The sequence below is a fragment of the Cavia porcellus genome, unplaced genomic scaffold, assembly GCF_034190915.1.
Source record: "Cavia porcellus strain 051 isolate PalLab524CR breed Dunkin Hartley unplaced genomic scaffold, mCavPor4.1 scaffold_6, whole genome shotgun sequence".
NCBI classification, from domain to species: domain Eukaryota; kingdom Metazoa; phylum Chordata; class Mammalia; order Rodentia; family Caviidae; genus Cavia; species Cavia porcellus.
The window spans coordinates 63,215,488-63,322,237 of NW_026947489.1; the positions used below are offsets into that span (position 1 = coordinate 63,215,488).

The 106,750-nt window shown below is 36.1% G+C and overlaps 1 protein-coding gene and 2 non-coding genes across 4 annotated transcripts; 2 read left to right on the top strand and 1 right to left on the bottom strand.

Annotated features, from left to right (window-relative positions):
* Positions 1-1,158: 1,158 nt before the first annotated feature.
* Trim37 (tripartite motif containing 37) lies at positions 1,159-105,872 on the bottom strand. 2 transcript variants are annotated; one of them, XM_063250865.1, is made up of 24 exons: positions 105,416-105,872; positions 103,174-103,275; positions 93,593-93,633; positions 91,720-91,836; positions 84,560-84,647; positions 80,456-80,578; positions 77,536-77,659; positions 74,178-74,245; positions 60,950-61,074; positions 56,288-56,338; positions 55,413-55,494; positions 52,685-52,761; positions 44,751-44,930; positions 41,492-41,606; positions 40,158-40,376; positions 39,017-39,153; positions 31,452-31,537; positions 25,182-25,376; positions 22,860-23,168; positions 15,761-15,889; positions 15,189-15,378; positions 12,662-12,780; positions 3,956-4,066; positions 1,159-2,375 (listed from the first exon to the last, which is right to left on the bottom strand). In XM_063250865.1, the coding sequence occupies exons 1-24, from the start codon at positions 105,434-105,436 to the stop codon at positions 2,293-2,295; spliced, it is 2,892 nt and encodes a 963-aa protein (XP_063106935.1). In that variant the 5' UTR covers positions 105,437-105,872; the 3' UTR covers positions 1,159-2,292. The 2 variants fall into 2 exon arrangements, with proteins under 2 accessions (XP_063106935.1, XP_063106936.1); XM_063250866.1 differs by lacking the exon at positions 93,593-93,633 and having other exon boundaries at positions 105,416-105,432.
* Positions 58,944-59,080, top strand: LOC111756782 (small nucleolar RNA SNORA2/SNORA34 family). The gene has a single exon (XR_002791200.1). It is a non-coding gene; the product is annotated as a small nucleolar RNA SNORA2/SNORA34 family (small nucleolar RNA).
* LOC111756771 (small nucleolar RNA SNORA25) lies at positions 80,123-80,251 on the top strand. The gene has a single exon (XR_002791190.1). It is a non-coding gene; the product is annotated as a small nucleolar RNA SNORA25 (small nucleolar RNA).
* Positions 105,873-106,750: the final 878 nt, after the last annotated feature.

Below are 106,750 nucleotides of genomic sequence, written 5' to 3' on the forward strand. Positions count from 1 at the left end.
CCATCCCCATTCTGAAACTTCAAAGAGAGGAGAGTCAGATGATTTCCCTAAAGCTCAGGTTCATCTGCCAAAGGATAAGGATACACAATTCATCCATCTAAAATGTTTCTGAAAGATTCAATGACTGAAGTGGTAAGTTGTCCACAGATTATATGTTTGTCCCCAACACAAATATTACCACTATGCTTTAGGCCTAAGAGAAACCAATTAAGGGCTGGCAGTGTAGTTCAATGGTAGAGCTTTTGCCTAGCACACTGGAAGCTCTGGGTTCAACTCCCATCATGGAAAACAACAATAAACTATAAAAAATAAATTTTGTAAGATTAAGATAAAAACATTTGAGAAGAAACTAGATATTTCAGCAGAAAAGGGGGTAAGGAGGAAACAGTGAATACTACTATTAGCGCACACAGGAGTGGCAAGCAAAGTAGAGCAAGGGATTCTTTCTCTTGCCTCTTTCTTCTCACTGTTACCTGAAATCTAGCATAGCCAAAGTAAGCATGCTGCCTCAAGCAAGACAGATAGCACCAGAGTATTTGCCCTCACTAAAGAAATGGGTACACTACCGGCAGCCTATCTACTCCAGAGACTGAGGCAGGAAGATCACTGGAATCCAGAAGTTTGAGGCCAACCTTAGCAATTTAGGACTGTTTTTAAAAGAACTGGGTACAGACTTCATATGTAGGTTGAGTAGAAGCCAGGGGAAGAATTGTATTTTCCAAAGACTCCACTACTAAAACTTAACAAGTATCCACTACGGTCAGGCATAGTGGCAGATGCCTGTAATCTCAGCATTTAGGAGGCCAAGACAGGAGGATCACTGTTAGTTTGAGGGCAATCTGGGCTACAAATTAAATCCAAGATTGCCTTCAACTGCACAGTGAAACCTTGTCTCAAAAACACAAAAGAAAAAAAAAAAAAGTTATCATCTATGTTTCTTCATAGATGATAACTTTTTTGGTCTTTGGAGTTTTGTTATGATCATACAATGACTAGGATAGAAGTTGCCCATTGCCCCTCTTTACAAAATGATCTTGTCCATAAAACTAAACAGGCACATGCAGTAGAACAGAAAAAAAGAAGTTTCTAGTCCGCATTTTTTTTTTATTTTGAAGAGAAACAAGGTACTCCCCATTTTTAATAAACTTCAGAGGCATATTTGCTCAAGTAACTTTTATTAACAAAAAAAGTGCAAACTATTTTGAAAATAAGTAGACTGCATCACAGCATTCAAGCAAGACATCAGATATGAAAAAAATGAACAATAGGAAGTAAAATATAAGCTGATGCAACATCTCTCACATGTACATACAGGTATTCATGCTTTTTCAAATAGTCTCTTGGTCAACTTTCAGTGTAATTTTCATAAATATATAGCAGCTCAATGGAGCACAATGGTGAAGTTTGGCAATTTAAGGGTAGGGATTATTTATGAGTATGAAAGAAAACCTTATATATCACAGTTTCATTCCAAAGTCACTCTGCAATATGAGTCTTTACTGACACTGACATCAATTTCCAACTAATGAAAATAAAGAAGACAATTTTAAATTATTTGTTGCACTATAGTTATACTTTAAAAGGTATTAAAAAACGAAAAATTTTAAAATAATCTTACATATAATCAGGAATATAACTAATCCACATTAACTTAATTCATTTTAAATTACATTTGCCAAAAGATGATGTGCTATTAAACAATGTGCCTGCACTTCAACAATACAGAAAAGGTAAATAAATAAATTTTAGGCTGTCAACGTGCTCCAGAAACAAGATTTAGTTTAGTGTTACTTTGGTTAGTCATGTAAAGTTTCTACATAACAGAATCAATAACTAGTTTTTTGGTTCACTAATCTATAGAACGTAGTGAAACTATAAACTGTGATTAAACCCCAAAATATTAAGGTAGTTATGTAAACAAAACTGAGTATCCAGCCAAAGACAGAAAAGTACCAGCAATGAACAATTTACTGCATGCCTCTCAATACACTTTCTGGCAGTGGGCTGGCCTTCTGTTTTGAATACAAACTGCCTTCTGTGAATGTATTAATTTGCTAAAATTAATGGAGGGCAACACTACTATTTTACTATATTAGAACTCTTCCCACACTGTTAATTTTTCCCTGTGTCTTTTAGTAGAATTGTGCTGCTTTGTAACAGTTCCTGAATTACTATCATAGGTATAGATGATGACAAAAAGCAACTAAATCTGATTATATGATTGATGACAAATTTGAGCACCAACTACAATAAATTTTCAGGGTCAAGGTAGCTTGTAAGTCCATCTGGCAATTACCTTCCACTGTTTTCGTCAGTACTGAAGTGGAGATTTTCAGGGTCTACTTGTTCAACATCAGGGAAACTGGGATGAGAATCTAAGAAAAGAATAAAAGATAAAAATTTTTAAAATCACAGGCAGACACCACAACAAGGTGTATTTTCTTTCTCAAGCCTTTATAAATGATCTTAAGAAATGTTATTGAAAGGGTAAAGTTGTGCAGGGTTATTATTTGAGTTATATGTAAGCAAATACAAAGGGAAAATGAAGGACAAAAACCAAAACATGTAACAGATACCGACAACAGAAGCTGAAAGGTACTGCCTCACATTCCTGAGCACACTTAGGGGCAGCTGAAGAAAGGAACAAGAAAGGATGATAAACACTCAAGACTCATACTGTGAACATACAATGTATTTTAAAGCCAATAAAAGTATACAAATTTGCAAATATGGCAAAACCCCATCATCACTTAAAATAACTTGCCCCAAATCTAGAGCAGAGGAAATTACTAAAAGTGCCTTAGTACTTACAAATCACCAAATGACTTGGTTCTGTATTGAAAAAGAAACTAGGGCATTAGTAAAATATGTAAAATAAAAGGTAACAATTGGTATAACCCTAAGGATGTTGTCATTTCAGGAAATTTTGCAAAGGAATGCTCAGGTGGCTATTTAGGCTCCTAAATAGCCTAATTAGTATTTCTCTCATTTCATATTATTTTATTGTTTAATCTGTATTTTAGAAAAGTGCTTCCCAGTGGAATGGTTATGGTATATCATTTGACAGACTACTAGGTTGCCATAAAAAATTTCAAATGAAAAAAATATTTAAGTGAAAAGTAAAGCATAATAAAAACCAAAAATACTACCTCATTTCAGTAAAAGGAATCTACATAAATACAGAACAAAATAAAAAACAAGATTCTGTTGGTGATACTATCCCTAAGAATTTTCTCGAGAGAAAAGAAACAAAAATTGATGGTTCCGGACTCAAGATGTAGATCAGTGGTAGAGTGCTTGCTTAGCACATGTAAATTCCTGAGTTCAAAACCCAGTAAAATAAGAAAAAACTGGTAATTCCATAATCTACATGCATTTCTAAGGAATCTAGGTTATTTTAAAATTATAGTAAGCTACAAAAAAAAATCTGAAAACAAGAAAGCAAATCAAACAGCTGAAGCGTTATTGGCAAACATTTTCTATAAAGGGGCAGAACATACATATTTAGCACAAAAGGCCACAAATTCTCTTTTAAAATTCTTTTGGTTTCCAGGGCTGGGAATTTAACTTAGCAGCACAAGTGCCTGCCTAGCAAGTGTGAGGTCATGATTTTGATCCCTGGCATCCTCCTCCTGTATTAACAAAATTCTTTGTTTCCTACAACTCTTTATAATTTAAAGCCATTCTCAGGTTACTGGCTGTATAAGAACAGGCATGAAGTGGCACTCACTAAGTGTCTAACCAAGTCAAATACTATCTATTAATTTTTTTTAGTACTCACCATATAGTTTATTAAAGAATCTTGTCTCACAAATGACAATAATTTTTAAAAAAAACAAGCAAAAGAAGCAAAAGTAGCAGAGCAGAATAAGTAGAAGCAGCAGCAGCACAAGAAGAAAAAGAGGCAGCAGGGATGATTTTGTTAATCTGTGTAAAATGACATCACATGTTGCACCTTCATCTGGGGGCTGCGTCATGAAAGAGTCATTAAATCCGCCCACAATGGTGTGCTCTTCCTGCTCTTCATTCTCAGTATCACATTCGATGTCACTGTCGCTACTCATTCCTGAAAGAAAATAACATGTTTCTGACAAGAAACCACTGTAAATGAAAAGCTTATGTATTAACCTGAAGCTTCTATACTGAACACTAACAACTCATTGAACCAAACAAAACAAAGAAATAAGCCACATAAATATTGTTTCTCTTTAGTTCACAGCAGTGGTTTTATTTTTGTTCTCAAAGTTTAAAACTGAGCAGCACAAATTTTTTTGTTTATTTCTTTTTGTTTTTTGAGACAGGGTTGCATTATGTATGTAGTTTGGGCTAATCCTGAACTCACTATGTAGGCAGGTTGGCCTCAAACTCTGCATTCTTCCTGCCTCTGCTCTCCTGAGTGTTGGAAATACAAGCATGTACCACCATATGCAGCTAAGCACCATAGTTTTTAAAGCTATAATGTGCAACTATTAGTATCATTGGAATGAGCCTATTTTTTCCAAGTCACTTTTCTCCTAGTCATCAGACAAAATGGGAGTTTTTCCAGATTCACTGTACACAGTCTCCAGCCTAAAACGTAAACACATTATACAAACATTTACATATATATATGTAAAATTCTACCTATATATTGATGTTAGTTCTTTTATCCTGTTTTGAGCCTGAAAGTTTTGTTTTTGTATGTCTATCAGTTGATTTTGTTTTTCTATAATGCATGTATTTTTAATTTTCTATAATACATTATTTTTAATGTAAATTTAATAAATGTGCATAGTTATTGTGCACATTTATAGGTACAGTATAATATTTTAATATATGTAAATAATGTGTAATGATCAGACAGGGATACTTGGCTTATCTATTACCTTAGACATATGTCTTTGTATTGAGAACATTCAAAATCTTCTCTACTAGTTATTTTGAGATATCCAATTAGTTTTTGCCAACCATGTTTATCCTAGTGTGCTAAAGAACCTAAGTCATTTCTCTTATCCAACACCCTGGGACCTATAACTATTTTCTTTCCATCCCTCCCTCTCCCCACATTCTTCCCAGATTTTAATAACCACATGGGGCATTTGTCTTTCAGTACTTATTTCCTTTAGTATAAAGCACCCAGTGCAAATGATACAATTTCACTCATTTTTATGGCTGAATAATATTCCACTGTGTATTATATGCCACTATTTCTTTATGTATTCACTAATGGACACATTACAGGCTGACTCTGTCACTTGGTTTTTGGACCTATTGGTTACAGTAAACATGTGAATGTAGAGATCTCCTTAATACACAGATTTCAATTCCTTTGGATAATGCTCAGTATCAGTTATTTCTGAATAGAAAAGTTCTACAGGGAGTATTTCTGTATTAACAAGACAGTGACTCAGAAAATCTAAAAATCCTTCTGCTACAATCCTTATAAATAGCTAGATAAAATATAGATGTAGAACATACTTTACCAGTCACAGTAGGGCCCAAGCATGGTAGCACATATCTGTAATCCCAATACTCTGGGAAGCTGAGGCAAGATGATCACTTGAGCCCATGATGAGCATTTTAATGACTTAGTAAGATACTGTCTCAAATTGGTGGGGTGGGGACTAGGGATACAGCTTGATGAAAAGGCCCTGGGTTCAGTCTCCAATACTTTATCTGTGGGAAAGGTATCACAAGTGTCAAACACCAGTGGATCAGAGGCTATAGCTGTCCTCTTGGAAAGTCTGACGTAAAGACTCTTAGCACCCCCTTTGAAGATGAGGATGGGAGAGGGTAAGCTCCGGACCTGCCATAGAAAGGGAGTTTAAAGTAGTGATAAAATTCTAGCACCTGCATAAAGCTAATTTTCTGGTTTTGAAAAGACAGCCACAATATGCTACTCCATGCCATCCCTCTTGCCTCAGATTCCAAAGTAGCTGGGACTATAAGCATTTGCCAGCAGTCCAGCAGTAAGAATAAACAACTGTCTCTAGGAATTGAAAAACACTGATGAAAGAGACAAATTCTTTGACAAACACACACTACTATCACTTCTTGGCCTTTTGGCTAAAATAAACTGTAGAACAACTTACTGAAGTTCATGTAGGAAAAAAACAGATTAAAGGGGGCTGGGGATTTAGCTCAGAGGCATAAGTGTCTGCCTTGCAAGCAGGCAGTCATGAGTTCAATCCCTGGTACCGATAAAAAGGAAAAAGACAAAAAAAAAAAAAAAAAAAACCAAAAAAACAGATTAAAGAAACAATTGTGATTAAACAAATAAAATTCTTGGGCTGGGGATTTAGCTCAGCAGCATAAGCACCTGCCTTGCAAGCAGGCGGTCGTGAATTCGATCCCCAGTACTGATTAAAAAATAAATAAATAAAAATAAAATTCTAACCAAGAAATCATTATAGCCTTACATGGCTTCACTGGTGAATTTAGACAGGAATTTCTATCATCTTCACCTTCAGTAAAGAAAACACCCTCACACAAGCCACAAAACTTTCCTGCTTGAAAGAGTAAAATTCATTTATGAAATTCAAAACCAGCTACTTTTGTGAAGCACCAACTCCACCATGTGACCTTTCATGGTACTGCTGCTGAGAGAAAACCAACCACATTGAATTTCTGAAACTCTAGATACCTATTTGACGTCTTAGAATTCATGTTTCTGAATTCCTAGAAGATATTAACTTTAGGATTCAAAAACAACAAACTGAAGTTCTCAAAATCTAAGTTATTCTTTATTAAATGTTAATCTACACTTTTATTATATGAAAAAATATTTAATATTTACATGAATAATAGCCTAAGGTAATTATTTCAAATGCTGAAAAACTTTTACAGGTATAAGTGGGTAGTTTATGACTAATGTAACATTTAGAACGCATAGCAAAGTTTACAGTACTGTACAGGCTCACATATCAAAAATGTCTTAGCTAAATCCCCAGCCCCTGGCTACATTATGTTTAAGACAAGGCTGAACCACATGGTAACAACCTGTCTCAAAAACAAACAAACAAACAATGTCACTAACTCATTTCCTGAAATACCATACAAAGGAGTATATTTACTTAGGAGGAGACAGGGTCTAGTATCTGTATTAACCACTAAAATTAATTCTAATAGAAAAATTTTTACTACTGGAAACATTTCTTGACACCTTTTCTCAGGATTCAGAAAAATACACATTCCTAAGAAATTCCACAATACGGGGGCTGGGGATTTAGCTCCGCGGCATAAGTGCCTGCCTTGCACACAGGCAGTCGTGAGTTCGATCCCTGGTACCAATTAAAAGGAAAAAGCCAAAAAAAAAAAAAAAAAAAGAAATTCCACAATGGAATTTGTATATGAAAACATCATTTGATATTTTATGAAGTACTAACATTTGAAAGTTTCCTGTGTGTATGTACTGAAAGAGACAAATTCCTAGATGTCACTGATGGTGACTATAAGACACTTGACTGCAACACACAATGCAATAGAAACCTGCAGTTCACAATAAAATCTGAAATAGGATATGCCTATATCAACTGCCCACCCTAGTTTTGGAGCATCCATTGTATGCTCAGGGAAACTGTCTGAGTTATAATTTCCTTACTCAGATTCACATACTTCGAAAAATATATTAATTATATAGGTAGCACACAATCTGTATTCTATCCCCTAATAATTTATCTGCCTTTTTCCTTTCTAAAAGAACCTATGTACTTGCTCAGGTACCTTCCTCCCCATGGTCAAATGAAATGCATTGGAGAAAGGGATCAGATGACTGCACTTTGCCACTTACCCTTGTAAGTGACTTAAGACATAGAAGAGGAAGTCAGAATGTTGTTGAGGCACCCCAAGAAATTTTCCTTGTTGATAGAGATACACAAAATGAAGCAATGGTTCCCCACTCCCAGGATGTTGTTCTGACTCTATACAAAATTTGCAGCTGCAGCGATCATCCTGCCACCTTGAAACCAAATCATCAAGAATGGCAAACCAAAAATGGGAAAAAAAAAACCAGAGTCCTGATGCCATTTAACAGCTAAGTTTTCCAACCCTGAAACTGCCCTACCACAGTCAGTGTAACTCCTTGTTACTAGAAAAGTTCTATTTCATTATTCAGTTGGTTGCTTGATTTTTGGGTAATTTCTGCTAGAAGTATCTTAACTGATCCAGGTGGGTAGTACATGCCTGTAGTTCCAGATACTTGGAAGGCTTAGGCAAGAATATCACAAATTCAAGGCCATCCTGGGTTAATTTAACAAGATCATGTCTCAAAATAAAAAGTAAACAAAAATGGTTGGGGATGCAGGGTAGGTTCAACCCCCAGTACTGGGGGGCAGGGAGAATAAATAAATGAATACATAAGCAAATAAATAGTAATTTAATTATTCTAAAAGTGACCAGCCATGGGAGGCTATTACATATTATGTGACTCATTCCTCAGTAAATGACCCCACCACCCCATCTGTCCATAGTACTGGCAATTAAAGCCAGGCAGCACTGATTTACATCCATTTTTTTTTAATTCTGAGACAGTGCCTGAGTTGCCTAGACTAAGTGTGATTCTCTTGCCTCAACTTTGGGAGTTGTTGCCTTACAGGGAGGAACCACCACAACCTGGCTGTCCTATTACTTTTAGCTACACTGCCAGCAAGGTATTTAATAGATGTGCCAATGGTAATTCTGAGTATCTCTGACTTAAATATAAGAAATTTCTGCTACATGAGCAGCAAACTACGAAAGCTACAGTTTCACACAAAACAAGAAACTGCTACTCAGACTTGGTGGCATACACCTGTCATCCCAGCACTCAGGGTGGTTGAGGCAGGAGGGCTTCAAATTCTAGCCTAATCTGGGCAACTCAGAGAGATCATGTCTCTCTCTCTACCCAAAAAAATGTATAGACACCTCAGGAAAAGAAAAACAGTATACTATTTTCTCAACAGATCTTACTCTCATATGGGAACCCTACAGGATGTTATGTATCACAGAAAACCAATATACTGCCAGCCCTTAGAGAAAAACTAAAAATGCATGTGCAGTAATCTCAATGACCAAGTTCACCATACTAAGAAATGTCTGGAAGCTGATGGTCACCACTTTGAGCACCTTTTATGATTGTACAGGCCAAAAGTAACTTGTGTTATTCTCATGATATCTCAATAAATTTAATATTTTAGTATTTATATGTTTTTCTTTCATATATAAATAAAACATGCTGGGGATATAGCTCAGCATGGAGGTCCTGGATTCAATCTTCAGTGCTACAAAAAGCCCACCTACAGATCTAGGGACTATTTGGGCTAGGATCAGATTTTCAGCATCAGACTAATAAATAGAAGACTAATACAAGGATGTCCTATATGATCCCAGGTTCAAAAGAAAAGACTTGTTTATGACTGTCATGCCTAAGAAAAAAGTTGCATTTTACTAATACTTAAGATCAGTTAAGAGATCACTTTACTAGTCCCAAATTCCCAACTGGTAACAAAACAAACACTTTCATTTTAGGTTTCTTCAGCCTTCTCTTCAAGAATGAGGAAAAACATACAGTGACCTGACACAGAACACTTTCTCCATGTGTTAGACACAAATAAAGAGTTGTGTTTTTTTCTAAACACAGATATAAGACAAACCCACTGAATTGTCTACCAAGGCTTCTAGGTGTAAAAAAATAAAGGTTTCCTGAGAATTGGCTCCCTCTGATAAAATAATTCCCACAGCACTGAGCTTTTGTCTTCTACAAACAAAACAGATTTCAAGAGACACACAGCTACTTTTGTCTTCTGCATTCCCTTGTTCCCAGCCTCATCAGTGATTTGCCATCTCACTGCCTATTCTGGGGCTCTAATGGTAAACAAGCTGTTTAAGTATCAACAAATTGCAAGGGTAGTCTTCTGTATAACAGTGGCTTTGCATGTGATAGCAATCTTTTTTTACTAAGATACTGGTATGCAATGTCACCACAACACTCCCTATACAAAGTTAAAATGTGTTACTGGGAACACTGGTCACTTAGCTCTGTATCCTACCCACAATAATAATATACTTTCAAAACTTGGAAAAGGCACTGCAGACATAAATGTAGCCAGGTGAATGACCTCTCTTGTTCTAAGATAAGGTACACTTTGCTTTAAATAAAAGTGATGTCAAGTACTTTCAGTGCTTTTTATGCTAACCAGCTACTTACATAGAAAAATTGCTAATAGGAATTTATGATTTGAAGGCTGAAATTAGGTTCAAAACATTTCTCACTTAAACATGCTGCTTCTTACCAGTCTTAACTGTCCTCTAGAGTTCCATATTCTATTCCTAGCTGCAAAATTTGTTTTTTACACTGCAGTCAGAGCAGAAACACAAAAACACAACTTTATTGTCACTTTTTGTTTAGATCCCATTCAAAGGACAAAGTTCAGATTCTAGCTAGGACATATAATACATCTCTTTTATTATCTGACCTCTACCTTCACTGTGATATCTTTTGCTAATCTTTACCTGGTTAACTTCTACTTATCCCTTTAGATGAGCTTTCCAAAGGTGGACTAGAGACTAGGTCAGTAGAAATAAAAATTAAGAGCACTAACTTCAGGTTTGAATTTTAGGCCCTCCATTGATTCTGTGACTTTGGTCAAGGTAGGCTACATCTCTGGTCTTCACAGGTAAAATCAAAGTATTACGGTATCATATACAGTTGTACTCAGAATGTAAAATAATAATACTAGTAAAGTCTTTTAGCTATAAATAAGACTAATAAAGTCTTTCACTATGAAGAACATAGTGAAAACTTAGTAAATATTTTCTATTATTATTATATACCTCATCTTGAGCTTCTCTAGACAACTTTGCATAGCAGTACACACTATTAGTGTATAATGAAATGCTATTAACTAGTCTAACACTTAACCAGTGGTTTTTAATTGTTCTTTCTTCTCCTCCTCCTACCACCATCCATACATCCAGCATACCTGAGAGGTAACAACTTGCTCTCACCAGTAACTGTGGCTCACTCTGGTAAGTGATTCAGTTTCACCAGTGGTGCTTCAGTGGAGATGATTTCTGAAGACATTCTGGTTAGCAGTACTTACCCCCAGTTACAGGAACCTAGTAGTTAAAACTCAGGCTGATAGGGCCAGGTATTTAGCTTAGTGGCACAAGCGCCTGACTGGCAAGTGCAAGGTCATGAATTTAATCCCTAGTACCAAAAAAAAAAGAACCCCAAAAACCCAAAAGCCAGAAACAAACAAACAAACAAACCAAAAAACACTAAGACTGATGCTAAGCATACAATGATGCAGAGGAATAGCCTCCTTGTGATAAATTAGGAGGTCCAAAATGGCAGTGGCACCAGAGAAACTCAGCAAGTTTGAGGTATAGAAATCACCAGCATCAAACATGTTATGAGGTAAATTAGAAGCATTTAATAAATAACGCATGAAAAAGATCAGCATTTAAGTCCAACACAAGCTATAAGAATTTATCCACTATAATTTACAATGGGTATGTATAAACACAAGGAAAGCAACCAATCCCCACAAGTACTTTCTATAATCAGTTATAACATTTTTTAATGTTTTAACAATCAACACATCATTTTAAAAATCTTTCCCATTTACTCTCTTCTTCTGAAATAATGTTATGCACTGCAGGAACACCTTTAGTGTTCTTTAATTGAAAGCCTGAAAACACCATCATTACCCACATACTCTTGCACAGGGCACCTGTACATAGTTACGCTTTGAGCTATAATTCATCAACTACTGAAATGCAATGAGTGCAGAGAAAGAAGATGGCAGAGTTTCACTGAGAATTGTAAAAACTTTCAGTATTAAATGTCAAAAACATTAATATTCCTTCCAGCTAGTATATAATGGACACAGCAGTCAACAGACCTAGTCTCATTTTAAACACCTTCTATTTCCCCAAAATAATACATGTCTTTTATGCTATTAAAGAATATTGAACCGGGGATTTAGCTCAGTGGCTTACATGCCTGCCTGGCAAGTGCGAGGTCTTGAGTTCGATTCCCAAGAAAGAAAAAAAAAGAATATTGAACCTGAAAAAATACGTGGAAGAAACAATAATTATAAAAGAAACAAGTAACTCAGAATAATTTGATACAGTTGAAGCTGGTCAGCAAAGGGAAATTTAAAATGGTTAAAACTTAAAATGCTTCTCTAAGAGAAAGAACACACTTTATAGAATTAATACTGAAGACTAAGTCATGGGAATTTAGCAACTCATCAAGACAAGGGCTAGGAATGTACTTAGTATCTTAGTAAAGACTCTGGAGGTTCAGGAATCCGAACCTGGTGCACATCTTCCTTATAAGACTGAACATATTTAAGTCATCTTGCATATCTAGTAAAAATAAAATGTCTACCATGTAGGTAACTAATTACATTTATCAACTAAGCAGACGAACAACATGGAGACTTTTCCCCTCATAAATGGCTCTTCTAGGCCACTGACATGTCCTTTTATGTCCATGCTGTCCATTTTGCCTTCCTCTGTGTTTGATGTCCTAATAAAATCAAAATCAATGGCACAACAAATGCTGTGTTCAGATCAGGCTGTGTCAAATAAGAGCTCAGTAAAATGTTTACTAAACCAATCACTTCCTACTGATACCCACCAGCAAAACAAGGGTAATATTCTTGACTTCAACTTAATATGATCTATCATTCCTCACCTTCCTCAGGGGCAGCCAAAGCTCCTTCAGGAAGTATAGCCTGTAACTCTCCAGGTTCAGAATTATTCTCCAAATCAGTTATTGGCATTCCTTCCAGATGATTTCCTTTAGCATTAGTCCTGAAATAGGAAGAAAATAACTCAGTGTTTTTATAACTACAAAGTGACACAATAATCTATGTTTTCTTGTCCTGACATTGAGCCCCAAGCCAACTTGAATACTAAACTTCAAATTTTATTTTCAAAATGTCACTAAAGATTCACAATGAAAGATTATGAGTTTGTAGACTGTATCAGTGTCAATTCCTACTTGTTATATTGTATATAACAATGATTTTGTTCAATTTTATCATTAGCAAAAACAGTATAAGACGTGAAGGATCTTATTATTTTTTATAATTGTGTAAAATCTATGATTATCAAAAACTTCAATTACAAAGTAAATAAGACTTCTCAATAGTATGTTCTCATTAATAGAAAAGAATTTAGAAATGCATTGAGTGGGAAAACAAGGCACTTTTGTGTTAAGTTAAACATCACAGGTGCTTAAATATAATAAAAGTGAGAAGATAACATACATTAAAAAATTAAGGACAGAAAGATAATTAAGAACAGCAGGAAATTGGAAAACAAGGCCTATTAAAGGATGGGGAAATTTACACTTAGTATTTTTTCCCTTTTCATTCTGAACCATTTAGTAAACTTTTCGCCTATACTATTTAAAATCAAGTAGAAAAAAAGACATGAGCAAGAAAGCAATCATATAAAACAGGCCACCAGATACTTTTAAATGCAAAATAATTACACAAAGGAACTGCAGATATTGAGATTTTATACTCTAAGGAAAAAAATACATTCATATACATTTAATATTTATGACTAAAGGCAGACAAAAATATTTCTATAACGAATAAAATATATTTAGAAATGGAAGGAAGAGAATAGGAGGGGACATAAGAATTAAGATGTTACAAGCATGCACCAATTCCCCCATGATGAATGTAATCATTATATACCACAAACATGCACTAATAAAATTTGAAATCATAGTAAAATAGTGATAAAATAGTATACAGTGGTAATCATAAAACAAAAAATAGAAATAAAAATTAAAAGCCACCAAATATAAAAGCTAATTGCAGCTTTAACATGAAAGGAACATGTACACTTATCAGGCTGGGTAATAGGAAAGACAAAATAATCCCCAGTGATTTTCACACCTTTCTACCAGTGAAAAATGAACTAAAACAAAAACTAAACTACCAGCTGACTGTTCAGATCTGGTAAACTACCAGCTGATTATTTAGATCTAGTAATCACAAGCCTTAAAACTATATGAAATTTGGTAGCAAATCCCTGAAAACCTAGCACTCTGAGAGGTAGAGGCAAGAGGATTCCAAGTTCGACACCAGGCTTGAAATTTAGTGACTGATTAAGACTGTGTCTGAAAATAAAAAATAAAAAAGGCCTGGGGCCACATAGCTCAGCATGAAGACCCTCAGGTTCAACCCCAGTACTAGAAACAAAGCCAAAAAAAGCTATATGAAATTAAGTAAACTTAAGGGATGTCAAGGTTTCTCTATTAATTCAAAGTTTTCAAAGTCTTCAATGTAGAACTATTCTACTATTTAAACATAGAAAGGCATTTAATATTCAGAAGCAAGATCAGCAGAAGGAAATTTATGGCTTATCTAGCATATCCAAAGACAATACATTCTGGGGGCTGGGGAGTTAGCTCAGAGGCATAAGCACCTGACTTGCAAGCAAGCAGTCGTGAGTTTGATCCCCGGTACCAATAAAAAGATTTAAAAAAATGTAAAAAAAAAAAAAGACAATACATTCTGCTATTACTCTCACTTTTGAAGTTTAATTGACATGGGTTACGTATCTGAATTTATGTTCCTAGGAGAGATATAAACGTGTCAACTAACATATATCCTTTGAGAAAGCCCAACTATGAATTTTGAGCATGCTTTCATAAGAGCAAAAGCAGAAAATCAGTGGTAAACTAATATTGTTAGAAGTACTTTGTTCCATATAAAATATATATGACACACTGTAACACAGCCCAGCACAAATGTCTTTGAAAGGTATAGGACAGATTAAAAACAAAAACACAAAGGGCTAGGGATTTAGCTCAGTTGCACAAGCGCCTGCTTGGCAAGCACAAGGTCCTAAGTTTGAATCCTAGTTCCAAATAAAATAAAAATAAAAACAAAAACACACACACAAAAAAACAAGAAATCTCACAAGGTAGAATATGCACAGGTTATATACATCATTGTTATCCTAATTTCTGAGAAAATGAACTTGAACACATTTAACCTCAATTTCTGGCACAATCTCATCCCAATTTAAAAAAAAAAAAAAGTGGAGTCTCCAATAGTTTAAAAATTTACATTTAAAAAAAATTTAATTTCAATACAATAAATAAATATTCCACCCTTGAAAACATTAACAAAGCAGAAAATCATTTGTTCATTATGATATAGATTTAATATTCCAAACAATAAAAGAATTTTATGTACCCCAAGGTTATCATTTTCCTTCTTTTTTCAACAGAAGGTAAACCATTGAAAACTGCCACCACAATTGCATCTGAGTCCAAAACTTTACACTGTCGGTCTTCAGTTTTGGGCAGGATATCGCTCACAATGCCATGTGTCAAGCCTCGGGGAGAACTGTGCCTACTTCCAGACTGAGAACTTCCTGGAGAGCCTTCAGAAAAGAAAGAAGAATATCCATAAAAGAAAATATGAAAGTTTTCTTTTGATGACATCAGAAATTCCTCAACATATATATTTGACATCTCAAATTCTCAATATATATATTTTTTAATATATGTATTTAAAAAAATATATATTTTTTAAACCAAATAAAAACTTAAAAATTTAAATATATTTTAAAATGTAAATACCAATCTTTTTTAAGCCAGGCATTTAAAACCGAAGGAATCCAGGGTCTGTTCCATTGGTGAAACTACAAGTAGAACTTTAGCATTTTCAGTGATTTTTTGCAGTCTTAAAAATATACTTCAATATCAATTTCCAATAACTGACATTTACTCACCAAAACTATATTCTGAATGCCTCAAATTTACCTTCAAACAATGTCTGACAGTCTCCTTTTGAACGATTATTTTCTCCAGAGTCCACTGCTCTTCGAAGTGATAGACTACCTGCTATACTGGACCAAGCTGGCTTGGGTGAATTACTCTTCTTATTTGTGGCTGCAAAGACATTTAGAAACATTATGGAATATAATCTAGTCACATAAAACTCACTACTTAAACAAAGGTTTATTCTTATCCTGCAAGAAACTGTTTTTATTTTTTATTTTGTTTTAAGGGAATAAAACCAAACCAAATAAAACAGAATAGAGTCAATCAAAACAAAACAATGAACATGGCACATGACTTTAAAACAAGATATAAGGGAATCAATAATGGCTACCATAATGCCTCTTGGTATCTTCAAGAGAATTGCCCATACCATCAGGCATAATAAAATCAAACAAAATAGTACAGAATAAAACCAACAAAAACAAAACAATGGAAACAGTACAGGACTTCAAAATAAGATAATAGTAAAACCACAATGGGTACCACAATGCATCTTGTTATCTTCAAAGTAGTTGTCTATACCATCAAGATACAATTAAACAAAACAGAACAAAATCAGTCACAAAACCATGAAAGCAATACAGGGGTTCAAAACAAGCTAATAGGGAATCAAAAATGGCTACCATAATATATTTTGTTATCTTTGAAATAGTTTTCCATGACATCACATATAACGAAATTAGACAAACTGAAACAGAATAAAACCAAACTAAACTGAACAATAAAAACAATACAGGTTTCAAATCTCGGTAACAGATTAACAATGGCCACTCCCTTCCCTTTTTAGACACTTCCTCCTCTTCCACTTTCACAAGATATATTGTTCATTTTGGATCCCACTAACTACTTTAGGTTTTATACTAGGGAGACAACACTATATTCACCCATGTAACTCTGAACCATTTCACCCATGAGCATGATCTCAGGTTGTACCCATTTACCTACAAAAGCCTCAAAGCTATCTTTCTTTTTAGCTGAGTAGCTTTCCATTGTATAAAATTGCCATGACTTTCTTAACCTGCAGCTTTCTTAAGTCTGCAGCTGATGGACAAACTATTCCCACTTCTTTCTGGTTCCTTGTCATATACAGCACTGTTTTCTCTCTTTTAACTTTCAGACTATGAACTTTCTTTTGGGTTAAATGTGTGTCTTTTATAAAGCATATTGATAGACCCTATCTCCTGATTCACTCTGTGTTTCTTTTTATTGGTGAATTGAGGCCATCTATATTAATCATTATGACCAACATGCACTGCCTCGTCTCTGTCATGCTATTTTTCTGCCATTGGTTGTCTACTTTTCCTCCATTTCCCTGTCTGCCCTGCTCAGTGAGGCCCCTCTGCTGCTGATCCCAGAACCATGGTCTATTTTTTATCTCTCTCTAGAACATCCTTCAGTATTTTTTGCAGGGCTGGTTTGGTCATCATGAATTTCTTCAGTCGTTCTTTGTCATGGAAATATCTTGTTTCTCCATTAGTTTTTTTTTTTTTTTAAATTGGTACCAGGGATTGAACTCACAATCATGCGCTTGCAAAGCAGGCGCTTATGCCACTGAGCTAAATAAATCCCCAGCCCCTCTCCATTAGTTTTGAAAGATAGTTTTGCAGGGTATATTAATCTGGGTTGGAAATTGTTCTCTTTCTGGACTTGAAATACTTCAAGCTCTTCTTGATTAAATGGTCTGTGTTGAGAAGTCTCTTATAATTCTGATGGGTTTTCCTTTAAGGTGATCTGTTTCTTTTCTCTAACAGGTTTTAATATTCTGTTCTTGTGTTGAATTTCTGGGATCTTGATTATTACATGTCTGGTGTAGATTTATTTTGGTTATGTCTAGCTGGAGTTCTATATGCTTCACTTATCTGTAAATCATTTCCTTTTCCTATGCTTGGGAAGTTTTCTGAATTATTTCTGTAAACAGACTTTTAATGTCATTTGTGTTGACCTCTGCTGTTTCACTCACATTTATTATTATTAAGTTATGTTTCTTTTGGTTGTCGTGCAGTCATTGAATTGTTACTTCCTGGTTCCTTGTTATTTTTAAGAGATCTTTCCTTTTGTGGTCACAAGCTGCAAACCTGTCTTCAAGGTTTGAAAGTCTATATTTAGTTTCTTTCAAGTAGTTTTGCCAGCCTTAAATGGAGTTTTTAATTTCCTGATAATCTCTTTGAATCTATTTCATATATTCTTTTTTATATTTTTTCAAGGTCTCCCTCATTTTCCTATACTCCTCTATTCTACCATCTATGTCATCTATAGAGGTGCTTAATAATCTTTTTTTAATGTTTTTTATTTCTTTTACCTGAGATAGTATTTCTGTTCTAATTTCTTTTATAGCCTCATGAATTTGTTTCTTTACTTTAGTTGCCATTACTTCAGAAATTGTGACTCCCAATGTCTTCTATGTTTACATCTCCTGGACTCGTTCTGCTAGGGTTGGAGGCCAGAGACTGCCTTTTGCTTCTTTGTCTTGACATATTCTTGGGTTCTTTCAGACAAGTGGGTAGTGGAGTCCCAGGTACTTCCTGTATCAGCTACAATTTCTCTAAAGTGAGAGTGGTTCTTCCAGCCAGTGCTGGCTGTGAATATCTGATGGTGATTATTGGGTGCGCTGGTGCAGGCTGTCTGCTTTTCCCAGCTTGCGTTGGCTGGTGGAATGCACACTGGGGTGGGGTTGGCTGCTGTCTCCTAGCTGGTTACCAGCAGGGATCTATGACGATGGTTGCCAGAGTGCAAGCAGCAGGGCAGGGCACCTCCCTAATGAGTTAGGTAACAGGTAGGAGCCCCTACCATGGCTATCAAGAGTATGCACCGCCTCCATGCCAGGCTGGTTAGGGTTAGGATAACATCAGGAGATGATTGTTGGAATGCACACAGGGACAGGGATCAGTCCAAGCAATTTCCACCTGTCTGCTCCTAGCTAGGAGCTGCTGCAGGGAGCTGGCTGTAGTTCTGGTTCCAGGCTTATCCTGCCTGACTCCAAAATGGCTCCTGGTCAATCGTTCTCTCCTATGGGAGGACTAAGCCCTCTTCACTCACTGCCAGCCAGTGTAGTCCTCTGCATCCACTCCTCCTTCCACTACCACATCTCTTTGCATAGACTTTCAGGCTTGCCAGCCACTACTGTCACTGTGACCATGTGTCCCCAGGTTCCATCAGCTCCTCTCACACAGTGGGTACAGCTCCAGGAGAAGGCACCACAAGCTACTGCCTTCTTCGTTTCAGTTTTTCTTTTTACTCTCTCCGTGGGCTTCAAGTTTCACTTTAGGTCCTTCCTGGGTCCAGGGGACCCCCTTCCTTCCTTCTTGTCTCCCCCACAATGCTATATTCTGACATCTGGATTATTTCTCTTAGAGAGACTATTTTCTCTGCTGCTTACAGTTCCACCATTTTCTCTGAAGTAGCATTTTTGTTTTCCCACTGCTCTCAGCCTCAGTCCCTATTCCTGATTCAGTAACAGGTTGGTTCTGAGGGACTAGTTCATATTCATGTTCTTTTTACCCCTTGCTGACCTATCTCAGAGTAGCCATAAATTAGGTTCCTATTCTGCTATTCTTGTTTCAGCATATCTCTATTAATCTATAAAAAGTTTCATACTAATTTATTATAGTTTTTAGTTTAGTCATAGCTATTTATTATAAAAAGGTTCATACTAGTCTTTATTATACTTCAAATTGAACAAATATATTTGATTGCACACTGATTTTATAAGATGTTTGTCAGTCTATAGATACATTGTCTGTTTGTCCAGTCTGTTTATACGGTACAGATCATCTACATTTGTCCATTTGTCTGCTCTGTAGACAGCTGCTCCTTTTTATTTGAGCTCAACAATCTTTCTTCTCTTCTTTTGCATTTTCAGATCATTTAATCAAGGTTTATTTGTGTTACAGATTTAAAAAGCATGCTTCCACCAGTTGGTCAAAATGATGCTAAAACTGGGTAAACAAAATCCCTTGAGGTGAGGAGAGAATGGATAAGACTTCAATTGATGAATATGAAACTGGCCACCTGATAACTTGACCAGCTCTTATTCATTAATCAGAGGCCCTAATAATTTCCATAGCTTTATGGGAGACACCCCAACTAAAGTTCATATGGCTAAGACAATTTATTGTTGCTGATCTTATGGTATATTCACACCTTCAAAAATTTATGTAATGTATATACTTAGAGATGCTTAAATATTGAACAGTCCAAACAATGTCACAAATTTCTTCAGTGCTCAAATGTTAAAACACTCATGGTTAATAGAAAATAGTAGTTTTGTTTTGTTTTTTGTCTTTTTCCTTTTTATCAATACCAGAGATCGAACTCACGACTGCCTGCTTGCAAGGCAGGCACTTACGCCGCTGAGCTAAATCCCCAGCCCCGAAAATAGTAGTTTTAATTTAATGTTCTTTGTTAAGCTTACTGCCTCTACTGCACTGTACTTCAATCTTCTAGATGTTCAATAACTTAAATTAAGAGATAATTATAAATTCCTTTTAGATTCCTTTTACTGAGATCTACCAGATCTTTTCCAAAAAAAGGTTATATGATGCATATTGAGGCCATAATTAACTATATTCAACTGGCCTTAAATGACACTGCAGCTAAGCTCTCTCCTAAATAAAAAAGGTAAATGAAATAGGCCATCCTCCAAAATCAAATGACATTAGACATTTTAACAGCACAAGAGATACTTATAAAATTATAAAACCTAAAAGTTTGTATGACAAATGAATGACATGCCAGTTTCTAAAATTCCCTGGACCTTATCCTTTTTCTCCTTATGGGAAGCCATTACTAAAATTACACTCATAAATATCCTATTGATTCTATTATTTGACTCCTGCATACTTACTTGATTCTTTGCCTTTGTCTCATCTAGACTTAAAGCTGTGCACCTACTCACGATGAAAATGCCTGCTATCTACTGAGGGCCACTAATTAAAAGCTCTGCAAAGTATCCCTAACTGCCATTCAACAACTTCAACCCCCTTCAGCCTAAATAAGCCAGATCGGTCATCACCCATTATCCCTCACGGCAGTTTGGGTTACTTCTTCAGAGGAAAAGTGCTACAGGCAACCAAGGCAGTTAAAAATATTACAGGCAGTCAGTCAGGGCTAGGGCTTCAAAGTAGCTAGCACAGAGGACCAGATATCTTGTGACCGTGGAGGAGACAGATACCTCCTGCTGTAAGCCAGATCACAAGATAAAAGGCTAAAGTTGGTCCTCAAACCCCTTATGGGAGACCTTATTAATATGGCTTTTTGTGTTTTCAACAACAGAGATAAAAATCAAAAAGGAAAAAATAACAATCTGATCTTTTAGCAGTGACACTTGGAGCTCTAAGACAGGTAAACCAAGACAAGGTGGAGTTGCCTAAGCCCCTCCCAGACCATGCTCCTAGACCATGCCCAAGATGCTGGGCAAGAGAATGCCCCTTCTGCAATCTCAAGGACCATCAGAAGAGTGACTGTCCTAGCCTCCAGACAGTGGGTAAGCCATCCTCTAAATCCTTGCCCTCACAGGAGATCTCATAAACACTGCATTCATTGCTGGCTGATCTACTTGGACTTGCTGCTGAAAACTGATGGGGGATGAGGCCCACAGCCCCCATTTAGGTATCCTTCTTAGAATCCCAAGGCTCACTGGACATATCAAATAAGACATTCTCTATATTTGTAGACACAGAGGCCACAGTGTTCTTCCTGTGTTTTCAGCCATTATATTAAATCCTCAGTCTCTGTAGTGAATGTTGACAGCCAACCTACAAAGCCTTTTCAAACAAGGCCTATTTCATGCAGATTCCAAACTCTCTTCTTCACCCATAGCTTTCTTCTAACATGTGTTTTTGTGTGTTGTGGTATATTCCCAGGCTGGTCTTGAATTCTTGGCTAAAGCAATTCTCCTGCTTCAGCCTCCTAAGTAACTGGGACTATAGCTATAAACCACTGTGCCCAGCTGAAAATTTTTTTAAAAAGCATAGAGCATGACCTTACCTTGATAAACTTAAAGCCCTGATAAAATGAACTAACTTTCTTGGAAAACCAGTTAAAAGAAACTAACTTAAAGTGAAACAAGAATATGAAAAGAGCTACCAGAGTTGGGTTTATAAATGAGTTTTACCAAACTAGAGGCTTGATAAATTTTAATAAAGTAAAAAGGCAATATGTTTTAAGTAATTTACAGCACAGAAAAGAACAAAAGCTTTTGATTTTCTGAAAAGGCATAGAATTGAAACTCAAATGAGTTAAGAATAATGTAAGACTCTTTACAGATTAAGAAAAAAAATCAATGAATTGGTTAACATAGGATAAACATTAAAAACCAGTACCTTTACTATATGCCAGTAACAAATAATCAGAAAATATTTGGGGGAAACGAAGATTCCAATCACACCAGCAACCTAGCCTTATAACATATCCAGTAACCCACTTCATCTTAACCAAAAATCCAAGAAGTGACATCCAGTAGTAAATTTAATAGAAAATACAGAGATCTATATGAATAAAACTGAAACTCTAAAGAAGTAAATGTATATTTAAACAGATTGGCTTGAATTAAGTACATTGCTACCCAGGAATACATGATACTGGATTTTGGCAGTGCTTTTCTGGATATGATACATAAGCACAAAGAACTTGATTGCAAGTATATTTTCCAAGGTGCAGATTGCCTTTTACTCCTTCGACAGTGTCATGTTATGTTAAAAGTTTAAATTCATTTTTGGTGGTACACACTTGCAATCCTAGTACTCGGGGATGCTGAGGCAGGAGGATCTGAAATTTGACATTAGCCTGAGCAACTAAAGTGAGGCCTGTCTCAAAATGAAAAATATTAAAAGGGCTAGTTCAGTACCAAGGCACTAGGTCACTAGGTTCAAGTCCCAATCACTGAAGTCACCAAAAAACATTGGCTCTATTATATAAAAGGAAGTACAAAGAATCAATTTCAGAGAAAAAAAGCTTGCATGTATCTGTTGTCTTATTTCATTGGAAGAGAGTCACTTAAACATTACCTTCAAAACAACCAATCTTTAGTTTTCCAAATAATATGTTAAAAAATAACAATAATAAGAACATTTTTACTTACAGTTTCTTATGTAACAGCTAGCAACTGATGACTTTGCCAGGAGCTCCATTTCCAAATCTTGTAATCTGCCAGAGTGTTCAGTCCCGCATGCAGCGAGAGCTGTCTGGTCAGCAGAAAAAAGGGTTGTCTGCATGTCTCCAGAAGCAGTGCTATTGCTTTTTATTTCTGAAAGGGTGTTCTTTACATCAGTTGTCATACATCGAACTTCAGCCATTTGAGTTTTGAGTCTTTTCAGCATCTTTAAATCAGAGGGCACTCGCCACATTGCCTGTTGCTTCCTTTGGTCTTTATCTTTTCGACAATATGATGCTGCAAAGAGAAGTAAGAAGTCATGTAAATATAAATTTCAACACTTAGGACATTATTTTGTATCATCAGTATATACAGATGTGTAAAACAAGCTAAGGTATTTTAGGTGGTATTTAAAAAAAAAAATTAAATTCCATTAATGAAAATCAAGTCAAACCCCAGTGTCCTAATTTTATTTGCACCTTCAAAGTTAGGAGTTTGAATCACAAGGAAATCATGCAACTCTAAATTACATACTTAATTTCAAAAGTTTAAAAGTTTGGCCTAATTGCTAATTTACAATAAAAGCATTGTTGCTAGGCTCAGAAGAGTAAGCTTGTGAAAGAACCATGCAGCATTTTTCCCATATGATCCACAGTCCACCAAGATGTCAGAGTGGGTATCTTTCTTTGTTTTCTCTTTTGTGCATGCTAGGCAAATGGTTTATCACTAAGCTACATTCCAAGCCATTTTTTAATTTTTATTTTGAGACAGGGTTTCACTAAGTTGCCCAGGTTGGCCTTGAACTTGCAACCCTGCTGCCTCAATCTCTGAGTAGCTTGAACTACAGGTATATATAGCAGCACCTGGCTGCTACCAGAGCAATTTTCCTAACCCAAACCAGACATTACTTTCTGTTTAGAATCATCATATAGAATTCTGCAGCATTTAAGAAGAACTGACATGGCACATAGCGCCCTACATTATCCAATTCTGCCTTATTGAAAAGGAGCTTTATCTTCCGCCTCCACTGCAAATGTACCCCAATCTTTTGGCATTATAAGGTGAGTATCTTTATCCAAAATGACCCAAATGATTAGGAACAAAAATGTCTCAGATTTTGGCCCATTTGTATAGACCTAATAGGTTGAGCATCCTTTCAAAAGATCCTGAAATACATTAAAATCCCAAAGAATTTAAACATCATGTCAATACTCAACAAGTTTTGGTGGGCCACACATAGTTGTATATGCATATAATTCCAGCAATCTAGAGGCTGAGGCAGGAAAACTCCCATGAGTGTGAGGCCATCTTGGACTACATAATGAGTTCAAGACCAGTCTGAAGTACACAGTAAGACCCTGTCTCAGAAAACAAGACAGACAGGCAGACACACACATTACTTTCATTCTGCAAGTATACAGTCCTTACTACAGCAACTCTATTTCTGTTTGCTACAGAGGGTCTACCTTAAAATTTTGTAGGTAAAAAGGAACAACAAAATTGTACATATATGTAAAGCAGTATATTTTGTTAATATACTGAATATATTTTAGAACACATCAATAAAGTTTTTAAAACGTAATGTAATATTAAGTTCTTAGGTATTCAAAATAACTATCTCTGAGGGTCTCAGAAAGTACAGATTAATATACAGCTTCACCTTGTTTTTATTTGTTTTATAAGATAAGGTTTGCTATGTAGTGTAAGCTGGACTTGAACTCACTGTTGGAGCGTAGGCTAGCCTCCAATTCGCAGCAATCTTTCTGCCTCAGCTTCCCCAAGTGCTAAGAGTTACAGACATGCACTACCACACCTAGCTATTTCCTTTTAACATGTACTTTTGCATATTAACCACCGCTGCTAACTGGCATGCATTTCTAACAAATACCAGTGCATGAGTAACTGATGTTTCTATATGTTTAATTTAGACACAGTTTCTCTGTTTGAAAAACTCTAAGCCTGTTCACAAAGAGGACAACTATAATTATACATGGATTAAACCAGTGATGGCAAGCCTTCTAGAGCTTTCAGTGATCCAAAGGGCTGGATGTGGCACACATGCCCTGGAGTTCACCACCACGGAATTAAACTATCAATTAGACAACATAAATGGTAACTCATTAAGAATCTCCTAAAAGGCATTGTTTATGCCTATAATACTTTTGGGCAATAGTATAAAAGTAATTCGGTTCTTATGTCATTCTTGTGGCACACAAAGAAAAAACTACTCACTAAAAAAACATAGTTTCTACTTAGATGAAAATTAAATGGTTCTTTTGCAGCACAAGAGAAAAGAAGAAATTATTTTACCTGTGGGCGGCAAAAATGAGGCAGGTGGGTGAGGCTGTAAGCCCCACAAATTATCCATATTGTTACTGTCCTTAAGGTCCAACAAATGTATTAAAATTAAAGGATCAATGTCTAATAAACTACTGGTAGCAGCAGAGCATAAATGTGCTCTTCTTGACAATCGGCTGCCGGCACCCACATACCCGTGGTTACTACCTGCAAAGAAAATAAGGCATAGAAAATGTATATTTGTCAAATTCAAGTATGCATAAAAGAACAAACATGGTTAATGTTGTCTGAACACTATCTATACATTTCTCTTAGAAATTCATACTCATGACGAGAAGCACAAAGACAAATACCACAGCATAGTGATTAAGCAGTGGTCTTATTAATACTCAGAATTTAAAAGCAATCATTAACCTCATTTGGAGCCCTAAAAATAAAAAGACAACAAATGTGTACAATGTACACAACTGAGTTTTAAATGAAAGAAGATAAATTCTCATGGTGTAACAGATTCCAAAGAACAAGACAGCAAAGTAAGAATTATCTCCAGGTCTCTGGATGGCAAAATGTTCAATGACAATTTAGTAGACTTTTTTTGGTTTAACATGAGAGTACAATTTGAAGTTATGTAACTAAATTTGTTGATGATCTATACATTACACATATTTGTATTTCTTGGTGCCTAACGTGAAGAAAAACATCTGACTTTTCTCTAGTGATTATTATAATGTCTGGCAATGAGGTATGAAAATGTTCCTTAAAACTAATCCTCAATAATGTGATTTAAATACATTCTAAAGAGACACATCTCTTTAAAAAATGCCACATACATCAGTGGTAGAGTGCTTGCTTGTCATGGATGGGGACGTGTTTAAGTTCTAGGAACACATACATACATATACAATACTACATATGCAAGAAAATCTGAAGCAAAAGTAGACAATAGAAAGATAATGCAATTAGGTCCAGTCAAGCATGGTGAAACACTCCTACAATCCTATCAGTCTAGAAACCTAAGACAGGAGGATTGCAAGTTTGACCCCAGCTAGTGCAACTCAGTGAGAACTTTTGTTAAAAAAGAAACGGGCAGGCCAAGCACGCACCTCCCCTCCCTGGTAAGCGGTGGCGGTGTAGCAGACTGCGGCCCTTCCAGGGGGAGAACCACCAGCAGCTCCTAAGATCCGCGCCATGTTGGAACTTAGGACGCTGTGAAACCAAACAACCAGCCTGCCTCCCTGCTAAGCAATAGTGAACCTACTGCTACATGGCCTAGAGTCAAATATCCCACTTCCTCTACCCCTCTTCTCCTGTGTTCCCACCCCACCCACCCACCCACTCCCCCACCCCCGTTAACAAATCGGAATCAGAAATCTGAGCGTCTCCTGTGAGGTTGACCATAGCAAATAAGGGGGACTTCCTTCTACCATCTCTTTGAAGGCAAATATTTTTATTACTGTTTTGCTCTATTCTAATTAATGGTACTGATCCTATTCAATATTATTTTTTGATAAGTTCTATAATGTTTTGTATTTCATCTCATTTTGATAGACATGATTGAAAGAACAACTATTATAAAGATAACGAAATATGGGGCTGGGGATTTAGCTCAGCGGCATAAGCGCCAGCCTTGCAAGCAGGCAGTCATGACTTCGATCCTGGTACCGATAAAAAGGAAAAAAGACAAAAAAAAAAAAAAAGATAACAAAATATACTGTGATACCTATTACTGTTATCCCGGTAATCTGCTGTGAAGTTCTGTACCAATTTCACTGTACGATCTTAGTTGGCTTTATTCTGCCTTGTTCTGTTGTAGTTTACCACTTTCAAAATAAAATTAAAAAAAAAAAAAAAGGAAGGGGCAGGGCGCCGGAGATAAATCAGCTCAGTGCAGAGACCACAGGTTAAACCCCTATTATCACCTAAGAACAAAACAAAACATAAAACCACACGTGTGTGTGTGTGTGTGTGTGTGTGTGTGTGTGTGTGTGTGTGTGTATGAGAGAAAGTTAAGTATTTATGAGAAGTTCAGCCCAAAATAATTTCAGGGAAAAGTTCTATTATTTAGAAGCTTTGGGTCAATTAGTAATTTGCATGTTTTTCACTTATTTTCAAATTCTTTTGTCCTCAACTGTCCTGTTCTTTTTTCTTAGGATAAGAAATGACATTCTAATGATGCTGCTGCCAATTTATGTCACTGCCAGTTTTTCTTCCCAGTCTCTGTGTCCACTAGCCCTCTCATTAAATTGCAGAAAACTATCCCCTTTTCACACTGAAATTATTACCTTTTCTTTTACTAGAAGTTCCCAAAGTAGACTATATATCAGTTAGCTGGAAAAGACTAAAATATTCCTGGATCTACTGCAGATGTGTTAAGAATACTGGTGTGGGATTGAGGATCTATTTCCAAAAAGCTACTCAGGTATTTACAATGTACAATAAACCACAGGTGGCTATAATGTATAGTAAACTTTGTATGCTGGGATATGGTATCTACTGCTGAATACCTAGTTCTCCTTTAAATATAGAAGTTGCTCAGTCTCCTGGTTAAACACACCTAAAGTCCAAAGAGCAGTTAGCAGTTTCCTGGTTCTCACTACTGTTCTAGGCCACCATTCTCACCATTCAACAAAAATTCCTTTCTTTGGGGTTGTACACTTTGGCTATTCCACCTACATGATCATTCTTCTTCTACTATCATTTTCCAGGATAAACACTAATGGCCTTAGCATCTATTTCAGTTTCTCTCTTAAGAGTTAATGTTGCCACCATTCTGTGCATATGTACCTGTATGTCTCATACATAAGTATACAGCCTAATCAGTATTTACAAACCAACCACAAGATGAAAAAACAGATTACTGGCATCCCAGAATCCCCACTATATTTCCTAAAATTGATCACTACTACTCCCTAATGGTAATCCTGGTCTTAACTTAAAACACCATAGTTTTGCCTTTTTTGAATTTATACAAATTTAATGAGATAGTACATGTTCTTATACCCTGCTTCTTATTCCACATTAGACTTATAACAGTGGCTTATTCATTTTCATCTCAGTATATGAATATATCCAACTTATTTCTCTATTCTATTGGGAAGAATGCGGGTTGCCTCTAGTTTTTGGCTATAAAGAATAAGGCCATTGGCTGATGTGGTAGTGTATACCAATATTCGTAGCACTCAAGAAGCAGAGAGGAGAGGATCACTTTGCATTTGAGGTCAGCCTGAGCTCCAAGGTGAGTTCAATGGCAAGCTAAACTACATAAAGAGACCCTATCTCAATTAACCAGTTAATTGCTCAATCAATCAATCAAGCTAGCCACTAAAAAATAAGCAAGTAACCATTCTTTAAGTGCATATGGAAAAATAAAACATCTCATAAAAAAGCAAATGGATCAGTGACAGGTTCCTTTCCTCTTGTGCCAACCCAGATGAATCTTGCTAAACTGACATCAATCAACTCAAGTTCATGTATTAGAACAAATCTCATAGCCTTACAGTCTAGTCTTACTTTCATATCCTACATATTCACACCCTTAAATTTGTTGTAAATTACCTTGTTTTCCTTAAAAATAAAAAAACTAAAAAAGAATGATGCTGCTCTAAATATTCCTGTAGAAATCTACTGGCAAACAATAGATCAACATTTCTACTAGAAATGATAGTCATAGACAGATATATTTCAATTTTGGTAAACACTGTGCAATGGTTTTTCAAAAGAGTAGTATCAATTTTCATTCCCACCAGCACAGTATAAGAGTTTCCATCTCTCCATATGCTTTCAACACTTAGTACTGCCCAGTTTGTACAATATTAATAATCATGGTTAGTATGCAGTGGGAGTTCATTATGACTTTAAGTTGGCATTTCTAAACCAAGAGTGAACAGAAACTCAGAAACCTTAGAGATAGTGGTTGGAGAGAAACCAGCACTTGAATACTAACAAAAATAAAGGTGTGGATGAAATCACTGGGCAATAAAGTAAGAAGCAGAAGAGGACACGGGCTTGGGACTAAAGTAAAAATGTTAAAGCAAGAGATTTTTAGTTATTTATTATTCAAATACGCAAAATAACAAGCCAGTGTTCACATTAAGTGCAAAAGGTAATGGGTTTGAAAGTCTCACCAAAACTTATCTTGAAATTTGATTCCAAACATAACTGCTAAAAAGTGTAAACAGGCCAGCGATATAGGTCAGTGGCACAGCACTTGCCTGGCAAGCAGAAGGTCCTGAGCTCAAGAAACAAAAAACAAACTGTAGGAATTTTAGATACAAAAAATAAAAAATGTAGGAATTTTAGAGATGATTAGATAACAGGGGTTCTACTTTCATGAATAAATTTATGTCTTTCTTGAGAAACTGGGTTAGGTCCCTCAAAATGGATTACTATGAGTTGTTCCATGCAAGTTATATCTGATGTTTTGGTCTCCTTCACATGTGCTCATTTTCTACTCTTGTACACACTCCTGCAATTTGCAATGAGGCACTTACCACAAGTAGAGATTATGGTAGCACCACATTTTTGGAACTTAGAAATGTGACCCTAATAATAAACCTCTTTTCTTTACAAACCACCCAGTCTCAATCAAGCATTTTGTTATGGCAACAAAAGATGGACTTAAAAAATTGAAACTGAGAATGGGTTTATTACTGGACCAATAACTTCAAACTAGGCAGTGGACAATGATTAGAAAAATTTGAAGAAGCAGATGGAAAATAATGTAAACAGCGCATTTCTTGTGATCTTTGTGAGGATTCAGAAGATAAGGACACAAAGGAAAGTTTGGAACCTCTTAGAGGCTGGACAAATGCTCATAATCAGAATTCTGATAGAAATGTGGACAGTAAACAGAAATGAGGAATGTCTTATTGGAAACTGTAGAAAAGACCATTCTTATTATGATGTAAAATTGTGTCCATATCCTAGTTTATGAAAGACAGAATGTGAGTGTGGTAAGTTAGGTTACCCAGAGAAAAAAATTTAATAACAATATGTAGAAGCCTTATGGGTACTTTTATCCATGAACATCAAGATTAAGGAGCATGACCTAAAGGCATGACCTAAAAACAGAATTTATAATAAAGATGGAAGCAAAATGTAAGGATTTGAAAATTTACAACCTGCCTATAAAAAGAGCTAAAACGGGTACTCAACAAAGAACACAGCTGTCACTTGCTGGAGAGATTATTTTAGATAAAAGGTAGCCAGGTGCTAATCATCAAGACAATGGGACCAAGGTCTCCTATCACATGTTCAAGGGCTTGCTGACCTGGGCCACTTATGATTCTACTCCCTGAGCCCTAGTGCCATGTTCAGCCATACTACCATGGACTCAAGTGTGATTCATGATATGCTTGAGAATCCAAATGGTATGCCTTAGTGGGCCCCACACACTACAGGTATTAAGTCTGAAGAGTGTCCAAATGTAAGAGCTATGGAGGGTGGTGGCTTCCGCTTAAATTTTCAGGATTCTGAATAGAAACTTGCTGAAGGGTGGAACTGCAACAGAAATTACTTGGTGCTATCAGAGGAGAACTGCTGCTCTTGAGATCCCAGAATGAGAGAGCTACACATATCCACATACAACCTGTGAGAATAATCCCTTGGACTTGGACCACCAAAGCCACAGAGCAGGGTTTCCCAAAGCCTTTCAGGCTGATCCCCTATCCCAGTATATAGAGGAAGTGCCACAGGAAAAAAGGATTGTAACCTGCAGGGCAACATGAAATGATAAAACTTACAATGTTTTCTTTAGACACAAATGGCTTTTTCAAACTTCCTTGGGCTCTAACCTTTCTCAAGCCTAGGGTATAGACTGCTACCTCTTCGTCTCCTTAGCCCAGAGGAATGTAAAGAATATACAGATTTTGGAACCAAGAATTAAAATTCCAATTCCCATTCCACAAGAAAAAAGGGGGCAGAAGATAGCTTCTGCTCTAGATATAGCAAGCCTGGCATGATGTACAGCCTTATTCCCATGCTCTTCTGTCTCTTACTATGAAGGTCCTTGGATACAGTGCAAAGGTGACCTACGGCAATGTAAGTCCCCTCCATCTCCTCAAAAGATGGCTTTAAATAAAACCATTTTTTTTTTCCTTTCACCAAAAATGTCTTCCTATGGTCTATTTGGAAGTGTATACATGCTTACTCTAAAAGCCATACTATAATAAATAGCACTTTTAATACAAACTACATAGAGCAGTGACTACCACCTACTAAAGTATGGTCCAAAAAAGAGCAAAGAGATAAGACAAATTGGCTTGCAGGTCTTGGCTGCTATACCTGGAGGTCCTGAAGCAGCTGCATCTTCCATGAGTTCTCCTTCTTCCAATTCCATGTTGTTATATTCTACATCATTTTCTCCAGACCTAAGGATAAAAAAATTCATTATCATTATGTTGTAATGTAATAATGTAATTAACATTTTTATTTGCCCCACTTAAGCAAATTTTGTAATAGTGCACAGATTTCTCCTGTGAAGACAGGATAATTGCAAGTAAAAACTTTTATCAATATTAAACATATAAGTACTTTATGTTTAAGCAACTTCTTAAAACATGAAGATATGTTAGCAACACCTTAAATCAGAAAATCTGAGAACCACAATAAGCAGAATTTTAAAGTGTCAATGACAGTAAAATTAAACTTAAATAATGAATTTTAATATTTAAGAAAAAAAACCACAAATTACTACATATGATTAAAATAACTTGAGAAAAAAACGTTGCTGCTTCCCATTAGGATTCACAAAGTGTCCTATATTAAAAACAAAAAAATATCACTCACTACTAATTAAGTGCTTTAAGAAGTAACACTCTGAAGAATACAAATCAATGCTAGTTTTATACATTTATAGAAATCTTAAGATCGCTTCCAGCTTGACAGTGTAAAGAAACCTGTAGAACTGTTCTCAAGTGAAACTGATGAAAAACATTTCTAAAAAAAACTTGCATAGGGAATGGGGATTTAGCTCAGCACCATAAGTGTCTGCCTGGCAAACACGAGGTTGTAAGTTCCATCCCCAGTACCAAAAACAACAACAACTAAACTATTTATAAGCTGGGTGCAATGGCATATGATTGCAGTTCCAGCACCCTGAAAGGCTGTGGCAAGTGGGACTGCAGCCTAGGCAAATGAGCAAGACCTGCTCTTAAGAGGATTAGAGGTCTGGGAATGATCCAGCACTTGGGAGGCTGAAGCAAAAGGATGGTTATGAGTTCAAGGACAGCCTGGGCTACATACTGAGTTCAAACCCACCCTGAATTACAGAGTAAAATCCGTCTCAAACAAAACAAAGCATAGCAAAGCAAAGCAAAAGAAAATACAACACAACACAGGGGACAAGAAACTCACATTTCAAGAGAGTGATTATCCCAGGGTAAGAAAAACAGAGCTAGAAATATAGCTGAGTAGAGTGCTTCCTTTCATGCCCAATGCCTCTAGTTCAATCCCCAGCAGTATAAAAAAATCCAAGACAAAAACCATTTAAAGATTCTAAAAATAGTCCTAAGGAGACAGTTAATGGAGAAACATCTATCTTCCCACTTCCAAAATAAAAAAATATTAAAATTCGGTTAGAATTTGCATTTGTGGCACCTGAACCAAAAAGCACTCCATATGGTCATACTTCCAAAACTGTTATTCTCCCCAAAAGAAATTCCATTCTAGACTTTCCCACTTCTCATAGCTCCCGAGAAGTTATACACTTGGGAGAGGAAAGAAATAAATATTTCTCCTTTTGCCCCCAGCTACTTTTTTCTGATTAGAAAAAAACTCTATTAAAAAATACAAAGAATCAATGAATTGAAGAGTTGGTTCTTTGAAAGATTAAATAAAACTGACAAACACTTAGCCAACTTTATCAAAAAAAGGAAAAGAGAAGACTCAAATCCATGAGATTAGGATGAAAAGGGCAAAAAATGCAAGTTCGAGACTAGCCTGGGCTACAAAGTGAGCTTAAGGCTGAACTGCATGAGACCCCGTCTCAAAAAAGACAAAAAGAAAAAAAAAAAAAAAAACAGGGCAACAGATCTGGCAGAAATCCAGAAATTTATCTACAGCTACTTTGAAAACTTGTATTCTAACAAGATGAAAAATATAGAAGAAATGGACAGATTACTAGATATACATGAATCACCAAAGCTGAATCAAGTAGATATAAAAATCTTAAATAACTCAGTATCAACAAATAAAATCAGTGATATAATTAAAAACCTATCAACAAAGAAAATCCCAGACCCCAATGGATTCACTGCGGAATTCTATAAGACATTTAGTGAAGATCTAACACCACTACTTCACAAACTCTTTAATGAAATGGAAAGGGAAGCAATACTCTCAAATTCATTCCTGGAAACAAGCATTACTCTGACTCCAAAACCAGAGAAAGACTCAACTCAGCAAGAAAATTACAGGCCAATCTCCCTAATGAACATTGATACAAACATCCTCAGTAAGATTGCAAACAGATTGCAGCCAATCATCAAAAAAGATTATACATCATGATCAAGTAGATTCATCCCAGGGATACAGGGATTGTTCAATATATGTAAATCCACAAATGTAATATATCATATTAACAGAGCCAAGGGCAAAAATCATATGATCATCTCAATAGATGTAGAAAAGCTTTTGATCAAATCCAACACCCATTCATGTTAAAACCCCTACAGAAAATTAGAATAAATGGTCTTTATCTCAATCTGATAAAGGCTATCTATAACAAATTGACAGGCAATGTCATAATAAATGGACAAAAACTGAAAGCTTTCACTCTAAAATAAGGAACAAGGCAAGGATGTCCACTGTCTCCACTCTTACTCAACACAGTCCTGGAAACTTTAGTGGGAGCAGTAAGAGAAGAGAAAAAATAAAAAGAATAAAGATAGGAAAGGAAGAAGTTAAACTATCATTATTTGCAGGTGACATCATACTGTACTTAGAAGACCTGAAAAACTCCAACCAAAAGATTTCTAGACTTAATAAGTGAATTCAGTAACATAGCTGGTTACAAAGTCAACACTCAAAGTGGCCTTTTTATACAAGAATAACAAACTCACTGAGAGAAAAAGCAGGGAAATAATACCCTTTACATTAGCATCCAAAAAAATGGAATATCTAGGTAACAATCTAACGAAGAATGTAAAAGACATCTATACTGAAAACTACATACTCTGAAAAAGTGACTAAAGAGGATATTAGAAAATGGAGAAGTATCTTGTGCTCTTGGGTAAGAAAAATTAATATAGTGAAAATGGCCATACTTCCAAACTGTTATATCTTCAATGTAATCTCAATCAAAATTCCAATAGCATATCTCACAGAATTAGAGAAAACAATCTCAAAATTCATCTGCAACCAGAAAAGACCTAGAATAGCAAAGTAACCCTGGGCAACAAAGATAAGACAGAAGGCATCACAATCCCTAACTTTAAATTATACTATAAGGCTACTGTGATTAAAAAAAAAGTGTGGTATTGTCAAAAACAGACCCAAAGATCAATGGAATAGAACAGAAGATGCAGAAACAACTGCAGACACAATTAATCACCTTATCTTTGACAAGGGTGCCAAACACATTCACTGGAAGAAAGCAAGCACCTCTTTAATAAGCAGTGCTAGAAAAACTAGATTTATACATACTGAAGATTCAAATTGGACCCATATCTTTCACCATGTACTAAGCTAAACTCAGAATGGATCAAAGATCTTAATATCAAAACAGAAACATTAAATCTGCTGGAAGATAAGAGTAGGTAAAACTCTGCAAACATTGGTGTAGGGAAAGAGTTTATAAAAAACTCAGATTGCAGATTGATGAGATTCTTTTCTCATCACAAGAATCAACAGGGATCTCACCCTACTAAAAGCTTTTGCATAGCAAGAGAAACCACCAACAGAGTGAAAAGACAACCCACAATGTGGGAGAAAAGGTTTGCCAGCTATTCCTCAGACAAAAGATTACTATTAAGAACATATAAAGAACTCAAAAAAATCAGTTCTTCCAGATTTAAAGACCCAGTCCAAAAATGGGCATCTGACATGAACATACAAAAAGTAGAAAATATGTGAAAAAATGTTCAGCATTACTGGTCACTTGAGAGATGCAAATTAAAACAACACTAAGATTCCACCTCATGCTGGAAAGAATGGTTAGTATCAAGAAATCAATCAATAACAAATGCTAGAAGGACTGTGTGGAAAAAGGAACCCATTTCCACTGTTGGTGGGAATGTAGACTGGTGCAACCACTGTGGAAATCAATGTAGAGATTCCTCAAAAAACTAGGATTGGAAGTCCTATTCAACTCAGCTATTCCTCTTGTGGGTATCTTCACAAAAGAATTAAAAACACTGAACCACAGTAATATGTAAACCCATGTTTATACCAGTACAGTTTATTAATAGCCAGATCTTGCAAACAAAATAAATGACCACCAACTGAGGGATGGATAAATTTTTATACAATGGAGTACTACTCAGCCATAAAGAATGATAAACTGGACATTTTTATAGGTAAATGGATGCATCTTGAAAACATACTCATTAGTGAAATAAGACACGTGTAAATATATTGTTTCATTAATGTGACAAGCTGAAAGAAAAAACATGTATATGTATATAAAAAATAGTTAACGATAGTTTACTACTGATTTCTTTGAGTTTGCTCAAGAACAAGATTTGTACTGATATTGCTCAAACAACTGAAGGCAGATGCCTTGCGCTCTAGGTGTATGATTTGGGAATGACAATGTACAATGTACTATTGTTACCACCGACTGACATACTTTAAAATTCTGTTGTAGATTTTCTTCTTTTTTTTTTTCTTTTTAATCTATGAATAAATTGGACGTGGAAAAAAAAAAGTCTAGCCAGGGTCACAAGAGGACAAAAAGAGAAGATTGTAAAAAGTTCTAGTTAAATAGTAATAATAATAACATGAATGCACTAAAGATCACTGAATTGCACTTAAAATAGGACTTGTATATATAGCTAAGTTGGAAGGCCCTAGGTCCTAGGTTCAATCCCTATACTGCCAAAAAGAGGAAAGAAAAAAACAAACTACAAACAGCAAAAAAACTCTCAATGGTAAAAAGCCAAAAAGAAATGGGCAAAAACACAAAATTTTATTGACAAAGACATTTTAAATTAAACAAATAAAAAGATACTAAGTATCATTAGTTACTAGGGGAATATAAATTTAATCAAACAAAGGATCTCTTCACAAGAAAATAATTAAAAAATAGTGACAATACTAAATCCAAGTGAGGAATCAGAGAAAATTACTCACTCATACATTGCAGAAGGGAATGGAAAATACTGTAGTCATTCTAGAAAACGCTATTTTCTTTAATAATTACAGATGCAAATGCCATATAATCCAGCAGCTGCATTTATTCCAAAGAAATGATGCCAAAACCTTTATGCATCCCACGTGTCCTTTAATGAATGAATGGCTGAGCAACTGTAGCACACTGACAACATAGACCAGTGGTGGCAAACCTTTTAGAGCTTTCAGCAATATAGTCTGCTGAGATACATGTGCCATAGGTACATCACCACTAATATAGGCCACCAGTCCACAATAAAAGAAATGAACTAGTAGGCCTGGTATAGCTCAGTGGTTTAAGTGCCTGCCTGGTAAGCATGTGATCGTAAGTCTGATCCCCAGTACCAAAAAAAAAAAAAAAAGAGATGAACTAATTCTAATTACATATGCCATAACCTGGATGTATCTCCAGAGAACTATGCTAAATGAAAACAGTCAATCCTTTAAGGCAATAGCAATGAACTTACGGCACACATGTTGCAGCAGGCACCAAGAGCCCTCTCTGTCAACATATGAGCCAAGTTGCCCTAGCACTCAAGCATCAGACAACAGTTGTTTTTTAAAACTAAAACTCAGTATTTGGATTTAATTGCAGTGTTGGCCCTTTGCTGTGAATAAGTGAGTTTGGGGTTGCAACTTGGGCACTTGGTCTTTTGTTTTTTATTTTCTGTGTGTGTATCTTTTCAAGACAGTCTCACTACGTAGTTCAGGTTGGCCTTGAGCTCACTTTGTAGCCCAGGGTGGTCTCAAACCTAAAATGATTCTCCTGCCTCAGCCTCCCGAGTGCTGGGACTACAGGTATGTGTGGGCACTTAGTTTTTAAAAGGTTTGGTATCACAGGTTTTTTCTTTTTGGTACTGAGAATCAAGCTCAGAACCTTACACTTGCCAGGCAGGTGCTGTGCTACTATATCCTATAAGCTATATCCTGACCTTGCCATCACTGTTTTAAGGTTATATGATCCCATTTACATAGTATGGTTTAAAGGACAAAATTACAGAAGAGATGGGTGGTTTCCATGGGCTAACAGGAAGGTTGAGGTGGCAAGAAGGCAGGTATAACCATTAAAAAGTACTAACAAGAATTATTATGGGGGGGCTGGGGATTTAGCTCAGCGGCATAAGCACCTGCCTTGCAAGCAAGTGGTCGTGAGTTCGATACCCGGTACCGATAAAGTGAAAAAAGACAAAAAAAAAAAATTATGGTGATGAAAATAGGTTTTATTTGTGCTGTTCTGTCTGGTGAGAAAGGATCTTGCTATGTAGTTAAGGCGGTCCTTGAATTCACTATGTAGCCCATGCTGGCCTCAAACTTACAATGATCCTACTGTCTCAGCCCAAGTGCCATGTCCCAAGTGCCATGATTACAGGTGTCCAACACAACACCTGACTGCGATGGAAATGCTTCATATCTTGACTATATCAATGTCAATCCACTGATTATGATATTTTATTACAACTTTATAATTTAGGGAAAACTGGGTGAAGTGTATTGGAATCTTTGCATTATTTTTTTTAACCCATGTAAATCTACAATTATCTCATAATAAAAAGAAAAAAGTATCAAAACAAATACACATAACACTACTTACAGAAAGACTATGGAGGGCTGGGGATTTAGATCAGTGGCATAAACACCTGCCTGGCAAGTGCAAGGTCATGAGTTCAATCCCCAGTACCACAAAAAAACAAAACAAAAAGAAACAAACAAAAAACATAGAAAGACTATGGAGAGACAAACTACACGAAGACAAGAAAAAAAAAAAGGATGAATATTTTCCAGTTTAAAAAGATGGTGCTAATCATTATCCAAACAGATTATAGGCTCATTTTCTCATCTATAAAAGGAACGAACCAACCTGTGCTGTTATTTTTATGAATTATAATTACTGAACTATTACAGTAGTTGAAGTTAGAATAAAACACAGTTAGAAAAAAAAAAGATTAAAAAGTCAATTTGATGCAAGGTTTGGTGTGTGAAAGAAGTTTTATTTACATAAAATTCAACTCCCCAGGATAATCTTGAAATAAAACCTAGCAACATAACAGTCAAATTGAAAATAACTACAATCTGGGCACAGTGGTGTATGCCTGTAATACAAGTACTGTGGAAGACTGAGGCAGAAGTATCTCAAATTGGAGCCCAACCTGGTCAATTTAACAAGAACATCTCTCAAAAAAACAAAACAACAACCAAGTCAGGTGTGGTGGCACACGCTTGTAATCCCAGGCTCGGGACACTGAGGCAGAACAATCATTGTGGGTTCAAGATCAGCCTAGGCTACAAAATGAACTCAAGACCAACCTAAACTGTGTAGTAGTAATTAACTAATTAATTAATTAGATGTATAACAACAATATATATATAACATTTTGGATTAAATCCTGGACCAGACAAAGGATACTCTTGACAAAAATTTTTAAAGGTTATATATGAGATGTAAAAGAACTGCTATTTCTACTTTTAAGCCTCAGTTAATGCTTGTAATTTTATAATGGCAGCTAATTTGGGATACTTACATAGTTTCTTCATCAATGTCATTTTCTTCTGTGTTACTTGTTGCTGTGGAACTAGCAGAAGAACTGCTACCATCAAGATGATTTACTTCATCTTCACCAACAAGATCCAGATCCAGATCTCCATCTGAAAGCTCATGCTACATTAAGGCAAAAAACAAGATTTCTATCCCAAATGTTTCACTTGGATCATCCAAGCTAGGCCACGATGTAAGCATCAATGAATACTACCTAGAGAAAAGTCACGCAACCACACAACCACACTGACTCATGTCACTATAAACATATGGTGGTCAATTTCAGCTAGGCTCTCAGTGCAACTGGAAATGCTTCCCAGATTCTACATTAGCTTCTTGTAAGGTTGCTCAAATAGTATTAACTCAAACCATATGCAAGACCCACTGAACCTTTATACTGCCCAAGGTAATTAAATAAATGCAAGTCTCTCATCTCAAAAATAACAAGTACAAAACAATCTTGTCTATATATTCGTATTAACTACAAGTCACAAACTTTTCTTTTGGGAGGAGGGAGCATTCCTGGAGACTAAACCTGGGATCTCTGCAGGAATTTTATTCATAGCCCTTTTTCTCTTTGAGAATGGGTCTTGCCTAACTGGTAAGTTGTTCAGGTCAGGCTCAAACTTGTGACCCTCCTGATTCAGCCTTGCAAACTGTTGGGAATACAGGCATGTACCATCACATGCCTGTAATTTAAGTAAATTATTATCCTTAAATAAATTAAATTCTTAATTTATTATTCTTGTTATTGATTAGCTAGGATGAAACCTGGTAATCTCCCAAATTCCAAATCATTCTATCAGCATATGCAATCATAAAGTACCCTGGGGAATAAAAATGTAACATTTTTAAAATCCACAATTACATTAGTTTAGTTTTAAAAATGTACAACACAATTTGCTCCAAGGACGACATACTTTTCTGTAATGGACTAAAATTTAGATCTTTGAAATGCTTTGACTCAACAACTTATGATTCAAAAACATTAACATTTATACAAGATCTTCAATAATGAAACTCAGTAGACAATATTGTAAATATACTGTTTACCCTACATGTTAGAAAGCATGATACCACCATTTCTATCATTTCTGTTATCAATCTAAAACCGGCTCAATTATTACATGATAATCTTCATTCTGAATCTTTTCCTCATCTTCTTCATCTTCCTTGGTCTCTCTTATACAAGCTGTAGCAGGACTACTTTCAAGAAGCATGTCAGAACATGACCCGGACTTCTTAGCTCGTGTCTCAGGTGTGTCATCAGTTTGGGAGCTAAGCTGATTATCTGGTGGTGACAAGTCTCTTGATTTCTGAGTTCGAGACAGCTCAATTGTAAGTCTCTTTCAAAATAAGAACAGAAAAATTAACATTAGTCATAAAAAGTGCCTCACTGGCACAGCAAGGAAAAAAAAGCTGTTCCTAAAACTATTTCTTGAACTTTGTCCCTCACCCTTTCCTGGCTTTTGTTTACCAAAAAAAAAAAAAAAAATCTATGACAAAGATAAACTTCCCTATTTATGATCATATCTAGCACAAGCTATATATACAATTAGCAAATAAATTCAGTCAGCTTTTTGATTTTTGCAGAGGTGAGTATCGAAGTCAGGATCTTATGAATACTAGACAATTGCTCTTCCATTGACCAACAGCTTTAGCAGTCTGATCCATTCCCTCCAATCCTAGGAATCAAACTCAGGACATTGCACTTCACAGGCAGGCACTGAGCTTCAGTAGTTTTAAATAGTACATATAATGTGAAAATCTCCATACATACACATTTACTCAGATTTTCTTTGCTTGTCTATTAACTATTTTTTACCACTCAATCTTCTACTTTTTCCTAAATTCCACTGGAGAAAAAAAAAATTTTGTCACTATTGTAAAATAAAAATTCATTAACAGATCAACTCTAGTGGTCAATCAACAACACTGAGAGTTCAAAATAGGGAAATTTCAAGTATTCCATAGTTTTAAAATCTTTAAATCCAAGGGCTGGGGTTTAGCTAGGTGGCTCAAGTACTTGCCTGGTGAGTGCAACGTCATGAGTTCAATTCTCCATACCAAAAAACAAAAGAAAACAAAATGAAATCTTTAAATCCAAGACAGCTTGTAGAATAAAATTAAGTTAGTCACTGAGAGAAAAATAGAATTTATTTCAAACTAAAACAGGACTGTGCAATACAACTTCATGAGATAATGAAAATGTTCTCCATTGGTAATGCCAATGTAAGCACTAATTTATGTACAAGCACCAAAGAAATAGTATCTTTATTTTTAACACAGCCAAGTATGCAGAATGACTATTAAACTGGATAGTACACAACGCAAACACACAAAAAAATAGAGAACTGCATAAGCAGGATTTTTTTCCTACAAAATTACAAACGAGTGAATATGAAAAATTTAAAACCAAATGTATCAAGTGAAAAGAACAGAAATAGTACTACTTCTTTACCTCTTTAAGATTATTTATTTGTTGGATATAACTGGTCTGTGCAGCTTCCAACTGTGTGATATACCAATGCTGGTCCCGGCATTTTTGAAAAAAAGTTGGTGAACGTACCTGAAACCTTAAAAGCATAATTTCACATGAAAAACAATCCAATAATAAAATATGATCAATCTGACCTTGAGCCTACAACTATAAATTCATAAAATATTAGTTTAGTTCAGTTTAATTTGTCACTCCCATCCCCAACCTTTCTACTCTGACCTACTGCTATAGTTTAGATCTTAAATGTCCCTCAGAGGCCCAGGTGTTCAAGGTTTATTTATTGGGATGGTCTACTGGGAGGTGCTTGCATCACTATGGGGATTCCCTTGAAGGGGATAGTGTAATCCCAGCTCCTTTCCCTTCTTGTCTCTCACAAACTGGCCATTAAGTGACCAGTTCTTTATTTTTTTGAGTCAGGGTCTCACTTTGTAATTGAGGCTGGCCTTGAACTCAAAGTGATCCTCCTGCCTCAGCCTCCTGAGTGCTAAGATTATAGATATGTGCTACCATGCCTGGCTCCATCATGCAGTTCTATCCCTATGTACTAGTAGCCTTGTCACAGACCCAAAGCAACAGTCAACTGATTGCTGTCAGTAAAAAAACTGTGAGTCAAAATAAAACTTTTCTCTTTCTAAATTGATTATCTCAAGTATTTGTTACAGGAACAGAAAGCTACACAACTATCATTTGATTTTTCTAAGGATTTTAGACCTAATGTAAGAACATGCTGATAATTTAATAAGTAACAGCAGCAGATATCTAATTTCAGTCAAGGATATTCATGCAGGAGAGTAGAAATAAATTCTTTCTCTTTTAATGGTAGAATAAAATAAATATATATTTATTCATATGTAAGTTACAGGAGGCCTTAAATAATTCTTGGGTACATATAAAATTCCAACAGAACCTTGGATTGAGGCTCAAATTTTGTGTGATCATTAAATCAGGGTTATGAGTAACAACATAATTAAAAGCTCACTTCTCTTTTTATAAACTCTATTTATATCATTATTTTAATCTGCATCTTTCATCTTGAGTTCCTTAAGGATAAAAACCAAGTTTAATTATATTTGTTTATAGGACTAGGGTTGAACGGAAGACCATGTGTATTTTAGGCAAATGCTCTTAACACTGAGCTACATCCCAGTCCTTTTAAAACTTTGACACATGGTCTTGTTAAACTGCAATCCTCTGCCTCAGCCTCCCAAATAGCTGGGATTAAAGGCATGCATCATCGTATCTGGCTTAATCCCTTTTTCAAGCCACAGTAAGGCATATAGCAGTGACTATAAATATCGCTGAGTAAAGGATAATTAAGCATTACAATAGAAATTATTTCTATACTAATACAGAGTCTGTAAGTAAAGGCTTTCTTTTAAACAAGGGTGGCCTAAATAAATATGAGACATCAGAGAGCCAAATTCTCTATATTGGCAAGATAAAGATCTAATATTGCTATGACTATAGTAAGAAGAGGAATAAGACTATAAAACATGATTTTTTAAAAAAAAATTTTTTTGAGAGACTCTTGTTATGTAGTTCAGGTTGTTCTCAAACTCACAGAGTTCCTCCTGCATCAGCCAACACTACATAACAACTTTTGAGACCAGTTGGAACTACACAGTGTTGTAGCTTGGCATAACTGATGTCATCTTGATCTCTGCATTTAATTAGTGTCCTTTATTTGACTCAGAAGAATAGAAAATTACTCAGGGTACAAATCTCATGAAAAAAGCAGAATGGGCTGTACCCACAAGGGAAAAATTAACCTGCTCAACAAAAGAAGCAGGATGCAAGTGTCAACCAAAAATTAATGTAAGATTCTAGCTAAATTGTTTCCAACAGGATGTCTTTTTGTGCTTCTCTATTTTAAAAGCTCTGTAACTTTCTAGTGCAGGACCAATTGTTTGGAGTCTGAAACAGGGGAGTCTGTATATGAGTGGTCCTGAGCTCAGCTAATTAAATTTCAAATTTATCAATTTGCTTGGAATCCTGTACTGCTGTTCATGAACCCACGTCACACAGCAAGACCTTGTCTCAAACAACAACAAAATATTTAAATTCTCACTTTAAGGGGCTGGGGATATAGCTCAATAACACAGTGCCTGCCTGGCAACACGAGATCCTGAGTTCAATTCCCTTTACAAAAAAAAAAAATCTCATTTTCATCATTAAATAAAAGCATCACATAATAATGGCCCAGAATTTATGAGATGTAAAGGTCCTCCTAAATTAAGGGGGTTGCTGTTTCACAACTCATGTTGATAGTTTGTTATTGCCAGTAACGTATCAAATTCTCCTTGTTGGTTTTCATCAATTTTCATCTTGACCCCCTTACTTGTAATTTGCTATTAGAAATATGACTGGGCATGGTGGCACATGCCTGTAATCCCAGCACTTGGAAGGCTGAGGCAGGAGGATCATTACAAGTTTGAGGTCAGCATGAACTACAAAATGAATTCAAGGCCAGCATGAACTGCAATAGTGAAACTCTTTCTCAAAAAGACAAAAGAAAAAGAAAAAAACGAGAAGTTTTAAAAAGTTAAGTTTGTGAAACCAGTCGCTCAAAACGTAGTATGTATTGTCTTGTGAAAAAACAGTGTTTGATCCTCATTCTCACTATTCCTGGATATGTTATAAATGTAGGCCAAATGTACTTTTACATAACATTTTCAGTGCAGTTGCATTATGACTGTGATCCCTTCCATGAAGTCAGGGGTGGAATATTCCACTTGTGACATTTTGTCAATGCTAAAACTATTTAAAATTTTGGAGTATTTTGGAGCATCCTCTGGAATAGGATTCTTAACCTCTAATAATTTTTTTGTTTTGTTTTTAATGGACTAAGTAACCAAATCTTAAAAAAAAAAAATTTTTTTTTTTTTTTGTCTTTTAAAAAGAGACAAGGTCTTGCTCTGCAGTTCAGGCTGGCCTTGAACTCATTTTGTAGCCCAGGTTGACCTCAAACTCACAGCAATCCTCCTGCCTCAGCCTCCTGAGTGCTGGCATTACAGGCGTGTGCCACTATGCCCAGCTGAACAAATATTTTTTAACCACTTGACTATATGGAACTCATACAATTCAACAGTTAAGAAACTTGGTAAGATTATGGTTACTATGAATTTCAATATTCCCCTCTGTTGAACAAATACACTTTGAAATAAAGTTTTGACATTATTCTCCCATGATAGAAGTTTTAAAATCAAGCATGTCCTATTACCTTAAAATTACTGTATCATTTTGCCGATTCAAATATCCTTCATTTGCAAGTAAGTCCAAACGGAAAAATCTATTGTAGCCCCAGCATTCTCCAACTTCAAAGTCAGATGCAAATTCTCGAATGATATTTTTGGTAGGATCACTGCAGGACTGATGAACCATCTCTACACGATACTCATATCTAAAATTTAAAAATTGAATATTGGCACAGAGTAAAAAAATTATCAGAACATTAAGATCATCAAATATTCAAGAAGAAACTTCCTGATCTAATGAGTATAGCTGAATTTCTTTTCAGAAGGAATAGTATCAATTACAAAAAAGCATTTTGGGAAAGGCAGGCCTGGAGACCAAACCAAGATTTGTGCACGTCAAGCAAGTGCTCTAATACCAAGCTACATCCATAGCCCTTTTTATATTTTATCATGTCTGGCCTGGCCTTGAACTTGTGATGATAGGGATGTGTCACCATGTATGACTGAAACCAATACTATTTGACTGTGTCACTAAAATATCACTTACACTAGGTCCTATTTTCTTCATAAAATTGTTTAACAATGTGCCCACCTATACCCTCAGCTGCCCGAGTCTGAGACAAGATCATAAGTACAAAGCCAGCATGAGCCACTTAGTAAGAACATGTCTCAAAATTTAAAAAAAAAAAGAGACAAGGATGTAGGATAGTAGAAGAGCACTTTTCTAGCATATGTAAGATCCTGGGATCAATCTCCGATACCAGCCCAGTGGGAAGCAGGGGAGAGTTTACCAATACATCAGAAATAAAATAGCACCTCAAATAATAAGTAAATTTGTATAAACAAGTACTTCAAAGCTGTTTTAGTTTTACCAGTGCCATGCATTTCCTCACATATGAATATTATTTCTACTAGATGTTAATCATCATGCAATTAAAAAATATGAACTTCAAAGTAATCAATTTTCTGACACAAGTTAAAATAAAATAACATTGTGCATTCAGAACCCAGTGCCATAAAATTTTATGGTAACTTAACTGTCTCAAAACTTAAAAAGGGTGGGGGATGCACCTCAGTGCAAAAGCTCCTGGTTCAATCCCTAGTATAGCACTATAAAACCAAAATCTTTGGGGCTGGGGATTTAGCTCAGCTTTGAAAGCAGGCAGTCGTGAGTTCGATCCTGGTACCAATAAAAAGGAAAAAGACAAAAAAAAAAAAAAAAAAAAAAAAAAAAAAACTTTAATAGAAGATAAGTATATTGGAAAAGTCAATGTATTTTGATCCCCACATTCTACTATGTGAAAACTTCAAGTCTACAAAAAAGGAGGTAAAGAAGATAGAGTCTAAAATTTTGGTGTAACAAAGGGAATCTAGAAGTGAAAAGACAACATACTAAATGGAACTATTTTCAGGTCATACATCTGATAAAGGTGTAGTACACAAAATATATAAAGAATTCTTGTAATTGAGCAATAAAAAGATAAACCAATTTATAAATGAGCAAAAACTTAAGTGAACATCGCTCTAAATAAGATACAGAAATAACTAAACACATGAAAAGAACACCAAGTAAGGTGGTGCACACCTGTAATCCCAGCACTTTGGAAGCTGAGGCAGGAGGACTGACATACGTTTGAAGCCAACCTGGGCTACATAATGAATTAAATCAAAGCAGCCTGAACTACACAGTGAGATTCCGTCATATTATATGAAAAGATGTTCAACTTCATTGGTCATTAAGGAAAGCAAATGAAAAAAAGTGTTTTCTTTTTCTTTTTTTTTTTTTTTTTTGGTACAAGGAATCGAATTTTGCACTGCTCAGGCAGACACTATGCTGTTGAGCTATATCCTCAGACAAATTAAAAGTTTAACAAAATGCCACTCCATATCCACTAAAAAAACTATATTAAAATGGAAAATAACAAGTAACATAGGGAAATAAAAACCTTTATATATTATTGTATGAAAATATAAAATGACGCAGCCACTGTAGAAAGTTTAGCAGATTCTCAAAAACTTAAATACAGAATTATCAAACAAACCAGCAATTCTATTCAGCATACATTCAAAAGAATCTCTCCATAAATAGAAATATTTATAGTAACTTTATTTGTAACAGTCAAAAGGTGAAAAATTACCCACATGTCCTAACAAGACATACATGGATAAACAAATGGTACAGTATATACAAACAATAAGTTCTGATACATGATTCAACACGGGTGAACACAAAAAACAATAAAAAGATGTTAATAAAGCAAAAATAAAAAGTCTCATATAACCTGCTATATGAAATATCTGTGGAGGTTGAACAGGCAGAAAGCAAGTTAATCTACAGTGACAGTGCAGTACAGTAAGCCCAGCCTCTGACTCCATCAGGCTTCTCTAAGGTGACACATTCTGCACAGCTAAGCCACATGTACAAGTACACTAAGCATGCCTCAGAAGTAGAAAACACATATATATTCCTTCCCAATGGCCTGTGACTCTCTTCTCAGCATTCATGCACACAGTTTACCCTTAACTGTCAGCTTTATGGGCCTTTTGTGAAGACCAAAGTAGTGACTACATCAAATTGGCTCCTTTAATGTGTAGCTATTAGCATAATAGTGCTCCTATGAGAGAAACAGTGCATGCTGAACCTAAAGAAAGCCTTCCTAATACTTGTTTTGATTATACCATATCCTGTTCACCGCCTCAAACCCTTATAAAAATTTCAACCTTTCACCCTACTGGTGTGATCCTCTCTTGGACTTGCAAGCTGCTTTCTTATAGTATGTCAATATTTCTAACTTTTCTATATTCCTTGGTTATTGGTAATTTCTTTTACTACCAGTGGCACCAGTCTTTCACATTCTGTGCCTCCTATGGCAATATGCAGGCTAGTCAAGTCCAGAGAGGCAGAAACTAATTTGCTTAGGGATTGGAGTAAAGAAGGAATAAAGAACATTTACTTAACAAGTATTCTAGTATTCAAGTATTCTAGTGTTGGGTATTCTAGGTTGACAAAAAACATTTTAAAATTAAAGACAGATGCAATTGCATAACATTATGACTGTACTAAGATCCCTTGAATTGTGTATTTCAAAATGGTTAACTATGCTATTGTCAATTTCACTTCAAAACAGTGAATTTTTATTTAAATTTTTAAAATGAGTATAGTGAAAACTCAAACTGACAGAAAAATAATACTAAAAGCCAGGATAAAAAGACATTACCGCAAATAGTGAAATATGCTCAAGATCAAGATGAAGTACAGTAAAGTGACCAGTTTTCTGTTTTGTTTTGGTTTTTTGTTTTTCTTTCAGAATTGAACCCATGGCTTTCCTACTGAGCTGCATATCCAGTCCTTTAAAATTTTTACTTTGAGAAAAGGTATTCCTAAGTCATTAAACTACCCACTTAGGGCTCAAACTTTCAACTCTTCAGAGTGCTAGGACTATAAGCATGGTCCACCTAACATGGCTTTTCATTAGTTCTTTAAAGTCATAAGAGACAGACCTAACACTTCTAACAAATATAGGAAACTAATCCACATTATATGATTTACATAGCATCTCAACCCCAATAATTTTTTAAATGTTAAAGACTAAACAAAACAGAAAATGGGTAGAAATAATACATACATTCAGAGAAAAAAAATAAACAGTAAGAAATCACTAGTTAATGTTTACATACTGTCCTTTTACAAATAGTTGTTCAAGATACAAAAGTGGAACATATAAAGTGGGAATTCAACCAGTGAAACTGCAAACAGTTTTGTTCAACTATTGAACAAAAACTTAGTTATAGTATCAATTCTATACACTTAAAAATACACGCAGTTATCTATATCTTTAATTATGTTGAGACTGAACAAACCCAAGCAGTCTAATATCACTCTGAACAAAGAATAGTACTATTGCAGGATTTCACATTATGACTCTCCAGGATCAGCACTGGGTACTTTAATGTCTCTTTTTCTTCAAAGTATCTGTTCATTTCATCACGTGTCATAAGATCAGTTCTCATAAACTGTTTATAGGTTCTACACATGCATGAGTCTTAACATGTATTTTTATCCTTTCTATCTTAGAGGGAGAAACAAAGCAAAGCAAGACAAAACAAAACATATTCCTATAAGAACATGAAACGAGAAAGACATATAACATCGTTGTATAAGGAGTTCTATCATAGTTCCTTGTGTTGTCGCTTATCTTCAATAGAAATGGCGATATCATCAGACATAGTACAATTGAATATATCAGTACACAACAGTATTAATAAAAACACAACTTTGTATATAGTATAAAACTTCAAAAGCAGGCAACTATCAAACCCGAATGTGTATCGTAGAGTCCTGTCATCTTCAGTGTAGTTGCCTATACTCTCAGACTTGATACTATCAATCATATGTTTTGAATAAAATCTGTCGATACCAAACAGCAATCAAACAAACCAGATTTAACTAAGATCAGTCATGAGAAAACAGTGTAAGTCATATAGGGCTCTAGATTAAGATAATAGGAAATTAAAGATGATTACTGTGCTATATCCTGATGTTTCTGGAATAGCTGTCTGTGCCCTCAAATCTAAAGAAAGTAGACAACTGGGACAAAATAAAATTTATCAAAAAAAAAAAAAAAGAATAAAATCTATCTAAGCAGAGTGGTATGAGTAATGTGGGTTTTAAATACTGATACACCATTAACAATATATTCTGCCATCTTTTTTAAGACTCTCCCTCCCCTTTCACTTCCCCAGGGTACACTGTGCATTTTTGGATCTCACCAAGACCCTTGGTTTTACAGTGGGTGGGGAGGCAACCTGCTTTTTATCTAAGTGGTTCCGAACCTTCTCTCTCCTGGACTTGATCTCTAATTGTGTTCCCTTACCTATTAAAGCCTGTCTTTACAACCTATCCACAAATACTGGTCTAGTTGTCCCTATTACTGTATGGTTCTCGGTCACATAGAGCATTGTTTTCTCATATTTGATTTTCAGTCCATGTACTCTTTTTCATGTTAATTATATTTCCTATAAATAGCATCTCAGTGGACTCTGCCTCCTGATCTACTCCATATGTGGTTCTTTTTTATTTTTTAATTTAGGGTATCAAGGCCATCTATATTAGAGATTATAACCAACCTTTTCTGCCTCATTTCCATTATGCTCTTTTTTTGCCATCAGTTGTCTGCTTATCTTCTTCATTCGGTTTCCTGCTCCATTCATTGAGGCTTCTCTGCCTCTGTTCCTGGAATACTAGTACTTTTCTCTCTCTCTCTCTAGAATGCCCTGCAGTATTCTCTGTAGAGCTGGATTGGTGGTTGCAAATTTCCCAAGTTCCTCTTTGTCTTGGAAACATTTTGTTTCTCCATTAATTTCTAGAGACAGTTTAGTAGGGTATATCAGCCTGGGATGGAGATTATTTTCTTTCAGGGCTTGGAATATTTCACTCCAGGCTCTTCTTGACTTAATGGTTTGTGCTGAGAAGTCTGCCGTTAATTCTGATGGGCCTTCTTGTATAAGTTATCTGTTTCTTGTCTCTAACAGCTTTTAATATTCTGTTCTTAGATTGAATTTCTAGGATCTTGACTATTATATGCCTGGGTGTAGCTCTGTTTTGGTTGTAGGTGGCTGGAGTTCTGTATGTCTCATACATCAGAATATCATTTCCTTTTCCTATGTTTGGGAAGTTTTCCTGAATTATATCTATGAATAGCCTTTGTAGTTCCTTTGTTTGTACCCCTGCTTCTTCATTCACACCCTTTATTCTCAACTTGTAGATCCTCTTGTTGTCTTCTAGCCTTTGTATTGTTACTACTTCTTTTTAAAAAGCTTTTTCTTTCATAATCCCACATTGCAAACCTGTCCTCCAGTTTGGACAATTTATCCTTAGTTTCTTTCAAGCATATTTGCCATCTTTCCATAGAGTTCTTAATTTCCTGGTAATCTCTTTGAATCTGCTTCATGTATTCTATATTTTTTTATATTCTTCATCAAATGGTTTTCTCCTTTGTTTGAGTTCATCCTTTCTTCCATCTGTGTCTGCTTGAGGGGTGCTTAGCATCTCTTTTTCTTATATCTTGCTTTACTTGGCTAAATGTTTCACTTTTGAACTCGTCTATGAGGTCCCAAAGATACCTCTTTATGTCCACTGGTGCTGTGTCTGATATTACATGTTTGCTGTTCTCATTCTCCTTTGTATTTACCTGTCCTGGGTCAATGTTCTCAGGGTTGGGACCCCGGGAGTTTTTGTTGTTGCTTCCTCTTCCCATCTTTTTTGTTTCTTCTAGGAGGCCCCAGTTTCTTTCTTTGCTGGTTAAATTCCTCTGAGGCAAGCTGGCTTGGTGACCCTTCCCAATGCAGTGTGCTGGCAAGTTGCAAACAGGGGCAGCGTATGCTGGCCCCTTCCCTCCGGATCAGTCAAACCTCTGCATTAGTGTGGTTAGTGTGCGCTGTCACCAAGGAATTGATCTCGGATAACCTATGGGGTCTCAGCTCAGTCGCATAACCCAAGCCTAGCTCAGTCCACCAATCCCTTTGGGGAAGGGAATAACTGACTAAAGTCACTGCTGCCCCTTATATTTGCCAGTCCTACCTGGTCCCAGAATGTTGTCCCACTTTCTGTGGAATGGCTCAACTCTCATCACTCACCACAGGTTTGATGCAGGCTCCCCGCCAGCTCAGTTCTCCATTGGGCTGGCCGACCCGACTTCTGTGTGACTGCACTTCCAGTGAGCAGAAGCGGCAGGACCTCGGATGGCTCAGCACGTCATCCACTGTGGCGGGAGCACTGAACCTTTAGCTGTTCCAATAATAGCACCACGACTATACGTTTGATTGGTTCTTCTCACCTTAGTTTCTTCTTGGGACCACAGAATTCATCTCCCTCTGTTCAGGGCTCCCCATGCTGTGTTATGTTGAATTCTAATATCTCAGGGAGCCTCTGTAACCAGCTGTTATCTATCCACCATCTTTGCTCCACCCCTCCTCAATCCCAGCATTAAACTAAAACCTTAAATTTGAATTTGACAATTTAAAACCCTTTCCTTTAAAAAAAATAGGGCTGTTAACTTGTCTAAGGAAAGTCCTATTCCTTCCTTAAACAATTCAAAGATTTTGTTTCAAAATAAAACTCACGGGGCTGGGGATTTAGCTCAGCAGCATAAGCTCCTGCCTTGCAAGCAGGCAGTCGTGAGTTCGGTCCCTGGTACCAATAAAAAGGAAAAAGACAAAAAAAATAAATAAATAAAAAATAAAACTCACACCACAAATATTGTTAAAAGTCCATCTTTCATGCGCAAATTTCCTCTGAAATACTATATATATGTATACCGATGAATCCCTTTAAAAACATTTCAGTTAATGAAATTATACAAGCATTTATGTAGTATCAACTTCTATTAAAATTGACTAGCCCATTAGTTAAGTTTTTCTTCCATAGTTTACTAGTTAACCTACCCCACTGGTAAGCCCTAAATTCCATGACATTTCAGTATTTAATGAAAAAGTATTCAGAACCCATCTCTAGGTTTAATGAAATGTTAAGTGAATCAACAAATTATGTCTGTCTTTGTCAGAACAGAATACTCTCATGAAGGCATTTATGTAATATGCAACAAATGCACAAATTTCAATGTTTTTTCAATTTTTTGTGGGGTGGGGTGCTAGCACTGGAGACTGAACCAAAGGCATCCACACTGTGTTCTAACTTTCCTACTGTTTTAGAATTTTGAGACAGGATTTCATTAAATTGCCCAAGTTTGGCTTAAATTTAAGAGATTCCTGTCTTGGCCTCCTGAGTAACTGAGGTCCTAGGAAAAAACAGTTCTTAGAACCACTCAGTCTATGCTATCATGCTATGTCAAATATTCCATTTTACTGTACATCTTAGTGGAAATACAAGAACTGACAAAAGTTGTCAGGGAGATACATATATAAATGCACAGTAGGAATGTTATTAAATTACACCTCTTACTTCGAAGTTTCAGGCAAGCCAGCTGAGAGTTCCAGAAACACCGATAAGTAGTAACCACGCACAACTCCGTTTCCATCCTAAAAAACAGTAAGCAATTATGCAATGACAAACTCCAGATCAATCTAAATTAAAATAAGTAAGTCACATACAAAAAATAAAGACAAGACGAAGATTAACACCCAATAATTAGTTTGGAAAGTACTTCTAACCTTAAAGAAATGAAATAAAAAGGATCAACAGATTTGTTTAACAATTTTAAGCTTTTGTGCATTACGGAAAAGTAAAAAGATCAAGGCATATAAGAAAACTATTAACTATGAAAATGTAAAATGCTCTAAGATACACAGAACTCTTTATACACTAGTCACTGGAAAAAAAAAAAGAAAAGAAAAAATATAAATAACTACTCAATTTCAGTAGAAATGAGTGTGCCAAAAACAGAAGGAGGAAGGTTTCCTACAGATTGTCATAAGGCAACTGTCCTGCCACTGACCTACATCTGCAGCCCCAAATGAGGTAGTTTTTAAGGAGTTAATATTCAGAATATATAAAGAACCAGGGAGACAAACAAGACTTTTATGCAAAATGATATATGAATAGCCAATAAGCATAAAAAGATGCTCAATACTAATTATTAGGAAATGCAAATTAAAAACACTGTAAATCTGCCTTGCAAACGCACAGTCGTGAGTTTGATCCCTGGTACCATTTAAAAAAAAAAAAAAACACATACACACACAATAAGTATAAAGGATTAGAAGGCTTGCTGCCAAAATGCAAAAAAAAGTATTGCAAAGAATGCAAAAAGACTGAAATCCTCATGCACTGATGATGGTAAGATAAAACAATAGTACAGATGCTATAAAAAAATGAATTTTTCCCCAAAAAAATTTAAAACAGAATTAACACAAAATCCAGTAATTCTATTTGTGGATATTTTCAAAGAGAACTCAAAGCAGGATACTGAAGAGATGAATACACATTCATGTTAATAGCATCCCATAGATAAAAGCAACCCAAATGTCTGTTTACAGATGAATGAATGTGTGATACACATACAATAGATGTTATTCAGCCTTACAAAGGGAAGGAAATTCTATAAATATGGTGTAAAAGCAGATGAACCTTTACGATGAACTCTAACCTAAGTGATGTCAGTCATATAAAGGTAAACACGTAGGATTCTAGTTAAATACTTAGAATAATCAAACTCACAGAAACAATGCAGAATAAGGGATTCCAGGGGCCTGGGAGAGGAGAAAGTAGAGAGCTACTTAGTAGTCACAGTTTCTATTCTGCAAGATGAAGAAGTTTTGAAGATCATACAACAACATAAATATACCTATGCTACTGATGAATTTTACATTATGTATTACCAAAATAAAAGATGAATGAACAAAATGCTATCCCTACAGACAATGAAAGCCCCGATCAAGGACCAGGGACTTCGCTCAGTGGCAGAAGCACCTGCCTGGCAAGCACTAGGTTGTGAGTTTGATCCCCGTTACCCAAAAAAAAAAAAAAAAGAACCAATCAAAACTGTAACTCATTCCAAAGCAACCTAAATGGCATTAAGAAAATAATAACATGAAAGAATAGCAAAAATCAAAATTATGAAACTCAGAAATTGGGTAAAAGAACTAAAAAAATATGAATCTTTTCTAAAAAATTACACTGAACGAGAAGAAATACAGAGCAAATAAACACAATGAATTAATTATATGTTGAGAAAAAAGTGATCAAAGGAAAATTTTTAAAATGAAAGCATTTATAAGGCTGAAGTAAGAGGACTGCTTGTATTCAAGACTTTAAGATCACCCCATGTAACACAATGAAATACTATCTCAAAAAGTTTATTTAATAAAAAAATGAAAAGAACAGCTTTTAGCAAGCAAGTGATAAATAGTTAAAGACAGGCTAAGCAAATTCAAACTAGAGACTATGTGGGACATGGTGGTACATTCCAGTAATTTCAGCAGTCTGGGAGGCTGAGGCAGGAGAATGGAAAATTCAAGCCTAGTCTGACTTGGACAAGTTAGTGAGACTCTATCTCAAAATAAAAAATAGAAGAGGGGTAGGGATATAAGTTTATTTGAAGAGCCTGGGTCAATTCCCAGTACTAAAATAAAAATATAGCAAAACAAAACAACTCACACATTATACAAGTACCAAGAAAGAAAACAACAAATAAACAAAAAAAAAAGGTAATGAAACAAATACTACAAGCTACAATGAGCATTAATAGCTGCTCATATCACAAAAGAGATGCAACTACACCTTGTCTGATAAAAGAATGCATTACTGCTTATATTCCTGCCATAGGAATGGACTGAGTTTCATCATGTCTCTGGATTCAGCTGCCAATTCGAGAAATAATACATAAAGTATTATATTAAAATGCACAAGAGTACACAGTCAGCATATATGTGTTTTTTTCTAAGTTTCTGATTCTGTACAATTTTTAAAATGACTTTTAAAAGAAGAAATTTAAACATTTTTCTAATGAAAAGTGTATTTCCACAAACTGGAAATAAAATTTAATAATATATCAGAGTTTACACTATTAATATACAATCCACTGTTCCATATTAAGTAAAATAGCCCATTAAGAAACAAAATCACCATTATCTTCGTTTCCTTACTGCACTAAAAAGTTGAACTAGTAAACTGTAGAAACATGAAAGAAAGACCTCGATTTCAAAATTTATTAGAAATATGAAAAACTTACTGGGTAAACTTTTAATCTCCAGCAAAGTCCTGAAACTTGAAGAGGTGGACTATAAACAGGATCTGCTCTCTGGCGCAAAGTGCTAAAGAAAAAGAAAACCACTCAAAATCCTAAGACCAAAACTGTTGTGAAATGGCAACAGGATATATTACGTATTTAAAATACTGAACAACTAACAGAAGGTGACTAGGGCAGTCAAGCTTTTACTGTACAAGATTATACATACTTATAAATTGGGAAAACAATTTAATAATAATCATTTAGCAAAGCAAAACAAAAACACCCTTAAAAATGTGACATTCAGGAGGAAAGTATCACTAATTATCCTGAAATTAATCCTGCTTTAATAAGCAGTATTTAGTTAGGTTGGTGGTGTATGCCTATAACCTCACCCCTTGGAAGGCAAGCACAAGAGGATTGCCTGGTCTACATAGTGAGTTCAAGGACAGCCCGAACTCCATTGGACCCTATCTCAAAAAAATAAAAACAAAAAACCAACAAAACTACAAACAAATTGAAAGGGCACTAAAAACACTATATGAAATTATTTTCAGGCTATATGTATAAAATGTACACACTACATGAATTTTGTTTCTGGGCTTGGATATCTTTAACTATGGCATTTCATTATGTATATACAAATATTTGAAAATCTGAAATCTCAAATACTTCTAGTACCAAAGATTTCAGATAAGGAATACTTAGCTTGTACAAACAAGATCACCTTAAATATCTAAAAGGAAACTTTCTGGTATTTCTTTTTTCTTTTAAGAGTGATACAATTCAACAGATCTCTAGCCTACCGAGGAATAACAACTTTCTGGTTCTTCCTTATGTATATGTACCAAAAAGCTAGAGTCATCAAAAAGTCTTACCTGAAATTCTCTAAAACAAAAGTGGCTGAATCATAAGATGGTACTAATTCACTAAAAATAAGCAAAAGGGAAAAAAATTATTTAGCTTATGTAAGGTTTATAGTTCATTTAGTTTAAAAAAATGTCCTTCATATACTCAAGACATTTCTAATAAATGAATATGCTTTGAGAACATACTCTTCAGTGTGTCAGAAATAAATCTGACACATGTGCAAATACCATTGTTTCTCTGTGTGAATAGCTGAAACTGTAAGTAAGGACCAAAACGTACAACAGGCACCGTGAAACAGAAAATGTTCAAATAAGGAAGGGAATTGGGGGGCAGGGAGAAAGAAAAAAATAGAGACAAATCTTTCGTAAATACGAAGGGGAGGAATGGATATGGTTGATAAGAGGGTAGGGGAATGAGGAAAAAAAGATCAAGCTATATCACATACAGGTACAAATTCTCCATGATGAATGCAATCATTATGCATTCTAAAATCTACCAATAAAATCTGATTGGAAAACAACCTTTCAGTAATATCTTGAAAATTTTAAACTAGTCCTTATGAAATATTTCCAAACCCTTATGGAATGCAACATTAGGTCTTAAGAGTTCATAAAACCATCAAAATGCACAATTCAACTGCAGATAAAACAATTATTTTTTCACGTATTTTTTAAAAGGCAATGTCTGATTAAATATTAAAACAAATGCAAGAGACTTAGAAAAGTACTCATGGAAATAGCAAAATACTGATGTTTAGGAAATAGCAAAAAGTCAATGCTTAGCACAGGAATGAGTTATGAAACAAAATATAAATGGGCTTAAAAGGTAAAGGAAAAAGATTTATAAGGTCTAAAAAGCAATAGCAAAAGTTTAAAAACAATTTCATAGTTAATCTCCAAACTTTCTTTTTCAGAAGTTAGTGAGTATATCAACAGACCTAAGGTACTTTCAGACTATTTACTAGTAAATACAGTGGTACCTTAAACTTCATTTGTTTTCTGATTTGGGACAAGATGGTTTCATTTGTGAATGCATGGGGCAAGATGACCGCATTTATGTTTGTCAACCAATGTGGAGTTCAGAAATGGAAGCAAACTTTTGTCAAATACTTTTAAAAACTGAATTGTTTTCTAAGAGAAGCATTTGTGAAATGAGATATTACGGTAAATCTATGGTTTTTTTATAAGATACACAAAATCATTTAGTGGGCAACAGAGATGGACTAACACATTAACTCTTTCATGGCAAGACAATCAACTTTAGTTTCAAGTAATCCCTCTGAAGAGAACTGAATCATAAACTGTTACGTGAGCTATGGGACAATCTATTTTGCTGCTAATTGGGTTTAATTAGTAGATGGACTGTGGTACTGTTATTAGAACACCTCAAAAGCCATTAAAGCACCATTTGTAATACTCTACTGTACACAATGTTGTAATACACAGTACTGTCAATTTTGATCTAAAGTTATAAATTTAACACAACAAACTGAAAGCCATTTCACCACATCTTCAATTATATTTCCTAAAGTTCACTGCACCCAAATTTTGGCCAAAATAAGGCAGGATACATCAATATCACTGTCACACTATGATAGTACCTAAGTTAGTAGTAGTTTGTTATGTGGAAATACAGTATAGGATTAGATCTTTTTTTATTTAACTAAATCATATCTCTTTTATATTAAGTAGATATACTCTGCCCTATAAATGTTACCTGTAGGTTAATATCCAGATTGACTATGTCATACACTACTATCGTAACTTTAGTCAATTACTAGAAGTTCTTCCCTGATCTTTTTGCCTAATCAATCTTCCTATTCCTTAACAGATTTATGATTTAGAAGTGATGTACCCATGCAGTTATACTCGAACATCTCCCAATTGCATGTTCTCTAGCACTTAATATACACAAACACCAATTATCAGGACCAATGCAATCAGTGCCTGGGCAACTTTATGGGAGTTGTAAACTTAATCATATCTCTAAAAGAGTCTTCTCAATGAAATCTTCAAATTTAATAAAAAAGCTAACATGCTTAGATTATAATCTTTGGTAATTTCCAGTCATGTATGTGTTAGTCTGTTTATTTACCAAATTCAAAATATCTTCCCCAATGTTCCAAGACTCCAACCAATTTCTAGTTGCCTGATGGTATGTATGATGTTTCTTCTACATATCATATCCTTAACATCCAGCGTGGCGTGTTTCTTTTGATGTTATTTTTGCTCTAAGTCTATTTTTATCAGATATTAAGGGTCAAAATAACTTTGGTTTTCAACCTAATGATGCTGTTTTTTCTTATCTGGCTCTCTGTTTTTTGCTGGCCAATGCATCAATAGATGAACCCTATTTTCCATATACTATAACCAGTAAACAGTTTTCAATAAAAATTGGAATTAAACTCAGATTTTTTAATCAGGGAATGGGCATTACTGGAGGAAGAATGCTTTTTACCCATGGCAATGTGATTATCAAAGTAGAAAGCATTATTGTTTGCCTGACAAGTAACTACAAGTGAGTGAGGAAGAGAGAGAGAGAAAGGAGGAGAGGGAGGAAGAAAAAGGTTGAATTTTTACCAACCCAAGAAACTTTAGTGAAGTAGATATGAGAATTTATACAGGCGATCATTGTATCACACTGTGAACTGAAACACACTAATCTCTGGCCCTGAATCAAGGCTGGCAGCTTCCTGATGCTGTTGGTTTCAAGTAGGAGCCTAAAGAGATGTCTTTCTATGGTCTGATAGCCATTTCAGAACTTGGGCAGTGAAATGGTCAATTCATTAGAATGAAACAGCTTGAAGCAACACCCCGCCCCTCTGTGAGTGGCTGTGAGCGTGGCAGGCTCCAGTGGCCCCGGACAGGAGCCACCCAGTTTACTGGGACCTGGACCACCAGGAAACCAAGCGACCCCGACCCTCCACCCCGGCCTGTTTTTGTTGAACTTCAATATACATGAAAGTATGGAGAGCTACTTTGAAGAGAATGAGAGACTCTATGACAGCCATTAGTGACTTCACTATAGTCTGGTTTGGAAGACCTAGAATGCCTTCCTCATTCTGTTTGGATCAGTTTTATACTATGTGTTTTGTAAGAATTCTCTGTATGAGAAGACATGGACAACTATTTGGAAGAAAACAAGAGACAATATGATAGATAGTGAAGATTTCAGGTCGTCTAGCTTTGAAATTTATATCTTTTACATTGCTTTCTTATGTTCTATTTTGTTCTGTTTTGTTGTGTTTAATTTTACCCCATTTAAAATAAAAATTAAAAAAAAGAACACACTAATCTTTACATATGACATTATAAAATCTATGTTTCATTCCACTGGTGACAGCCTGGTTCAAAAAGCTGTCTTCAAAACTCAAATGTCTGATCACACTATCAAAGCAGCAGCCCTGTGATCTTGATGAATACTTTTAGTTCAGTCAAACTTAGTAATGGCAAGTACCTAGAATTTTAATAACACTCAGTGCTTACAGAGATGCAAATATGAGCTAAGCAGTATAGTGGCACATGTCTGTAATCATAGCATTCAAGAGGCCAAGACAGGAGGATCATCATGAGTTTGAGTCCAACCTATACAACATAGTGAGTTAAGGCCAAAGTGAGACTCATTTCAAGAAACCAAAAAAGGAAAAAAGGAAGGGAGGAAGTAAAGAAGGAAGAAGGAAAGCATGTAAACAGTCTGGCTTCCCTTGCTGCTCATTAAATTGGTCCCTCTGTTTATTGGACTATGGGCGGTCATGATCCTCAGTAATACATCTATGAGGAACAAGAGCATACCCTATTCCCAGTCAGGAATTATTGTCAACATTTTGACCTTAGAGAACATTTGGCGAGACAGGAACATTTCTGTCACAACCTCAAGGTGATGGTGATAAAGTGCTGGTGGCAAGAGGTGCTATGCATAAGGCCCACGTGTACTACAAAGCAAGGTTGTGTCTAATCTGTCCTTTTAAAAAAAAAAAAAACGTCAAACTCTGAGAAAGTAAGTTTCTGTGGTTTAAGTTACCCTGTCTGTGGTATTTTGTTATGGTCATCATCATCTCTGCAGACTTATACATACACAGAAACTTCATTCCAAATGGCTTCAAGTATATGATCTAGCATTGACAATTTTAAACAGAATCTAAGTGTTAGTACTAGTGGTAAGAACAACCAATCTAAACACTATACTGTAATTTGAAATTTGCTTTTAAAAAATATGCTATTCTGAAGAATTCAAAGATTCAGTCCAAGAAAAAACTTAGCAAGACACACAGATTGCAACTTTTTGCAATAATTATTCCCTCTATCTTTTAAGACCTAGGGGTATGTCAACTGCAAATTCTTTTGGCATCTCACCCATTTCTGAGTTTCATTTAACAAGACATGAGCTAATTCAAGATAAACAGAACAATAAAAAAAAACTGATGAATTTAAAGAGGTCAACTGTTTTTTCTATGAAAATTGGGGCTACAAGAATGTCTTACTGTTTTGACCATCAAAAGTTGAGTCCTTCAAACTTTGAGACCAAATTTATATGCATAAAATAAACAGCTCACCAGATCACATTGTTACAAACAGCACTTTAAAAAGAGCTTATGAAAAATAACCTATTCCTTTGAAAACATGTACATCTTTGCATACAAACTTGAAAATGATATTTGAGAACTGTCATACCTGGTAAAGTCTGGTGGAACAGGAGTAGTAACAAAGGACGCCATGGGCTTTCGATGAACTTGCTGAAACATCATTAGAATCTCTGAACTCTTTGTTATCAACTCACTCTTACTACAAGACCGCAACTGTATGAGAAAAAAAAAAATTTTAATGAAGAAAATTACAAGTAACACAGTTTGTAATAACCAGATGCCCATCAATTGGTGAATGGATAAAGCTTTTAATACAATGGAGCACTACTCAGCCTCAAAGAAAAATAAGCTCAAGACTTCCTAGGAAAATGGATACACCTTGAGACCATACTCTTAAATGAAATACACTGAACACATGTGTAAATACCTCATTGTGTCTCTGGTATAAGTAAGGACCAAAATGTGTAATAGGTATTATGAAATAGGAAAAAAAATGTTCAAATGGGGAGGGAACAAGGAAGAGGAGAAGGGGAAAGGAAAGAAGGGAAAAGTAAAAGAAAAAATGAGAAAAGGAAAAAATGGAAACAAAGCTTTTTTGTGTGAATAAAATTTTTGTAAATGGGAAGAAGAGAGGTGGAAGGGAGGGTTGGAGAATGGGGAAAAAATCAAGTTAAAAATGTACATGTACAAATTCTCTACAATGAATGTGATCATTATATGGATCTAAAAAGTACTAATAAAATCTGATTCAAAAAAAAGAAAATTAAAAATTAATCTAGTTACATACTGAAAAAAGAAAAAATGCAATGACTTAAAGTTTGGAATTAATCTTCAAAGAATATAGGTTTCTTTGTTCTCAAACAGTAAAAATCATTGTATAATAACTTAATCCATTTTCTTCTCTTCATATTTTGGAGTTAAGTCAAATAGCAAGCAACTACACATTTATTTTCAGTCAAATATGTCATTTCTGATTACATCCTATTTAACAGAAATGTCATCATACACACATACACTATTCATACTATTCAAATGCCACATGGATGATATGCACAAAATCCATATGATTTAGATCATCTAGATCTTAACTGCTCCCAAAGGCTTGATAAATAAACTGTACTGCTCTTAGGAGGTAATGAAACCTTTTACTGATATGGACTAATAGGGGGACATCAGGTCATTGGGGATATGCTTGTATAGTGGTATTGGGATCTTGGTCCTATTTTCTCTCTTCCTTTCCACCTCCCTGAAGTGAACAGATTTCTTGATCTACATATGAATTTCTACCATTATGTGATGCCTTGTCCACAGGCCCTAAAACAAGAGGCACATGACCACAGATTCAAATGCCTCGAACTATGGGCTGAAAAATTCCTGCTCCTTTAAAATGTTTATCTTAGGTATTTTGTCACACTGAAGGAAGGTGACTAGCTCAAACAATAATTGGGCTTATAATACATCTTGTGATGAACAGTTGCTTATATTTCACCAAGAATAGTAACATGATATGTACTACAGCTGGTAACCCGGAGTTTACCAGGAATAATGATATCATATATTAGGCTACTGGATCAACCAACAACATACTAGTAAATGATAAAAGGGCAGAAAAAGTAAGAAGCTGTATAGTTTGTCATTCATATTATTTTGTGTCAAATGCTGGCTGGAGTACTACTCTGCCATACAGGATAAATTTGAGTCATTTTTAGGAAAATGGACGCACCTTGAAACTGAAATGTTCAGTGAAATATAAATCAGACACATAAGCTTAAATATCCCATGGATTGGTTTATATGAGGAACCCAAAATATAAAGAGCAAAATGAAAGACAGTTAATAAGCAACAAGAAAATAGATGTTTTGCAAATGGGAAGGGGACCAAGAGATGGGGTGGAGGTGGGATTAAAAAGAATTAAGATATGTCCCACACATGTACCAATTCTTTATGATGAATTAATCATTATATACTGCAAACGTACTAATAAAAAGTTAAAGAGTATATTGCTTGGGTTATTAATGTTTTTGTTTCTGTAGCACTGTGGGCTATATCCAGGAATCAATGAGTTACAGCCTAGTCCTCTTTATTTTTTGCTTTTAAAATAAAGTCTTGCTCAGTTGCTCAGTCTTGACTCAAACTTGTGGTCTTCCTATCCCAGGCTGCAGAATACCTTGGACTATAGGTGTGGTCCCACCATGCCTGGCCCAGTATTTTTTACTAAATAAAGGACATTTTAAAATCATCAAATGTTATCTGAATGCTAAAGATATATTATTTTTTAAAATCACCTTTTGCATATATAAATGTTTCACTAAACAAATGTTAGATAATTACTATGTTTATCTTACCTTTTTTGTTCTGTGTTGTTGTTTTGAGACAGGGCCTTGCTGTGTAGCCTTGGCTGCCCTCAAACTAACAGCAATCCTCCTGTCTCAGCCTCCTAAGAGCTGGCATTAGAGACATACACAACACACAGCTTACATATATCCTTCCTTGACCTCATTTTTTCCAAACACAACTTACTCCTTGAAGTTTATCATCACTTTATGTGTGTGTGTGTGTGTGTGTGTGTGTGTGTGTGTGTGTGTACACGTGTATTTCTACAGGTAGTGTGTATACATTCATAACTGACATTCTGAATATTTTCAAATTTCAACAGCATATATCTTTAGTCTCAATTTTCATACAATAATTTGTTTTGTTTTGCAGTACTACAGACTGAACTTCTCCAGCCTTTTTAATATTTTTTATTCTGAAATAGGGGCTTGTTAAATCATTATGTTGTCCAGGCTTGGCTCTAATTTGCAATTTTTCTGCCTCAACCATTCTAGAGTGTTGGGTTACAGGTATGCAGGACCCTGCCTGGCTTATTTAATATTTTTAAAGATTTAATTATATAGATATATAAAGTTTGACTTACTTCAAGAGTTTCAAGTAAAATCATTTTATAAATATGATACAATTTTAAAATCTTTATCAATAGACATGCAAGTTGTTTCCTAGTCTTCACTAAAAACTCCAAAGTAAAGATTTTTGTATGGAGTTCCCTGTACAGATATTCAAGTTTGTTTAGGACTGAAACTATTGAAGCACACTGACAAATTGAGCAGATTTTAGAAACTGCTCTCCAAAACATATGCTCAATATATTGCTTAATTGCTCAGTCTTGACTCAAACTTGTGACCTTCCTGTCCAGGCTGCAGAATGCCTTGGACTACAGGTGTAGTCCCACCATACCTGGCCCAATATTTTTTACGAATAAAGGACATTTTAAAATCATCTAATGTTACCTGAACGCTACATATGAAGAGGAATGGACTTTTCAGCAAATATTGACATTTATCCATGTGTGAAATATATATATCTTACTCTATATACAAGAATCAGTTTGGGGCTGGGGATTTAGCTCAGCGGCATAAGCGCCTGCCTTGCAAGCAGGCAGTCGTGAGTTCGATCCCTGGTACCGATATGAAAAAGACCAAAAAAAAAAAAAACAAAAAACAAAAAAAAAAAAAAAACAAAAGAATCAGTTCTCAAGTGGATTGAAGACAAATAAAGAACAAATTTTGATTTATTTAAAAGTCCGACAGAGGCCGGGGATTTAGCTCAGTGGCTCAAGTGCTTGCTTGGTAAGCACAAGGTTGTGAGCTCAATCCTGGGTATCAAAACAAAAAAACAAATACAAAATAGTCTGACAAATGTATGCTCGCATCAAAGTGAATTAAGTTCCATTTGGCAACATTTAGACTTTTGCATATATACTTTTAAAAACTTTGGATTGGGAATATAGTTCAGTAGCACAGTGCCTGCCTACCAAGTGCAAGCCACTGAATTCAATGCCTAGTTAAAAAAAAAAAAAAAAAAAAAAAAAAAAAAAACTTAGTGAACATAAACAATGGCATTTTGTTGTTTTTTTTTAATAAATTTTTTTTGGTGGTACCAGGGATCGAACTCATGACCTCGCGCTTGCCAGACAAGCACTTATGCCATTGAGCGAAATCCCTAGCTTTGTTGTGATTTTGCCTTGTACTTCCCAGTTTTTCAGTGAGATTTCACATGCACTGTCTATCTAAGGCATCCATTTCTGTGTATGCATTCATATCTAATACTGAAGATTAAAGTAGCCATTTATGATAGTTGTATGTCTTTTATAAATCCTAGGTACATTCCCTTTCAGTTTCAGGACACAGCCTTTTCTATGACTTGTCAATCTAGTTTACAAAGGGTTTTTGTTCAAAATTTTAATATTAATGTACCTAATACTTCTATGGGTTTTTTTTTTTTGTTTTTGTTTTTTTGTTTTTTTGTCTTTTTCCTTTTTATCGGTACCAGGGATCGAACTCACGACTGCCTGCTTGCAAGGCAGGCGCTTAAGACGCTGAGCTAAATCCCCAGCCCTACTTTTATGTTTTGTGTTAATTGCACCTTAACCTCTCCCTCTCCTTCCCCACTTCAAAAATACTTTTAAATAAATCAAAATTTGTTCTTTGTCTTCAATCCACTTGAGAACTGATTCTTGTATGTAGAGTAAAATATATTTATTTCACACTAATAAATGTCAATATTTGCTGTAAAGTCCATCCCTCTTCATATTTAGCATATATCAGGCAAGTCTTTAAATACATCTGGATGGGGTTTACCTCAGTGGCACAAGTGCCTGTCTGGCAAGTGCAAGGTTGTGAGTTCGATCCCCAGGACCAAAAAATAAACAAACAAACAAATAAATGAATATGCTTGGGGTCCATTCATGGGGTTTTTTATTCTGTTTTACTTAACACTTATCTCCCTATGTGCCAGAGTCATAATTAGTATGGTTTTGTATGACAAAAGCTTAGATTCTGCTCCTTTGCTTTCATATAATTTTAGGGAAAATGGGGAGGGGCAGTACTAGCGATTGAATCCAGAATTTAATAAATGCTAGTCAAATGGTCCACAAGTGAGCTACATACCTAGCCCTTATTACTCAAATTTTATCAAAATCTGAGAAAACTCAACTTGAAATTAAGATACTGGGAGTACAACTTCCTTACTGTATTAGATTGTTCCTTGGCTAAATATGTTATAGTTCATGGCATTTAGTAAAGCAAAGAGAAACAGAGAAAGCCAAAGTGGAAGGGACCAGGGACAAGATACAGTCCCAAAGGTCCTGCACTATGACTCAGTGACTTCACCTAGGTCCCTCTTCTAAATCTTTATCACTTTCCAATAATGCCATGAAGTTAAAAATGGATTAATCATGAAGTCAGAGACCTCATGATCCAATTATTTCCAAAAGCCCCACCCACATGCGCTTATAGAATCCAATGCAGGACCTTGAACTTGCCAGGCTGGTGTTATGCCACTGAGCCATATCCCCAGTCCCAAGATATCAAAGAGTACTTGAAAAATCCTCATCTATTGTGCTTAAATGTTAATATTGCTTAATTACAAAGTCATGAGTGTTTATACTTGTGTAAAATATCTGCTGCAGTTTTATAAAAGATTACCATATTTAGGAGAGGATGGTAGTACATATTTGTAGTCCCAGCACTCTGAAAGGCTAAGCCAAGAGAACAGAAAGTTAAAACTCAGGCAGGGCAAAAATTAAACTGTCCAATCCATCATGCCTAACTAACTGCCTTCCCTGTCCCTCTACTGGAGAACCCCAATAAAGGCCCTAAATCATGCTCTGCCATGTCTCTCTCTGCCCTCTCCTACCCTTGATACTGGTCATTCCAGATACGGCCCCATCTGGCATGCTTCACCTTGCCATGCTTCCTGTTTCTAAGACAAGTATAAAAAACTTGGGGGAGGGGGAGGCAGGAGTCTCCAGCACCTTTTAATTATATTATTAATTTTGAAAAATAGGTCACATTGGGCTTTAAGTTTTGATACTCCTGCTTTAGTTCACCAGAATCCTGGGAACACAGGTATGTAAACATATTTTCTTAAGCCTTTTCTATGTCCCCTTTCTCTCATGAAAACTGACATGAAAGAACACACAGTCTTAATTCAATAGGAATAATTCCTGACCAAAATCTGTTTTTACCACTCTACAATCCAAACCTACTTTTAATAGTTACAATGAAAGAGCTTGTTTTGTTGTTGCTGCTGTTGTTGGAGACAGTTCTATGTAGTTCAGGCTAGCCTTAAACTCCAAAGGATCCCCCTGCCTCAGTCTTCTAAGTGCTAAGATTACAGACAGGCATGTGCCACTACACTCACCCTAGAGATTTTTTTAAATAATAGCTGGGCCTGGGGGTGCATACCTATAACCCCAACACTCAAAGGCTGAGGTAGGAGGACTGCCCTAAATTTGCTGCCAGTCTGGGCAACACAATGATTTCAAGACCAGCCTAAACTATATATGGCAAGGCCCTCTCTTAAAAACAACCCTCCCCATCACCAAAAAAAAACTTCCCTATCTTTGATTAGCGCTTTTGGTATGGCTTACACTTTAAGTCTCTTATGATTTTGATTTGCTGGCATATTTTTGACATTTATGTTCACAATATGATTAATCTTTAATTTTTAAGTTAAATTCATTAAGACAGTTGTTTACAAATGTTAAATAAAAAAACCCCACAACAACAAAAAAATTAATTTGTGATCTTTTTAAAAATCCTCTAAAAGGAAAAACTATTTACAATAAACAGACAAAGGTCTAAAAAAAAATCTTCTAGGGCCAGGGATGTAGCTCAGTGGCATAGTGCCTGCCTGGCAGAGGCGAAGGCCTGAGTCAGGTTCCCGGTGCCAAAAAGAAAATATTTAAAAAAAAAAAAAAGACCCAAAAAAAAATAAAGGCCCTTTATAGAAAAAAAGTCTTCTATTCATCTGGATTTGATGTTTTCTGGAAAAAATTTACTAGCAACACATGCTTTCTCCATTTTTTTATCAGCTTATCTTTAAATTTTCTAAAATCCTGTTTTGGTACTCCTCTTTGTTTTATGTGTTCATTTCATAACTATCTTCATGCTTTCTTCCAATTTTATTCTTTTACATTTATTTTCTGACTTCTTTAAATGAATACTTATTTATTCATAATCTTTTGTTGTTTTGCTTTTTTGAGACAGGGTCTCATTGTGTAGTTTAGACGGGAGTTGAACTCACTATGTAGCCTAGGCTGGCCTTGAATTCATGAGGATCTTCCTGCTTCAGCCTCCCAAGAGCTGCGATTATAGGCATGCGCCACCATGTCCCTCTCAAAATCTTTTTTTAATAATTGATTTCAGACTGAAAGCTTCTATATAACCTCCAATTATTTTAATAATTCATACTTTGAAAGGTGCTCTAACTCATTAGAATTATGTAGCTATTTAAGACTTTTTGAAAGCATATATATATATATATATATATATATATATATATATAAAGTTTTTTAAAATGTGCTTTAGTTTCTTTGCAGTATTAGGGACTGAACCCAGGCCCTTCACACTAAGCTACATCCCCAGTCCTTTTTTATTTGAGACAGTTTCTCATTAAGTCACTGAATTGCCTGTGTTGAGCTGAACTTGTGTTCCTCCTATCGTGAACTCTATACAGTACACACCACCACACTTGGCTATATTTATTTCTGATGTGCCTTTCAACTATACTGTTATTATAGAACATGTTCTTCATATCAGTTTCTGAAAACTCTTCATAGTACTACAGACCTTAGTACATGATTGGATGATGAGGTTATTTCAACTGATCTTGAAAAGAACACTTATTTTGGGATAAGGGTCATAGCTTGACAACAGAGCATGAAGCACCAGAAAAAACTTACTAGATGTCCCCCACAAAAGGCTTCGTTTTTTCTTTTTTTTTTTTTAAGGCTTCCTTTTTATAGGTGGGGCTTTCAGAAGTGGCTGGGTCTAGAGTATCTGATGCCGGAATTCATGGTGCAATGCCAGATCAAGGGCATTAACAGTGTGAGTGCTACCTCTCCTAAGTAGCCTGGATAAAATATAAAGGACAGAAAAAGCTCTGTCCCTCCTTTGTTGCTTTGCTACCTGTTGCCCACCACGGTTTCTCTTCTGTAATGCCTGTCTGTTCTGCCACCCTGCCTTGAAGCCATCCAATTATGGACTGAAAATTTCTATGAAACTGTAAGCTAAAATAAATCTTTCCTAATTTACCTGTGGGTATTCGTCTTACCACTAGAATGGTGTTCTACATTCCCAGTCCGTTTTGTTTATTTTTAAAATTCTGAGTCAGTCTAAGTTATCAGGCTGGCCTTGAGTTTGTGATGCTGCCTCATCGTAACAGTAGCTGTAATTCCAGGAATTCATAGTGCATCTAGCACTCTCTCATCTTATAAATAGTTATCATGAGGTATTTATTAAAAAGTTCAACATAATCCATTTACTTTTATTTGAATTGCTGGTGTCTGTGTCATGCGCTGATGACAACTCAGAACAATCTAAAGATCGAAGAAAAAAAAACAATAAACTACAGACAGGACAAACAGAAAACAAGATGACAGACTCAAACTTCACCATGTCAATAAGCACATTAAATGTCAAATGAAAAGTCAGGCTGTTAGATTAGACTGAAAAAGAGCTGGGGATTTAGCTCAGCGGCATAAGCGTCTTCCTTGCAAGTGTGTAGCTGTGCGTTCAATTCCCCGTACTGATTTAAAAAAAAAAGAAAAGAAAAGAAAAAAATCCTAGACCCAAGTATATGCTGCCAAAAAACATGGGTTTTAAATATTTACATAAAATAAAAATAAAAGGAGCTGAGTGCAGTGGTGCACACCTGTAATCCCAGCACTTGGGAGACTGAGGTAAAAGAACACTGTTGAGTTCAAGGCCAGTGTGGGTTACTACACAGTGAACCTGAACTATATAGTGAGACACTGTCCCAAAAAAAAGAAAAAAGGGAAAGAATAAAATATATAACACTGTAACACTAACTAAAAGAAAGCTGAAATGCTTTTTGACAGGAAACACAGTAGCCTTCAGACCAAACAATATTACCAAATTAGTGAAACAGAACATAATAAAGAAAACCAACAACCTAGTTCTTCAACATCAATAAAAATCAGTAAATTTCCTGGCCAGACCGATGAGGGAAAAAAATGAAGGAAGATACAGTCCAAGCATGGTGATACACAACTGTAATTCCACTACTCGAGGAAGCTGAAGCAAGAGGACCACTAGGTTTGAGGCCAGCTGATATTATATAGTGAGTTCAAGGCCAACCAGGACTACATAACAAGATGGTCTCAAAACAAACAGAGAAATCTAAAATTTAAGATAATTAAATCTTACAATGTAATAAGAAGGGCCCATTATGCAAACTGGGGTTTTTAATCCTAGGAGTACAAGTTGGCGTAATATTGGAAAACCAACAAAGCACAATGTAATTCACCACATTAAAAAATAGAAATGCACTCTGAGAGGGAGGAGGATGGCACATGGATAACTGAGTATCTTAATGAGACTCTGTCTCAAAATTTTTTAAAAAATTTTTTAAGAGATTGGTATGTAGCTGAGTGTCAAGACCTTCTGGATTCAATCCTAGTAACACAAACAAATAAACAAATCAAGAATGCTGGCTAGTTTGTCTGCCAAGTGAAAACATAGAAAGAAGCCTCAGACTCTGAACCTGGAAGCTGGTCCCTCAACTGACTGAATCTGCCAGTGCTTAGATCTTAGACTTCCTAGCCTTAGAAATGAAGGAAATACATTTTTCATTTAAAAACTACCCAGTACACAGTATTCTTTTATAGAAGCATGAATAAAAGCTTGTACAGATTAAGACATCAACTCTCAAGTCATAACAAACACCCTCATAAAACTGGAATAGATAATTTCTAAACCTGAAAAGTAGCTACTACAATAAGCCCATAAGTAGTGTCATTATTCAAATCAACACTGTACTGACGTACTCAATATAAACTGACAGGAATGGTAATAAAAGGCAACTAAATTAGGAAAAAAAAAAAAAAAAACACCTGTTTAGAGACAACCTGAACTCACACCAAACAATTTATACAATAGCTACTAGAACTAGCCAGTGAGTTTAGCAATAGTGCAAGATATATTAATATTGATATATAAAGTCAGTTTTATAGCCTGAGGAATCAATAAAGTCATTTTTAAAAAATACACTATTTAGTATAGCACTAAAGAAATCTGAAATACAAAATAAATGTTACAGGGGGGCTGGGGATTTAGAAAAAAAAATGTTACAAAAGATGTGAAAGACTTGCACCTTCTACAGAATACTGCTAGAAAGAAATTACATCAACAGGGCTAGAGGTTTAGCTCAGTGGCACAATTGCCTGCCTGGCAAGTGAGAGGTCAAAAGTTTGATCTTTGGTACTAAAAAAAAAAAGGAAGAAAGAAATACACATTACTCAAGAAAAGATTCATTTTTCTCCAAACCAACCTATAAAATCCAACAAAAATCCAGAGGTTAATAAAACTAAATTTCTACAGAAAGAAAGATGCAGAAATAGACCAAGTGGGGCCAGGAATTTAGCTCAGCAGCATAAGCACCTGCCTGGCAAGTGTGAGGTCATGAGTTTGATCCCTGTACCAAAAAAAAAAAAAAAGAAACTGACAAACTGATTCTAAAATTCACGTGTGCCAGGCTGTAATCCCAACACAAAAAAGGCTAAGCAGAGTGGTTGCCATAAGTTCAAGAGGCCAGCTTGAGCTACATGGTGATTTCAAGGCCAGTCTGAACTACATAGCTACATCTTGTATCCAAAAAAGAGAGAAAATGCAAAAGATTTAGATAGGGGGCTGGGGATTTAGCTCAGCGGCATAAGCGCCCGCCTTGCAAGCAGGCAGTCATGAGTTCGATCCCTGGTACCGATAAAAACGAAAAAGACCAAAAAAAAAAAAAAAAAAAGATTTAGATAGTCAAAATAACACTAGAAAAAAAAAATCCTACAAACTTGCAGACATAAGACTATCTTTTCTATAAAGCTACAATAATCAAAACAGTATAATCCAGACATAGTGATCAATACTTAATCCCAGGTATCCGGAAGGCAGAAGTAAAAGGATTTTGAATTTAAAATTTCTGGAAAAAAATTGTGGAAAATCTTTGTGGTCTTAGGGGTAGGTTAGAATTTCTTAACATGGCCTGGCATGGTGGTACACAACTACACCTCCCAGCTCTTGGGAGGCTGAGGCAGGACTGCTGCTAGTTTGAATTCAAGTCCAACGTGGGCTGCAAAAGCAAGTTCAAGGCCAACCTGTATTACATAGCAAAACTGTCTCCAAAAAATACAAAAAAAGCAAAGATTTCTTAATATGACACCACAAGAACTGATAAATTTTACTTCATCAAAATTTGACACCTCTATTCTTCCCAAGACACTTTTAAGGGGAAAAATGCACACAAATAATTAAAGAAAAACTTTAAGAAAAGGGATTTAGCTCAGTGGCACAAGGGTTTGCCTGGCCAGTTCAAGGTCATGAGTTCAATCCCCAGTACCAAAACCAAACCAAACCAAAATAAAACAAACAAATTTCAGATTTATATAATAAAGGACTTATATCCAGTTCTTTATGTGTAATTCTGAGCTGGCAATGATGGATAGCACACACCTGGAATCTCAGCACTCCAGCAGGTTGAGACGAGCCAGTTCACCCCCAACCTGGGCAACTAAGTGACTTAGTGAGACTGGCAAACTTGAAGAAATTTTAAACGCCTAGAGATGTAGTAAAACTCCTGGGATGATTCTCCAGTACTACACATTCACACAAAGAGTAGTAAAAAGAAAATGAGTACTTGATAAAAATATTTTCAAACATGCAATACAGAAAAATCCTGACCACCCTTTCTAGAAAGCAACTAAAAGGAGCGTAGTACCCAAGTAAACAAGCCAAGAGAGTGAAAGTCAGTGACTAAGGAACTTATGGAATTTAATCCAAGAAGTAAGTGAAGGTAATGCTCAGGATTATTAAGAGAACAATCGCAGGAAATAGCTGTGTACCACGCATACAGAAAAATTTGAGAATTTCAAAAAACATAGCTGATCACAGTGGCAAACACCTGTAATCCCAGCTACTTGAAAGGTTGAGGCAGGTGAATTACAGGTTCAAAGCCAGCCAGGAAATTTAGCAAGTAGTACTCAAAAATAAAAAAGGACTAGGGATATACTTCACTGGTTCAATCTTCAATGACATTTAAAAAAACTGCAAAAGACAAATTCAAAAACAATACATTAAATATTTGCAGCATTATTATGTTTTTTGGTTTTTAATTGTTTATTGGTATAATTTAGATATGCATAATGACCACATTAATCATAAGGAAATTTGTACCTGTACATGACACATTTGATTACTCTATTCTTATTGCCTTCCCCCTGCATTCAATACCCTTCCCTTTCTTATTTACAAAGTTTTGCTTCTATTTTGTCAATTTCTCATCTTTTTCCATTTCCCTTCCTTCCCCCTCACTTTCTTTTTGAGCAATTTATTCCTATTCCACAATTTCTATTATATATTTTGGATTTTATTTATATTTTCAGTTTCTTACACAAAAGAGAGAATGTGGTATTTACATGTATGTCCAATTTATTTCACTTCAGAGTATGGTCTCAAAGTCCATCCATTTAGCTATGACACCACATATGTTTTATTCACTTACAATATGATTTATATTTCCAAACCCTAATAAACACAACAGGACAGAATTTTTGCCATTCTGTTCACTGATGTTTCTCAAATACCTAAAATGACACCTACAACCTACTAGGCACTTAATAAAAGGCTAAATTTTAATATAATCACTGTACTTAAGTAACTGGCAATAACATTCTATCTCAAAGATACCACTGAAATCACAATATGCGAAAATTTTAAATTTTTATAAATTTACAGATTCCTATGGGTAATTTTCAGTAGAAAATTAATTATATTTTCACCCGTCATACATCTTTTTTTCTGCCAGGCATGGTGGCACATGTCTGCAATCCCAGCACTGGAAGGCTGAGGCATAAAGATTGCTATGACTTTGACGGCAGCCTGGGCTAGATAATCAGTTAAGACCAGCCTGTAGTACGTAGTGGGACCCTGTCTCAAAAAAAAAAAATCTTTTGAGACAAGGTCTTGGTATATAGTATGGGCTGGCGTTGAACTCACAGCAATTCTTCTTCCTGCTGGGATTACAGGTGCACATCACCACAACCAGCTCATTATAAACCTTAATTTCCCCAATTAAGACAGACAAAATCATTAGCTAATTTCTCTTTCATAAAATTCTCCATTATAGCACATAGGTACTTGATTTTAGGTACATGATACAATTTCTGTCCTGAATGCCAAAATACTTTTAAGAAATATGGGCAAAAAAGGGACAGACTTATTTTATTACATTTAACATTTCATCACCTGGTGCTCTACCTCTTGAAGTAAGGATTCCAACAGCTCAGTTTCTTGGGTAAGAGATGTCTTCTGACCTGTTTAAATATATTAATTATCACACTCAGACTACTAGTTTAAGATTGAAATTAAATTCCAACAAATATGTTCAAGAAAAAGGAATCCATTTCAAGTAAACATAAATTCATTAGAGCAATCTTAAAGATTTTTAAAAGCTTTAAGAGGTTAAATCTAATTGTAGTTTAAAAAAAATACTCTTGGGATGGGGATTTAGCTCAGCAGCATAAGCATCTGCCTTGCAAGTACACAGTTGTGAGTTCGATCCCTGGTACCGAATAAAAAAAGAAAAGAAAAAAAGATTCTTAGAACCAGCCATTACTGCTTTTAGAAAAAATTCAATTTAAATCTGTTAAATTCATCTAAGAAATGTAAAATGACAGCCTTTGATTCCCAGCATTGAAAAGGAGAAAAAAGTTACAATGACTATAATTATAAACCTTAATTTAATTCCACAAATAAGATAGACAAAATAATTAGCTAATTTCTCCTTCATAAAATTCTCCATTGTATCACATAGATATTTGATTTTGGGTACATGATACAATTTCTAAACCCTATGCCCTAAACCCTGAAAAACTTTTAAGAAATATGGGCAAAAAAGGGACAGATTTATTTTATTAATTTTTTTTCTAGATCTCTAGGTTCCTTTTGGAAGAATCACCAGACATGCATTTTAAAAGTGTGATACAATAAGTAGACCAGATATTTATGTTCAAAGTAAGCAAAAAATGCCCAATGAGCATATAAAGGCTTGTTTAAAAAAGAATGCCCAGCTGGGTGTGGTGGCTCACACCTGTAATCCCAGCACTTGGGAGGCTGAGGCAGGAGGATCGTTTCAAGTTCGAGACCAGCCTAGGCTACAAAGTAAGCTCAAGGCCAGCCTGAACTGCATAGAGACCCTGTCTCAAAAAGACCAAAAAAAAAAAAAGAATACCCAGAGAACTAGTCTCAAGAAGTTGGATAAAGAATTATTATAGAAATTTATTACTATATAAAAGAAACGTGTGCGTGTGTGTGTTTATTAATGGTACGTGGGTACATGTCAGTCCATCTATCCATGTCAGACCTTCTACTGGCCTCCTTAATATGCTATATTTCTAAGAACAGGCTCAAATTTGTGATTCCTTTGCTTCAACCTCTCAGAGTGCTGGGGTATATACCAAGACCAGTGATTTTTTTATTTAGTTTTTTAAAAACCAAAAATCAGATCATCCTGATTATAAAGATATTTATAAATATAAATAAATTATAATCTGGGATTTAGTATTACCAGAAGTAATGCTAAGTATCACCAACATCATATACCATTGTCTTAAAACATTACTCCTATGGACAATAGTACCATATATAATTCAACTTAAACATTAGTAATAGATACAAGTTCAAGGCCAGCCTAGGTAACACAACTAGATCACTGCTACATGGATCTACATTCCAGACCCTATTCCAAAAAATTTAGTGGCTGAAACTGTGATACACATAGTCTGAAGTTCTAAGCAAGCTTATAGCAAGACTATTATAGAGATATTCTAACCAGGAAAGAATTCTACTTAACTATAAAAGCTATCTTGGGATTTACAAGATACAATAACTTTTCATAGTGAAAATTATTGGAAAACCACCTAAGTAGGGCAGGTTAAGTTACTGTAAAAGGAAAAAATTTCATCCAGTGAATTACACTCACAAAAATCAAGAGATCAGTACTGTCTTATTTTCAGTTAATCCAATTAAATGAATGAATCAATTAAGCAAATTAATTTTTAAAAATCAAGGAAATTTGCAAATATATTTAGATTAATATTTAAAATCACAATAATAGTAAAGACTTCAATTTTATTTTATTTTTGGTCTTTTTGAGACAGGGTCTCACTATGCAGTTCAGGCTGGCCTTGAGCTCACTTTGTAGCCCAGGCTGGTCTCAAACTCACAGTAAGCCTCCTGCCTTAGCCTCCCAAGTGCTGGGATTACAGGTATGTACCACCAAACCAAGACTTCAATTTTAAAAGTCCTAATCTACACCAACCTTCTTGTACTCTATTTGGCTTAATGAACTTACAGCAGTCTTAAGCATCATTTGAGACTGAAGAAATAAGACCATTCATACATATGACTGACTGCATTTGAAGGCAGACCTAAGGAAAACAAAAAATCACAACTTCCACTTACATAAATTTTTTGGTTTTTTTTTTTTTGTCTTTGCGACACTGGGTCTCACTATGCAGTTCAGGCTAGCCTGGAGCTCACTTTGCAGCCCAGGCTGGTCTCAAATTTCTAACAATCCTTCTGCAGAGTGCTGGGATTACAGGAGTGGACTACCACACCCGGCTATTATTTACAATCTTTAAGTGGTCCATGAATGGCAAACTCAAATGTCTATAGGTTTCTTCTGAACTCCTACATGGTGTGGAAAAACTGGACTGTTCCATCTAACTAAAATGAAGATTTTCTTTCAAAGATTATTCACTGATATGTCTTGGGAAAAAATTGTAAATCAGATTGCACAGATTTATAATATAAAAATGATTCATAGAATACAATAAATATATCTAAACTCAAATATATTTATAACTTTTTAAAAAGAAGTTAAAGTGGATAAAACAGTATTTTTAATGACACCAAAGAATGACCAAAACCCTGGGAAAGATGAAAGTAAAAAATCTTTGTTCATACCTTATTAAGGTTAATATATTTTTCATAATGGATGATGAAAATTGCAAAGCTAGTTTTGTGTCAGTAAAATATCAGAAGAACTAGAATTATAGGTAAACTCAAAAATACTAAAACAACCAAACATTAGCACAGATTCAAACTATTAAATTTTATTTTCAGCACGGTACTAGACTCCATAATCAAAGAATAATAAGAGACTCTAAGGAACCAAAGCATGAGCAACACAAATATTGTAAACACATTTAAATATAATTTAGATATAAAAATGAGGCCTACTAGAAATTGGAAACCAAGACTTCATAAAACTCTAAAACATGTTGAGAGGTGTAAGTTCTTCACCTTTAATTATCGAATGAAGGGAAATATGGTATTAGTAGAAATATTTATCAAATTTGGTTTAAAAAAGAGTGGGGGGAGCTACCTAATGATGAGGTCCCTTAGCCACTAGGATTCTCGTCCAAATGACTGAAAATTTTTCTAATAGTTTCTAAATATAAGTCAGGCAGATAATAACAGTTGTTATCTACAATTTCAAGACTCTAGCCTATAAAAACTCAAGAAATTTACTCTTCTAAGACTGAACCTCCAGGAAGCTCCAAGTACCATGTTCTCCAGGCTGCATATAAAAAAAACTCACCCATTAGTGTTATAAGTTTATTTTTCAACTGTGTGTCTAATCGTGCAATCATCATTTCCACTGCATTCCTAATTTCCCGAACACGCTCATCTTTTGCATTTCTTACAGCTTCTACATTTCTTTCCTAGAAGATACATGTAAAAAGAACTTTAATTAAAGAACTTTAAAAAAGGAAGTAAACGGACATTAATTCAATCACTGCAAGTATTCTTAAATCAGTTATCTCTTTAAAATGATTTTCATAAAATGTTGGTAGAGCATAATAATTCAGAGTTTTGAACTAAATCAGTTTAAAAGATTTTTAGAAAAAAGCAGGTATACTAAAGCATATTTAACAGAAACATCAATAAAAAGAAGTGTCATTATAAAACACTGTACATAACATACCTAGGCCATATGTGAAGTCATAATTATATCCCTGACAGAAAACTACTTTTTAAAACCAGAAAGCCAGCCATGGTGAAGCACACTTGTAATCCCAGCATTTGGGAGGCTGAGGCAGGACAATCATAATAAGTTGGAGGGCAGTGTAAGCTATGTAGCAAGATCTTCTTTCAAAAATCAAAAAAAAAAAAAAAAAATTAAATGAACAGAATCACTTCACAGACTAAAGAACGCTAAAACAAATAAAAATGTTTAAAAACAGTATTGACAGCAGTCCATAGTTTGTTTTTGTTTTCAGAATGACATACAAAAAGAGTTAAGTTTTAGGGGCTGGGAATTTAGCTCAGTGGCACAAGTGCCTACCTGAGAAGTGCGAAGTCATGAGTTCAACCCCCAGTACCAAAAAAGAAAAATAAAAAAGAGTAAGTTTTTCTGTATGTATATTTCAAATTGGCACAGCACAAAATAAAAAACCAATCCTTCCTATACTTGCAACTCAAATATAAATACTAGCAATAAAAATCTCAACTTAGAAGGCTGATGGGCCGCAGATTTAGCTCAGCGGCATAAGCACCTACCTGGCAAGCACCAGGTCATGAGTTTAATCCCTGGTACCCCAAAAAAAAAGCTAGGCATGGTGGGACATGCCTGTAATCCCAGCACTCAGGAGGCTGAGGCATGAGGACTGTTGTAAGTTCGAGACCAGCTTGGGCTATAAAATGAGCTCAAGGCCAGCCTGAACTGCAGAGTGAAACCCTGTCTCAAAAAGACAAAAACAAAAACAAAATCTCAACTTAGAATATCCTCCTAACGTGGTTAAAGAAAAAATGGGTAACAAGTAGTTAGAAAAAGACCAAATAGAAACCAGCCAAATTACTTATTTTTCAAAATGACTTGTAGCATACATTCAATTCTACAATACTATTTTCCACATAAAGACTGTTACAAATAAATATTTGGATTTTGATTCTTGAAAGGTGAAACATACAAGAATACTTGTTCTTAAGCTAAAAAGATACACAAATCTTATTTGTAACTGTCATTTGGCAACTGTAAACAAAATATATTCCCAAAGCATATTTATTACTTGAAGTTTATCACATTTTCCCACAGAAATAATATTTTAGCCAAGCATGGTGGTGCACACCCTGGGTGGGTGAGGGAGCAGGATTGCTGTGAGACCAGCCTGGACTACATAGTGAGTTTGAGGCCAGCCTGAACTACACAGCAAGACCAACCAACCAACCAAACATTTTAAAATATATGATGGTCATCAACTGTGCCATACAAATTTTTTTGAGCCATGTAATATTTTAAGATAATCATTGTGCCTTGTATCTAAATGTACTCCCGAAACCTCACATGGTCATAGGTGGGGCTTTTCAGAGGTGGCAAGATCTAGAAGCTATAATGCTGGGACCAAGGAAGTGGTGCTGGGATTGATTCAGGGTGCAATTCTAGGGTTAAGGGTACCCTACCCTTGGTGCGAGTGCTGCCTTAAAGGTAGGTAACCTGAACAGGATATAAGGGAAAGAAAAGGGCTGCGACTGTCATCATTTGCTGCCTTCTGCTTACCATCAACTGTATTTCACTTCTGTGATGCCCCTCTGCCATACTACCCTGCATTGGAGCCAGCCAATTAGGAACTGAAGCCTCTATAAACTATTGAGTCAAAATAAACTTTCCTTCTTTAACTTTGGTTATTAGGTATTTTGTCTCAACAAGGAGAAAAGTAACTGAGACAGTATTACTAAATATTACTCCTTCTGCTCTGTAAGAGTATACTCAGAACATTACAAATATTTTTCCTTTGCAACAGAAACCTTCCCAAAACTGGAGATTTAAAGAATGAACAACTTTAATGACTACTGAAGTCAATGTGGAGAAATCAAATATTCATTCTATAATAAGCAGACTACTTTGGCAATTTCCTAATCCTGCAAGAGTTAAATCTCTAGCTTTAGGGCCAAGGGTTTAGCTCAGTGGCATAAGTGCCTGCTTGGTAAACATGAGGTCATGAGTTCAATCCTCGGTACCAAAAAAACAGGGGGGGAGGGGGGCTGGGGATTTAACTCAATGGCATAATTGCCTGCCTGGTAAGTGTGAGGTCGTGAGTTCAGTCCCCAGAACCAAAAAAAAAAAAAAATCTCTAGCTTTAGCTCCTTCCCCACTAGCCAAGACTCAGGATATAAATTCCTCAGCTAGGTCATTTCAAAGAGGGCTTGTGGGAATGTGAAACCAAGAGCTCTTAACACAGTGACCACAGAATGAAGTTCTCCACAGTATGTCATAGTCACTCAGTAGTGCTATGTTTTCCTGAGGAGAAAAACATGAAGTATTGAGTTACTGCTCAGCTGTGATTGGAAAAATACTTACAAGTTATAACTAATGGAAAAAAAAAATTTCCTCACCTAGCTTAAAGTTTATGAGCCTATCTAAAATAATCCTACCAAATTTCAAATATTGATTTCAACATCACATATTTGCATTATACTATAGAATACAAAAAGGATGCTCATATAGCAAGCAGTCTTACCACTTCTTGAACTAGGCTGATCAGTTCCATGAGACGTCGACGAAGTTTGGCTACCTCTTCATTCACTTTAGTGACATGCTGTTCATAAATTTCTGCCAAAGGTTTAAAGGTATGTCCACCATGCTATGTAAATTAATAAGAGCAGTTTTAAAAGATTTTCTAATATCTCATCTGCATTTAATATCACCACCACCCCACTTTTTGTGGTAGTAGGAATTCAACACAGGGTCTGATATACTTAACAGTAGGCAAGCAGGCTCTACTGTTAAGTTATATCTCAGTCCACTTTTAAATTTTATTTTTAGACAGTCTTGTTAAGTTGCCTCTAACCTGTGATCTTCCAGTCACAGCCTCCCAAGCAGTTGGAATTACACAGGTACAACACCATACATTCATTTCTCACACTATGGATACTAATATTCAGGTAAATATTTTTAAATGAGTACTTTCCATATCCCTTTATTTTACTAAAGCAGATCAGTACATATATAATCACTGGGCCCATGTGGGAACTCCTTTAAGATCAGAAATAATGGACTCTTAACACAAAGTTCACCTTTACCTACATATCTTGGGCTCATTAGAAAAACAAAATCCTGGGCTGGGATGTAATTCAGTGGCAGAGCACCTGCCTACCGAGCACAAACAAGACCCCAGGTGGTATCTGTAACAATGCAAAAAACAAAAACAAAACAAACAAAAAAAAAAAACACCAGAAAAAGAAAAAGAGAAGGAAAAAGAAAAAAACATTTTTTCCGGGGTCTCATGTAGTTCGGACTGGCCTTAAGCTCAGTATGTAGATCAGAGTGCTCTCAACTCGGGGTGATACTCCTGGATTAGCCTCCCAAGTGCTGAAATTACAGGCATCTGCTATCACACAGACTTAAGATAAAGAAAATATTAACCACAGTCTAAATCATTTCTCAAAGCCTTCTTAGCCACTCTTCTCTTGAACACTAGCTTTTTTTTGGTATTTTTCGTTTTTACCGATACCAGGGATCAAACTCACGACTGCCTGCTTGCAAGGCAGGCGCTTATGCCGCTGAGCTAAATCCCCAGCCCCTACACTAGCTTTCTTTCATAACCCCAAATTTCAGTGGGCATGGTGGAGCACACCCATAATCTCAGCACTTGGGAGGCCTAGGCAGGAGTATTGCTGCTAGTTTGAGGCCATCATGGGCTACGCAGAGTTCAAGATCATCCTGAATTACAGAGTGAAGCCCTATCTCAAAATAAATACATACTCAAATTTCTTTCCTCCAGGTCTTATTCAAAAGCAATTCCTATATTATCATTTCATCAGCTCTCTATCCCTAAAATTTATCATACCAATTAAATATGGAATTGTTTGATACCTGTGTTATTCATAATCAAATCCTCAGTCTCTAGCACAAGATGTAAAACAATGGTGGAATATTTGTCTAAAATTTACAAAGTACTTCGATCCCCAGTTCTCCAAAAAAAAAAAAAAAGAGAGAGAGAGAGAAACAAATAAAAAATAGAAAGTGAAAGAAGAGAGGAAAGAAAGGAGAGAGGAATACTTGAGGCAAAAATCAAGTGTACAGACTTGGCAAAGGCAATGAGTTCATTATTCATCCCACAAAAGAAATTACTGTGAAAGCTGGAAATTGGCTGGCACATGTTTTTAATTCCAGCATTCTGAGAGGGAAGATGATTGCAAGTTCAAGGCCCACCTAACAGCAACATTATGAGAACCCATCTCAAAAATAAAAAAGTGTTGGGATGTAGTTTAATATAAAGGCCCAGGGGCTGGGGATATAGCTTAGTGGCACAGCACCTGCCTGGCAATTGCAAGGTTCTGAGTTTGATTCCCAGTACAAAAAAAAATTTTAAAAAGCAAAGGTCCTGCATTCAATTCCAAGTATTGCAAAAAAATAATAAATTACTATAGAGATAGAAAGCTAATACAAAATAGCATGGTATGCCTAGTTGCATTCAGTTCAAAGAACCATTTTTTGGTGCTAAAAAACCAATTTTCAATCCAATTCTAGAAACATTTATAGCTCTTGATGGGTAAAGAAGACTTAAGGTTTCCATTATAAAAGTCCTTGGAGCTCCAGTAGTGCAGTCAGTTAATGTACAATATTTATATATTACAAAAAAAGTCCAATAATGAATAAAGGATTAGCCAAAGTACCCCACACTGTTATCTAAGAGGAGGTAGAAAAACAGATGTGGCTTTTCACTATCTATATTTTGCAAAGCAATAAAGTCTTGCTATGTTCTTTTGACTGGTCTCAAACTCATAGGCTCAAGCAATCCTCTCACCTCAACCTTGGGGTAGCTGAGACTATAGGCATTTTTCCAACACATCCTGAAAGATGTGAATTTTTAAACATTCACTTAAAGCATGGAAAAGAATGTTTTCATTGGCTCTTACAAAGCCTGTCTAAATATTAAACTGAAAAAAATGTTTCTGATCAGCACATTAGTATTCAAATTTGAACAGAGCTCCAAAACTGAGCGCTAGTCAACTAAGTAGGCCTATCACCCTTTCTGTAAAATATACTGACTGGTACCCACGGAACAATCAAGTCTCATGATGAATAGGCAATTCTAGTCATCCACACATTTCTATTCCCATGATCACTTATTTTCCCACTAAGACTATTTTATCAGGCTGCAGATGCAACTCAGAGTAGCATGCTCCAGGAGCCTCTGAGGTCAATCACCAGCACCATCAAAGAAAAAAAGTCTTATACTTTTTCTCAATCTATTTATGTTTATAATATATTTACCACAAAGAAATTACTTAAATATTAAATACATACTAAAACATGACTATAAATATAACAAGTTGCTTGTAAGTAAACTAACTTAAATGCTTTAGACTTAAGAAACATAGATGGCCTTTTAAAAATCTGCTTTTGCAGCAAGGCTAAGTGGCACATGTCTATAGTTCTAGCTACTTGGGAGGTTAAGACAAGAGGATAACTTGGGCATGAGGATTCAAGGCCAGCCTAATGAATAAGTTGAGAATCTGTCTTTTAAAAAAAAAAAAAAATCTGCTTTTTTGAAAGAGGTGAAAAGCTGGGTGTGGTGCCACACTCTTGTAATCCCAGCACTAAGGAGGCTGAGACAGGAGGATCTATGCAAGTTCAAGACCAGCCTGGGCTACAAAGTAAACTCAAGGCCTGCACAGTGAGACTCTGTCTCAAAAAGAGAAAGGGAGAGAGAGAAACAAAGACAGAGACTAGAAAAAAGTAATTAACTGTAAGAGTTATACATGGGGGGCTGAGGATTTAGCTCAGCGGCATAAGTACCTGCCTTGCAAGCAGGCAGTCATGAGTTCGATCCCCGGTACCGATAAAAATGAAAAAGACAAAAAAAAAAAAAGAGTTATACATGGTTTGAATATTTGAGCACTAATTGTTTTAAAGAAATCAAAGTCAGAAATTATGGTCAATGTATCAGACCAACTCAACTTTAATCAAATAAAAGATATTCATCGGGGCTGGGGGTTTAGCTCAGCGGCATAAGCGCCTGCCTTGCAAGCAGGCAGTCATTCGTTCGATCCCCGGTACCGATAAAAAGGAAACACTCAAAAAAAAAAAAAGACATTCATCCTATAAGCAAAGATACAGAGATGCAAGTAGGGCTAAGGATGTAGCTCACTGGTAGAATGTTTGCCTAGCACACAAAAAGTCCTTATGTTTGATCCACAACACTAAAAAGGAAATGAAGGAGCTAGACATGAATAAAAATTCTATAGGTACTAGGTTAAAATATTAATTTAAGGGGTACGAATTTGACATTATACATGCCCACTCAAAGAACTTCTTCTGGAATTCTTATTCCTAAGGTACATACAAAGCAGACACATTTTAATTTTCATTCTACAGAGTAATAATACTACTTTCTAACTAAATCAAACAAGTATTTCCCAGTACTCAGGAGGCTGAGGCAGGTGGCTCACTGCGAGTGTGAGACCAGCCTAGGCTACAAAATGAGCCCAAGGGCAGCCTGAACTGCATAGCGAGACCCTGTCTCAAAAAAGACTAAAAAAACAAAAAACAAAATAAAATAAACAAACTATCCAGTACTTAAAATGTTCCACGGTATGCTAAAATTTATTATACTCACCATTCCTCCCCAAAGTGCACACTGATGGCAGATACACTTCTTACAAGTCCAGCAAAATACACTAAGCTTTTCATGATGGTTTTCACACCTACATTTTGAAAAGAAAACATGGTTATAAATTAAGTAAATAAAAATTAAAATATAATTGCATGAATAAATTTCTAAGTTTGGACAAACAGGTCAATTTTAAATGACTATGTCTCCAAAAACCACAATATGAAATCTATTCTGTAGCTTCAGGAAATTAAGATAAAGAATTATGCATTGACAAAATTTCTTAAAGTACTGTTTCATTACTATAAACATATGCAAATTGCACATTCCTTTCTAAATGATATACCAACAAGCACCACTTCCTGGTATCAATACAGATGATAAATACTTGCCTACTGTTCTCTTTTAGGATTAATAATCAGATTGAAATATCTATACATACATAAGCATGTGTACTGTACAAATACTTTTCCCACACGTGACCAGTCATGATAACAGCCAACATATAATTAATTGCATACTATAATACCAGAATCTCATGGGAAGTAACTCAATATCTTAAATATCTTGTTTTTTTAAATATCTTAAACCAGATATCCATATGCAAAATAATGGATAATAATAATATAATAATATCCAATATCTTAAACCAGATATCCATATGCAAAATAATGGAGTTATACTCTATTACAGACTGAATTATGTCCTCCCAAAATTCACATATTGAAGCCTTAACCCCCAATATAGCTTTATTTGAAGACAGGAATCTTAAGGAAGTAACAGAGGTCAAATAAAGTCATAAAAAAGAGACCCAAATCCAAAAGGACTAGATCCTTATAAGGTAAAAACATATATAACAAAGACCATGTTAGGACAAAGCAAGAAGGTGGCCATTTGTAAGCTAAAGAAAGAGGTCTCACCAGCAACCAACCCTGCCAGCACCTTGAGCTTAGAATTACAGCTCCAAAACTGAGAAAATAAATTTCTCTTGGTTAAGCCACCAAGTCAGTGGTGCTGCTACAAGTTGCCCTAGTCAATTACTACAGACCCTTACTTTACATCACATACAAAAATGAACTCAAAATGGATCAAAGAGCTAATTGTAAAATCAAGAGCTAAAACTCTTAGAGCAAAACACAAAGAGGGAAAAACTTCATGACATAAGTTTGACAGTAATTTCTTGGATGTCATACCAAAAGCTCAGATGACAACAATAAAATTTTAAAGTTGTGCACGTTAAATCAGAGTAGGTGGGTGTGGTAGCACACGCCTATAATCCCAGCACTCAGAAGGCTGAGGCTGCTGAGACAGGTGAATCAGTGCAAGTTCAAGTCCAGCCTGGGCTACAAAGTAAGCCCAAGGCCAGCTGCAATAGCATAGTGAGACCCTGTTTCAAAAAGACAAAAAAAAAAGTCAACAGAGTTAAAAAACAACCTAAAAACAAGCAAAAATCACAAATCATGTATCTGATAAGTGATCAACATCCAAAACATACAAAGAACAAAGAACCTGACAAATTAACACACCCTAGATTTTAAAATGAGCACATGACATTCCTACACATTTCTCCAAAGAAGATACATGAATTCACATGGCCAACAAGTGTACTAAGATGTTCATACTACTACTACTAAGTCCCTTGGCAAATGCAAATCAAAACCTCACATCCATTAGATGTCTGTGATGAAAACAAACAAAAGAAAAACAAAGAACAAGCAAGTCCTGCAATTATTGGCCAGGTAGAGAAACTGGAACCCTAGGCACTATTGGTAGAATTATAATATGCTATAGCCACCATGGAAAATAGTATGGAGGTTCCTCAAAATTTAAAATAGAAGGCCAAAGATTTAGCTCAGTGGCATGAGTGGCAAGCACAAGGTCATGAGTTTGATCCCCAGTACAAAAAAAAAAAAAAATTTAAAATAGAAAACCAGGCATATTGGCCCACATGCCTATAACCCAGCTGCTCAAAATGGGAGCAACATACCAACAACTTGTATGAGCAGCTCTCAACACTGTCCAAGAACAAATAAAAGGCCTTTCTATATATAATATCCATTATTCTTGAGAAAAAGTACCTAATTGTTCACCTGTGAAATATACTATAGATTTTGTATGATGAACTCAAAAGTATATATAATTTAGGAGCAAAATGAGAGATAAAAGGGAATAGGACAGGCTTTGTGGAGAGGGTAAAGTGATTTGTGAATGACAGGTAGAAGAGAGGAAGAGGAAGAAAGTGAAAAGGAACAAGATGAGATGTGTTTGTACTAAGACAATGAATGCATTTATTTTGTATTGCAAATATGCAATAAAAAAGAAAAGAAAAAATATATAGAAAAAAATTAGATCATTACTTTTGGTGTGACATTCATAATGCTAAAAGTAACAGAAATCCTTAAAAGTCCAGATTTAACTAGAATAGAAGAGACAACACTAGGCTTTATTTCTGATTATGAATTAACATGTTAAGCCTCTTGCACTTCTATGGTTCTGTTTTCTCAGCACAATGAAGGAACAATTATAAATTTTTCTAATAACCCCTAAAGCTTCAACCTCTTGCTTTAATAGGCTATGAATTTAGAAAAAAAATTACCTTATTTTTTAAAAAATAAAACATTCAAAGAAAGGTATGTGGTGGCACACACCTATAATCCCAACACTTTGGGAGGCTAAGGCAAGAGAAAAGCAAGTTCAAGGTTGGACTGGACAATTTAGTGACTTTGGGAGATCCTGTCTCAGAATAAAAAATCAAAATCAAAATAAAAAGTGAAAAAGAGCTGGGTACCATTTCTAGTATGAAGGCCCTTGCTTCAATCCACAATACAACAGACATCCTAAATAAACAATATTCTTATATGTCTCCTAAGTTACTTTACCATTGCTAGACAGTGTTGCCTGCAATTAACCTTGTAGTTTCTCCATTTATAAAACTGTCACATTACTATATCTATCCTCATAATCCTCCAGATATGATCAAAACTGCACCATCATATGATGAAAGACCATCTGTTAGTTCTTACTGCTCAAAGATTCTATTCCCGGGGGAGGAAAAAAGATGGTGGATAGATACCAGCAGGCTATAGAGACTCTCTGAGATAGTCAACTTAGATTCCAAAAATAATACAGTGTGGGGAGTGCCAAACAAAGGGAGATACACCCTCCAGACCCAGGAACAAACTAAGCTGAGAGAAACCAATTAAAAATACGGTCCTGGTGCTACGATTGGAACAGCTACAGTCTCAGTGCTGCTGCTTGAACTTGCTGCTGCTGCTGCACTTGAACTGGCACAGGCGGGATAGCCCACCAGTTTCAACTCACTGGAGATGCATATGCACTAAGAGCAGGAGTCAGCAAACAGAACTGAGAGCAGAGCTGGGGGGAACCCTGCAGTGACCTGCTGTGAGTGACCAGAATAAAAACCCTTCCATAGAGAAGGGGGAGCTCCAACAGACAACATTCTGGGACTGGGCAGATTGGCCAGAACAAGGGGCTGCAGTGACTTCAGTCAGCTATTCCCTTCTCAAGCGGGATAGGTGGGGAGCACTTGACCTGGGTGACGCCTGGACTGAAACCCAACAGGCTAGCCCAACCAAGTTCCTACGGCTGGCAGTGCATCCTAATGAAGTGAAGCCTTCAGCAGGCTGACTGACCCGGAGGGGCAGGCCCAACATAGGCTGGCGGAATCTGTACCTCCTAGTACACTGCAGTGGGCAGGACCACCTAGTTAGCATGCTTCAGACAAACTGTAACCAACAAAGAAAGAAACTGGGCCTCCTATATATGCCTGTAGGGAAGGAACAAAAAATATGAGAAGAGAAGGCAAGAAGAAAGGGTCCTCAGTCCCAAATCCTGAGAACACTGATCCAGGAAAGGGAAATGCAAAGGAGAATGAGGACAGCAAACATGCAATATCAGACACAGTACCAATAGACATAGTGATATGTTTGGGACCTCATAGACAAGTTCAAAAGTGAAACCAAGTAAAGCAAGATATAAATAGAATAATTAAAGAAATGCTAAGCACCTCCCAAGAAAAAAAAGATGGAAGAACAGAAGAACAAAAAAAGGGGGGAGAATTGTTTGATGAAGAAAATAGAGAAAACAAAGAATACATGAAGCCGGTTCAAAGAGATTACCAGGAAATTAAAAACTCCATTGAAAGCTGGCAAAACTGCTTGGAAAAAACTAAGGATAGGTTATCCAAACTGGAGGACAGAGTTTGCAATGTGGGAACATGAAAGGAAAAATTTCTTAAAAATAACAAGGAAACAAGCACTAATAATACAAAGGCTAAAAGATGACAAGAGGATCTATAACTTAAGAATAAAGAATGTGAATGAAGAAGTAGGGGTACAAACAAAGGAACTGCAAAGGCTATTCACAGAAATAAAACTTCCCAAACATAGGAAAAGATACTCAGATGTATGAGGCATACAGAAATCCAGCCACCTACAACCAAAACAGAACTACACCCAGGCATATAATAATCAAGATCCCAGAAATCCAATTTAAGAACAGAATATTAAAAGCTGTCAGAGACAAGAAACAGATCACTTACAAGGGAAAACCCATCAGAATTACAGCAGACTTCTCAGCCCAAACCATCAAATCGAGATAAGCATGGGGCGAAATAATCCAAGCCTTGAAAGAAAATAACCTCCAGCTCAGATTGATGTATCCTGCACAATTGTCCCTAGAAATTAATGGAAAAACAAGAAGCTTCCAAGATAAAGAGGAACTGGGGGAATTCACAACCACCAATTCAACTCTACATTCTTTTTTTTTTTTTTTTTTTTTGTCTTTTTCCTTTTTATCGGTACCGGGGATCGAACTCACGACTGCCTGCTTGCAAGGCAGGCACTTATGCCGCTGAGCTAAATCTCCAGCCACCAATTCAACTCTAAAGAGAATACTGCAGGACATTCTAAAGAGAGAGGAAAAACACCAGGATTTCAGGAACAGTGGCAGAGAGGCCCCAACGAATGGAACAAAAAGCGAAATGAAGAAGGACAAACAGACAACTAATGACAGAAAAAGAGCACAACAGAAAAGAGGCAGAGAAGGTTGGGTATAATTTCTAATATAGAGGGCCTAAATACACTAACTTATGGGAAAAAAGAGAGAATCACAGGCAGAGTGGATCAAGAGGTAGGGTCCACCGAGATGCTCTTTATAGGAAATATAATTAACCTGAAGAAGGGTATACGGACCAAAATCAAATATGAGAAAACAGAACTTGCTGTGATAGGGAACCAGAAAGTAAAAGGGGTAACTGGACCAGAATTTATGGATAGGTTGAAAAGACAGGCTTCAATAAGTGAAGAAGTACAAGATCAAGTCCAGGAGTGAGAAAGTTCGGAAACACTTAAGATAAATACCAGGTTGCCCCCCCCCCAATATAAAAACAAGAGTGTTGGGGAGATCCAAAAATACACAGTACATCCTGGGGGAGTAAAAGGGGAGGAAGAGTCTTTAAAAAGACAGAAGATATTGCTAATAGTGTATCAGGAATTAAAACCCTTATTACTCGCACTACTCTGCTTAGTTGGAACTTGTTCCGTCCCAGTTTGTATACAATCACTGGATCTGAGGGCACAGAGAGCTGTCCCGAAGATATCAGGATATAGCACAGTGGTCATCTTTAATTTCTTATTAACTTAATCCAGATCCCTGTATAACTGATACTGTTGTATCATGACTGATCTTAGTTAAATCTGATTTGTTTGACTGCTGCTTATTATTGACAGATTTTATTCAAAACTGTTAGGTTGATGGTATCAAATTGAAGGGTACAGACAACTATACTGAAAATGACAATGATTCACTACCATACCCATTCTGATTTGATTACTACCTGTTTTTGTAGCTCTACACTATCTATAAAGTTGTATTTCTATTAATTCTGTTATGTACTGATATATTCAATTATACTTTATCTGATGATATAGCCAATTCTGTTGATGATAGCAAGAGACAGCATAGTGACCATGGTAGAACTCCTTATACAGCAGTTTTATATGTCTTTTTAGTTTTATGTGTCTATAGGAATATGTTTTGTTCTGTCCTGCTTTGTTTTGTTTCTCCCTCTAATATAGAAAGGATAGAAATACATCTTAAGACTCACGATTGTGTAAAACCTATAAACAGTTTATGAGAACTGATCTTATGACAGACACATGATGAAATGAAAAAATACTCTGAAGGAAAAAAAGGAGCACTGCAGTACCCAGTGCTGATTCCAGAGTGTCATGATGTGAAATCCAACAATACTATTAATCTTTGTTCAGAATGATTTTAATCTACTAAATTTCATTTGGTCTCAACGTAAATGAAGATACGGGTAAATGCGTATATGTCTAAGTGTATAGGATTGATAGCCATATTACTTAGCTTTTGTTAGATAGTTGAACAGAACTGTTTGCAGTCTCCCTGGTTGAATTCCCATTTATATGTTCCACTTTTGTGTCTTGAACAATTATTTGTGGGGGGACAATATGTATACATCAACTAGTGATTTATTACTGTTTATTTCTTTTCTTTGAAAGTATATACTATTTCTACCCGTTTTCTGTTTTGTTTTTTCTTTAAATAAAATTTTAAAAAAAATTTCTATTCCCAAGGCATTCTCCAAAAATAACATGGTATTCTAATTGTGTTCCTATTAATCAGGCAAAAATTGGTCCTGTATCTCCCCTAAGTATAACAAGAACTTTATGTACATGTGTAAATATGTATGCATATTCATGCCACAAATATTAAATATTTTAAAATTCATTTTAAATATTTTTAAAAACCGTCAAATGAAAGAATTATTTAAGAAATATTAAATTTCTTATTTATAAATAACTAAAAGAAAACTATTATTAAAGTGTCATTTGAGGGGTTATGGATTTAGCTCAGTGGCATAAGCGCCTGCCCAGCAGGTGCCAGGTTGTAAATTCAATCCCTGGTACTGAAAAATAAAACAAAACAAACTAAAATAAAATAAAATATCAATTGGGCTGGAAGTTTAGTTCAGTGTTTCACAGCCATGAGGCCCTAGGTTTAATACCCAGCACCACACACACACACACATATATATGCACTCACAAAGATGCACTTATATAGCATCATTAAAATGGCATGCAGTAAAATCTATTTGAGGTAGGAAATTGAGGGCATACTTGTCCTTTTCATTTTCCTCATGCTTGGTGAGACTGCAGAGTTGAAGAGTATCCAGCTGCTGTGTTACTTCTTCTGCCCAACGACAATTTACTAGTTCTCGTAGCTGCAATGGAGCACTGGGAAGAAAATTCACACACATATTCTAACTCAGGATTTTAAGATTAATTTTTTAAAGTAAATATATTCCTCAAATCAGAGCCTATAACCATATTCATATCATAATACTATTAAAATAACAAAACACAAATATAAACTTTGAACCCACCATGTTATGATTTTACACCAATTACCGAAAAGAAAAATCAACTAAGCAAAAAGTACTGATAATTCACAATACAAACTTAATTTTCAATCTTTAATCATTAAACTGTATAAAATGATATCCATGGGGTCACAAGTATAGTTCAGTGGTAGAGCACATGCCTTAGTGTGCTCAAGAAATGGGTTCAGGAAAAAAAAAAAAGAAGTGTGTTTGGCCTCCAGAACCACACACACACACACACACACACACACACACACACAAAAGGAATAGCTGCTATCTACATGTCACCATTTTAATTTTTTAAAGAAACTTAAACATCAGGCCACATTTGGTGGTACACACCTATAATCCCAGAATTTAGGAGGCTGAAACAAGACGTTGCTGTGAGGTCGAGGCAAACCTGGGCCACAAAGTGAGTTCAAGGCCAGACTGAACTGCATAGTGAAAATTTAGTCTCAGAAAATTTTTATTTATAAAAATTTAGTCTCAAAGAAAAAGAAAAGAAAACCCTGAAATTCCATCACATGCTCACACTAGACATCTCAAGAGCTAAATCACGACAGGTAGTTAGCGACTAACATACTGGATAGTGTAGAAGTAGAATAATACAGCTGGTCTTCTTGCAAGCTAAATGTAAACAATACAGAATAAAAAATGGGCAGAAGAAGGTGCTCTGACATTAAAAAGTAGAAACACCCTATGTATCTCAAAATGGGCATAAATAAATCAAGGCATAGTTATTACAATGGATTATTCAAATTTCTTTAAAAAATGACACGTATACATTCCATTAAAATATCTAAGGCCAGGGAGTTAGCTCAGAAGCATAAGTGCCTGCCTGGCAAGCGTGAGGTCATGAGTTTGATCCCAGTACCAAAAACAAAAAAAGAAAAGAAAAGATACCTATCATTTTTAAAAATTATGGCCAGGTATAGTGGCACATACCTGTAATCTCAGCACTCTTGGAGGCTGAAGCAAGTTAAGTTGAAGCCTAACCTGAACATCGTAGTGAGACCCTGTCATGAAAACAAAACAAACAAAACACACACATACACATACACATATGCAGACACTCTGAATAGATAGGGTGTAACTCATTATGGAGGTGGTGGGTGTAGTCCCCAGTATTGCAAACAAATAAATTAAAACAATAAAACAAAGCACACACATGCACATGCATAACACACACATATATGGAAATAATCCCAGCTGCTTGTGAGGCTAAAGCAAAAAGATCACAAATTTAAGCCCAGCCTGAAAAAGTAACTTAAAAAGACCCTGTCTCAAACTAAAACCTAAAAAAGAACTGCAGATAACAGTTCAATGTAAAGACCTTCAATGCCCAGCATCCCCCACCGCCCCACAATAAGTTATACAATGATTTTCTAAAAGGGACAAGGGTAGAAAACACCAAACAAAGGGATTCCTACATAAACCTAAGTCAGATAAATTAGCCTGTCTGATTTTTCTCTAGACACACTGTTTTCTATTCAACAGTATTCATAAGAAAAGTCTAGCAAATTAGAAAAAAAAAATGAATTCTAGGGCACACTCCAACTCCACAGCCTTAATATTTTCCAAGTTCAAAAATAATGTAGCAAAACACTTACCGGCAATGAGGACACTGAGCTCTCTGCTCTGTCAGCCAGCGCTATGAAGGTAAAATAATTCAATTTTTGTTGTAAAAACATCATTAATTTGTATATATCTATTATTTACAAAGCAAATTTAACAAGTGTAATTCTCTAATGCCTAAATTAACTTTAGAGATGCTTACAGAAACAACAGGCAATTTACTGTGTCATTATCCTGACAGGAACAAACTTTCAAAAAGACAGAACTTATCCTAAAATAGTTAACAGGTTACTATCCCATAGGAAAGGAAGTGATTCTAGGACTATCTGGATTTCATAAGAAACACTCAATCTTCACAAAAATGATGATTTTGTCATTCCATCCTCAAAATTAATTAATAGACTTTCTTCTATCTAAGCTACTTACAAAAGCTTAGAGAAAGTTTAAGATACTAGTAAATTTCTTTTTTGAGAAGTAAACTCATTCTGAGGTATATACAGTATAGGCATAAAAATTAAATATAAAGTATCAACAGATAAAACAACAAATTTTTGTAAACCTTAAAAGTTTATAATTTGCCAGGTATGGTGGCACACACCTGTAATCCCAGCATTTGAGAGGCTGAGGCAGGAGAACTGTGGTGAGTTTGAGACCAGCCTGAGCTACAAAATGAGCTCAAGGCCAGCCTGAACTGCAGTGAGAGCCTGTCTCAAAAAAAAAAAAAGCGGGAGGCTGGGGATTTAGTTCAGCGGCATAAGCATGCCAAGCAGGCAGTTGTGAGTTCAATCCCCGGTACCAATAAAAAGGAAAAAGACAAAAAAAAAAAAAAAAAAAAAAAAAAAAAATATATATATATATATATATATATATACACACACACAATAAAATTTGGTAATTCAAACATCTAGTTTCTTTGGTTTCCTTAAAGATGACGAGAGTAATGTCTCTGTTAAATCCCAAGTTTTACTAATTAACCATTTAAATTATCACTGACCAGTTGGGCATGGTTGAAAACTCCTATAAGCCAAGATATTCAGAAAGCCAAGGCAGGATGGTCCCCTAGTTTGAGGTCAGTGGAAGCAAATTAATGAGATCTTGTCTCAAAATAAAATGTAAACAGTAAAAAGGTCTGGAGATGTATCTCAGGGCTAGAGCATTTGCAGTATAATGCCCTAGGTTCAATACCCAGCTATACAGGGAAAGAAAAGAGGTAAGACAAGAAACAAGCTATTTCAGAAGAAAGAAAATAACCTAGAAGGGAGGGAAAAAAAGCAAATAGAAAAGGAAAGCTCAATTTTTAATAAACCTTAGCAACATTTCTTTGGTTCCTAGGGAAAAATGAGATTTGGGTCAAGTTTCTTTCCTAAAACCATACTCTCAACCATGTTACTCCTCTGCTAAATCACATCTTTCCCATACTTCTCTTCATACTTCAGGAACTAGTCTCAGGCTATATCTCTTTATCATACCCTACAAACTCAGTAAGGTTAAATGCTTTTATGTATTTTTAAGTATGCTTCCTCTCAACACAGAATATTTCTCCACAACTTCACCTGAGATATTCCCAGGCACTTAGCTTCCAGTTTATAATCACTTCCTCCTAAAAACTGTTCCTCACACTGTGCAGACCATCAAATACTAACTACTGACATGCTCTCATACAGTAACCCATACTTTCCTCTGGATTCATAACACTCTAGTGACACATGTGTTGGTCTTACTTGTGCTGCTAGATTACAAACTAATTAAAGGTTGGCATCACGACTAGGAATGACCAGATTTTTAAAAATATGGTCCAAACAGGTCAAATGCTGCAATATATAGCATTTGTTATGGCTGATACACTATGTCAATTTGAGAAGTTTAGAAGTTTAACTAAGAGACTCAGCAGGGAGCCACCATCCTTACTTTGTAAATATCCTCATCCTGCATAAGAAGAGGGCACTGGAATTTTATGAGTACTACATTCACTCAGGCAGAGGGGAGGAGGAGCCTACATACACTATAAGGGAGGGAAAAAAAGCTTGCTCTTCCTTCTTTTTTGCTCTGCTGCCTTTAAGTATGGCCCCAGTGCCACGCATTCCTGTGTTGAAGCCAGCTAATTATGAACTGAAACCTCCAGAAACTGTAAGCTAAATAAAACTTTCCTTCCTTTATTTTGGGTGTTGGGTGTTTTGTCCCAACATGAGAAAAGTAATCAAGACACCATTCCATCGTATCTGAACATTTGCTTACATAGTCCCCTCCATTTTGTGTCCCACAGGAATGTTTTAAATGTCCATAAAACTTTCCTGCTTATTTCAGGCTAGAGTAAAGCTTGCCCTTTATGGTATTTTTACCTTCTATTCCAAAATCTAATTTAAATACAAAATATGGCAATTTTAATACTAAAAAAAAAAGTTTATCCCAAACCCAAAGAAAAAGCAGAAGTCTGGGGATATAGTTCAGTGGCATGGCACCTGCCTGGCAAGTGCAAGTTCCTAAGTTCGATCCCCAATACAAAAAAAACAAAAAGACAAGAACCAGTGATAACATTCTGATGCACAGGTAATATTAACCAAAGACAACACATGGATGGCAAATAAGCCCTTAAAAGAATCCTTATTCATCAGAGAAATGCTAATTTAAAAACTAATGACCTGCCAGGCATGATAGTAAATGCCTGTAATCCCTACACTCAGGAGGTTGAAAGAAGAGGGTTGCCTTGAGTTTGAGGCCAGTCTGGGCTACATAATGAGTTTAAGGCCAGTCTGAAACAGAGAGCAAGATGCTCTCAAAAAAACCAGAGGAACAAACCAATAAATACATACATACACACAATGACCACAATCCCAGCAATTTGGGAGACTCAGGTAGGAAGATCACAAATTCAAGCCTGTAATCAGGTGTGTTGTCACAACCTTGTAATCCCAGCACTTGGGAGGCTGAGGCAGGAGGATTACTGCAAATTCGAGACCAGCCTAGGCTACAAAGTAAGCCCAAGGCCCACCTGAACTGCATAGCGAGACCCTGTCTCGAAAAGGCAAAAAAAAAAAAAACAAAAAAAAACAACTTCAAGTCCAATCTGGTCAATTTAGTGAGATCCTGCATCAAAATAAAAAAACAAAAAGGGCCAGAAGTATTCCTCAGCAGTACAGTGCTTGTGACCTGGAATTTAGCTCTGTGGCTTAAGCCTGGCAAGCATGAGGTCGTGAGTTTGATCCCTGGTACCAAAAAAAAAAAACCCTACATTTTCACAGTAGTACAGTGCTTGCTACTGTACAGATGTCTCTAGTTATAATCTCCAGTACCTCAAAAAAAGCATCAAAAAGAAAAAATATGAGATACTACTACATACCTATAAGAATAGCTAAAATTTAAGAAACTAAACATATCCCATGTTTACATTACTTTGGAGGAAATAAATTCTCATGCACTGCTGCTAAGGATATAAAATATTAGAACTATTTCAGAAGAAATGTTTGGCAATTGCTTAAAAAGTTAAACATATTCATGTTATCTAACCATTTCATTACTAATTAAGAAAATATAGTAAAGGTAGGACTGGTGGCTCATGCTTGTAATCCCTGCATTCGGGAGGCTAAGGCAGAAGGATCACTGGGAGTTCGAGGCCACCCTGGGCTACACAGAGAGTTCAGGACCAGCCTGAACTACACAGCAGTAGTAGACCTGCCTCAAAACACAATAAAGCTTCAATTCATTCTAAGACTTGTACATAGCTGTCCATAGCAGATTATGTAAGAGTAAAAAACTGAAAACATCTTCATATGTCAATCAGTATGTAAATGGAGACACAAACTATATCATGTTTATATAATGGAATACTACCTAGCTATAAAAAGGAATACTACTGATACACAAATATAGAGGAGTCTCAAAATAATACTTCTAAGTGAAAAATGCCAAACACATTCAGCACATACTGTGTGGTTTCATTTGTGTAAAATTCCAGAAAATACAAACTTATCTATATGTCAGAAAGCAGACCACTGCTTCCCTGGGGATAAGTACAGTAGGATGGCACGGGGAAATTTTTGGTGTTGACCTATATGTTCACTATCCTGACTGTAATGATAATTTCACAAGTATACACTTACTAAAACTTACCAAACTGGGAGGAAAAAACATCAAATTGTATTATTTAAATATCTGATTATTATATCAATTATATCTAATGAAAAATGGCTGGCAAAATGAAACTAAAGTCAATCAAAGGCAAACATAAAGTGCTACCAAGGCTGAAAACCAAGGGAATAAAAATAAAATACAAAAAGAACTAAAGAAAGCTGATACCAAAAAATGGCAGAAAACACAAATAAGATAAGGTACTGAAAAATGATCAAATACAATGTGATGAATGAGAAAGTTAGTCTGATAATACAGTGGATGTTCCCATCTTTGGGTATGTGTGGAAGAAAAAAAAACCACTCGCCTAAAGATGAATATACTTCTGATTAGTCATCAAACTGCAAGTCTGGACTGTATTCAGTGACACAAATATCTACTCCATCAGAGTCAAATTTCCATAGTCAAATGAGAAGAAATGTCATGGGAGAAAGGGAAAGCATTCAAATGAACACCAGTACAATTTGGTGAAGTAGGGTATTCAGCTTCTCAAGTACTCTGCTTCTGTAATCATCCATGCTTGTCCAGTATCATTACTCTCCAACTGTTAAGTCTCAGTAAGATAAAAATTAAACAAAGGAAAAACAATGTTGACTTCCAACATGCATCTTTGACTATTACCTTTACTTCTCACCTTTAGAGTAATAATTCGGTGGAAGTTTTTTTCTTTCTTTCTTTTTTTTTTTTTTTTTAATATTTCCTGTCATTTTCTTACTCTTTCCCATCAGGTTTTCATCTCCACTATTAGTATTTGGATATAGACTACCCGCTAAAAGCTTCATGTATTTAGGATTAGATCCCATAGCACTAGAGATGACCAGTAACATGTTTAGAAATGAGGCCCAATTGGAGGCAAGTCACTGAAGGCCTGACCTGGAAAACTATATTCCCATCTCCACCTTCTCCTTTCTCTGCTTTTTGGCTGCCATGAGTTGAACAGCTTTACTCTGCCCTGACCTTACACTGTGATGTTTTTGCCCTGGAGAAGCTGACTTTGGAGTGAACCCCTTGAAACTGTGAGCCAAATAATCTAATCTTCCTTTAAATTGTGGGTGTTGAGCATTTTGTCCCAGCAATGGGAAATCGGCTAAGATACCAACCAATCCGCTGAAACTACTCATGAAGTCACCAATGATTTACACAGCCTCAAATGCAATGTTCAATTCCCAGGCCAGAAATCATGACAAAGCCAAATAGCTCCTCCATAAAACAAAGTTTTACCTGTTTCTGGAATGCTTCACTCTGCTAGATTTCTATCCATCTCAAGTATTACATCTTCTTGGTCTCCCTTGCTGACCTTACCCTCAGCCTACTTGTCCTGACCTCTAAATGGTGACAGTGCCTCAGAGATCATACCTAAAATCTCTTTTCATCTAATTTTTTTAACTCCTTGGTTTTAACTAATAATACTGATCTCTCTGTATCTTCTCCAACTTCAGGTTCATATTTCTAGATCCAGTTAGATGTATAATATTGGTATGTTGAAAAACATAACTTTTACAGTTAGGCCACCATTTTAGACAGCAAGCCAGGGTTAGTAGTGCAGGCGCACTCGTACTATTGCTATTTCCCGTGGTCAAGCTGGACAGGGCCCTTGGAGTAGATTCCATGGTGAGTCCAGGGATAGGTAACTACCAAATGAAAAGTTAAAATCCCTAGCTCAAGAGATGTGTAGAAATAAATAAATAAGAGATGCATAGAAAGAGAAGCTTTTAAAATAAAAAGGGGAGCCGGATATGGCAGTTCACGCCTGTAATCCCAGCACTCAGGAGACTGAGGCAGGAGGATTGTTGTGAGTTCGAGACCAGCCTGGGCTACAAAGTGAGCTCAAGGCCAGTCTGAACTGCATAGCAAGACCCTGTCTCAAAAAAAAAAAATAAAAAATAAAATAAAAAGGGGAAAAAGGTGTCCAAACACAGAAATGTTTCTAGCCAGAAATGACTCAAATGCTATTAAGTCCTATCCAAGATAGGAAGAGGTATCAGTCTCAATTTATACACTACAAAAGGGGACATTATTACGAAAGATATAGTTCAGATTTTCCCTAATAATGCCAAAAAGCAGCTAACATCAACACAGAAATTTAGAATGCTCCTTTATAAAGGCAAGAATTATTTTTAGTAGGTTTACTTAATATTATACGATTTTGTAGTAGAGCTTCATTTTATTAGATTTTGAAAAGACTTTAATATACCTTTGTCAGTCATAGTAGGGCTCAGTTTTTTAAAAATACATACAAAATAACATCTATTTTTAAAGATACAATTGCCATACATGCTACACACCTGTAATTCCAGTACTTGGGAAGTAAAGGCAACAGGATCACTGTCAGTTCAAGATGGCCTTGAAGTTCAAGACCAGCCTGAACTACATAGTGACACCTTGTTCCTAATAATTAAAAAAAATAGGACCAGGGATACAGCTCAGTGGCACAGCATAAGGTCCTGAGTTTGATTCCCAGTACCCACCTATCCCAAAAAAATAAATTAAAAAAATAAATTTACTACCAAAGTATTACATTCATTGTAGAAAAACTGCAAATTATAGAATTTATAGAAGCAAACATTAAAATGATTCATCTTGGTGCCAAGAAATAAGGTTATAAATTCTTGTTATTTTTCAGACGTAGTATTTTTAAATAGTGATATAACATTACATGATATGAATTTAAAATAATAATCATTGAGGTATTAATTTTTTCCCAGTTTTTGAATATTGTAACCATTTCTACAAAACTCATTGTATAGCCAGGGATAGTGGTACATCTCTATAATCCCAGCCATAGGAGGTTAAAGCAGGAGGACTGCTGTGAGTTCAAGGTCATAGTGAAAGTTTGTCTCAAAAAAGACCAAAACCAAAACACATTTACATCTATAGTATTAGTCTGTTCCTCTTCAAGTTTGTTCTACCTTAGAACAAACAACACACTGCAGGCCAGCCTGAGCCACACATGGTTGAGTTCACATTCAGTCAAGACTATACAGCAATATCTATCTCAAAAAATAAACAACAAAGTAAAAGTAAAAGTAAAAAGTAAGAAGTAATTTTAAAACACTTTCCTCATATCCTGTCTAAATTCTACTGGTTCTACCTTCAAAACATATACTGAACTTATTACTCACTACCCCTATTACCATTCTAGTTTAAACTACCACTCATCTTCCACTAGAAAGCACATCTGCCTTTTACTCTTTACTGCCTTGTCTATCTGCCTATAGCTCACTTTCCTCATTCTTTAGAGTGACATCTCTAAAGCATGTACAATCCCTAAAAGCTTTCAATGGCTACCATCAGGATATGATGGCAATTTAGTTGTGACATGTCTCCCCACAGAACACCAGCACTGATTTTATGACCTGCTGCTAGCTAGGCCGGTGTCCCCGTTCTCCCTCACAGCTCCATGTGCATTCTTCTGGAAGCTGTGCATTTATTTGGTCAAAGCAGACAACTTTCCAAGAGAAGAGTACCATTCTTCAGTCAAGAGAACATGAGTAGCTGTGCTCCCCTACTAGAACCTCCAAACGAGGTTTCAAGGTCAATGGCTAATGCCAAAGTCATTACCAAGGCCCTTAATTTCATCTCCAAATTCAACTACTATTCCTCTCTCATATTCACTCTGCCCAGCCACACTGGCTTTCTTGCTATTTCTTAACATATTGAGCTTTTTTTTTCGACCAGGGATCGAACTCATGACCTAGAGCTTGCAAGGCAGGCACTAATGCAACTGAGCTAAATCCCCGGCCCTATATTGAGCATTCTTCTAACTTGGTCTTTTTTTCCATCTAACTGCTCCAGATAGTCACAGTGTTCACTCACACATTTCACTGAAATGTCATGCCCTCAAACCTTCCCAGACTACTATATCTAAAACAGCTAACATCTCATTTATCACCTTCTCAAAATCCTCTGTAACCCTATTTTTGCTTATAGCACTTACTCATATCTACCATGTATCTGTTTACTTTTTTGTACATCTCTCAATTGGCATTCCTTGGGAAGTCAATGCTTGATACTAAATAGGCAAGTAGTATGTGCTGAACGAATGAAGAAATAAAAGTGCACTTAAGAACCAAGACAATATTACTTCTGTGACTGTAAGGAATTTCTTTTTGGTGGTGGCAATGGTGGTACTGAGAGTTGAACCTATTGCCTTTTTTTTTTTATCAGTACCAGGGATCGAACTCATGGCTGCACGCTTGCGCTTATGCCACTGAGCTAAATCCCCACCTATTGCCTTTCTACTGAGCTACACCTCCAACCTGTTTTCTTTTGAGACAACATCTAAGTTGCCTAGGCTGGCCTCCAGTTTGTAATTCTACTGCCTCGGACACCCAAGTAGCTGGAACATAGGTATGTGCCACCATGTTTAGCAGCAAGAGAATTATTTCAGTGTTACAGATATCACTCTTGACAAAAGGACATGGTATTTATCTCTCTTAGGTAAGTATAAGGAAATGAAACAGAATGTGAAAATCACATTAGATGGCTTCAATTTTCTCAATAAAGATTATCTCAAAAGTAATGTCAGGGCCAGGGATTTAGTTCAGCGGCATAAGCGCCTGCCTGGCAAGTGTGATGTCCTGAGTTCAATCCCTAGTACCAAAAAAAAAAAAGATTAATGTGAGCAGGCAAGTTTTCAACTATCCTCTGTAGATGCGCTGCTAGACCTCCACATTACAAGAATTTATCACAACCGAAATAAGATTTTTGTTTACATCTTAGGCTTTGAGATCACCAATACATAAGTTTTAATGATACCAGGTTATATTCATCTCTATACTCTTGTAACAATACAAAGATTCTGTTCTTTGCCTTTAAGCCCATTATCCACTTTTTCACCATCTTACCCATTAAGCATGTGTAAATTCTTCCTCTTTTGAGACCAATATTTTTTTAGTGCCTCTTCATAAGCTACACATTTTTCTATATTCTCAAGTTCATTCCTGCTATCAGCTTTAAACTCCTGCAAGGAAGGTGCTTTGTCATTTATCTTAGCATCCATCAATCCTAAGCATAACACAAGCAAACACTAGTGTTTTTAAGTATTTGTTAAATGATTAGCCAGATGTGGTAGCGCATGCTCGTAATCCCAGTATTTGGGAGGCTGAGACAGGAGGATCACTTGGAGGCCAGCCTGAACTGTATAACAAAACCCTGCCTCAAAAACAAAAACAAAGGCCAGGGCTTTAGCTCATCAGGGTAACTGCCTGCTTGGCAAACTCAAGGTTGTGAGTTCAATCTTCGGCACAAAAAAAAAAAAACACAAAAACAAAGATGTCAAATTTGCGATACATTTAATAATGTAAATATATTAAAGTTACAGTGAGTTTTTGTTTCCAGAAGCATCTCAGTATTTTCATTCATTTTATGGCAATGATCCTATGCTGTTTATTCAACTCCAAAGCACTAAGCAGTAAAATTTAGTAGGCTAATTAATGGTTAATCCTTAAAATACATCATATATAAATGTAAGTTAAGAGATACAACTTACCCTAATACAGCTGAAACAACAAAGCTTGGAGCAATGTGGACACAAGCGAGCATCCCGCAATTTCTCCATGCAAATGAAACATCGGAAAACCTCAGCAATGCTCTGAAAATAATAAAAGATGCAAAGGTCCCACATTAGATTACTGAATCAAGAATAAAAAGCAATACAAAATAATTAACTTAGCCAGGCGTGGTGGTGCACACCGGTAATCTCAACACTTGGGAGGCTGAGGCAGGAACATCATTTCGAGTTCGACACCAGCCTGGGCTACAAAATGAGCTCAAGGCCAGCCTGAGCTGCATAGCAAGACGCTGTCTCAAAAAGATGGGAAAAAAAAAAACTAACTTGAGCTAGGCATGGGGGTGCATGGATACAATCTCAGCACTCAGGAGGCTAAGGCAGGAGATCACCAAGAATTTGAGGCCCTCCTGGGCTACATACTAAGTTCAAGGCCAGCATGCACTACAAACCCAGACCTGGTTTCAAAAAACACAACAACAAAAAATTCACTCAACAATTTCATTTATTTTAGGCTAAAAGCTTAATTTTTTACCATATTCCGTATCACAACTTGGTCAAGGTCCCAGATACCTCTGAACAATGCGATTTTTTTCTAAGTTTGACAAGCATTCATTCTCTTCTAAGGAAAAAACAGACTTAAAGCACAAACTTTTCACTGAGGCATTACTAATAATGGCAAGAATCTGGCACAGCCTAGATGTTCCAATATTAAGATTATAGCAGTTATATAAATTATGCCATAGTCACTAAAAATATTTAATGACAGAGAAATTCTTATGATGTATAGCAGGAAGACTAAGTAAATGCACAAAATTAATTTTTCCCTGCATTTCCCCAGGAATAAAGTCCTTTTATAATTAAAGGGGGAAAAGGTTTCATACACATACACACACACATATATTCACACATATATATGTATATATATCCAACTGGCTGTGTATTTTGGCCCTGAGAGAATCTGATTCAGAATCCAGAAATCTGAATTTATGTCCTAAAGTTGCAACCAAATAGCTCTTTCTTTGAGGTTAAGATTCTGTCTTTATGAAAAATTTCAGGCCAAGTGTGATGGCATCCATCTGTAACTCCAGCACTCAGGAGGCTCAGGCAGAAATGTAATGAGTTCAAAGCTAGCCTCGACTACACACAAGTTGGTCAGCCGAACCAAAACAAAACAGAAAAGGAATTTTGATGACAGCTCTGAGGCCTAGGGAAGAAAAAACAATTTAAACAATCAGTATTATTTTGCAAGCCTCAGTGAATCCTTTTACAAAGTGACAACACGTACGATTAAATGTAATTATTGCAATTTTAATTTTTTACAGCATTATTCTTACTCCATTACAGAAGACTTAAACCATAGTAAAAGCAAAGTAAGTTTACAAAATCTACGAAATACTTCCACAAGGGAATTAAGGAGAAAATTATGTTTCCTGAATCGAATCAAATAGTGGAGTCAGAGCCTATGAGGTGCAGACTCTTAACTGGCTATGGAGTGGACAATAGATAGTTCCAAGTGGAGTGTTAGGTAACACGGTTAACTCTACCAGGGAAGAGTTAGTATTTTAAAAGTTCAAAACTGAAAGTCACTATGTAATTACGTTCAATAAACACTCTTTTTCGGTGTTTCCAGGCTTTGTGGAATTATCCCACTATGTGAAATCAGTTCACAAGAATTATAAGAATAGCTGGTTCTGGAAACTACGTCCAAATAAGATTACACAAACACATAAACAATATACAAATACATATACACACACATACACACAATACTAATTACACTCAAGTGTGTGTCGGTGCGCGCGCGTGTATCCTCATTCAATCTAGGAAGAGAAGCCTACAAAATGTAAGGCTGTGAAGAAAAGATGATTTGCCATTTGATGCTTGATTTGGAGTTCTCTCAACCACTCTAAAGCGGCAGCAAGCAGCAGGGTACGTCCATCTCATGAATTTGCAGTTTTGCTCTGCAAAGCTTTAGTTTGCAAATACCGGACGCTGAGGAGGCTGTACAGATGCCAAGGCAGCCCTGAAAGCACCAGGCTATGCAGCACCTGACTGCGGAATCACCCGAGGGCCGCAGAACCAGCACTGACTGGGTCAGCCCGCCTCACGGCACCAACGATGGGACAGAGGTGCCCCGGCAACGGGGAAGGGAGTGCACTGCGCCGGCAGAAGCAACACTCACTGGCCGGCAGGAACCAACCCCCCTCATCTCCCCCCTCACCTCCACACTCTGTTCATCCATTGCCCGCAGCTCTCGGCGGGGCCCTCGGCGCCCCGCGAAATCCGTGGTCTCCCGTCAGGCGCTGGTCTGAGGTCGCCAGGTGAAATTGCCAACACCAACCGATACCCACATCAAGGAGCTCCGACAACTGGCCTACGAGCGCGCCCCATTGCCTCAGGTTCAGTGCCAGTTACCCCATTTCGCCATTTTTATCACTGAGTCCGCCGAGGGGCTCTGAAGGAGGGCAAGCGGCCGCAGCTCTTTCCTCCCGCCTCAGCCGCCAGTCAGCGACCGCGAGGAAGCCTCGGCCCACGTGACGCGGACGCGCGCGTATCGAACTGCCACCGCAGTCTGCAGGCGCAAGGGAAGGTGGCACCTCAGACGACTCGCGAACACCAACCGTAACCAGGGGAGCCTGAGGCGCGGCAGCCCGAGAAGCCACAACGCGCGTGCGCGCAAGGGGGGCGGAGCTGGAAAAAGAAGCGGGTGATTAGTTCCCGCGGTGAGGCAGCGCACGCGGGACTGGGCGAATCATTGCCGCAGGGCTGCGTGCCTTGAGCCTCAAGTGGGCGTGGACGGAGGGAGGGCGGTGCTTCTCTGTGCCACGCCCCCAGGTAAGCGGCGATTCGCCCGCGGTCTCAAAAGAAAAAAAAGCCCTTCAGACTTGTTAAAAAATGTGATTTTGGAAGTCACACCCCTAGGAGTTCAGATTCGGAGATTTAAGCGAAGGGCCTAGGAAAAGCGCACAATCAGCAGCCCCTGCAGGTGCTTCTCTACAGGTGACTCGGAAAGGCCCTAATAGAGAGAATTTGCGGTTAATGCTTTTTCAGCGATAAAGCCTAAGGATATGCGCATGCTCGGCAGGCACCTAACCCGAACTACATTCTTAGCCCTTATTTTAAGATGGCCTGAGTGCAGGCTGGCCTTCAAATTAAGATTCTACAAACTCATCTTCTTGAGTAGCTGAAATTAGCAGGCATGTGTTCCACATCTAACCGCATTCTAAGGATTTACAATTTTTCTCTCCCACAACCAAAGACTCTGGAGTTGAAAAGCTCCATATTGTGAAGTCTGGAGAAGTGTTTCTCATTTTACTGGTGGGGAAGGACCACAGATTAGTCTTCAGAACCCCAGCCCACCCTGGATGCCCTGAGACTCCTGAAGGGCAAAAGGCTATCAGCCATGCTGAGTTTTCCTGTAATTCAGATTTTCCTACAATTTCCTGCCAGAAGCAATGTGTACACTGCAAAAGTGAAGGTTTGTGACACAAAAAGACATACATAAAATTCTAAATTTTTCGTTTCATTTACTGAACATAGCTATTTATACTTATCC

Bases quoted from the DNA above. Each gene is read 5' to 3' on its own strand.
- Trim37 (XM_063250865.1), bottom strand. From the start codon at position 105,436: ATGGATGAACAGAGTGTGGAG. The intron at 91,837-93,592 runs GTAAGTGTTTTG...TTTTCTTCCCAG, and splicing joins GCTCAGTGTCCTCATTGCCG to TGCTCCATTGCAGCTACGAG. The intron at 12,781-15,188 runs GTACATAAAATT...TTCCTATTTCAG, and splicing joins AGGAAAATGATAACCTTGGG to GACTAATGCTAAAGGAAATC.